The sequence below is a fragment of the Trachurus trachurus genome (assembly GCF_905171665.1).
Source record: "Trachurus trachurus genome assembly, chromosome: 16".
Lineage (NCBI taxonomy): Eukaryota > Metazoa > Chordata > Actinopteri > Carangiformes > Carangidae > Trachurus > Trachurus trachurus.
The window spans coordinates 10,530,726-10,674,345 of NC_139902.1; the positions used below are offsets into that span (position 1 = coordinate 10,530,726).

General features: G+C 42.2%; 10 protein-coding genes across 13 annotated transcripts; 6 read left to right on the top strand and 4 right to left on the bottom strand.

Moving 5' to 3' along the window:
• Positions 1–407: 407 nt before the first annotated feature.
• LOC310998689 (glycoprotein endo-alpha-1,2-mannosidase-like protein) lies at positions 408–11,618 on the bottom strand (the record flags this gene model as incomplete). 2 transcript variants are annotated; one of them, XM_083988853.1, is made up of 4 exons in its annotated part: positions 408–1,044; positions 2,283–2,359; positions 9,033–9,142; positions 11,105–11,618. In XM_083988853.1, the coding sequence occupies 4 exons, from the start codon at positions 11,616–11,618 to the stop codon at positions 408–410; spliced, it is 1,338 nt and encodes a 445-aa protein (XP_083844979.1). The 2 variants fall into 2 exon arrangements, with proteins under 2 accessions (XP_083844979.1, XP_083844978.1); XM_083988852.1 differs by having other exon boundaries at positions 9,006–9,142.
• A 4,194-nt stretch (positions 11,619–15,812) lies between these two features.
• Positions 15,813–23,751, top strand: lin28aa (lin-28 homolog Aa; the record flags this gene model as incomplete). The annotated part of the gene is made up of 4 exons (XM_083990241.1): positions 15,813–15,843; positions 16,349–16,521; positions 20,550–20,734; positions 23,532–23,751. 4 exons carry the CDS (start codon positions 15,813–15,815, stop codon positions 23,749–23,751), a joined length of 609 nt encoding a protein of 202 aa, XP_083846367.1.
• A 4,826-nt stretch (positions 23,752–28,577) lies between these two features.
• Positions 28,578–32,696, top strand: mecr (mitochondrial trans-2-enoyl-CoA reductase). Its single transcript, XM_083990238.1, has 10 exons — positions 28,578–28,888; positions 29,545–29,642; positions 29,740–29,871; positions 29,959–30,102; positions 30,910–31,012; positions 31,481–31,583; positions 31,679–31,752; positions 31,862–31,922; positions 32,245–32,317; positions 32,417–32,696. The coding sequence occupies exons 1-10, from the start codon at positions 28,692–28,694 to the stop codon at positions 32,578–32,580; spliced, it is 1,149 nt and encodes a 382-aa protein (XP_083846364.1). The 5' UTR covers positions 28,578–28,691; the 3' UTR covers positions 32,581–32,696.
• Positions 32,697–33,132: 436 nt separating this feature from the next.
• Positions 33,133–35,929, bottom strand: smpdl3b (sphingomyelin phosphodiesterase acid like 3B; the record flags this gene model as incomplete). Its single annotated transcript, XM_083990237.1, has 8 exons — positions 33,133–33,637; positions 33,750–33,883; positions 34,003–34,183; positions 34,614–34,783; positions 34,903–35,046; positions 35,146–35,243; positions 35,538–35,751; positions 35,869–35,929. The coding sequence occupies 8 exons, from the start codon at positions 35,927–35,929 to the stop codon at positions 33,275–33,277; spliced, it is 1,365 nt and encodes a 454-aa protein (XP_083846363.1). The 3' UTR covers positions 33,133–33,274.
• rpa2 (replication protein A2) lies at positions 35,671–43,436 on the top strand. 2 transcript variants are annotated; one of them, XM_083990239.1, is made up of 9 exons: positions 35,671–35,973; positions 37,438–37,529; positions 38,177–38,278; positions 40,737–40,850; positions 41,281–41,355; positions 41,742–41,858; positions 42,373–42,510; positions 42,726–42,820; positions 42,963–43,436. In XM_083990239.1, exons 1-9 carry the CDS (start codon positions 35,931–35,933, stop codon positions 43,048–43,050), a joined length of 864 nt encoding a protein of 287 aa, XP_083846365.1. In that variant the 5' UTR covers positions 35,671–35,930; the 3' UTR covers positions 43,051–43,436. The 2 variants fall into 2 exon arrangements, with proteins under 2 accessions (XP_083846365.1, XP_083846366.1); XM_083990240.1 differs by lacking the exon at positions 35,671–35,973 and adding an exon at positions 36,976–37,231.
• Positions 43,437–44,229: 793 nt separating this feature from the next.
• themis2 (thymocyte selection associated family member 2) lies at positions 44,230–48,876 on the bottom strand. Its single transcript, XM_083990236.1, has 6 exons — positions 48,760–48,876; positions 48,239–48,379; positions 47,723–48,151; positions 46,164–47,386; positions 45,812–45,929; positions 44,230–45,117 (listed from the first exon to the last, which is right to left on the bottom strand). Exons 1-6 carry the CDS (start codon positions 48,860–48,862, stop codon positions 45,005–45,007), a joined length of 2,127 nt encoding a protein of 708 aa, XP_083846362.1. The 5' UTR covers positions 48,863–48,876; the 3' UTR covers positions 44,230–45,004.
• A 1,374-nt stretch (positions 48,877–50,250) lies between these two features.
• Positions 50,251–55,223, top strand: ppp1r8b (protein phosphatase 1, regulatory subunit 8b). Its single transcript, XM_083990055.1, has 7 exons — positions 50,251–50,330; positions 50,877–50,937; positions 51,227–51,380; positions 52,211–52,428; positions 52,720–52,864; positions 53,056–53,120; positions 53,339–55,223. The coding sequence occupies exons 1-7, from the start codon at positions 50,275–50,277 to the stop codon at positions 53,690–53,692; spliced, it is 1,053 nt and encodes a 350-aa protein (XP_083846181.1). The 5' UTR covers positions 50,251–50,274; the 3' UTR covers positions 53,693–55,223.
• cyp4t8 (cytochrome P450, family 4, subfamily T, polypeptide 8) lies at positions 54,839–62,792 on the bottom strand. 2 transcript variants are annotated; one of them, XR_014596059.1, is made up of 13 exons: positions 62,356–62,792; positions 61,213–61,357; positions 61,010–61,054; positions 60,789–60,916; positions 60,472–60,596; positions 60,185–60,339; positions 59,944–60,050; positions 57,997–58,187; positions 57,731–57,864; positions 57,236–57,300; positions 56,812–56,894; positions 55,865–56,402; positions 54,839–55,018 (listed from the first exon to the last, which is right to left on the bottom strand). XR_014596059.1 is itself a non-coding variant. In XM_083990054.1 (12 exons), the coding sequence occupies exons 1-12, from the start codon at positions 62,545–62,547 to the stop codon at positions 56,225–56,227; spliced, it is 1,548 nt and encodes a 515-aa protein (XP_083846180.1). In that variant the 5' UTR covers positions 62,548–62,792; the 3' UTR covers positions 54,840–56,224. The 2 variants fall into 2 exon arrangements, 1 of the variants encoding a protein (XP_083846180.1); XM_083990054.1 differs by having other exon boundaries at positions 54,840–56,402.
• A 6,029-nt stretch (positions 62,793–68,821) lies between these two features.
• On the top strand, positions 68,822–71,719 carry med18 (mediator of RNA polymerase II transcription, subunit 18 homolog (yeast); the record flags this gene model as incomplete). Its single annotated transcript, XM_083989276.1, has 3 exons — positions 68,822–69,132; positions 70,182–70,284; positions 71,163–71,719. The coding sequence occupies exons 2-3, from the start codon at positions 70,212–70,214 to the stop codon at positions 71,717–71,719; spliced, it is 630 nt and encodes a 209-aa protein (XP_083845402.1). The 5' UTR covers positions 68,822–69,132; positions 70,182–70,211.
• An 8,502-nt stretch (positions 71,720–80,221) lies between these two features.
• On the top strand, positions 80,222–109,724 carry LOC310999941 (forkhead box protein O6-like; the record flags this gene model as incomplete). Its single annotated transcript, XM_083990557.1, has 2 exons — positions 80,222–80,713; positions 107,991–109,724. The coding sequence occupies 2 exons, from the start codon at positions 80,222–80,224 to the stop codon at positions 109,722–109,724; spliced, it is 2,226 nt and encodes a 741-aa protein (XP_083846683.1).
• Positions 109,725–143,620: the final 33,896 nt, after the last annotated feature.

Genomic DNA, 143,620 nt, shown 5'->3' on the forward strand with positions numbered 1-143,620 from the left:
CACTCATCAGTCTCTACATTCACTCCCTCTTATGCGTACACACACATCCACAAGAGCATGCTGTTTAAAGGGATAGTTCAACATTTTGGCAAATTCGCCTGTTGCCATAATAGTCATAGGAGTAGGTTCATTACCTTAAATTATCGGTGCATGTTGTTTTGAGATCAGCAGGGCAGAGTCGTGAGCTGCTCAGCGAACACAATGGAGGTGAAGGGTACAGGTCCCCTGGACTTCATCAAACTCATCAATGCCAAAACGCTGTGTTGTGACCTGCACATTCACCACACAATGAAATAATCTCAAAACAACATGCACCAATAATTAATGAACCTCCTCCTATGACTATAGGGATTATGGCAATAGGCAAATTTGCCAAAATATTTAACTATCTCTCATTTGAACAGAGCTCACATGAGCCACTGCTCCTTCTCTTTGTTGAAGTCCTCGGCCCAGCGGCGGGTCAGCTCCAGGTAGTGATCAGGTCCGTGGGGCTGATAGTCCAAGTAGACCCGGGTCACTGTTTTTTTAGGCATCGCCCTCTCTATCTGCGTCCCCTCATGCCATTCGTTAAAAGACGTGATGGTGACCATCTCAGGCCTCACATTGAGCGCCGCCTGCAGGGCCGTCTCATAGTAACGGCCGTTCACTCTGTTGCGCGTGTTGTGGTTGTTCCACGGCCGGATGCTGGTGTCGATGTAACCGGGGCCCACGCTGGGGATGAAGAGGAGATTGTTGCCATCACAAAAAGCTTTGATGGCCTTCCAGTTCTGATGAGAGGAGCCAAAGGAGAAGCCGTTGGAGGCAAAGTAAGTGTACATGCCGTCAAAACCACCTGCGAGGATGTCGTGCTTGTGGCGTTCCTCCACAATCAGGGCGATGAACATGGAGTCATAAGCTGAACCGCGCACGCTGTGGGAGCCAGTGGGAGTCAGAAATTCGGACCAGGACTCTGGGGGAGTCAGGTAGGAGTCATAGATGTAAAACAGTGGAAGACTCTTCCCTGTGCTGGAGGTGAACTTGTAGAAGGCTCCATGGTCTCCATACCTTTAAAAAGATAAGTTATTGTTAATATTGTCACACCCACAGAACTGTATTTCAAACCCTGGTGAAGATTCAAATGTTTCTGCAGATACCAAAATTTTCTTGGGCCAGATTTTGAGCACATGACACAAGAAACATCCAACTCAGCAACTTTTATTCTTTACTAGGATGCCCATTAGCTGATGCAGAGCATGAGCTACTCTTATTGGGCTCCACACAAAAACACTGACATGAAGTTGGGGGGGAGGGCACAACATTATATCATAAGAATTGTCCTCCAAACATGTTACTTTACATATTCTTATTCATTTACGCTAGTTCCATATACACACATTCATACATACATATGCTGCATCTAATCTGAAGGTCAAAGAAATACAACTATCAAACCTGTGTCTGACTGTATAAAAACCTTTAAGACAAATAGGACATATTTGGTGGTTTAGAATGGAAGTTTTTAGGGTAAACAAAATCATTCAAATTTGCCACTGAATACTATGAATGTCCTCAGTTAATGTAAAATTTCAGGATACTGTAATGGAAATTTTATGACCCTTGATTGAACTTTGAAGATGTACGTTCATGAACCTTAGGTGAACTTTGAAGAAAGCGCAAAGCTGCACTTTCTGCTGTGCATGAGGCAGCATACAAGTGTCCGATTGGGTTCCTGTTATTTTGTGATGATAACGCTTAAGCAAGCGGTCATCTCTATATTTAAAATCACAGTGAGATGTCAAAGAAATGTCAACTCGCTGAGGTGTGAAAAGACCACATCGCAACAATACCAACAAACATGGTTATGAGACCCTTATGACCATATGATGGTCTAAGTGTATATAATATAATATTACACAAACACACATGTGATATTCTAATCACTACTGAGGCAAAATATAAATATAAAAATTGTATTATTTTTTGAGTAATAATTTTTTACAGAAAAAAAATTACACAACAACTGTGTAATTTAGAGAAGGGGTGGGGGGAGGTATCTTTGATAGGTTTGGCCTTTTCATTTTGGATGTAGAACAAGCCCAGTGCTAAAGGTTGCACAGAAAGAAAAAAAAGCATTTGCTTCAAAAGCTCATTCATAAGTCATGACAGTGGCTTTATATAATCGGAAATGCTTACTTACAGTATTTCAGTTTTGTGACTACTGCTCTCTCAAGTATGCATGAAATGTTAATGGCTCTTTCTTTAAGTTGACAGTGATGGAGAGGAGCAGCCAGACGAGGGCCTACCTGTCAATGATATACTTGATGTTGTCGTGCACGCTCTGGTCGTTGCGCCCTCTGTATGGTTGGATGTGAAATGCAACCTTTGGAAAACATGCAGAAAGACACGTGACTCATTGGCTTCAATTCATCCTATTAACATATGAATAAAAAAAAGATGATCTCATCTCAGCAAGTATTGACAATGACAGCAGTTGAAATATCAGCAATCAACAGAACAACAAATCAAATCCAAATAGCCAGGAAGGAAACTGCTCAATTTAATGCGTATTATGTTATGGTATATTAAATTAAAGGTTGCAAAAAAGAGTTCCACCATTTCAGTTTTGCAAAACAAGTTAGTCATGCACCACGTTGACCTTATGTGGCCCTAAAGCCTTACATGACATCAGCTCTCTCTGCCCTAGTGCTGCATTTCAGACTATATTTGTTTACAGGCTTTCTAAAAAACCTTTTGAGTAACAGAGTGCAACACTGACTTAGTGCAACCATCTTACACTGATCCGTTTGGATAGGAAGCAGGTGTAAGGAACCATGTTCTCACTCCATTTCAGTTTCCCGACAAATTCTGTCACACTGTAGAGGTTTTTCACCCTGAGCGGTGCTTCTCAGGAGACCTTTGTAACACTCAGATAATGGCTCTGTAAGAAACGGGTATTTGCAAATGATGGAGGAAAGCAGCAGAGGAACATGGGACCTGAAGTGACATGTACACACACACAAAAAAAAAGTTGAATATTATAAAAGGCTTAGGCCGGAGAATTCACTGACTTTGAATAATGCATGATCAGAGTGAAACACTTTTCGTCTCCAGCACTGGACAACCACTGGGAACAATGTGGGGGAAAATTGCCTTTTAAGATGATGGAGGCCAACAGCAACTAAATGAATATAAGATATCATCAGCTGAACTGACACAAGGTTGACTGAGCCTACAGTGAATAGTGTCTAAAGCTAGTGTAAAGTCTGCTACTAGTGCAGTATTTCTTTTACTTCCCAACACATTTGATCTGTGTTCACTGTTGTATTTGCATACTAATTGTCAGCTGATAAGCTTTGGTGTTTGTGTGCAGAGGTTTTCTGTGGAAAAAGCTCTGTTGGCAGCACACAGTGTTATTATGGCAGTGGCTGCAAATGTAGCGATGGACTAAGTGATGTTTGGAAAAGACCATAGCACTACTAATTGTTTTAAACTGCACATGTCTCTGACTGATCTGTCAGCTGGAGGGAGGGAAACAGAATCATTCATGGCACTAATGACGGCGCAAAGTGCTTTTATGGGAAACAGAATGCACATTTTGATGGTGTTTGCATTTTATTTTGTTTCCAAAATATCAATTTTAATAAAGATGAAGAAAGAAAGATCCTGGCCATCTGAAATCAATGTTTATGAAGCCATAACTCTCTGTACATGGTGCCCAGTATTGTGAGCTCAAACATGAAGCTGTTCTGAGAAGCTGTGGGGTATTAGCTGATATCAAGCCACAAAATAATCATGGACAGATGTGGAGGGGGAAAAAAAAAAAAAGCAGTGATGCTCTCCTGTTCACTGCAGCAAAGTGCAGGCAACTGGAAAACTCAGCTCTTCTGCACACACTCTGGCCCATTACTCTGTGGTAATTTAGAAGTAAATGAGACAGGAGTCTACGCATTTTAATACCTCATAAACATTGACAGCACGAGCCGCCTGGAACGACCCCTGCATGATTTATACTGAGCGGATTGGAATTTAGTGCCATGTCATGCAGAAAGAACGAAAGGACAAATGTGAGAAAACATAAAGATAAAGGTCCACAACTTGATAACAATTAGATTCTTTTCAACAAAACTGAGCATGTTCCTTTTTTTTAAGACTGTCAGTATCACCGTTTGGTTCAGAGCCACCAATTCAGAACACCAATTTGAGGTCGTAAAAGACTTAAACGAAGTAAATCGATGCATCTGGAAACAAGAATGTGTGGCTGATGCCATCATTGGGCACCCATGGACCGTGTTCCCCTGTGTACATGCAACTACATGGCCTACTTACTAGATACATCTTTTACATCCCCCCAGGGTGCAGATTGTTCAGAGGCAATCTGAGTCATGGGACCCATGATGCACATTTCCCCTCTGTTCCTTCCCTCTTGCACCCAGCTTGCGACCCCCCCACCCCCACCCCTCCATCCTGTCCCCACCAAACCGCCCCCACCCTCCCCTGGGCAGAAGGACTATTTCAGCTCCTCTTCAAGCTGAGGTCAAGCAGCAGCACTGCTGTGGAGGCTCCATGTGATCTGCTCTCCAACCCAACAGCCATACACAATACACCATGCACGAGCTGTGTGTGGGTGCTGCTGAAACGCTGTTCAACTTATATAAGAAGAAAAAAAAGTACATCGCTTTCTTTTGTGGTGTAACACAAAGAGAGATTTTTAGCAGCGTGTTGTGGGATAGCCAGGATTTGTTTTTAGCTCCGCTCTCGTTTCCATTCACCTGCGTTTGTACTAGTGGATATGCAGCTTGGCCAAATATGCAATTTAGTGTATGTGTCTTATTTAAAGATACAGTATACGTATATGCCAGTATAAAATAATTCAACCAGGAAAAATTGGCACAAATGTCCTTTAGTTTTGTGTTTTTGTTCAAATGTTGTTTCATTGTTTTACTTGTCCTGTAACTTACAAGCTCTAAAATATTATAGAGCTTTATCCATTCTGGTGTGATTACCAGATCCAATGTGCTTGTAGGTCATTGTAGCTCAAAGAGCAACAATTGGAGGATCTTGATCTTGTAGAATAAGTAAATAAAATGTTGGTGGAGGTCAGCAGTCCTCGACAACTCCAGGTTGTGTGTAAACTCACTAAGCTGTATAGTTTTGAGCAATCTGATCTGATTTTAAGATTCATTTTTTACCAGTGCAACTACAAATGGTGAATTGATGAGTCCAGCAACTATTTGTGATAGTCAATTCATCCTTTAAGCGATTTTTCAAATAAAATTGAACTTCAAAATTACCAAAAATACTCTAGATCTATAGGTTCTATGCTCAGTGAGACAATTTGACGCTTTATAAAACAAAAAATATCAGATTTGGACTGTAATGTCAAAACATTTTCACTATATTTCTTAACAGGTATTTTTCATACAGCAGACAGCCACATTGTGACCACGTGTATGATGGTGGTACATCACACACCAGGCACCTATCAGGTCTCACTGTCACCCTTGACTTCAGATAGGACACAAATCCACAAAACTGATGAAGACAAAAAAAACACACATGGAAAGGTACCCACACCTCTTTTTTCATCTTTTGAGTGTGTTTTAGGCAAGTTGATTTGCCTTGCTTTCATCTATAACATTATTTTTGTGAAATTAAACCCTGTCCACAGGCCTGATGTTTCAAAGCAACATTGTTCATTTGCTCTCTCTTAAGCTCCTCTCACATTAGCTGGTAGCCTCTTTGCTTCTACAAACAGATATGTGTGTTTCCTGAATCCGGATCTGATACATTTTTGGCTGCTGGCACGGCTCCTGTGGGACCATCTGTCGCCGTACTTCTCACTTGGGCTTCCCTCCCTTCCTTTTAGCCTGCCTTTCAGTCCAAAAGAGCAAAGACATTATTTAATGTTGTTGTTTTTCTAAAAAAAAAAAAAAAAAAAAAAAGGGATTAGTAGTTTCAAATGATCAGAGCCAAAGTTCTTTACCTTGTCAGCGTTTTTCCAAAATTATGCAAGAAGAAGCACTTCAAAGATAAATGTCCTTCTGTGCAGAGGGAGTGGGAGGAGTTCATCAAAAACAAGGAGAACTGGAAGAGGATGCTTAGAGATCCTGCTCTGTGCATGCAATATCATTCAACAGCTTTCGCACCTCTGCTCTTTTAAAGGCTTTCATAAAGACAAAAACATCAGCAGTTCCTTCTTATTTCACTGATGCACCAAAAATGTTTTTCACACACACGCATCCTCCACACTTTGTCTGAAAATGCCATGCTAGCTGGGTTACTGATGACAACAAAGCATGGCATTAAATTCAGTCTATTAGCTTCTCTCCTGACAGCATTATGTGTAAAACCTCATCAGCTCAGCGTTGCATGGCTAATCCCGTTGTTCTTGTCATGCCCTCGCATAGATACATTATATCTTTCCCCGTAGCCAAAAGGCAGAATAAACAAAAGTGATATCAAATCTGACAGGCCGGCCTAACAAACCTACTGCCTCTCATCAGACTTGTTTTTATTGAGGACGAGGTCAATATGTGTCACACTGCTGCTGGAAAATAAATGAGCTTTTATCTTCACATCAGTACACAAACTCTGGAAAGATAACGACCTGCGTGATAACAATAACCCTTCCAGTTACTTTATTTGGAATAGACTTTGGTGACAACTTTGGCAAGATGTAAATACAGCTTGTCTCTCTGAGTCATTTCAATTCTATACTTAAGAGTACATTTGTGTCCTGCTGATGTCAGCACAGATACGTGAAGCTCATCCTGGAGGAGACCTTATCTTTTTAAAAATTTGACACTGTGTAACATCTCTCAAATACATGAACAGGTGTGCTTCCTGAACAAAAAACTCTCAATGCTATGTCCTCATTTTACCTGTTTATTTCTGACACATTATTCATTACCGCCCACTGCAATTTGCTACGTTCCCAAAAATGTTTTGTTGTTTGTTGAAAAAATCATAATAACTTACGTAAAGCCCCATATTAGTATGTACTTTATTTTTCCCCTTCAGCAAGGATCGGTAAAGGCCTTATCTTGTTCCTGCCGCCCAAGCATGTCGTCTGTCTGATTTTTCTGTACTTAAATATGTAGTGTGTTGTGCAAATGCTGTTGGTGCATTATTAATGGCACCTGCTTTGACATGAGAAAACTCTTACAAGCTGGTCTTTCTTTTATACCATTTCATTTCAAATTCAGTCATACAGAGAGAATGGGCGCCTGAGTAGTTTTTCATTGGCACAAGCTTGGAGAGATCTAACAAAAAGAACAAACAGATCTCGATCTCTGATGATTGTGTCAATCAAAAACAGCAATATCCTCAAAGATAGTTTCATAATCTTATTCAGTTTCTCTATTGACATGAATTGTATGATATCATGTGCAAGGATCCCTTGTAAAAGTTTAATAAGCTTACAATACGGTGACAGGAGACAGAGGGGCCAACATGGATGGTAGTTATTTTCTCCATCGCACCATTTTCCGACCTAATTGGCATGTGGTCATGTGGTTTTGCTACTCCCCCACTTCTCCATCCTGCTGATGTGCTCCCAAGCTCATTGAGTCCTAACTGAACAACTGATCCAGCAGCAGAAGCATCTCTTTGACCCGGTTTTTCGCTCTAATGCCGGGGATGTCACTGCGGTGGCAAACATCCGTAGTCAAATCCCTGAGCAGCAGAGACAGCTTTACAGGAGACACGGCGAAACAAGTTGAGCTTTCAACCACACTCTCCACTGGTGAAAAGGAAGCTGTGGCCGGCCGCTGTCCTGAGCAAGCATGATGGATGGTTTGACATTAGCATCCTTAGCGGTCTTAACCTTGCTATTCACCTCCGAAGCATCAATAATCCTTTTTTAGCATTCTGTAACTGTTCCACTCATGAAATGAATACATAGAGAGATAATGTGCTGACAATCACATATACTCTTTTAACAGCTAGGAATTATATTCAGAAATACAGCCATGGGGATCCCTACATTAAATTACATTTTACTTCCACGAGATGTTAGTTTTACACAGTTAAAGCCCCTGTACGGAGCTTTTCCCTGGATACGCAAAAGTCTCTGGTTTCTACTGATGTGTCTCTGTTACCTACAACAGCAAATGAGCCCATCAGTGTGAAGATACGCTATTTCTAAGCAGTCTAATTCTATACCTCTGGAAGCCACAGGGGCTGCCAAAATCAACACTAAATGAAAAGTCTGTACAGGGGCTTTAAGCTACTGGAATACAATATAGCAATTGTAACCTGAAAACACAGGCTGTTGTTCTTCAAGCCCTTTGAGTACAGTCATGCACAAAACTACCCCTACGTTTTTCATGGTGAATTTGGTTGCACCTTGTTCAAAAACATTTGCGCAACAATAGTTGCTAGTTTGTTTTGCAGTGTTCCTAGATTGCTTTGCAGAGATAGAATTGGGAAACTGGAGCTTTCAAATTGTGTATTATTTGTCATGTGACTTTCTCTTCATAGAAATAGGTATGGTGTGAATTCACAAAAAAACGCTATGCAGATGATATTGTGCTGAATATGATCGTCAGTTCTGGTGAAGACATTACCTGTTAGAAATATTCTTAATTGTATGATTTGTTGTTGTTGTTGTTGTTGTTTTATCTAGGCAGTAAAATTAATTGATTATGGAATTAAAATCCCAATATGGCTGAGTGCAATATCCAAATTAGGGTTAGCTGTAATATTAGATAAAAGGAAAACATGTCACAACAGTCCATAAATTAAGCATTATGGTGCTGTGATGCCCCGGTCTACAAATCATATTCTCTTGGCACAAGACCAAGCAAAAATACTATCATCATCATTTTTTTCAATGAACATAAAAATGGAAATCAACTCATTGAAAGATCAACACTCATTTCCTGGGACTACTTGTTGTACGTTGTGAAAACTGAGCTGAACATCATGCCTGAAAATAGATGAAAATAGATTTTGATTCACTGCTCTCTTCTAGTGCCATGGACTCTTTCCTGGCTTTATTTCAGGTTTTACACACACGCACGCACACACAAAATGTGCTGATGCCTTTTTACCTTCAGATTGTGCCTGTATGCAGCATCCAGTACAGCTGGTACCAAATCCTCAGCGGGTTCCCCGTTGTCATCAGCCAGGCCAGGAGGATACCAGGACAGGACCAGAACCCCTGGAGACGCACCAAAACACAAGTCTGATCAACTATTCATCACCAAAGGCACTGTTTAATACCTCTGAGAACACCATATCTGCTGTGAACCAGTGTCCAAAATGCATATGAACCTCTAAAAAATGTTAAGTTATGCATTGTTGGAATGATGTATGGATTTAATGTTGATTGCAAGAAATGCTGACAATCCTGTAGGGAGAAAAGGGGTGCTGAAAACTTTTGCTTTCATTAATCTGCAGTGACATTTTCATGCAGCCATTTGCACAGTCTTACACGCTCATGTGAGACCACTGGATGAAGCTGTGCTTTTACTAAAAAGCACTAAAAACTGCTTCTCTGGTAAATGATGGGACTGTTGCCCCTTGGGCACAGAGATATGCAAAAAGCTCTGTGGTTCTTTTGCAGCTCTTTCTTGTCATATTTGTTGTGCAATTCAATAAATCATCCACACCCATTTACAGCATATTTGATAGTTTCTATCTGAATGCCTATCTGCCCATCATCCATATCCTGCATCTGATTGATGAGAATGCGTCTGTCATTTGAGACTATTTATTATGTCTCGTTTTAGTGGCAATCTCTCTGCATAGGTCGAGTTTGTGTCAGTTCATAAATCCAGGTAGAGAAGTGCTTGTTCATGCTCTGATGCAGGCTGAGAAATGGCGTCACGGGGTTAGGTGCCACAGTGGTGGCTGGCACCAGAGCGGATCTGGCACATTGGATGTGCACTCAGAGCTAATTCATTAAAGTCATGCTTGTTTGCTGCAGAGCTGTGGGCACTATTAGATTACAAAACTCAACTATGTCTGTGTGTATAAAAATGATGGCCACTGCTATTCGTTTTATTTAGGAGCTTTTGAAGTGGTAGGGGATCAATCATCAAGCCAAAATAACTATTTAGACTTGGGCTGGCTGTGGTGTCTAATTAAGTGGAGTGTTTTAACTAAAGACTGTGCATCTGTCCTCCCGTGATCCATCTGTCAGTGCGGTGAGGTTTCAGAGGGTTGGATGGTCTGGTCATCATTCCGCATGGCATGGTGTAAAATAACCCACTGAGCCGCAGGACACAAACATCAGGGCCTATCATGTGTTGGCTGCTGACGGCTGGACACACGGGTCTGTTATTCGACACCAGACAACAGGACTCTGTCTGCTGTCTTTTAGGGGAGCCATGCACGTTTTTGAAAAGACTAACAACATATTGTACCTATTAATATTTTATGACACATCCAAAAAAGAACTGGACATAGCCTGGAATGGGAATGAGAGACATTAGAGCTGAGTGATAATTTAATACCTCATACTGCCTCTTTTCTCTTTCTTTCAACTACAGCACACACTCCAGTTTAAACTTAAGACCACTTTTAATTAACTAGTTAATTCCCCCTTTTAAATCTCAAGCTACGTTATTTTTGCTACCATTTGATTAGCCTATGGGTTACCTGACTGGAAATGTGTTGTTTATCTGAAAAATACAAAAATATGACAATTTTTTAAAACTTAGTTCAAGTTTTTATCACAAGTTTTCAACATTGGTTGTGAAAATAAATATACCTCAGTATTGATTTCAACTTTATGACCCAGCTCTAGGGGGCAAGTTGTTAGGGAACCTTAGACTGTGTTTTACTTGACTGTCTGCATTTTTAATTAATTCTGACCTAAAAGTTGATCTCTAGATACCCGAAGCTTCAAAAAGTCATGAAGTTTCTGTTTGTGCTGCAGGGGAAAGCGCAGCAGCAGCAAATACTACTGTATATTGGGACTCTGAGTTGACCATGTGGGGAGCTGTCCAGTGGATGTGTGGTGCTGAAAATGTTTACTGCCCCTCAAGCGAAAAAGGAGGCAGCGTGGCGCTTATAGAGGCCAGGATTCCGTACAACTGCTGAGCAGGAGGAGAAAAAAACTCACAACACTCAGCTCTTCTCTCTCCAAGAAAACTGTGAGTGCCTCTCTTAACTGTACCTGCTGCAGAGGCTCCGATCTGCTCCATGTGGGACTCCAACACGTCCGGGTCCCTGGAGCTGTAGGGATTGAGTTCTGGATAGAAACTGGAGCCGATGTCCTCAGGCGGCATGTGTCTCCCTCTCGGGTAGCTTGACGCGATTTTGGGGTCCCAGTGTGGCACCAAGATGTGATCCCAGTGAATGTACTTACCGTCCATATGTGGGGTGCCGTACCAAATGTAGTAGAAAATGTGAACATCATAAAATATAGTCCCCTCGGGGCCGGAGTTGGACAGAACTACTTTGGTGTTGCTTCCAGCCGGACGGGCTTGACCCGGGGACGTGGTGGCGGCATCGCGGGGCACGGAGCGCCGGTCCATCCTCCCACCTATCATCGGCAGGAGCTCCAAGCCCGGAGCCAGGTCCGAGAAACCGTCACTGGGCTTCAGGGTCCTCAGTCCCATCATGGTCCCAAAGATGAATAATGTGAAGAGAAACAGAGCTATGCACGCTTTCCTCCGGAGCCGGGCCATGTCTGGCTGGACGGTGGCACAAGCTGCAAACTGCGTGAACGGGACGAGACGCGCAAAATAAAACCTTTATGTCCTGATTGTGTTTTCCTCCCTGCAGCGGGACTTCACCTCACAACCTGCGAGCCTGCTCTTCACAGAGCCTACATGATTCCTGTCCGGTCGCAGCAAACTACTTGGAGCAGTTCGCTGTGGGATTTCGAACTTTATTCTGCAGCTTCATGTTTTGCATTCTGCTGAGCTGTGAGGTCTGAGCGTCAACGTCTCCTCCCGGCTGCTCCTGGAGAGGAACTGTCCTCAACGCTGAAGAAATAGTAGCCTATACGGATATTCCCGGTGATGTTGACGTGTTAACACCGATTCTGCACCGACAGCTGTCTTAAAGCTGGTGGATCCTGTCCCGCCCAGGAACTCATCCATCCCCCTCACACCGGGCAGATGACGGGTCGGGATGCGGAGTGATGCTCCTTGGTAATGTCAGAGGGATTTTCCAGCCTCAGTGGTTGGCTGGTGGGTAGGTTACTCCTTTAAACAGCGCATTTTGGAAATGCAAAGAGGCGGGACTGCTCTGATCTCTGATCTCCCTGTGGATCAGTGGCTGCAGATCATTGCGCAGACAGAGATGTAACGTTTAAAGATAAATAATAATAATAATAATAAAAATCCAAATCAACTAGATACTGCAGATCAGCGTGAATCAAAGATCAAGATTCAGTTTCTAAGATGATGATCCTGTCATGATGTCAGAAGCGAGTGCGACATCGCCCGGACTTACCACAGAGGCTGGGAAAGTCTGACACACAATAAAGTGTCCGAATATTTACCGAAGTTGATCGCCTGACTCTTTGGGTTGCCCTGTGCTGTGAGTTTGGAGATATACTGACATCTAGTGGTCATTTCATAGAACAGTAGGGCAACTTGCTTTCAGGTACCCGGAACGCATGGACCGTTTGACGAAATAGCCTATTGTAACGTTTAACGGGCAAGGAAGAGGAATATATTTGCTAATAATATCATAATTTTACCCGTTCTGAAAACCAATCAATTTGGATTTCCCCCCATTATGTAGCCTATTTATAAGAAGCAGATTATGACCTCATTTCATTCAACTTTGAGAAGAGTGAACGAGCTTGAAGATTTAGGCTATTATTTGTTCTCATAAAATAAAAATAAAACGTTAAAAAGTGTTCATAAAGGCTATAAGCAGATGTAGAGTTGAGTAGACAGCCATCTTTACAGCCCATTAGCTTGTTGCATCTTGGCTTCAGTCCCACTGACTGAGATCCAAACACCTTGGCTTCCGGCCAACATAATGTGGCAGCGCTTGAGAGTCACTGACCCCTCCACTGGAGATGATCTGACTCGCTGACACTTCATTAGATTGTTTTTCTTGCCCACTAAGCATTTTAATCAGAGCACAGACCGACGAGCAGATAACCCCCATGCCACTTAAATCCATCTAAATAACTGACTTTCTCGGACTTTGTAGACTCAAAATGAAGCCTGTCATTAGAGTCAAATTAGTGGTCGAGCTTTTTCAGAAACGGGCACGTGTAGCCACTATTAACCATTTCAAAGATGAATAAATAAAATACTCAGTTTTAAGAGGTGCCATTGTTAAGAATGAAATTCTGCCTATGTGATTAGGAGGGGTTTGATGATTTAGTGACCACAATGAAGCATTTTGTCCATGTGAAGATGTGCTGATTTGCTGTGTTCAAGTACCGACCTTATTCATAACTTTTTCGTAATTTTTCATTCTTTCTCGCATCAGATTTATTCGTTAAAAATACGCCTGTTAAAGCAGTCTGTTAATGAGTCATTTCAAATAAATGATTTTGCATTAGGAATATTATCATAGGCTATGTTGCAGAGCACAAAAATTCCACTGGAAAAAAAACCCTGCTTAAAAATCTTCCATCATGATAAAATATATTAAAAACCATAACAGACTTTATCATTATTATCAAAGACAAATTATTCATAAATCAAACATGGTCACAATTACATGAATATAGGCTATATTTTTTTCCGTTATTAATATAGTTTTTCACTGGTGTAGGCTAATCAGAATAATTAATCAACATGTGTTATTTCTCGATTAACTATATTTAATCTGATCGTATTAGTCTCAAATAGAATCCTTCTCCAACCAGAAAGCTGTTTGTTTCAAGTCTTTTGTGTCATAATCACCCACTTTTTTCCTTTAAGGCGTATGGAGAATATCCTTCTCTTCATCTGAGACGTTATTAGTTACCTGGTCTTATTTATTTAATGGTGTCAGTTCTGTAAAGCCCCACATGGGCTGCGCAAACAGTTCTGCGGGTCCACAAGAGGTCGTAGTGGTAGTTGAGATGAAATCGACAGGTCACCTCTGAAACATCGATCAGGCGGTTTGTAGGTGAACTGAGTTAAAGATCATCACAAAAATACTAGACTCAATTCTTTTTTCAGCTCATTTTCAAGTTAAAATTCCACAGATAATGAACGAATCTAACCTTTCTATCTCATTCTTCCTTACATTTGAAGGTCGACCAATGAGGTCAAATTCATTCATCAAACAAATTAAGAATATTACATTTATTATAGGCTGTAATATTTTACTTTTAAATTCTATTTTTCTAACAATAAATAACTCGTGTATTGTGTTGTCTTATGCTGCCATGTTTGTAAACACGATCATTATTATTTATTAGATTGAAAAAAGAATTAGGCCTACTATATAAAATAATACAGCTATGTTTCTTTGTTATTTCAGATCTACAACATGAATTGAGTATTTCACTGTGGGTTCGGTTAGAGGATCACTTTCCTCTGTCTTTGATTCATCCATCATCCCACAAGGACACGAGTCAACATTTTAACATGATGTGATCAATCACTATTGATCCGTGAATTGGTTTGGCCAGCCTGGTTTGTTTTCACGCTGCCCACCTTGTGTGTCCTATGTGAGTGTGTTTTAAACCGTTTTTAATCACGCTTTAGTTCAAGTCCGCTTTCATTTTCCCCTAAAAGCTCCAACCCATCAGCTCGGCAGGTTTGACTCAGCTCAGACGTTGCTCCTCTGTTGCGTGCAAAGAAAAGAAAAAGAAGAGAAAACCCTTCCCCCTCCATGTTTCATCTGGATTACCATTACAAACCTTTCTTTGGCATGTTAGGACAGCAGCTAACCAACTCACTCATCACAAGGAAACGAATGCACATGAGATGGCATGCAATGCATATAGAATAAATCTCGTCCTGTTTGATTGATTAATTAAAAAAGGAAAAGTGGTTGTTTTAAATCAGACAAAAACAGGTTTTACTTCCTTCTTCCATTCTCAAACCAATCTACATGAAGATACAGTATAGGCATGTTTATAATAGAAAATAAATTAAAAAAGATCTGTCACAAAATAACCTGAAGGTCAGTCTTGTCCATTTTTAGTGTATTAATTCAAACATGAATAAGATACATCACTGGTCATTAATTAAATAGCCTATCTTAGAAGTGAACTGGTATGATTAACAGTATTTGCAAATTACTGAATAAGCACAACAGATGCTTTAATGTAAATATAATTTAAAATATTTTAATGATATTTCCTCATAGGTGATTGGTCAGTTTCCATCTTTGGGCCTTTCCATCACACAATATGCAATCTAATCCTTGGGGACTATAATTGTGAATCACGTGGACGTGACCGAGAGTGTGGGGGGTTTTGTTAGATTGGAAATGGTCATTTGTATTGACCAGCAGAGCTGACCACTGCAGGGGAGCGAGGAAAAAAACGCGTTTTCAGTAAACAAAGACGGACGCGGCAGCAGCGGCTGAAACACTGGGAGTAAACTGGCCCTCAAACATGGCAGAAGGTATGTTAGAAGCATCTTTTTGGGGGAGTTATCTCTGTGAATGATTGAAGTGCTCTGTGAAGAGGCTGGCTTTTCCTTGCATTGTGTTTGAGATTTTGTTGGGGGGGAAGATTCTTCAGCAAAAATTCTGCCCGGTGACCCCCCACCCCTCATTGTTTAGGGGGAATAGGTTGCCAGCCCTCTTTTGTTTACCCCCCTCTCCCGCTTTCCCTCTCGCTGCGCAGCCTCTGCTTTTCACAGCATTTTGCATGAAAGTGGCAATCTGTGAGGATTACCCAGTTTGAGGGTTAAAAAAAGGATACTGTAGCTTGGGTGCTAATTTTGACTCAAGGCAGAACTGAAGATATGGGCTCTGTTTCTAACCAGGAATTCCCAGGTTGAGTAACTTAACAAGTTTCTTTTTTTCTTTAAACTTTCTTTTAAACAGGTTAATTGAGTCGTTTTCTGCGGTGGACTGTCTCTCTGATTGTAATGGCACATTTTCCAGTATTGTTCACGCACGTGATCTGCAATCCGTGTTTATCAAAGCATTAAACGCTCTTTAGAAATACTGACATCACGCAGCCTACAAGATCACTTATTTTACGCAAACTCGTGGCACAAGACTACGGCTCACTTTCTTTTATTTAGTTATGAAACTGGTGAGAATTGAAACCTTAAACTAAGCCGGAACAACAACCGAGGCTTGTTTCGTCTCTTTTCATTTTATCGATCCGTATTGATCAGTGATGCAACAATGCAAGGAAACGAGAAGATAACTTTAAAAAAAAAATGTTTATACGCACGGGTTTTGTACTTTGCTGAAATGTTTCACTAGCTATTTTAAGAAAGAGACAATTTGTAATTTTTTTTTTTTTTTAATTTTTGAAATTTTATTTCAGGAGTGTGTAAAACCGAGGAGGATGAGGGACCGAGCACTGAGGAAGATTCACAGTCTGTCCACGGGCTCGGCGTGTGTAAATGGTTCAACGTCCGCATGGGTTTCGGGTTCCTGTCCATGACCAACCGAGAGGGAGTGCCACTGGACGAGCCGGTCGATGTGTTCGTCCATCAGGTAGGACCTGCATCTCTACTCGGTTTGGGGGGTTGGAAGTGTTAACTAACGGAACAACACCGGGGTTTCATACTGCACCCGGGGCCGGGGGAAAAAAAGACATAGTCCGGTGTGGAAATGTGCTTTTCCAGCCGGGAGCCAGATTAGGCTACCACACCTGTTTCCAATCTGGTTTAATTAATTGAAGATTTTTAATCTCCATTCTCATTGGCTAAAATATGATATGGCTAGGAAATATGCTGGGGAATGTGAAATAAAGTGAAATGTAGCAGAGTTTTCGACGTGTTCCATTAGGCTTCGATACCTGATGGTTGTAATGCAGTGGTGGGTGTTTGTTCCTCAGGGGAGGACGTGTTGCTGTGTGGGCTTCCCTCGTGGTCTTTTCAGAAGGACACTGGAGGAGAATGCGAAAGTGTGGTTAAACCTTACACACTTTATTAGACCGAGATCGATGCTTTTAACAGGATAGGATACACAGTATGGATATTATGGGCTGCAGAGAAAACTCGTCCTCATGGGTGAATTTCATGTTTGGCCATTCCTCAGTGGCAAGGCAGGGCAAGTTCAGCTAAGTGGAGGCTTTTAAAACAATTGACTAAATATTTGGGGTAGCCTATTATATTATCTCAGTGGAAATCACAACAGAACCAGGATAACTGGGGACTCTTTTGTGGTTAAGTTATGCATTTTTAACACATTTGGCATGTGAGGACTGTGAAATTGTAATGTTCTTTTGGACAGATGTGGATGTCGTCTTTAAGCTGAACATTTCTTTCTTTACTTGAGGTTTTATTGTTTCTTTCTCAGGCTAAATAAATGAAAGAAAGCTTCTCATTTCACCCAGGTTTAACCAAAACCCTCACCCACCTTGTAAAAGTGGTGAAATGTATGAGGTATGGATAGGGAGGCGGGGGTGCGTTTCCCTCCAACTTCTCATGTGAGTGAGCGCCTCCGCTGCTTGTCTGATAAGATAAAGGCTTAGCATGTGAATGAGAAGAGACCCCACTAGCTGCTCATTCACCTCTAGGTTCCTGTCATAAAGTGATTAGAGGCTCTTTGCTGTCTGCTCAATCTCCTCTGTGTGTGTGTGGTGTGTTTTATACCAGCTTTTAAGAGCACAGGGGATCTACGCTTTTACTTGAGGTCAATTTCCTTGTCCACACACCACCATGCCGTAGCCTCCAGCTGTGGAGATATTTCCCTAACAAAGTGTATTTTCCTCAATTAAAGATTTTACTTATTTTGGGAAGGTCTGTCATCCACAATTAGTTCTCAGCTGCATGTTCTTTTACTCAAGCAGCTGTTTGTTGTTTCTGTATGCGTTTTCCGCTCCTGATGATACATACAGAGATATTTATTTGTTCTGAGGAAGAGTTGTAACTGAATTATAGTTTGAGTGTACACAGGAAGTTGGTGCTTGATGAGTCATTTTGAAAACCAAAATGTGAGTTCAACCAGGAATGGAAACTTACAGTTTGGTGCAGAGAGATCAGAAGGATATTACAATGAAGTATTGGTGTCACCACAGGTTTAATGCCAGTTGCCATCATATGCTGCTTCAATAGTGTGCCATACCTTGCAGGTCACAAAAACAAGTTACCCCAGTGAGGTTGTAACCTAAGCAACAACAGCCACAGTGAGGGCTGCTACAAGAAAACCAATGACTGGTTTCTGTCTGTGTCATTGGAAAAGTAAGACACAAGTGTGTCAATGATAGATGTGTAGGGGTTATGGCAACGTAAAAGGCTTTAGCCCTAAAATTAGTGGCCGCGTGTCAAGGAAAATTAACTCCCAGGGTCCACTGGCCTTTGTGCAGGTGGACAATAGAGCCATGCATCCGAATGAAGCACCCCTTGGCCGTGACCGAGCCCCTCTTTGTCTCAGCAGTAGTCCTGCTATTGTCCTTCACTTCTCTGATGTCTTTCTCCATCTCACTGGTCTCCTAGACAGATTCTAGACAGAGTTTACATTAGACCCCCCCTGATGATGCCTCAGCATCAGGTCACACATCCAAGTATAAAGGCGATACTCCTATGTACCTGCGTGTTTCTGTGCCTGAGTGTGTGTGTGTGTGCACTAATAACCTGATGTGGGCATGTGGCTGGTGAGGGTCCGTTAGGGGGGTGGGGAAGGTCACACATGGGAGAGGAAGTGGGTTAACGGTCACCAGGGCAGAGAGGCCTGATGGGATTGGGGCTCTGTGGACGTCCATGTTGCCACTCAAATGTCATGGCTCACCAATTGTGCATCCTCTCACGCTCAGGACTTTGTAGCAGATGCTCGGCTGTGAGCGAACGTCGCCGGATTAGAGACGCTTGGGCTTTTGTTTGTTTTTGTTTCTTGTTTAATTGCAGAAGGCGTTGTTAGTTCGCAGCTCACTACAACCACAGGCTGTGCTTGTAGTGATTCAACAACATTAATTTTGAGTTCTGAAGAGTGCCAACTGGTTGATTATTAACCTGAAGCGGAGTCTGGGAGATTTGCTTCTTGTATCTTTTGAAATGATAACCTGTACTTAAGACTTTTCCTGTTGGGTTTTACTTAAAACAGACCCTTTGAGTTTGAAAATGGGATTAAGTTCTATCACAACAAACCTGCTACATCACAGATATTTCTTCCTATATAAACACCCTGTTGCGGTTGAAGATGATGGTGACAATTTAATCTCTCAGCAAGGGAATTTTAGAGAGGAGTTTCCCATGTTGTGTTTATCAGTCTCGAGGTTTTATCCTCAAAACCACAAGAACCTCCCTTTCCTTCATCTCTCTTTTTTCTATGGCAAATGGAAACCCCTTTTGTCGAGACACTAGAATCAAGAGGGACCTTCTCAAAGGTCACTTTAGGTGAACATTTAGTGAGTATGCAAGCAAGCACAGGGCCTAGGTTATTGTTTACTCTCAAAAATGTTTGACCCACCAATTCCATTGTTGCTCCATTGTTGATTAATTAATCCTCTCCAGTGTTGCTGTTCATGAAACATGTTTCTTCAACAAAAAGAGACATCCCATATTCAAACACTCATATCAAAGGAAGATATCAATCATTTGTGCTTACCCTTAACTTTTATCTTCCATGTCTTTCTGCCAAACAACTATCCAAGGAATTTCACCCTGACCCCCAACCCCCCAGAGAAGCCATACTGCCTTCTCACCCCACCCCCACCCCCAGCATTAACCCCTGCATCCTGCAGTTTAGGGTTAGTGGTCAGTGTGTTAGTTGTGCTATTTGATGTGAGTGGGAAGAGGGATGGGGGGTAGGGACAGCAGTGTGGAATGCTGTTCCTCCAAAAGGGAGGGGGCGGGGGGTGGGTTGAAGGTTATCCTCATCAGGTTTACCACCCAAACACAGGGAAAAGACAAAAGCAGCATTTAGGCAACGTGGTCTTTTTAAATGCAGAGCAGTGTGTAAACATACTGCTCAATATCAGCAAGCTTGGTAGGGCTTGTTAAATTTATCAGGTGAGACATAACGATCACCTTAAAATGCCAGACACCTGATAACACCTATCATGGTTGTGTGTGGCGGTGGCGGGGGGTTCTCTAGGGTCAAATGCGGTGTTTCATTTACCTCGGAAGTCAGAGGTGGGAATGATCTCACATCCGAGTCGATGGAGTTCTAGTTGTTGTTTGTTGTTGTTGGTATTGGCACCATGACCACAGATAGAAGTTTGACAATGCAAGATGACCAAGGTGTAGATAAGCAGTATATTAGTACAATGTTTACTTGTGTTGATGCTAAGAGCAGACATCTTAGATTTTGATGCTGGGGTTTGCAAGAGTTTTATTTTTCGGGTCAGAAATCTAAATCTGACTTCAGAGGACACTCGGGTTGAAATATTCACCTGGTTCCTTCAAAGTACCGATTTCCAAGTTGAATTGGAACACACTAAAAGTTATTTGCTTGTAAGTGACTTGACTCGTTCTGTTGTATAAGGAAATACAGGATGTTAGATACCACATAACAGGAGACCCCAAACCATCAAATAAAATTATTTTGGTGCTGAATGCTATTACTGCTTTCCCTTTCAGAGCAAATTGCACATGGAAGGTTTCCGCAGCCTAAAGGAGGGCGAGGCAGTTGAGTTTACCTTCAAGAAGTCATCGAAAGGACTGGAGTCTCAGCGAGTTACAGGACCAGGTGGCATCCACTGTCTGGGCAGTGAGCGAAGACCCAAAGGCAAGAAGGTCCAGAAGCGACGTTCAAAGGGAGATAGGTAAGTTGGCAGGAGACAAGAGGAAATCCAGTTTTATTCTTGAAACATTGAAGTGTCAGATAAACTATAAAACAATAGTAAGCTGGATAATATTATTTGCTTCCATGATTTATTGGTCACAGAGTACCCCTCATTTTTTTGTCTTTTCTGCTATATTGGATAAAAGCCTGTGAATACCAGAAGGCATTTGGGAGAAATTCAAGCTCGAGAGCTCTAATATAATGAAAACCCAAATCCAAGGCTGCTATTCCTTAATCAGTTCAGCAAAACTCATTGTACACACTGAAACACATTAAGTCTAAAATTAAAATAAAAGCAAAAGCTAAGTATTTTCCATAAACTGCTTCTGCTCTGTGAAATCAATTGGCTCCAAACATCTTTACCTTTGTGTTTTTAGTTTTGTGATGATGCATTTTTCAAATAATTCAATTGGTTTTCAAATGGTTTGTTTGAAGGAGTAGCAACACACATTAGAAAACATTATCTGTCCACAAAAAAATCAAAATCATCAACTTGGGACTGACTGGACAGGAACAAATAATGCACATTTCCATTAGATTTTCTTTTAAAATACTACTGCTCAACAAACAGCCATTGTTGTGTCCACTTTGGATCAGCTATACAATGGTGTTTTTAGTTTCTCCCCATTTTCCTTCCTCTTCCTCAACCCCCACCTCAAGCCCCAAGGGTCGCACCAGCAGGCTTGATGTGTGACCTGGATCAATAACTGTTTAAATCTGCTGGCCCCAAGTGAATTCACACCCAATGACTCTCCCTCTATGCCTAAACCTTCTCTACCAATGTGATTTGTATCTCCAAATCCAAACTAATAATGCCAAAATCACAATTCAAATAACAGAAACATAAATCTATAAATGTTTTGGGCTGGTTGATATACCAGAATGTACTTCTTTCTACTTGAGATGAATATCTTTGATGGTGTTTTAAAACCAACAATTGAAAAAGTTGCAATTCAGTTCAGAACCACTTTCATGAGTCCACATACTATGGAGGTTACCAAAACTGAACAACCAATTTGCAAATATACAGTATCTTAAATCCTGGATGGTTTCTTATGGGTTCAATGCAAATGGAACAATGTCCTTCCAAGAAAAAGAAGAAGGAAGGCTCAAAGGGGGCCTTGATTTTTTGGGTCCTTCTTTGAATATCAATATAGCATGGGGTTAGAGGTGTATCAACTTCAACCCCCCTGTCAGTTGTGATTAGAGCCAAAGAGTAGTCAGTGTGAGAACAGAGATCATTACTGCCTCAAAGAGTCCTGGGAGGCCTGCTGTGGTTCAATAACTCTCTCTAGACCACACTGATCCATGGATAAGATATTGTTACCCTCTAGCATATTTCATTATGCAACACTGGATGGTGATTCATGGAGTTGTGTATAATTGATTGATCATACTTATAACCAATAGATGGATATCCTTAGGACCATAGTAGACAGTATCATGTTTGATGCCTTGAGTGAGAGGCTATTTTTCAGTTCACATTTCATAGACCACCTCTGTGAGTGAGTGTGTGTGTATATATGACTGAGGCAGAGGAAAAAGCTCCTGTCCATTTAATTGATAACAGATGCAAGAGCCTGGGCAAGGGGGTGAAAGGTCACTGTTGTCATGACAACAGCGTATGAGTAAATGCAAGAGGGCTGGGGGCTGGGATTGGGGGTTAGAGGACTGAGGAGAGGGTGGGGGGGTCAGGGTTCAGAGGTCATTACTGCAGCTTTTTTAGACAAAGGGGCCACTTCCCCTTTCCTCCTCTTGGCTCCTGATGGATGCTGATGTAGGGAGCTTCTGTGATGTAACAGTATAGACCTCGACACCACCCCTATGGCCACCCGCTACAAAGCTGCTCTGACCCCTTGGAAGCCGCCCTGTCAAAGCCTCATCTGCTGCTACAGTGGTGGCAGGGGGTCCACAGTGGCACACACTGACCGCCCCACGCCCACCACCCATCTGTCTTCCGCCCCTGCACGCGTGGCCATTCTATAGAATATGTTCGAACAGAGGTGGCCTTGGACACCCCCAATGGCTCCATCTGACCCCTCATGGTGTTCGTTTCTAAAGTTCAATGCCGATGAAACGGATGTCTCATACAATAGAGTCCAATGGGAAGCTTGTGGCAGTGACAAACTGACAAATAGGGCAAGCTGTTCACGATATCTGACATAATACCTGCCACAGAAAAATAGGAGCCTTGCCACTCCAATATTGTAGCTCTGAAGATTGCTTGAATTATTGAATTGTCAGAATCTGCTTCTTGCTACTAAGAAAATGTAGTATTGAAGTGAAAGAAGTAAAAGGTTCTGTTCACAATTTTTGGCCATTTAAAAAACATCATCAACAACATCAACAGTATTTTAAGATGTTCAGCCATGGTGTGCTCTTCACAGAGTAACGGAGTGTGACCTGGAATGCCCTTGGTTACACCCAGTGAAATGTGGCCATCTAGTGGCAAACAGGTGGAAGAAAATCCCATGTCCACTCATAAATTGGTTTTGTAAAAAAAAAAATGCATGCACATACAGCATGCACAAAGTGTGACACCAGAAAGCTGTTTTCACATCCATCACCCATAATCTGTTATTAAAAGCCCATTGTCAAAGTTATAGACAAGCCCTAAGAGGTATAAAATAGAACAGTATTTGGAAACTTAAGAACCTGTTTATGAATGCTGTCTACTACGTGTAAATAGAATTTACCTGAAAATAATTTATATAAACTCAAAAGTTGTTGATTGATAATCAAAGCTTTAACCTATTTAAAAATGTTTGTTATTGCAGGTGCTACAACTGCGGAGGCCTGGACCACCATGCCAAAGAGTGCAAGTTACCACCCCAGCCCAAGAAGTGCCATTTCTGCCAGAGCATCGACCACATGGTTGCCAACTGCCCAATCAAAGCACAACAGTCCTCACCAGGATCTCAGGGAAAACCATCCTCCTTGAAAGGAGATGAAGAGGAGCACAGCCAATCGGCACTGCCTCCCGAGACCTCCGATTAATTGACGAATTGGGCAACACTGACACCGGGGAAGCACAGAGGCCAATCAAACTGCTTTGATGGTGGGATGGGACACACACTACCCCCTTCCACCTGTTGAAGCTGCTTTTGGAACTACCTCAGGTTTTAAAAAAAATGCTCATGAAGAATGTTGCTGAAGGTTTTTTGTTTGTTTTCATTTGGTGTAACACTCAGGAATACTGCTGTATTATTGCACTCAGGATGCTACTAAATGTTTGAATCACCGCTGTTTGTTGAGGGTTTTGAGATTGTAGTGATTAATGCCATATAACAGATTATCATGGTAGGTTTTTGTAGAATCTGGGTTTTTTTTTTGTTTTTGATTCTTACTGCGTTACTGTGCCTCTGCTGTGGGCATTATACCTCTTATTTTTGCATTATACTCAGTGTGTTTAGTATGGAGCTACACTTTTGCTGCCTTACCAGTTAGTCTTCTTCCTGACTGTTACACCTCACTATCCGACAGGGCAGAGACGTGACAGTTAGTACCTCTGTAATGAATGTTAGCTTGCATATCGCATGGGGAATGGGAGGGTTGATGAAAACACATGGGATGGGTTTTAGGGTATAGCTATAGGCAATGTATTGGCATCTGCCAATATTGCAATTGACCATCCAGTTTTCCTGGGGCCAAATGAATGTCAGACCAGAAGTGGTCTCCAGCTTTTGGTTTGGAGTTATTTTAGTTGTAATTTTTTTTCTTTTCTTTTTTTTTATCCAGCGTTTTGCTGGCCATGTAAAGGTGCACGATCTACCTCAATGCATCATGTTTGGTCTGCTACTAACACTGTCACCCTAACTGCTGATGGTAAACTAGATATTCTCAGATTTCATCTCTGGAGATTGTGATATGGTAAATCAAATCCGTTTTGCACTACAGTGTTTGCGCAGCATTAGCCATTAGTTGTGATATGACTCTTTGAAGAGTAACTTCACACTCCTGAAAAGCTTCTGTTTTGGTTTAACTTTTTATCTGGCTGAAGTGACATGTTCTCCAGGATCTTCTCACATTTTTCTCAGCTATTTAAAAAAAAAAGAAAAAAGGATTTGTTGTCTGCTCCATTTCTAACATTGGAAGGGTTTATGGGAAGCATACTTTCTTGAGCTTTTCAACAATCCAACAAGCATTTCTGATGGTGAATGCTGACCACTTGGATCTCAGGAACCTAAATTAACTCAGGTGTGGTCAGTTGTTCTGTTGACATAGTGTGGTACTGTAGCTCCATGCTACATCAGAAATGCTCAAAGGGCAGAAAAACATGTTTCTATTTGGTAGAGAAAGCAAGATTATTGGGCTGGATGCAGTTACATTTTAAAGTTGAAGGCAAAACGCTGCTTTTCAGGGTGATGTTTAATTACTCTTTAACCTCTTTGGGAATTGGAAGCATTACCTTTGTGAACTTTTTATTTACACTATATTCTCATTTTACTGGCTGCTGTGTAAAAGACTGCTGCTTTTTCCATGACCTTAACAAGGATTTGATGGAATTCCAACCAACGTAATACTAAACACAATACATGTACAACGTAATTTCTAATAAGATACTTGACCTGGACTGAGTTACTGAGGCGTCCAGCTAGCTCTCCTCTTGATACTTGAATAAAATGAGGCAGAATCAGACATGATGTTGCCAGTGGGAAGGCTGGTGTTTTTGTTTATAACCATGTGATCCATTTCTAGGTAGTTATTTAAGACATTACCTCCCCATAGCCCTTCGTAGGGTAATAGTTCAGGGACACCAAGCCTGCACGGAGGAGCATGTAGAACTAGCTAGCTAATCAGCATTTTACTCCCATTTTACAGGAGAAGCTGACAAGACTTTTACACTCAATTAATATATATGTAAAATTATTCTAAAGCCTTTTTTAAGAAAAAGAAAAAAAAATCATACTACGTATTTATTTTTCATCCAAGAGTGCTGCAGCCTCTCCTGCTCCTGTCGAAGCCTCTCAGCAATTAATGTTTGATCAGACATCAGAAAACTGCCAAACGTTATTCAAAGCTACGTATGACTTGAGAATATATTTGGGTAACACATTTTTTTTAAATCGAGGTACTCGTATTACTTTGTACATGTGTGCTTGATAAATCATTTTCCTTAATAATCCAATGCAGTATAAATACAGTGATATTGCAATATAGAGTACATACTGTACAGGTACATAGTATTATGAGGATTTCTTTATTTCCTTTGTCTTTTATGTTTATTTTTTTAACTTTCTTTTTTTGTGCACAATGAGCCTTTCACGAGAGACACATTGTTATTCCTATCTATGCCAAAACCAATGCAATGTTACTCTGCACTAATCATGTGTAAGATGCATTCATTTCTTTTTTTGTATTCCGTTTAATCTCCTTTTAATGTGTTAAATATTTTATATTATGTTTTTAGACTTTCATATATCATCTACAGTAAGTTACCGGGAGACAAAAACAGTACCTCCACTCTTAGTCTCATCTCAGGAAATACCAATCTGAAAACTCAGGGAATACTTCAGATTGATTGGAAAGAGTCGATGAGTGTTTATTCAAGACCTAATTGGCAATTGCTCACCCACATGATGTGAAATGATGATATAATATGATATGAAGAACTACTATTATTGTATTTTTTCCTCTATAATCGTTGTAGATGGGGATGTAGTAGATTATTGTTAAAGGGACTGGGGCTGGTAGTATATAATATATGGGGTTTTCTCATCTCAACACATGGCTGATACTTGGTGTTTCAGACTATCAATGCTTATGACAAAAAGAATGTGTCATGGATGAATTAACACTCAAATCCTACTTTATACTCTACTTTTGGGCTGTGTTTATATACTCTACGTTTTCCAATTGTAAAGGTTACATAAGGAAACACTGTTCTGATAATTACACTCAGGATATAAAAGGACAGAAAGATTGTTGATGTAAGTGCTCTGATTAGGTGGACTCATCTTGTTTATTTTCTGCAATTTTATGCTGAATTAACCATTTACAATTACAATGCTAACATGGCTAACTTCCTCTTCCTCTGCATTTAAAAGAGGCACACAAAGAATCAGTTGGTGAATTTTTTTTTGTATCACTTCTCAATACCTCATCCGTCAAGGTCTAATCGGTGACTCTGACACCCACTTTTTAGACAAAGGTTAAACAAAAGTGTTGTATTATAATGTTTGCAATATTCTGCTGAACTTTGTAATGTTTTCAAAGTATCATTTGGAAACTTTAAGTTTAACTTTAAGTCTATTACAGACATTCTGATTGCAACAAACCTGTCTGACCCCTCAGTGGTGTGTTATTGTGAATTGAGTGTTGGGTATTAGGTGGGTTAGATATATCTTGAAAATCCAAGGACCTATTAGGCCATGTGCTCAGGGTAACATGTGAAGTGCACCAAAGCACTCTGCATCATAGTTTGCTTGGTGTGGTACATTTTGTTTGTGACCATCAGCCATTTATTTTGTGGTGTTGTATCTTGTCAGGTAAATGGCTCGGGCTACCTCCGAAAAATGTGCATTTATTACTGATGAATGTATCAGTGTTGACTGCCATAAACGTACAATTATCTTGATCTCAGGCAATTTAATGGCTAGTTTGTCAATGATGAGCAGCATGTAGGCTTTTCAAAGTATTACTGTGATTATGTTTCTATATGTAAAGATCTGCTCCATTTCCTAATAAATATGTCATAATATCCATGTGTGTTTTCCATGTAACCTGTTGTGATACTAATTTACAATCCTATCACTTGATTTCTGATTGGCCTGACTACATTTGCTTATTTGTCTGGAAAGAAATATCCAGATCCTTAAGTAGCAATAACACAGATATAGAAATACTCCATTACAACTAAAAGACTTGAAGTTAAAGCACAGTAATTATAAGCTAAAGGTACTATCAAATGTAAAATTACACATTATACAAATATTTCTGCTGTTGCTGTAGACATGAATTGACATTTTATGTCTATCAAATCAAAAGCAATTAGCCTACTAAAATGTCAATCTTTATGTGTGTACAGCCATGGTCAAACGTTTTGAGAATTAATGGTTTTCACAAAGTTTGCTGTTTCAGTGTTGTTTTTTTCTTTTTGGCAGATGTTGCCATGGATTATGTATAAGTAGCCTATTCTTGTAAGTATAATTACAAGAGAAGTGGCTTCTTTGCTGCACTTTTTGATGCCCCACCATCCACCAAAAGTCTTTGCCTCACTGTGTTTGCAGATGCACTAACACCTGCTGCCATTCCTGAGCAAGCACTGCACTGGTGGTGCCCCGACCCTGAAGCTGAATCACCTTTAGGAGACGGTCCTAGCTCTGTTGGACTTTCCTGGGCACCCTGAAGCCTTCTTCACAACAATTGATCCTCTTTCCTCAAGTTAATTTTCATGGCAAGGAATGACTTTGCAAGTAATTGCAATTCATCTGATCCCTCTTCATAACATCCTGAAGTATAATTGCCATCATATAAACTGAGGCAGCACACTGTGAAAATAAAAATGTGTCACTCTCAAAACGTTTGGCCACAGCTGTTCAGTGTAGCCTACAGTATTAGAGCAAACAGATTCTGATTCTGGTTTTATGTAGGGTGCAAGAAGGTTTTCTGTTTTGACTCAAAACAAAGCCCCAAATTGTGAGAGTTCATGAAGTGAAATACCACCAAACACAACCAATTCCTCTTTTCTTCGTACCTGGTCAAACGCCACAGCAACATTGGGACTCTGCCCTGATTCTCCTGATTCCAGTTATTAGTGGTGAAGTGTCGCCTTTGTCCACCAGGGGCGCTGTTCTCTGTTTATATTTTCAATGACACAAGCTCCAACATGGCCGCACAGTGACAGCAACGCTAACCAAACTCACGGCTCACAAAACAGATATTACAGAACAGCGGTGCACTTAGGTGTTATATTTTAGGTCCGCTGCAGTGTCGTGATGTGGCTGCCACTTCACAGAGTCTATTTAAGAAGCCAGACAAGCTGCGGGAGAAGTTTAGCCGCTGCTCTTTTAAAACTATCAAGGCACAGGGACAATGCTAGCGTGTCTCACTTCAGTCATTCCGCTGGACTTTTTGCACCAACATGCAAGGCACTTGTGTACAGAAAACACGGAGACCCTTCTCAAGTCGTCCAGTAAGAGCTCCCGTTTCAATAAAGAATTCATGTTTTGTTGGTTGCATGTAGATACATCAGGTCAGTGGCTCAACGCTGCTGTCTAACGGGGTTTAGGTGATTAAACATGCCTGATTCTGTCGTGTCACCCAGTAGTCTTCATTCTTTCGGTGTTTCTTCTCGTAAAACTGAAAGGTATTGTTTGAAAGCACTTGTCTCGAAGCATAATCTCACCATTATGCCGCTCACCTGTCCATGTAAATTTTGCGTCTTCTTCGTTATTGGCTAATCACCGCCCTCTGGGGTCTGAGGACGTAAACATCCGCTGGACACTGGTAGGAGAAAAAAGTGCGTTCAAATGGGGTTTACAAGAAAAAAAAACTTCAAAGATGGAGTCGCGAAGGCATCGCGAAACTGCCTGACTTGCGTTAAACAGTTTGCTATTCATCTTTCATCTTGTGTTTTGTAACTAGTAGGCCTACTAGTTACAAAACACAAGATATCATATTGAATCTTTGGTTTGTCTCAGACCTAGTGGTGACCCCCCTTTTTTTTTTCATCACACAGTAAAGACAAAATTGCAAATCCTTGCATTTGAGAGGCCGAACCAGCAAATGGGGCTTGCTATTACTGAACCAAAGTAGACAGAACTTTAAAGCTAATTTTCTGGTTGCCAGGTTGGAGAATTTAGATCTGCCCCCTGTAGGTGCCAAAGATGTCCTTGTTAAAATTCTGGCGGCACCAATCAACCCAGCTGATATCAATATGATTCAAGGTAATCTCTCAGATCCTAATTTAAAAGCAAAGAAAGAGAACAATACATTTCTTGTCATGCTTGAAGATCTGTTGTCTATCTAACGGGGTCTTTTCAGGAACTTACTCCATCCTGCCTGACCTCCCAGCTGTCGGGGGCAATGAAGGTGTGGCCCAGGTCGTAGAGGTGGGCAGCCAGGTCAAGTCCCTCAAAACAGGAGACTGGGTCATCCCGAAAGAGTCCAGTCTAGGTAATTTACACCTTTATTACATGACCGAGACCACAGGGTCACAACTGTATCTCCCCAATATTAAATTTTGTACCTTTGTGTGAACAGGGACATGGAGGACAGAGGCGGTGCTCGCTGAGGATGATGTCATTTCGCTACCGAATGACATTCCTTTGTTGTCTGCTGCCACTCTGGGGGTAAACCCCTGCACTGCCTTCAGGATGCTCTTGGACTTTGAAGATCTAAAGCCAGGTAAACAGGTCCACACACTGGGGCATTATAGCTTCTATTGTCATTGGCCACTGTAGTTTCCTTTGTTTTTTGCACAAATCTTGGTTAAGGGTTGGACTATGGTTTTATTATGGTCATATATGATTTTAGTATCATAGTAAGTTTTTCTTTTATGATGTTCTTAACATGGTTTTTATTTACTACTGTAAGTTTTCTCATTCTATTTCTATTTATTACATTAAGCTCCGATCGTTTTTTATGACGTCTTGGTATGTAATTTTATTGCACAAGCACTGACCTGTATGTCCTGTATTTGGATGGTGATGTCTCCCTGTCCATGAAATGTTTGCTAGGCAACCAAGAGGCACTATGGGCCCAAAACAAATTTCCCCTATGGGACAAATAAAGTTACCTTACCTTGCCTTACCTTACCTTACCTTATCATGCGGTAGGTATTCATGTTCCATCTGAGATGTGGATTAAATTATGAGACAGATGAAACCTTGACCCGCTGCTTGTGAAAAGTCAGTTAATACCACTACTGCTACTAACTTTAAATATTCAGAATGACAGTTTTTCTGTGTTTCACCAAAGCTCAAGAGACTTTCAGAATTAGCCAGTATTCAGTAAATGTAAAGCCACTGTGTTGATAAAGTGTATGGGTTGGTGTCTGTAGCATGAACTTGCATAAGGGGGGAATTCTGTGCATGGTAGGTGTGATGAGATGATGATGAGAACATGTTTATTTAAAACTGAGTAAAATCATGCCCTGAAGTAGCCTAGTTTCATCCATCAGGTGACAGTGTCTGTCCATGATGTATTTTCCAGGGGACACAGTGATCCAGAACGCTGCCAACAGTGGAGTGGGCCAGGCTGTCATACAAATTGCCGCTGCACAAGGAATAAACACTATCAACGTAATCAGAGACAGGTTGGCTCAGTCATACTTCACTCTGTCATACTACAATCTGAAATAACTGTTTTTTTTGTGTGTGTGTGTTTTTTAAGTATGTTTTTGGGGTCTTTTTTGCCTTTAATTGACAGGAGAGTTGAGAGAGACAGGAAATGGGAGGCAGAGAGAGGGGGGGTGACATGCAGGATAGGGCCGCTCGATCGGGATTCGAACCGGGGCCACCTGTAGTGAGGACTATAGCCTCAATACATGGGGCGGGTGCTCTACCAACTGAGCTAAACACCACCCTGAAATAACTGTTTTATAACTATGTTGTGTACATAAATGGGTGTAATGACACTTCAGCTCTTCTTCCTGTTCCTTACTAAGTTATTTAAATTCTGGGGACCGTACTAACACTATGAGTGACTATAAGATAGATACTTTTTTTGTGTGCTGGAATTTATGAGTGTAATGAACTTCCTCATTGTGCCTTCCCTTTCACAGGCCAGAGTTCACACAGCTCAGTGATAGGTTGAAGGCCATCGGTGCGACCCATGTGATCAAAGAGGAGGCACTGAGGCGTCCTGAGATTAAGGAACTGTTCAAGGTCTGTGGCTCTAAAGACAGCTCTTAATATAGGGCCCTGTGGTTTCGCCTGACAGTGCATAAACACAGTCCTTATTATGTTCTGTTTTTTTCTAGACTTGTTCGAAACCAAAACTAGCTTTAAATGGAGTTGGAGGAAAGAGTGCAACAGAACTGCTCCGTCATCTACAGTGAGGATGATTAATATATATATTTTTTATTTTATAACATGATCAAATGATTTAACTCTGAATAGAGAATCTGAAAATAAAATACCATATTTTTTTTAATGATTTTCAGGGTTGGTGGCTCTATGGTGACATATGGAGGAATGGCCAAACAGCCAGTTACTGTCCCTGTGGTAAGATGAATCCTCCTATGTCCTAGGATACACATACATCTCCAAAAGACATTATTAGCTGAGCTCTTTTTAATAACTTTAAACTTTATCTATTTACTTTTTTATTCTTCTTTGCTCCTGTTTTTAACTCTGTGTTTTCTGTTATTTGTTTTTATGCTGTTTCATGCTGTTCCTTTTTTTTTTTTTTTATGTTTTGTCTTTATGTAAAGCACATTGAGTTCCCTTGGTATGAAATGTGCTATATAAATAAAGATGCCTTGCCTTGCCTTGCCTTGCCTATTATAAATCTAATCCCAACACTTACTACACTTGTTCTCTCCAGAGTGCTCTGATTTTTAAGGACGTAAAGGTTCGGGGATTTTGGGTCACACAGTGGAAGAGAGATCACTTAAACGGTGAGTCCTTATGTAGTGACCTCTTTCAAGATATCCAAATGAGTCCTTTTTAAAAAAGAAAAAAAAATTACATTGAAATTCCACAAACTTTCTCCTCAGATGAAAGGGCGCTAAGAGCCATGCTGGACGAACTGTGCTCCCTCATCAAGAAGGGAAAGCTGACAGCTCCTGCCTGCACCGAGGTGGCACTCCAAGACTTCAGTAAAGCCCTTGATGCATCGATGCAGCCGTTCACTTCAGCGAAACAGGTCCTAATTATGTGACCTGGCTGGTCTTACCCGCCAACTGAAATGTAACTGTGACTGAACTCTGGATTCCAGATGTGTTAATCATATTTGCTGCTAAGGCGTGTACATTTATATTAATAAATGTGTCTTCACAGCAAGCTCAAAGTCTGGTATCTGCCATGTTCTGCAATCATCTCCTCAGTTTACTGGCAGTAATCAGAAACGTATTAAATCTTTATATAGATTTGTGAGATAGAATAATCATAGAACTTTATCTGTTGTGTTTTGTAACAGATTATATTGCATTTAACTGACAGTGATGAGTGAGTACAATTAATATGAACAGATTTATTGTTGTGGAAATGCTGATATCACTAATGCATTGATCTGCTCTGTTGAAACAACAGTCATACAAGTAAGAGTGAATAGATAGAGCAGAGTCTGACCGGAAAGCTTGAGGGTGAGAACACGTGACTGAAGTCTGGATTCGAGCCAGTCAGTACAACAAGGCTGCACACAGGGATTGCCAAAGCTACAAGATGTATTGTATCTAGTAAATGAATTACAGACATTTGTAAGATTTACAACATAAAGGCATATCAATCTGTCATTCATTGTCAACTAGTCATTAGAAAAATATTTACATGACTGCAATATACAAAATGCTTGATTTTGAATCTCCTTTTTTCCATTCAATAACTTCCTGAAACTTGAAAAATACATTTTAACATTACCGATTGGTTAACACCAGACTTATTGCCACGGATAAGAGTGGCAGCAGCCCAGCCTGAATGGCAGCAGCCCCTTCTTTTTGCAGACACGAGTCATACTTGCCAAAGTCTACCTCTCTGGCTGCACACACGTGGTCCACGCGGCAGTCACTGTCACACTCTGTCAGGTCGTAGCTGACAGAGTTGAACTCATAGTACTTCTGCAGGTAGCACTGGTTTTTAGCAATGCTCTCCAGAACCTGGTGCATGGAAGCTGGGGAGGCGTCCGGTACCCTGAAGCTCTCTGTGAGGCGGTATTCTTTCTCCCAGCGTTCACGAGCCGCATTCGCGTGTGTCAGGTTCAGGTAATAGGTCACCACATCCTGAGTGTGTTCAAACAAGCATTGTTACAAAGGTTTTATTGGTTTTAATACGTGCATTGCATCTTACAACGGTTCCTGAACATATCAGAACGGAAATCACACATTGACTTACTTTGACCAGAAGCGTTTGGGTGTCGTATTCAAAGACACGAATCCCTGGGTTGTTTGCTCCGTCCACAACTCCAGGAAGTGATGTTTTCCATGGTGTGACTCCTGGGCTGAGAAACATCGTACTGATGGGAGAGTCTGGAGAAAGAGAGAGGAATCCCTGCTGATTTCCCATATATTACAAATTTAAGCATGGCACCATGTAATCTATCGGCAGTAGTAGTAGTGGTATAGGGAGTATCATCATGTTACTTTACCGTCTGAATTGTAGAACATGCGGAAGCTATCCGTGTGGTGGTGGCCAAAGAACTGTCCAAGGATGACAGAATGATGCTTCTGAATTAAATCCAAGTATCTCCGGTTGAATGTGGGAGTAAACCACGGCTTGCTTCTCTTCTTCTCAAAGAAACCTGGGGGCACGTGGCCAATGATGTACACCTGGTAAAGAAACCATTGCAGAGTTGGTTGAAAATGGCTCATTTTCACTCTCTGAGCTCTGCTTTTTCAATTGATCAGCTTGTATGCAAGGCAAAGGGTTAAACTGGACCAGACCAAGTAGAGAGAGCTCAATGCCAGACAGTGTTTCTGAAAGTGAATCTCTTTCACAACTCCTTTTGCTTATGACTCATATAGCATTATGCCATTTAAATGAAAGTTTTCCCTCTTTTTACCCTGCAACTGCATTAAAAAGAGGGAAGAATTACTCACTGTTTTTTGTGTGTGTGTGATCTGTAAGACTACTGCCAGCAATGCATAAAAAGTAGAACTGCAGATAGCGGAAGTCCCTAAAACACCCACAAGCATGATGGGACTGACTCTTTTTCAGTGTAAGCCCTGCTGCAGAGTGCTGATGGACATGATGCCTTGCCTTTTCTTTGTTGTTTGCAGCCTCAGTCAGAACGCCATCAGCCCAGCTAAACTGGCCTGCTGGGTCGACCATGTCCACTGTCAGCTTGTTCTGGTCATAGTAGAGGTTAGTGTTGAGGACCAGCATCCTGTAACCTGTTCGACCCAGCAGCTTTTCGGTGTAGTATCCACCTGCACAGGAGAAACAATGCAGAAAGCAAATGGTGTGTGTTTTCAATTGTATTGAACTTGTTACATTGATTCTTACGGGAGCAACTGTGCATCGAAATATCAAACAAAGCTCTCTTCACCTTTTATGAATGTCTCTTGGGACTCTGGCTCCAACCAGTCCTGCCACATTGCTGCTGTTTGGTTATAGATGAAGTTTGGGCCTGCAGGAAGCTGGCTCTTAGGGTGGTAGTCATGGTTCCCCAAGGCAGAGTACACTTTAGTGTCTGAGGAAGCAAATGAAGAAATGGCATTATATTAGCTAATCAATACTAAAATGCTAAAAATGAATGATGATGATACATGTGATCCCTCGTCACACTTACGTGGAAAGACCTGTTGTATGATGTGAGTGAGGTTGCTGATGATATGCAGCACTGCCTCCTCTCCCAGGTCCTCATTGGGTACATGTGGTGTGTCATCTCTGAAATGCAAAACACTAGTTGTTTACAGTTGACTTCTCCTTTTTGGTTTAAAGAATAAATTCTGTAAGAGATAGTGACGGTGTGATCAACCAAAGTATACCAAAGAAGTACCATAGAAACATAGGCTCAAGTGGTTCTCTATGGTGAACCACACATATTATGCTGAGCTCTCTGTGGGCCTCTCCTCGTGCATGATGTCTCGTAAAAGACATGAACACAACGATTATGAAGCTGGACTTGGGACTTAACTCAAGACCATTTTCCAAACACAAGAATAGACACATGGCTCATACCCTGTCCACACGATGAAGTCCGGGTCTGGCAGAATATCCTTCATAGCATACACAGAGGAGTTGATGAGATGCCACGGTGAGTCACAGACATAGTCCCCATATCTCCCCGCATTGGCTGCGGGTCGTTTACCGCTTGACTCGCACACCAGCTCAGGGCTGTCGGTCAGCTTGTATGTGGGGTCCCAGTGCAGATCCGTGATGTGCCAGAAGCTCCCTGGATGGAGAGACAAAAAAAAAAACATGCATATAGCACAGATGAAGTTAGTGCAGCGTTAGGGCATAAGCATTTTTAAGAAACAAGTATTTTTGGTCTTTTGGACACTTGACCTACCTGACAGCGCCTGGATCTCCCTGAAAAGCAGACAAGAGAGGAGAAGCCTGACCGCAGACATCATGTTGAAGAACATCCGATACAAGTCAAGTTCACGTTTCAGTGGTAAGGCTATAAAGGGCAAAGCAAGATAAGATACAGAAGCTCATGACGCATCTTTGCTCTGGTGGTTGTCCATTACCTGTTCTGACTGCAGGAAACAGTTAATTTAGTTCCCTATAGGCTAGTAGCCTACTCATAAAGTTTTAACAGCCGACTAAGTAGATACCCTGACATTGTTTACATAGGCCTACACATGGTGTATTATGGAGAAGTTATTTTTCTGAACTAAAAAAAAAAAGTGATGTACTCTGGTCAAAAGGTTTTTGGCTGCAGGGAGCACACCTAATGTGGTATAAACTCATATATAATGAAAGCTATTTATCTAGGCTTTGAATCGGAGATTACCATAAAAGGCATCAGAGGCAGTAATCTGAGTAGGGTACTTTCTCTGGACTATTTTTATGTAGGCTCAGTATAAAACTATTAGGCCTTAGAATTGCTTTAAATAGTTGGTGGGCTCTAATCTTCCGGTGGACCACACCACGCTTGTTTATTTTCTTTCCTCGGCGGTATATGGTAAAGATGCCACTGTTGTTGCATTTTTTTTTTACACTGAAATATAAATGCAGGTCAAAGGCTTGAGGTGCCTTCAAGTCATGCTCGTACTTCCTGCGGCTGCGGTTATTATTACTGAGCAATTTTACAATAAATATAACATTTTCTGACGATTAACTTGTCAAAACTTGGTGATATTGTGTTTACCATGTTTTACCAAACATTACCCGGTACTCTCTGGAGTCTGGATAACATTAACACAGCCGTTGCCTCAGACGTCTTGATATTTCCCACAGCGCTTGAAGGCTGCAAAACTCCCCGCCTTGTCTTATTTGGAAAGATGTGTGTTTAAGCCCCGAGCTTTATCTGTCAGGCACTCTCTCTCTCTCTCTACTGCTGTGCACCGCCCCCAATGAGCTACATTATCCAATTTCCATCCAAACTAGACGCTAATGATATGTTTAGGAACATAGTAGAGAGTTGTACTCACCAATCATTACGACAAATGTGGCCTTTACACACACTCAGTGGGACATGATGGTCTGACAGACAAAGACCAGGGCGGAAATAACATCCCTCGGAAAATTTCGCGGGACTTCCGTTGTGCGCATGCGCTGTACATTGAGTTTGACGCGGGACTTCCACTCAAGGAAGACGTCTGGAAACCTGCGAGCTGCTGTTGTGCTGTCTCTACAGTGTCAATAATATCACAATTTTGATATTATTAATTTAAATTAAACACAAAGCGCCAACATGTGGAACCAGGGTGAGTTTAATGTCCACTCTGCTGTGTTGATAAAGTTGTCGGGCTGTCTGCAGCTCACATTAGCTTGAATACTAACGAACTCCTCTTTGTTGTTGTCTGGGATGTTAGTTAACGTTAGCAGAGTTGTGTTTGGTGTAAATGGGAAACACGACGAGTAAGCACCGAGTTAATTAAACTGTCACCGTCTTTTCTGTGTCTCTCATCAGGGTACAATGAGTCCAGTATGGCCGGAGGTTACACTCAGTCTCCAGGAGGCTTTGCTTCACCGTCTCTATCCCAGGGAGGAGAGAAGAAACAGGTCTGTAACGTCACCTAGGACTGCACAACTACATCACTAATCCACTGGCAGCTTGAAGCACATCTTATTTACCGACCTGTTACACAATTAGTCCATATTTCACTGCTACACATAAGTGCACATATTCCTGGGAGCTGATGTAAACACTGTATGACACTTCTGGGATGGTGAGGCACAGCAGTCAACCTCTGTGCCAATCTATCCATGCTGTAAACAGTTATTTTAGCTACAACATCTCCCTACCAGGAGACCTTGCTTGGAAGCTCATCGATTTAAAGTTAATACTTTGTTTTTGATCAATGATGAAATATTTGTTTCATCAGTTAGCTAACATTGCTCCAAATATGATGGACTATGAGACAATGAGCTCTTTGTCCCCTGGATCTGTTTCCATAGGCCTGTTCAGTAATCCACACATGGGTCCAGGTCATATTAATAGGTAATATTACAGGGAATTATTGTCATACATAGCTGTGAAACATTAATACAAATGTGAAATGTTGTCCTAATTGTTTGATTCTCCCCGTTTTGTGCCTACAATGACTATAAAATGAAATGATAAGATGAATTAGATTAAAGTCTATGTGGTAATGAAGATTTAAATTGGAGAACCCTGCAGAAACCCTGTGTGTTTTTGTTTTTTTCAGAGAGCCCGTGCCACACAAATAATCCCCTGCACAGTGTCTCAGCTGATGTCTGCCTCCCAGGCAGATGAGGCCTTCAAAGTTGGAGATGTGGAAGTTGCCCAGGTAAGATGAGGCAACGTGAGCACTGTATGGTGGTGAACCAATGTAAATATTTTTATCAGTTGCTGTACGTTTATGTACTATTTTCTATTTTTTTGTCTTCTAAATAGGGGCATGGCTAAAACTGTGAAATTGGTCGAAGTCGCTGTTACAAATACCCTGAGGCCCAGTTGACATCTTTATATTGGATGTATTATTTAGTGTGTTTTTTTTGTTGTTGTTGTTTTTCTAAGATAGAAAATACATTTTAACTGTAAGATGTGAATGAGCAACTGTTAGCAAATGTATTTTTGTTTGAGATATGACATTAATTGCCATTGCCAAAATAGTTTTTGACTAATTATTAAGTCAAGTGAGAGAAAAGCAGGTTTTCATAAAATTTCTTATCAGTCTATGAAATTCTTCAGAGAGGGTTTTGTCCTTATTATATGGTAATGAACTAAATTCAGTTAAAAAAAAACTACTTTCTTGTCCATCAAAAGTGACAGAAAATTGCCTTCAGTTTTTTTTTCAGTACTTTCTGGATTTATCAAGAAAAGAAATTGGCAGACTAATCAGTGATAAACATATATATGTATATATACTTTATATTCATTCATTGGCTACTTCTCCAGCTGTCAGTGTGTATTTCTGTTTTTTTCATGAGCTTTTCATTTCACCACTAAATGACTGCATGCAATCTAGGATACAATCTGTAGTACGCAGAGTTCCACCTAATGGTATGGATTCAACCTCTTTACCACCTACTGCCTAATTAATCTCTGTTATATCTTAGCTTAGCTGTATGTGTATTGGAGGATGCATAGTTTTATACTCCAATTCCTGAGTAGCTCCACCTACCACCATAGGCGTCATCTACGCTGGGGACATGTTCCCACCACTTTTTGTCACAAACAATTTTGTCCCCACCACCAAATTAACGTAACATTAACCTGATGAAAAATGAAGAAAAAACATTGGTACAAATAAACTATGACAGAATAGGCAGCCGAAACAGGCGCACGGCGCATAACTTCCTATACGCCGGAGCCACCTCGCAACAATGTAGCTTCGATTACAGTAGTTCTCAAACTCTTTCTGTCATCTCCCGTTTTGGACAAAGAGGGAATTTCAAGCTGCACCGGGGCGAGGCCGGGGGTCGATTGAACGATAAGACAGCAGCCGACAGATATATGCTTAAAGCAGAAGTAAGCGGAATATTTGTGTTAATATAAGTCTTAAAGCAGAAGTGAGTGATATATTTGTGTTAATATAAGTCTTAAATAGTTATATCTTCCGACAGCAATCACTTACATAGAGTGTTTGGACTGAAACACGGGTCTCTCAGTCCCTCTGCTCTGCTCTGAGCCGAAGAGAAAACATTTATCGTATCCTACAGTTTTTATCCAATGAGGAGAGAGAACGGCATGCAGGGCTGTGTGTGCAGCCAAGGAACGCCGTGAATGTGGTGACGTAGCGACGAGGACTGTTATGGTGCGTTCAAGGAAACTCGTATTTTTCCGACCGTGAAGTGGTACCAGTTCGATCTGGTACGAGTTCACCGGTCGGAAGTTACGAGTGGCCGTTATAGTGACTTTCACCGGTAAAACAGGTTGGAAAAACACGAGTGGGTTGCCTGGAACGCTACAAAGTCGTAAGTTGTGACTTGAAGCTGTAATTTACGATTTCAAAAGCCTGCCTGGAACGCAGCATTAGCGAAAACGACCGGATCACTCACTTCTGCTTTAAATAGTTATATCTTCCGACAGCAATCACTTATAGAGTGTTTGGTCTGAAACACGGGTCTGTCAGTCACTCTGCTCTGCTGTAAGCCAAGGAGAAAACTTTCCTTGTATCCTACAACCTTTATCCAATGAGGAGAGAGAACGGCATAAAGGGGCAGTCCTCTCTGTGTGTGCAGCCAAGGGATGCGCATGAATGTGGTGACGTAGGGACGAGGGCGGGGACTGCTAACTCCATCGGCTGACAGGAAGTTAGCCAAAACCATCGGATCACTTACTTCTGCTTTAATGTTTGGGGTGCAACAAAGTCACTGTTAACAACATCAACATTTAATCTCTGGAGTGCATAGGGTCATTGTCCCCATCACTTTTAAAGTAAACTGACTGTAAGCTGACTGGAATCATTCTCATCATGCTATGGGGGGAAAAAACCGCCTTCTTTGCGTCACTAAGCAAAATGGTGTTGAAGAGGAACTTGTTTCAGATAAACATTTGCATGTACAGAGATGGTTATTTGTTTAAAAAAAAAGAAGATGTTGTGTGCAGCATTTCATAGAAAAGGGGGAACCTTGGACCCACAACATGCATCATTCAGTTAATACTCAAGAAAAAAAGAAAAGAACGAAACTAACACCTCTTTTGCACCACATGTGCTAAAACAATGCAGCATATTACAACTTGCAGTTAATATGTAGCTGTTTGGCTTTACTTGGTTTAATGGCTCATGTTCTCTGTCATAGGTTACTATTGTGGGTGTCATCAGGAGCACAGACAAATCCATGACCAACATTCAGTACAAGGTGGATGACATGACAGGAGCCCCCATGGACGTGAAGCAGTGGGTGGACACAGAGGTCAGTGTGTCTCTGTTTTGAAACTCCTCTGTTCTACTGAACTTCAGTCACATGTGGGAGATGCAAATAAACCATCAGTAAAACAAGACCTCAGGTGGTCAACCACATGACACAATATGTTGTATGTGGTCATGATGTTATTTAAAGGTATGGAAAAATCATTACTGTCTGGCTAATGATGAGTTTTACTTCCCATCTTAAGTTTATTAGCCAGGTGAGGAAGTTAAGAGTGCAGCTATAGTGTAAATTACAAATCACAAATGCAACAGAAGTATGTATCAGAAGCATATATGAGCAGGTTACCTGTGTCATTGTGAGTTACAAATGTTACTGGTTCTCATTGAAAACCTGAAGCCTCATCAGGATTTCCAATCAGACATTTTAGAAGTCAAGCGAATTCACTATTAATCTGTGGTTGCTGTCTGTTTAGGACCCCGGTATGGACAGCACTGTCCTGCCCCCAGGCACGTACGTCAAAGTGTCCGGCAATCTGCGCTCCTTTCAGGTGAGTTTAATGTCCTGAAATCCTCTTGGAGACAAACTTTATGATCCCTTGTGAGGAGATCCTGAAATCCTCTTGGAGACAAACTTTATGATCCCTTGTGAGGAGATATGTATATACGTATGAAATCTAAATGGCTGGCACATCTAAGCCTGAGAAAATTGTCCTCAAAGTTTATGCTGTGAAAATGTTACACATATACTGTGAAGAATTTAAATTAGAAGGAGTGTTGCACACTGACCAATGTGGTTTTTGCTCAGTTTTCTCAACAGATAATACCCCGAACTTTTCTCTCCCACTAGTTCCTCTGTGAATTCAGTTTTTCTCTCTCTGTTCTTTTCTTTTTTGATGATTGACTGGGGGTGTGGGTGTTTGTCTTCCTGTCTCAGAACCACAGGTCGGTTGTTGCATTCAGCGTGAGGCCCCTAGAGGATATGAACGAAATCACCTCGCATATGTTGGAGGTGGTCCAAGCGCACATGGCGCTCGGCAAACCACAGAGCACGGTGAGACATCTTCAGCGTAAACTTCAAAAAGCTTTTGTTGCTGGTTGTAACACGAACAAAGAGGTGTTCAGGTTAGGTTATAGTGCTGAGAAAGCTGAAAGTGTATCGGTCAGAGGAGGCGGCCTCCTGCTCTGATAGATGAAGGGAGTCCTTTTTATTGTCAAAGCGACTGACAAGAGTTAAATTGAAATAAATCTCAGCCAGTAATTAAAAAAAAAAAGATCACTCTACCATTGTTTCATAATTTGAATGGGGCTGAGTCACTATCGCTTACAAAATGACATCAATGCGGAGTTGAGTCACTGCAGTCATGGGGTTACAGTTAGTGTGACAAAACCGCTGTGATTCCTACATTTAATTTAAAAGAAATGGTTTCAACACATATCTCACAGTTCTCTTTTTCCCTGTAAAAGGAACAGTCACATCACATTTCTTAATATCTGTATCTAAGTGACCTTTATGGTATTAACAGGAACTGCTGTGTCCACACATTTAAGTATTGTTTCGCTTTCAGATGGGGACTGGAGGAGGAATGAGCAGTAACGTCACATCCGTGTCACGACCGGGCATGGGCAGTGTGGGAGCGGTAACAGGGAGCTATGCAGGTGCCACCGACATGACTAACAATGGGTTGAGTGGAAACCAGAATCAGGTGAGCCTCAGTGAAGCAACTGATAAAGAAATGATCAGTGATCTAAGATAAAAGCCTTTTAACCACACAGATTGATGTCTCATACTTCATCCCTTCCTATTATAACTATGAATGACACGTGATGTGATTTCACAAGCAGAAGTTAGTCAAACTGAGAGATGTTTTAATATTTGTGGTTTGATGACACATTTTAACGTAATTGTCCGTCCTTCAAGGTGCTGAGTTTGATAAGAGGCTGTCCAGACCAACAGGGCATCAGCATTCAGGACCTAAAGCAGAGACTCAGTGGCATGAGTATGAATATTATAAAGTAAGAGAAGTGTTTAATATTAATCCACCATTTGTTTTCTTTGAATTGTGAAGGACTATTCTGTCTTTGTTTCAAACATTTGACTTTTGTTTGTCTGTTGTATGAGAAAATACTCCTCACTTTTGTCTTTGTGCTCCAACAGGCAAGCAGTGGAGTTTCTAAGCAACGAAGGACACATCTTTTCCACCATTGACGAAGACCACTTCAAATCAACAGACAACGATGATTAGGCACTTGACCAGTGGAGATACTTCTATAAAAATTAAGCTGATGGGATCACTAGTGAACGTTTTATAACTCAAAGGTGTTGACTAAATCACAACCTAGCCGAAACATTCAGTGTCTCAGAACTAAATGTAAACCTATATGTCCTCTGTTGAGCTGAAAAGCAGATGTTTGTTTGATGAGACGTTGGTTCACACATCCTGAGGTTGCTTCTGCTATTTTGCAAGTCCCAAAACTGTTGCAGCTTAAGCTATTGTTGGCAGATAAAACTATTTCTCTGTATTCCCTGTTGTTCACTGTAAAGCATTTTGTTATTTTAAAATTTGGAAGCATAACTTCTTGTTTTTGTCATTGTAACTTACTTTTGACAGAATTAAAAGATAATTCAAAATACAGTGTGATCATCCAATGGTGACTTCTTTGTTCCACAATGGTCAACACTGGCTTTCTAAATGATAGTTCTCTGACCAAATTAAGTTAACTAATATCTGTACAGTTCAATTTTCTACATGTTGCACTAATGTTTAATTTTGAGGAACTACTCCCCTCAATCATCACACAGCCCAATGATAACCAAGCCATTTTTATTCAAGTGTAAATAAAGCAGTAATTCATTACCATTCATTACACATTTATTCACATATCCAGCCAGGCAGTAACTATGTTCAATTTGGATTGTGTGCTTTCGATGTTTCTTTACTTGACTGAGTCCATCTGTGTTACATCTGTTAACAAGAATCAACACAATTTGAATAAACCCAATAGGCCTGAGTACATTCTTATCTTTTTTCGAGTGGTTATGATACAAATCCTACAAAAGTGACTACACAAAGTGGGCTTGTATATTATACTGGAAGCTTTTTAAATGGAATGGCCCCTTAATCAAGTTTCAAAACCTACATTCATGTTTCAGGGATCATATTTCTAGTCTGTCGTGTAGCCTATGTAACTGAACATCATGAAGTCCATCTAATGAAATAAATAAAAACACAGGATTTGACACAATGTGCACCTTTTTGTTCTCAGGTCAATAGTTTGATGTGGTGCGTGACAGAGTTTCTGTAACTGCTTGCAATAGTGCATGACCACGTGAGAAGCAGCACGGTAGTCTTTTTGATGCTACTGTGGTTAACTGTCGTCTCTGAAAAAGGACTGAATATTAGCAGGTGTTGTTTAGAGTTTGCATATATGCGCAAGGAGTTTGACATTATACATTAAATGCTTATACAAACAGCAGATAAGTTCCCATGCAAAGCTTATCATATGTACTTTTTGTCTGGGTTTAACAGGTGTTGATTCAGCACTGGCAATTTGGGGCAGTTTTATGAATACTTGCCTTGTACTGCAAAAAGCTGGTTATGTTTCATTCTAGAATGAACCATAATTATTTAGTATTGCACATTATAATTCTATTATATACAAAAGTACAAGCTAGAGACCCCAAATTACCAAAGCATTAAATCAACACTTTCCTTACAAGTTTGAACAAGCTGCACAAAGGCACAATTCACATTTCAACAAAAAGATAGACATTATGAAGTCAAAGTTTGAGTGGTATTATAAATGTAGAAAAGCAGTAAAAACCTTGAAGAGGATGAAGTGGGTTGAGTTGGTGCTCTTTGCTGTACCATCACCAAAAGCTCCTCTGGGTGCTTTGAATCTTTGAAACATTCTCACAGGTCCTTGAATATGTAGTACACTGTCATAAGTTTGTCATTAAATATAAAATATTAAACTGAAATATCTAACATAAACAATATCCAAACCATTAAAACCAAGTAGATGCAATACAAAATTAAGTCATATAATGACACATATAACAATATTTGGGATTAAATGAGCAGGCTGGCCTGGTCAGACTGTCATATCTCTGATGCACCAGCATTGAATGACTGAAAATAGTTGCAGTACAACATAGTTCCCCTAGTTTTTCACATGAATGCAGTCTCCACAGGATTTTTAGTAGAACATGGCATTCTCCTGTGCTGTCTTCATCAGTGTTGTAAAAGAATCATCCACTGTTTCATAGTCATGGTCACTGTCCACATCTGCTTCAACCTCACTCACCGACACTGGAGGGGGGGGGGCAGGCAAACAGTGAATCAGTTAGTGTTATTCTGTATTTTTGCAGTACAATCTTTCTTTCCAATGAAAAGAAAAAAATGACAACAATGAATCGATAAACTAAAAGCATGATAGCTCAATCCTTAAATGTCTCTAATAAAGATTTGAGCGGTATATCAACACTGAGTCTGTCCCACAAACACTCAATTGGCACCTAATATCAGATACTTAAAACAGCACCTGCTTGAGTGACACTGGGTTAGAACTACAGCCCCCTCTGTTTTTTTCTTCTTTTGGGGTGGGGAGGGGGGTGGGTCTTTTTGCCTTAAATTGACAGGAAAGTTGAGAGAGACAGGAAATGGTGAGGCAGAAAGAGGGGGAATGGAGTCGGCTGCAGCGAGGACTTTAGCCTGTCTGTGCATATGGGGCGCCTGCTCAACTCAGTGAGCTACACAGCCCCCCCAGCCCCCTCTGTTTTAAGAAGTTAACTTGCCTAAAATGAAACTATAACCTACCTGTTATCTTCACCTTCAAACTTAACACACAGACTTGAGGTTGATTGCTACACTATGAGATGGGGAAGTAGGAAACTGTTGTCGTAGATGACATCAGTCTAAACGGAGAAGTAGCACCACATGTAACCTCTAAGTGTAACTAGTAAGGCCAAGCTCTGTGTAAAACAGTCTGAAGAAAGGGCTCCACCTTTTATTATGGAATCCTCCATTTTCACGTAAGTGTTCGGCAGAGCTTTACCCGTTGTTGCTTCAGCTGCTGAGGTCTTTCGTGGAATAACTGGTGGCGCCTCATCACTGAGAATATCCTGCAGAGTAAGAGGAAGTAAAAAAAAAAAAACTCTGTTTTATTTCATGCATGAGATCTTTTTGACAGCAGAAAAGTGGAAGTTTAATGCCTTTGTATAGTTTCTGATCGGTGTGAGATTTCCTGAGAGAAGACGTGAGAAAAACTATCTGTCACAATCATTCTGAGTATAGCAGCTTTGTCAGTCATGATGCCTGAATAACAAGAGATTCTTAATAGCAAAAGTCATACTTACTGGGGGTGGGGGAGCTGGGGGCCGTTTTTTATCTAAAGTTAAACAGGCCATCTCCTTGGCTGGTACACTCTTATTCTGTTGCTGCTTGGACTTGCCTGCCTTGGTTTTCTTTGAGGCTTTTGAGGTTTTTTTGGGAGCGCTAGAAGTGGACAGATTTCTCTTTGGTGGTCGAGGAGGAGGAGCCTCATCCCCGTTCCCCTGTTTGTGAAATTCATATAAAAATGTGTCGGTCACTTCGGTAATCCTATCCACACAGCACTTAAAAGGTTGATCGCTGGGCCATGGCAGGGGATCCGTGGTGAAAGAGACAGACATAATGAGCCACTGGGTTGGGATCTCAAAACAGTGCTCTGGCCTGTGCAGGAAGCTGGCCTGGATGGTGGGCTCTAACATGGCCCCCTCTATTCTGAAACATGATAACCCAACCAGTGGATCAGTTTCCAGTTCAGTGTCACGGCTCACCACTTTAACATCCATTGGCAATCTCATGTCCTTACCCAAGTCCTTCAGTTTGTACTTTTTGTTATCAGAGAGTACTTCCACAAAGTGACCCTGCATGTACAGAGGCAGTAAAATCTCCTCCCTTTCCTTTTCCTGTTGGGCATCCTTTTCATCATCATCATCATCGTCGTCGTCATCATCCCCATCACCATCCTCTTGAACACGTCGACACAAAAGAGCCTCAACAGACTCCACCTGTGCCGTGCCGCTTTGGCAAGGCAACTCCATCCTTTCACAGCGAACGACCTCGAGCCTTTCCCCGACACTGAGACCAGGCAGGCCTTCCTCCTCCACCTCCTCGCAGTTCCTTGTAACACTGAGCGTCAAGCCTGGGGTCTTTTCTGAAGCAACGTACAGCTCGTAGACGGAATTAAACTCTCTCGGTCGTCTCCGAAGTCGTCCACCATATTGCTGAGACACCAGAAAGTACTGCTTTGCCTTCCTGCTCTTCAAGCTTGATAACAAAACCATGGGCGTTGTCCCTTTCTTGTGGAAAACCAGGTGCTCATTTTTGCTAAGTTCTCCAAGCCAGTTGCACTTGAACGGAGGGCGAGTCTCCGGACCTTCCAGTATCTCTACTACCACAGGGAAATGTTCATCTGGCTGGGAGAGGACCTCTGTCAGACTGAGCGGTGTCACAAAATTGACATCTTTGCACACTTCAGTCACGTCAACCACATCCACCTCCAAACTTGACGGGAATTTCAGCACATTCTTCCTTACTGTACAAAAAAAGTGCAAGAAACAGCACTGAAAATGTATTTTGGTAACAGACTAAATGAAAGCACAATAAACAAATTAAGCAACATTTGTTAACTTATTCATTACGCAAAACATTTAAAAAACATATAACCAAATGTACTGAAAGTCTCACATACTCATTATGCAGAAGAACAATCAATATAAGGGTGTTATAACTCTGATTAAATTACCCGAGGTAGTGCTATTTTTGTCATACTGTTTGTGTGTAAAATCTTGTTTTGCAAAGTAACTGCTAACTATTACACAGCAGATTATTTGGATTATTTTTGACCAGAAGTTTAAAAAGTAATTCTTACAGTGCATGATGGCTTGGACTTGGTATATTGGACTCAGGACAAGAGGCTGCACACTTTTCGTGGTCTTCTTGAAGCGAAACCTTCGACAACGCAGGGTGGCAGAGGACATGATCTCCTCCAGAGTGAAGCACTCCTCATTCTCACACTCATAGAATTCCCCTTTGGAAGAAAGCGGGATGCAGACTTCGGCTGAGGCTTGTTGTTGTCCTTGAACGTGACAGCGGACCTGACCTTCTTCTCCTCCCTCATGTCGCTCAATGGAAAGCAAAGTAAAAACTTTCCCGGCCCCAAGTGTTAAATTTCCAAGGGTCATCTTGGAGCGGTTGGTGAAAGTGAAGGGAAGGCTGGACTCCAGGCCTACAGGCCTCAGGCTCACCAACTCTTCTACGGTGCTGTACGGCATCTCCTCTGGAATGACCTTGAACAAGCCTGAGAAACAAACATGTGTCAGTGGTCAGCTAAAAAACAACAACATTCATCTGATCTAACGCAATCCTTTTTAAAGCACACACCAACCTGTGTGGTTAATAGGTAGCTCAAACTTCTCATTGTTGGTGACATCTTCACAGCAAACGGACAGGAGCTCAATACCAATGACCTTTATTAGATCCCCAGTAGAAAAGCACACTTCACTCCCAGAAATTTCATATATAGAGCCTGAAAAAGAAAGTAAGAAGTAGAGCAAAGAAGAAGAGCAAACAAGGTCATAAATCCACAACGAGCAAACCACAGAACACAGAAAATATTTTTCTTAAATAGGACACCATCTTAATACACATTTTTTCTGTAATATTTCTATTACTTAAAAATAATTTTAAAAACGGCACATAACTCTAGTTGTTATGTGCCTTCACCGTTACTGATTTTGGTAGATAGGCTACAAGTGTATGCAATTGATAAAGACAGATAATACATAAATTCAGATGTTCTTCAATTGGAAGCTATCTAACCTAAAGCCGTTTCTTATCCACTTTTCTGTGTCTTTATCTACACTCAGAGTTTCAATTCGGAATCAGTGAAAACAGCAGTAGACCTACCTTGGAAATAGACTCCAGAGCAAACCTGTAGAATTTTTGGCAGACAAGTATTGTCCAATGATGCAACTAACTGTTGAAGAGGCAAAGCAGTTGTGCCTGCCATCACTGTTGTCTCAGTGTGCTGTGATCAAAAATGAAGGCACGCAGCAAATGACAAGCGCAGCATAAAAGGTGGATTCTTTGTCAGTGACAAACCACAGAACTAAATGAGGAAGTTACCAGAGCTGAGCTGTGTGCATAATGCCTGCAATAACAAATCAAGCTGATAAAATGAGATCAGATAAGATAAATACAACAGGTGAGCATCTTATTTGTTCAAAACCTGATATATGCTAGTATCCACTGAATATAGATGAATCTGAGACGAGATGATGAATAGTTTTTTTTATAAGGAAACGTGAGCATACGTGTCTGTAAACGACAAATAGTGCAATGTGTTCATTTTACATAATGACATAGTCTACCATATTCTCAAATAGGTATAATTGATCATCTGTCAGTGTTGTGATAAGGCCTCACAAAAAAACAAAATTCCCCTGATGTTGTTTCTGTACCAGTTGCTGGTCTGACTAAACTGTGTGGACAGATTATTGAACAGAAACTTTCCAGAATTAATGATTGATATTTGAGAGGAAGAACTGAAATGTTCCACTCAGTCATGAGTTCTCTGTAAATTCGATTTTATTCAAATGCCGCCAACCTCTCTCCTCCTAACTTGATACTAGTTCTTTTTAAAACCTGTGACAGTAAATGTAGACTCCTGTCTATTCAAAGTACCTCCTACAGCATATATAGCAGAAAAAGCGGGCACCTTCACTTCCTTTTGCTGATCTGCCCTCAAACAGACAAAGGATCCTCCCGCCTCTTGACATGGGGAGGAAGCCCCTCAAAGCATCTCTCAAAACGCAACCACACTTTCTAAATGAGCCCTGCTGCGTCAGATGCTGTCTGGTCTTGTTCTGGGGTTTTGACCCTCCTCATGATCTATGTTTGTAATTCAATGTCGCACTGACATAAAGAGAAAATAGAAGTGTTCTTGTAGGCCTTTCACCACTGTCGAACCACAACAACACCTCATTAGGCCTATAGGTAATGGCAACGTAAATAACTTTCTGAGAGACCTGCTGTGTTCAGGTTCTCATATCATGAGGTGGTCTGACCACTAACTCTACACCACTGCATGACCACTGCATAAAAAACTGCATGTCTTTTGCAGCACATGGCTGTTTCGGGTCAGAAATTTTAGGAACTGGGAGCCTCTGGTGGTTCTGGAGGGAACTTTATTCTTGTTCACTGTATTTCCTCAAATACGGTAGGCTACTATTCATGACACAAGCACCACAACAGCTCGCCTCAGTCTCGCTTCAAATGAAGGAAAAAACATTAAAAGTCACTAATGGCTCTAATTTGGTCTTATCATTACTTTTTTTTCACGACTGCAAAACTTCAACTCCCATCACCCCCCGCGGTGACGTTTACCCATCATGCAGCTCGGCCTTGAGAAGATGAGGCAAGATGGCGACTAAAACAAGCAAGTGCGAGGATCCCCCTCCTTTTGATTGTCCAACATGGTGAGAAAATGCACATGCTAAAGTTGTACCAGTGTGTTTGAAGCGCAGGGTCAGGTGCAAACGAGCAACCTGACGTTCAGACATTTCTAAAAGTCAACTTTACTCGGAGAAAAGCTTGTGGGGACCGGAGCTAGCGTTAGCATCTGCGTAAGCTAACAGGCTAACTCCGGTAACGCTGGCGTTTATCTAAAAATGGTGTGGGTGTTTCTTCTAAACAATATGAGGGATGAGAGGTTTAATTTGAACAATGTCACACACACACGCGCATACACAAGGCATTTATATATTAAAGAGCTATATTTGATCCCTTCAGCCTTCATGTTGATCTGAGTTGATGTTGCTCTTGTAGTAGATGGCGACCGCTGCAAAACGTTTCCATGTTGGCTGAAGAGGATGCAGCAGCTGTTTTTATGTATAAATATCCACGCACAACCAGAGAAAAAAAGCAAATATGTCAATTCATCCCATGTCCATCATACACCCCTCACACACATGCTATATCAATTGTCTAAATGCTGAAACTGGTCTCTGACTGTTTGCTTTCAGGGCAGGCAAGCCGCCCCCGGGGCTCCATCTAGACGTGATGAAAGGAGATAAACTGATAGAGGTAACAGGTTATTGCATGCAATGGTCTATGAAAATTCGTTAAATGCACCAGATACGAGCTTGACAGTCCACTTTGTCCCAGATGTGTTGCACACTGGGATGCTATATATGGCTGCAAGGCTTCCAATGGTGCAAGAGCAGCATCAAGCCCTGAGATTTAAGCTTTGCAGTGGGAAGCGTCACTGTTGAGTTATGGCTCAGAGGCACAAAGACACACATTGCAGACTGTTTACATACACTTTCCACCTGCTGTTGTGATGACTGTTGCCACTGAAACTCTGTCTTTGTAGAAACTGATCATAGATGAAAAGAAGTACTACCTGTTTGGGAGAAACCCGGACTGGTGTGACTTCACCATCGACCACCAGTCATGCTCACGTGTCCACTCTGCCCTGGTCTACCACAAACACCTGAAAAGGGTCTTTCTCATAGACCTCAACAGCAGTAAGGCGCCATTCACCTTTTATATCCAGTTTGTTCAAGTTGATAAACTGTAAATGGAAGATCTGTTGTGTTTAAACTGTAGCAGTTTGAAATTTTCAGTTGTGCTCTGGAAGTTATACTATTTATGACACTTACAGGAGAAGTGATAAATAGAACAATTGAGAAAAATGTAGGCTATTTATTTTTTGTTATGTTACAATTATTATTAAGTCTTTCGGTTTTTTAAGGTATCAGAGTGTGCTTGCTATCTAGCTATGAAGCTACGTACTTTCCTTGATAAATGAAGCACAAATGGTGGAATTTTACTCCACCAGCCATTAGGCTGGTGTTGCCATATGGCAACAACAGAATGAGTTTGGTGTCCTATTCCCAACGTTGTGGTAACAAGCTCCAGAAAATCCACAGGGCCAGGACCCAGCAGACTGGGAACAGAGTTTAGAGTACATCCCTTAAGGGGGTTGAGCAAAACATGTTCATGTTACAAACAATACATTTGTGTGAGAATCAATACACCACCTACAATATTGATGATGATGATAAAGTAAAATAAACCAACCATTTATTAAGTCTTTATAACTTACTTTGAATTAGATTAGATTTGATGTAGTAATATCATGGGGAATCACATGCTAAATCATATTGAACACTTGTTTAACACTAATTGATTGGTTGATTGGTTCTGAGAAAAAAAAACTTGTTTTGGTATTGATCAGGCTTATTGTAACAGCAGCACATGGATTACCACCAAGTCCAAATCTCATTGATGAATGCCATAATGAGGTAACTAAAAACATTCTCATACATAAACATTCTTATTTGTCACATTTTAGCACACGGTACTTTCCTCGGACACATCCGTCTGGAGGCACACAAGCCTCAGCAGGTCCCTATAGACTCTACAATATCTTTTGGGGCCTCAACAAGGACATACACCATCAGAGAGAAACCCCAAACCCAAGGCACTGCTGGTACAGGGGACAGTAAGACAGGAGAGGACGAGGAGCTGAAAGGACTGCTTGGTCTTCCAGAAGAAGAAACAGAACTAGAGGTACGTTTAATGTCTTGATAATAACAGTATGTCACAGATTTCTGTGTTAGTAGAGTACTCATATTTGTTTAAAATATATTTTAGTCCCTTAACACTACTTTAATACAGTATGTGTTACTGAAACATTTCCCCCCTCAAATATTCTCTATTATCAGAGTGATTAACACACAATATACTGTCTGATATTTTAGGAACATAATGTTGAAGTAAGATATGATGGTTAAATAACCTGTTTTTGCCTGTTGCCAGCGTATTAACATCTAGTTATGTTCCCTTGGGAAAAAATGACAGAACCTGACAGAGTTCAACACAGCACACAACAAGCGCATCTCCACGCTGACCATCGAAGAGGGCAACCTGGAGATCCAGAGGCCTAAAAGGAAACGAAGGAACTCAAGAGTAACTTTTAACGAGGAAGACTCCATTATTAACCCAGGTACAAATCCATGTGATACTAATACTATCTCGATAAAACTGAAATAGAGGTCTGTGTTTTAACAACTTTAGTTTTTACTGACTGTGCCAGTATCGAGTAGTACATTTTTGTCATACCGTATATAAATTGTCCAGTTTTCCACTGTAAATATAATAATAATACTGTAGTAACACTGTTTTGAATGTTTACAGAGGATATAGACCCCTCAGTGGGACGGTTTAGAAATATGGTGCAGACTGCCGTCATCCCCATAAAGGTAAGATGTGAATTTGCTTAGAAGTTTTTGTCATTAAAAATGTTTATATGTTAAATAGTAATATTCAAAGTATTGTGTGCATTTTGGCAAAAAATATTATCTGGCATTGTGAAGCCTGCAGTGGGTGAGGTGTGCAATGTGCAGAGGTTGTAACTTTGTAACATCTGGGCTTAAAATGTGTGACATGCAAAATGAATACTGTGTCATCCCCGCTGTAGAAACGGAGATCAGAGGGCCAAAACACCCTGGGCCTTGATGAACTGACATCAAAGCGTATCCATGGCTACAGCCTGGGCGGTGGTCTCTACGGGGACTTGCCTCCCACCAGTCACGAGAACCAGCCAACTGGAGCTCCAGGAGGCGCTGCCATGCAGGGAGGGCTTCCCCTGCCCTTCCCTAACCCAGCACCAGAGGTAGACCTTGCCCCAGAGGCTCCGCAGCCCCCTGTCACCCTAAACCCCACCCCCGTCACAGCCCCCTATCTACCAGAGACCCACAACGAGCCACGCAAAAAGAAGTACGCCAAAGAAGCTTGGCCAGGCAAGAAACCCACCCCATCACTACTCATCTAACCAGTATGGTAAAGCTGCTGACTCTCAGGTTACCGCTAGATACAACAGGGACTGTGACCTGGCAGAGGTGGAGTTACTCACTTCAATATTTCTTTTTTATTTGTTGTGTTACTCATTGTCATCAGAAAAGCACCACACAAGTAACCAGTGGTGTATCAGAAGATATCTTCCATTTTACTAAGTCAGTCAGCAGTTGATACGTTGGCAGAAAAACTACAAACAAAATATACAGACTTGGCAGAGAGACTTTTAGTACCCGATTGGCCGTTAAATATACTTGTCAGAGTGAATGGAAACATGGATATGATTGGTCACTGAGTTATGTTTTTGATGTAATGGATGTAATTTTTTTTTCTACTAAACACGTTTCAACTGTTTTTTCACTCTTTCAATATTTTGATAATACTATTAAACAAATGGCTGAAAAGTACTTTTATATGAGATATTTTACTGTGAGAAGTCAGGAAAGACAGAGAATCCAGACATGAAGTCAGTCTCCATCAAAACACAGGGCTGCTTTTTGGCGTGATATAATTTACTCATGAGCTCTCAGACATTTGTATTACCTGTTTTAGACTCAATATGGTATTGATTGAAGTGTGTTGCATTTGTCCCATACGCCACTAGATGGTGACGAGGTCAGAGTTTTCATGGAGGCTTGGCTACAAACTTGCACGACCAACTGTTCATGGCCTGTTGCACTAACCTTGTTCAAAATCGTCGTGTTGCTTCTCATGAAAGTGGCGCTGCAAGCCTCTAGTTATTCATTTGGATTCTTCTGCAGATAAAAGCCATTTGCCCTGTCCAAACAGTATGTTTGTCATTTTTGTCCTATGGCTTTTCTTGGTACATTGAGTTTTAAATGGTTTGTTGCCTATTTTTCCCAGCACCAGTATACTGTAAATACTAGGATTTTACATTGCTTTTTTTTTTTTTTTTTTTTTTTTTTTACATTTGATTGGTAATTGGAAAGTTACTCAGTAGTAACAGAATAGAATGGATTCCAGCACAATAACAAAAACATTTTTTTTGCTGCAAAACAAGAAGTTAGTGAAAACAAGTGTTTGGTTTTAGGAAGATTTAATGGTCATGTGACATGTAACATGTCAACAGATTTCACATGCAACATGAGTACTGCGCAGTTTATACCGTACACTATTCATCGTTTGTTTTCCTGATTCAAACTAGACATAGGAATAGAAGAAGACAGAGGAGCAGAAATGCGTAAGTAATGTACTTGAAGTCAAGTTAAGGTCCCATGGAATGGTACCATTACTTCTTTGCTTTCATTATAAGGTAGACAGCAGAGAAGGGAGAGGTGGTAACCTGCAACAAAGGCATATCGGAGTTATCACACATGAGACATGTGGTCACAGGACTTAGTTTGCATTTTAACCACAAGGCCACAACAATAGACATTTATTTCCTCTTGCTCTTAGGTGTGAAACTGGCCTGAGGCATCAAGCTAATTATAAGCTGGGCTTGTAGATTTGTATGAAAGGTGGGCTGAGTTCAATGAACAGGAATGAGTTCACCCATTAAAACACACGGCTTTCCATGAAGAGCAGCTTTCCATTGCATTCAAGTAGTCCTTTCATGGGACCTTTACATTAGTCGAGTTGAAGATCGCAGATCAAAGAAAGACGAGGTGTTTCATTTTTACAAACTGTGCTGGTGACTTTCTGTCCTTGTGGGCCTGTGGATTTTGTAATCATAATGACTGTAAATAAAAAAATGTATTACTTTTGACTCAAAATTCTACTGTGTTTTCAGCCCAGTAAATTATCTTGGATTTACCCTTTGTTTTTTGCCACATCAACTGTCTATATTTCTAGGGTGCCTGATGAAATATCCTCTTGGAGCAAGTTCTTTAATGGCTCATGAGTAAACAGCATAGACTGAGGACAAAGGTTATCCTGTGTGTTAGGAGCGTTCCTAAGACCCAATTGTGGGGATGTCTCATGTCTCGGAAGTACATTTGACCTACTTTAAATTAGTTCATGGGACACTTAACATCACAGTTGTCGGTTAGATGTGTGAATCATCACACAATATCAGTGAGTTAGTGTTTAGTTTCTTCTTACAGATACAAAAATTTAACTTTCAAACTACATACTGTAACATAAACTTGCAGAAAGCAGGCAAAATGTAAATGGCGAAGCTTCAGCTAACCTTTTGTTTCATTGGTCTTGGCTCAGTCATTTTCCACAATTGAAACTGTGAACTCCAAATATATATTACATGATATATTTACAAATGAAAGCAAAATATTTTTCAAAGATGTGATATTTAATACAAACTGATTAGGTGCAAATACCAAAATGTCCTCTTCTGATAGAAAGTGCAAAAGTGTCACTTAAGAAGTGTTACATATTCAGTCACGGAATAAAACACAAGTTAATTATATATTAATAATATATTAATGCAAAGCTTAGTAAAATATTTAATTAATGATAATTTCATTTTTTTTTTAAATCCCTCATTGAAAACTGAAATTTCCAGTTAGACAGTATTCACCGCAGTTATTTCCCTTTACACTTCCGGGTCTACAGGTTTGATTTTAATGTGGATGCCGTTCAGTGAGCGGAGCACCAGCCTGGGAATGATCTTAGGTGTCCAAGCAGGATCCTCAATCAGCTGATATTTCCTCAGTGTCAGGGCCACCACCACTTTCATCTCATTCATGGCAAAGTTCTGTCCAATGCAGTTTCTGAGAGAGGAATACATTACATAAAACAGCATGTTTGGCATATGTGGTCATGCATTTAAAGAAAAGACTTTGCTAAATTAAGTGATACATGCTGTGTGTCCAACTGGTGAAATAGACACTTGAACTAGCAATAATCTTAAGCAAGTTGATATGTCCTGTAGGTTCATAGTTAGTTATCCTACTACACTCAGCTTTCCATTGTCATGAGATCAGTCCTTTGTCATACTGATCCCTAATCAAAGCTTAAAATGACGGTGGTGCTAGGTTACACATCCACATAATACAGACCTATGTGGGATAAATGAGTAAACAGCATGAACTGAGTAAACTATCCGTAAACAGAGAACCTCCCTGCCAAGTTCTTACTGACTCGGTCAGACCGGTCACACGGAATCAGGTGTGGACAAACCTTGGGCCAGCTGAGAACGGCACAAATGCATGAGGTGACCTCTTGGCCACATTCTCTGGCAGGAAGCGCAGTGGGTCAAAGACCTGCAATGATAAATAAATGGTAAATTAAAGTCAGTGTGGCATAAAACACACATAATCAAATATCCATCTGAGTTCCCGCTTATTCGCACACAGGATATAGTGAGTGAATAAACCATGAAAGCACACAGAAGTCAGTGCATGGCAGCTAACCAGCCAGAGCACTTTACTTAAGCACCACTTTGAAGACATAATGAAGCAGGGTGCTGGGCCAGCACAGAAAAGAGGCACCATAATCGCCCTTTTATCATTGGTTCTGCTATTAATGCCAATTATCGTGTACGGCCACAGGTGAGCTTTCACTTCACAAAGATTTGCTCAGAATTTAAATCATCTTGACTTACATCAGGATTTTCCCAAACAGTTGCATTCCTGTGAATGGCAAACACACTCGTTCCAACAAGGCAACCTACCAACAGGAGAAAAAAGGTGTAGTTTGGTTCACTGACAATAAGCAGACCAACAAATGCATTCACATGCAAGGAAATTGCTTCTCAAGTTTATCCTCGTCGTGGTCAGTCACTATTGAGTGTTTTTTCTAAATAGTCAGTTTATGATTTTAAAGCTAGCTAACTATGAGGGGGAAATGTAGATCAAGCTACTAATTGGTGTATATTGTGAAGTGGTGAGTAAGTAAAACAATAACAAGGGTCCACTGCGGAAAACAAAATGGATAAAAGTTAATATTTTAGCTTCTACAGCAGGGTAAAGGTCATTCTGTATGCAACAGTTTGCCGTCTTATCTATATTAACTTTCTGAAAACATTAACTACTACTTTGTCACTTTCTATATATATATAGCCTATTGTGGTTTCATCACTAGAATATGTACCACATACCTTCAGGCACAGTCCTTCCATCAAAAAAGGTCATGGGTTTGGTGAGTTGTCTAGACATCCCTGGTACAGGAGGGTAAAGACGAAGGCTCTCTTTTATGCACATTGTAGTGTATGGAATTTTTTGAAGATCCTCCCTGAAAAAAATAAGACATGCAAACAGTTACAAGTGGTCAATACATAATAAAAGAAGAGCCCCATCAAAACCAGCACTGAGTAGAACTGACTTCCACGTGTGAGTGTTCCATGTTTTTGAGGTGCAAGCCTACCACTCCATGGTGTCCTTGTCTTGTAGGGCCTCAATAATCTCATTCCTGCAGATGTTCTGGTGTTCTGGGTGGCAGGCCAGACAGTAGAGGATGAAAGACACGCCGCTGGCCGTGGTGTCATGGCCCTCGAACATGAAGGTGTCCACTTCTGCTCGTAAATCCTCATCTGATAAACCCTGCTGCTTCTCATCCTGGGAAGTGAAATCAGGACCAAAAATGTGTATAAAAAACATACTATTCACTGAAATTCCTACTACTATGACATTTAAAATAGAAATAGTCATTATGTATTTTATTCATAAAGTATTTTTCAAATGAGCACTGCACTTGATAATGTAAACCATAGGGAAAGCACATAAGATACAATAAAAGATCATGGGTGTCAGGTTTATGTTCTTGCACATAAACTCTATGCCCCATCACTAGGTACAAAGATGATGGCAGGGGATTTCAGCTTCACAAACTAAGAGATAACCTCTTCATGAAAATTAGATTTTACTGTATGCCCTGCTATGTCAACTGTATTTAATTCACATTTGATAGGTTATCTTGTCTGTGTGAAAGTATTAACATGCATAAGCTTGTTTGCTAACAAAAAAGTCGAGGTGAGTCAGGCAATGGCAGCTCAGGGATGTTTACAGCAAATAGATCTTTCCAAAGGCCAGCACTGTCCTAGATCTTCTTGTTAGCTCCTGCATAAAGAATATGCCTTCAGGCCATTGCTTAAGACTACCTTATAAAAGGACTATTGCCTTTGTATCAGCCATTGATATGCTGAACATGAGGCCTCTGCGCATAAGAGCCCTCTGAGTTTCCTTTTGCACCAGGGTCTTGCCACTTGTACATGGTATTTGTATGATATACTAAACCACCTCTAATATTGTCTCTTGTTTTTATATATGACTTAATGTTTTCCATTGTTATTGTCCTTTTGTGTGGTTCTAACTACTGCTCTTATTGATAGTGTATTGTTTTATACCGTTTTATACCCTGGCTGCAAATGTCTCTGTATAGTGCATGATAGGAATGGGTGATATTTTACCGTTTGCGATATACCGTCAAAACATTTCCCCACGATAAGAATTTGTCATATCGCGGTAATAACGATAAATTCCAGTTGATGACGTTTTTTTTTTTTTTTTTTTTACTTTATTGTATTCAGATTTACTCCCGTTTGATGACATTGTGTGCACCCATGCACTCGCAGCCCAGCTCACGTGACAGGCACCTGCGTGCAGACCTGACCTCTTGGCTCACGTGAAGAACAATAACAAACATGACGGAACGCGGAGCTGAGAGCGAGGAGCTCATTGCTAAACGAGGCTCCAGCATTTGAATAAATGTTGAATCTGTTCTCACATTTAAAACTTGTTTGATTTGAGTATTACAGTTTTGCAGTACAGGTGATTTGGTATGTTTTTATCGTTACCGGGATAAATGGCAGAAATTATCTTGATACATTTTTTAGTCCATATCGCCCATCCCTAGTGCATGATTAGATGAAGGTACTTTTTAAATTTTTTAATATATTTTTTGGACTTAATTGACAGGATAGTTGAGAGACAGGAAATGGGGAGGCAGACAGAGGGGGAATGACATCAACAAAGGGCCACCCGATGCGTGATTCGCACTGGGGCCGGCTGCAGCGAGGACTGTAGCTTCTGCACATGGGGCGCCTGCTCAACCCACTGAGCTACACTGATGCATGTACATTTCTTTGCAGTTTTAACGTCTGGCTGTTGCTATTTTAAGTCTCAAAAAACTTAAAATAATCTTAATTATTATCATTTTGAATTAATTTATTTTTAAAGAGTTCACTATTTTTTACTTTCCACTATCACATCTCAAAAGTACCGTAACCTACGCAGCATTGTCAATGTCAATAGCCTGAGAAAAAAGAATCAACTGTATTAAGTTAGAGGTTGGAGCCAGTATAACATAACATACTCGTGCAAAGAGAAGAATGTCCAGAAAGTCCAAATTTCTCTTGGATGGAATATGGTCCAACCCCTTCTCTTCTTTTAGAGCTTCTTTCCTCTTTCTTATGACTTCCTCTTCAAAAGATGAGATGATGTGTGAGTATTTGCAGACTTTAGAAATAGGTATACTACACTACAACATGACATGTATTTAAATATTTGCCAACAGTTTCAGATTGTTGTTAATCATTTTTGTATGCCGAGCTTACCTGTATGACTGTGAGCTACCCTGCAGGCTTTTCTATATCTAAAGCCATGTGGGCTGAGGTAGAAAATGAGATCGTTGTGGTATGGAAATGTCCTGAACCGCAGGTTAATCAGATCACTGAGTTCATACACTGCTTTGATGTATGCATTTGTTCCACTGAAATGAAATGCAAGCAAACATCAAAAGCTACGTCTCTTCTGCTCATGATTAAGACGGATGATGCAGTTCACAACTGAGAACATGGAAATGAAAGTGTGAATGGAGCTAGGAAAGTATTTATGGACTCACCTCTCAGTCTGACAGTTACTGCTGTAGCTGAACGCACACTTCAAGATGCTGTCCAGTGTCATGAGGCTCACATGTTCAAACAATTCAAAGGATTCATTGGTGGTTGCATAACCTTCCCACTTGTCCTAGCAACAGTGAGAGAACAGATGTGACATCTCTGCAGGATATGGAAAAAACTCTGACATATTTATTAACTTTACAGAAAATAGGTCATCTGAACAGCCTTTCCTTGTTATGTCTGAATTATTACTTCACCATTTTCATTTTTTGGTCTATTATGAATTGTTATTTACACAAATAACTTGTTATGCACTTACCAACATAGTTTTAGCAGAATCTGACATCAGATTTACATATCCCTTCAAAATATCATAATGGAAACCTGGCGTCAAGAGCCGTCTGTGGCGAAACCACTTCTGACCTTTAGATACCAATAAACCTTCCCCTGGAGACAGAGACGGACATAATGTGTGTAAGTGAATAGACAACTTTGAAATAAGCCACAACATGCTGTAGAAGAAAGGCCGATGAGTCTTACCAATCCATGACTCAATAAACCTGTATGCCACATCATCCTTTGGTTCTGTTAGGAAACAAATTCATAAAAATCTTTGTGTCATTGACCTATGATATGACAATGTAGGTCACTGACCTTTGAAAGATTATATAAACCACAATTGAAAACACTGGTGTGATGGTAAATCATAGTCAAAATCAATATACCAAAAATATCTCACACACCTGTTGATGTCAGTATAGTTTTAACATAATCAGGATGGTGAATGTTGAGGAAACTAACAAAGGGACCGAACCACAGTGGGAAAGCATATGGATATTCCCGACCCCATTCCAGTAGCTTGTCAAAGTCTTTCCCATCCTGTTTAAACTGAAAGAAAAATCAAAACATAAGATGCTTGGTGAAATAGTCATGTAACTTGCATGATTTGTGAATGATTCACTGAAGGGGACAATCTGTTTGTTTGCTTAAACCATGATGTTTACCAGCTGTGTCTTTCTAATGTGCCGACCTGCATGGTTTGCAAGCACTTTAATCTGTTTCTTTGCTTAAACCAGGGTTTCCAAAACTTTTTCACATAAAGTCCACTGAACTGACAAAGCACCCCCCTCTTGATAAACTTCTGGCCTCGCATCTGAAAACCTTTAGATATTCTATTATTGTTTTAAAAAAATATGGAAATGGATGACCACATGAGGACCCCTTGGGGCCCCCAAACCCCACTTTAAGGGCCACTGGTTAAAACCACTTTGTTCATCAGCTGTGATAACAAAATATTTGGAGGTATTTGGAGTAAATAGCAATACCACAATGTAAATAGCCTAATATCTCATTCCCTGAAATGAAAAGTTATTATTACCAAAAACCTTTTTAACCAGACAACTTAGCCTCCTACTACAATTAACCTATGAGACCTTAATTAATAGGCAACACCCCTTTTAAATGATGTCTTATTAAAAATCTGTAATCAGCATTTAAATATTTAAGTTGTTCTTGGTTGGTAAGTGTAATTTGAACGATTATAACGTGGTCTATTACGTAAGGCTATTTGATCAAATTGTCAAATTCAGCCAAATGGCTCAATGTAAAGTAAAACATTGACAGCAGTCAGGTAAATAGGCAACTAGGCTACTATCGGCTATAGTTTAGGCAACAACTAGGCTATAGAGATAGCGGAGTCGATGTATGCAAAACTGTAGGCAGGTCTGCTAAATCGTAGGCTTCAAAACAGTGGGATACACCGCTGCTTCTCTCATCAAACAACGACCAGAGAAGGCTACCTACCTGCATCGTAGTAGCCTACAGTTCTGCACAAAGTTAGAGTTGTCGTTGCCACGCTGCTGAAAGCTCGTTAACTGAGTTCCTACCTGGAAAACATGTCCAACCAGCCAGTGTCCCGGTGGTCCCGGGAAAACCTCGAAGCTCCGAAGCGCAGCCTTTCTCTTGACGAGCAGGACACACAGTTTATAGACAACGACCAAAAGACAGAGGAGAGCGAACAAGTGATGCATGCGGGGCCAGCCAAACTGAAACAGCACGAAAGCCTCAGTTAACTCCATGTCGACCTGGACGCTGCTGCAGGACAAGCCTCTGAGCACAACAAAGGCTGACCCGACCTGCCTGCAGAAATACGACGCTCTTCGCTTCCGATTCGTCGCTTCCGACTCGGACAGTTAAGGGATCGTTAAGGGAAAGTTAAGGGAACCTCAACCCCGTTTTTTTGCTCCCTTTTTTTGCGCCGCTCTCTGTTGTGTAGGTGCTGTAGCCTCTTCGCTGTCTAAACACACTTTGTCGTCGACGAGATCTTTAGCCTATTCTTCCAGAGCGAAATACGCGAAATGTCTTGGACATAAATCATTGTAACGCATTGGACCAGGCAAAGATGAAAAAACACTCAAGGTTATTTAATCTGGCCCAGCGCTGCTCTTTAACACGCAAAACAGAAATCCAATGCTTTACAAAAAGTTGCATTCTACAACTAGCCTATATCTGGTCAAAGCTGCTTAGAGTGAAACATAAAAAGGCTCAACTGTCTCCTCGTGGCTCTCTTCAAAAGAGAGAGAGTTATTTTTACCTTTTGAAATAGGCCTAACACTAAAACATCTTCAGCCATTGGCCAGTTAGGCTACATTTAGGTAGCTACTTTTCAAATGATTTTTTCAAACAAACTATCTCTCACACTTCCTCTAACTGGTTATGGGCAACCCTTGTGCCAATAGGCTATAATTTTTGCCACCTTAGTTTTTTTGTTCTTCATGGACATTTTAGTGAAATCAGTATATCATAATTATTAACATCTGAACCTTTTGAGGACTCGTTTAACACAACTGGTTTATCAGTTCACTGATATGCCAGCTCATTGTGGTTTTGCCTCTCATCAACTGAACTTGCACCTACATGCAGAAAGATTCTTATGACCTGATCAGAAGAGCTCATAGACCTGCTAACTGGCTCACTCACTGCCACATAAGGCTTACTGTCTCCTAGTCTGCAGATGACCATGAATCAACACCTCTTTGATTCATCCGTTTTAAGTTTTTACAACATTCATTTTAGATAAAGAGATCAGTATGTAATTGTGATCAAAGTTGAAACTACAAGGCTATAATGTGAAGTAAAAAATCACAAAATTAAAATGTGGGGCATTAGTAAGCTTACTTATGTGACTCACACCCACACGGTCATGACACTTGTTCATTTCCATTGTCTCATTTTCCAACTAGCTGTTTTCTTTGAACCAAAAAAATCTTTAGTGTCTCTGAATGTTCATATCAATATAAATTTTACATTTACATGTAGTCATTTGGCATACTATTTTGATCCAAATTTACACGTAGGGCTGCTGGGAGCAGTAGGTGGTAGCACTAAGCACTATTGCAAGAAGATGAGGTAAAGAAGTGCACCAAAAGTGCATGGTGCACAAGTGTTAGTAGCTATAGCATGTTAGGTGTTAGACATGTTACGGGAGGTGTCTGGTATAACGTAGGCCTACAGAACAGAACCGTACAAACTAGAGTATAGCCTAATCTCCAGTTGGTTTAGGCTTAATTTTCAATTCACAAATCATCTCAGATGTTAAATACTATGAATCAGAACACATTAAACAACTCAATCAAGTGAGAGCTAAGAGAAATGACTCGTCTTTGTTATATAACGTCTTGGTGCATATTGACACCCGCCATAACACATATGCTGATGCACATAGGAGCATAAATGCCACACCATCAGAAAAAAAGCGTGGGTGGAAAAAGCCACGGTAAAGTTTCTCCGCATTGGCTGCTGGACCACTTCCTATGTGACATTACGAATTAAATATTATACTCACGTCTTCTGCAACGTATCAGTGTTTTGAGTGGAAGAAATAGCATAACCACAGAGGGGGGGTTTTGTCTGTTCAGTGTCGTCTTTTTCTGCAGAGATGAAATTGTCTCTATCACGATGAAAAAAGTATTTATTTTTTTACTGATTATTTGGAACTCATCCTCCTTTGCCTCAGTAAACAGTAAGTAACTGACTAAATCTCTTACATTACCATGTTGTTGCCTGACAATAACTCCTTTTCACTTTTGATTTTCCAAGCTATCGTTTATGTTCATTTCATTGAAACTGATATTTCAGCAGGCAGATATGACCTTCAATTCATACTGGGATCTCAAGCAGTGATACCTTGCCAACTGAAGAGAGGTGACTCTCTAAAATGGTTTTACAAGAAGGATGAAGATGGTCAAGAAACAAGAATATTTTTTCAAGATGAAGCAGGAAAGTCATTCCATGATCGCTCTCGTCCCTGGAGTGTTACTCACAATGGTTCCTTGATGATTAATTGTTTTAAGGAGGATGATCAAGGCCTATACTGGTGTAAGAGATGTTACAAAGGTCACTGTAAGCCGTCCACCATCATCAGAGTCAAGAGAGGTTTGAATTATAATTGTCATCATTTTTTCTCCTAAGGCAGAATCTCTATCAGATTTCAACCTGTGTTTATTCTGTTATATTTGTTTAATAGTCTGCCAAAGCCAGTCATCACCCTCAAAGTCTTTTCCTCTCTTTTCAGCAACTCTGGATGAAATTCTTGAGACATTTTATGTGACTGCTGGCAAGAATTTCACGCATGCATGTCCGGGTGAATTTTCTAACATTAACTGGACTTTTGAAGCAAGCAACACATCTGCTCTCTCAGCTGCTATTTCATCAGAAAGATCGAAAACACCTTTTCTGACCTCCAACAAATCTTTACATTTTGCGTATGTTGAAAGAGAAAATGCAGGGAAATACACTTGCTGGACGACAACATGTGATGGACACAAACGGAAGCTACTTACCATGAACTTGTGTGTAATTACAGGTAAGAAAATTACACAGCCATACATTGTCTTATGTCAATAATAACTTATTTGACTAACTTCTCTTTTTATGTCAAATTGCAGTACACCAAAGTGGAAATTCAAATATTTCATGTACTATGAAATGTGATAAGGAATTTGGTAACAACAAATACAACAACCGGAATATCTCACATGAGGAGACAGGCACAAGGACTATATCAATACGAGTAGATGAATATGGGTCTTTAAATTGCAGTGCAAAGCAGATCTTTGATTTACAAGTAACTACAACTATCAACACTCACACACCATCAAATGCTTCAAACAAAACAACAGGTGGGTGTGTTACTGTCTCTTAGCAAGGAGTTTTTGACCTGAGTGAAAGGAAAATCAGTTTTTATGTTTTCGGTCTTTCAGATATACCGACAAAGCAACAAGAATATTTGACACCACTTATTGGAACATCAGCGGCCCTCGCATGTTTTATTTTAATGGCACTATTGATTTTCTACTTAAAATCAAGATCAAGGGCAGGTAGGCTATGCAACTGTTTTTTTTCCATCATACTAAGACTTCCTGTTTATTGCCTGTGCAGTGGTCTATCACCTTCAAAGACTGAGTTGATAATGGGGTAAAGGTTTCATAGAAGTTGGGGGCGCACAAAATACGTGACCTGTTTCTTTCTGTTTCTCTTTTTGTGACTCTAAAGAGTTTTATTATTGTGCTTCTTGCTGCGGCACTCATGGCAGGGTAAGTGTTATATGAAGAAGATGTTGATGATGATGATAATGTAACCATACTACTTAGTTACCAACATGTGTGTTTGTATGTTTTGAATAATTAAATGTCTCTCTTCTTACTGCAGGAAGAAGGTGTGGTGATTTATTCATCAATTGTCATCAGGAGACCTGCTGAGACAACAAGCTATCAAAAGCCGGATAGTGATTGTGTGTATAGTCAAATACGTGTATAGATAAAAAAAAAAAAAGGTCCTAAATCAAGAGGGCCCATCAAGATGTTATAATGAAAATTAAAGTCTCATCATATCAATAAATTAATCCCTCAACAAATAGGCTATGTGTGTGTGTTATACCAAGGAAACAGTGGAAATGTATGGTCAGAGGAAACTATTGTAGCCTACCCTTTTCTCAATGCATTTGTTTGACAGCTAAAAAGCTGGTGGACTGTAATCTTATGTGAAGAAGAATTAGCTTTTCTAAACCAGTTACAACATTAAAATGCTTAGGCCTACATACAATAGGGTGACATCAGGTAAATTGGGCCATCAGGTAAAATGAGCCAGTTAAGGTTTGAGCCTCCTAGCTTTTTAAGTTTTAACAGGCAATGGCTGTAAATGATTTCAAATTGTTGCTACAACTGTACTTGAAAAAAAACAATTGATTTGAGTGGTCTCTGGTTGCTGTTGTGGGTGGGACAATGCTTTATATCCAGCCTGCTGAGGAGAAGTGTGCGAAAAGTGGCCTGGCAAACAAATTTCACTTGAAACTGATAAGGTTGATAACTCCGTAAAAAAACAGATCTACAATAAAAAATGTGATTTATAATACACATTGTGATTCCCCCCATTGGATAGAATGCAAAATTCATGCTAAGCTTACTTATTTTTAATTTAAATGCATTTTTTGTGGGTGGCTCAATTTACCTTAATGCATCATGGTAAATTGAGCCATGCATTTCAGCTAAAATGGGCCACATACAAAACACAGTCTTACACTGAAGTTACACAGAAATTGAGGGTGCAAAACATGTTCAAAGTTAGATATATATCCAAGGTTGGTCAGTGCCACTCATGGTGCCATTAGCACTGTGGGGGAAAAAATGGCATCTATAATGCCACACACACACATACACACACAGTAAAAGAGCCTATAACATAGTCAGTTAACAAAGAGCATAGCAACAACATGATCATGTAATTTTAAAATGCATTTTAAGATTAAAAAATGTCTTCAACCTCTTATGTATTCACTGTTAATGTTAAGTTTAGTGTTGTAGTTTAGTAGTAGTGTCAATTAATTATTAAAATTTAAATGATTTCTGCTAAAATTACTGTGTTGTTCTCTCTTGGCCCAATTTAACTGAACGGCTGGCCCATTTTACCTGAACCTTCATCGTACCTCGAGAGGGAATATCCCGATACTTTAACTCTCATAATTCCAAAATAATTATACTTTTAAATTTTTTTTTCACACAGAAACATTTAAGAGACCTATGCCGATTTTTAAAAATATCAATGGATTTCATGCATAGCGTTTTTGATGGTCTTATTAATCGTTTACCAAAAAGTGGCCCATTTTACCTGACTTCACCCTAATGGAAAGTGAAAGAAGGCCTATGGCTTAAGTGAAAATTTGAACAGCAGCCTATTCGAGCATCACAATTTAAAACGGCTAGCCTGCATGAATTTAAAGGGATAGTTCACCCAAAATTCAAATTTCACTCATTATCTACTCACCCTCATGTCGACTAAGGGCTGGGAGAAGTTTCAGAGTCCTCCGTGCCATCTCTGAGTTACAGGGGGGCTCAGCGCAGCACTGCATGTCCATATGACGGTTGCGAACGGAGCTCACTTTTCTTCGTCCAAAAAGACACACCAAAAACCATCCAAATGCCTCCATAGTGCTCGTCTGTAATGTCCCTCTTGTACTGAAGACCCAACATGAGAAATTGTTCCTAAAAAAAATAAATAGGCCTAGGTATATGTTTTAAACTTGTTTGTAGCGGAAACTCCCAGTGTTGCTCTGCCGGAATCTCGCGCGATTTGCGGAGCCGTGAACTGGGTGTCAATGCAAATCGCACGAGATTTGGACGGACCAAGAGCAGTGCTGGGAGCTTCCGCTACAAACAAGCTTAAAACATAGCCTATTAATTTTATTTTTTTTTCGGAACAATTTCTCATGTTGGGGCTTCAATACAAGAGGGACATTACAGACGAGCACTATGGAGTTTGCCTATTTGGATGTTTTTTGGTGTGTCTTTTTGGACGAAGAAAAGTGAGCTCTGTTCGCAACCGTCATATGGACATACAGCCCCGCTGTAACTCAGAGAAGGCATGGAGGACTCTGAAACTTCTCCCAGCCCTTAGTCGACATGAGGGTGAGTAGATAATGAGTGAAATTTGAATTTTGGGTGAACTATCCCTTTAACTGCAGTCGTTTATTTTTTTATTTTTTATTTTTTTTACTTCACTTCACTTCACATTCAGATTTTAGCTATGGCCAGTTCATGAAATTTGGTTGTCTTATCGTTAATGTAGGGTTAGGTCATTATAACAACTTCATCGAAATTTTAAATGCGGAGCTTTTACTGTAAATGGAGAGTTTTAAAGTAGCGTCACTTCACCTTTCCATTACTGGCTCCATAGGAAAATAACAGCAGTCCTGCAGGTGGCGGTAATGCGCCTCTGAGGTGGACGCCGAGCTCAGCTCAGCGGGGTAAACCCGAGGAAGAGAGGAGCCGACAGACTTTCAATCACCGCTGCAAACCGTGCTCATCTGGCAACAAACTGAAGCATTTGGCTGTTTTTTCTCCTTCTTGTAAATGGCCTTCTAATTTGGCTGATTCATCATCATTTTAAGTAATTTAATGTTGAATTGCTTGGCACGGTAAACCCAGTCACGTTGTAACTAATAGGTAACTTAGCTAGCTCTTAGCTAGCAGGCTAGCCGTGTGTTCATTGAAAGTACCGGTGAGGCCTACCGCATCCTGGGTCTCTGCTGTGGAGGCTGCACCGAAGACCAACTCACCGAGACCTGCTCTGTCCCGTCAGCTGCTTTGCTCTGCGGGGGTTATTCTCAGGTAATGACCCAAACAGCTTTTGCCAGCGAGAGCAGTAACTTAGCTGTATGAATTGACCTGCTGCATGCAGCTAACTCTTGTTTGCGAGGTAACGTTAGATAAAAGTTAAAAACTTACCTAATTTCCCCACTTCTTAGTAGAGTTTGTGCAGTTCAGGTTTATTGCACATCTTTAAATGGGCCACATAAAAGTTGATAATGGTTAGCCTAGTTTATGTTTTGCAGAGCTGAAGCTTTAAACGTTTTTGCAACGTTTTGCAAACTTTATTTTTATACATTGTATTCATAATATAATACGTTATCATTATGTTACTACACCATTTGTAGCATCAGTTTGAACATATCTAAAAAGGCAGTAGACACGGTACACCTTGCTGAAACAAATCTCATCTTCCACAGCCCTGCAGTGAGTCATGATTTACACTTTTCATTTTGTGTTGAAAAGGTTTTAAACCCGTTGTGGGTGTCAACAGAGTGGACATTTTGGAGGCTGTAGTATGTGGTGCTGTTGAATTGTACTGCATTACATGAACAGACGGTTTCCATTATATTGTCTGAGCCAGTGACATCAGTGAGGATAGGCTAAATAATGAACAGCTAATGTCTACAATGCATTTCAGCTCAACAGTATATGCAGTGGAACCAACACCTGTCAGTATAAATCTTTCATGAAAGTAGGATTTATTGCAGGACTGTGGTACTGTAGCATTGTGTGAAAAAGGAAGACAGGTTAGTTGGTTTGGGTTCATTGTAAAACAAGATAATGATCATCAGATGGTTAGATTATTATGTCAGAAAATGAAATGAATCAGATGGTTAGATTGGCTTCAAAAGATTAAAGAGCAGCACAATCTGCAGACTTAGACACAATCAAACTGGTTTGGGTTAATCTGAGCTGCATGGTGTTTCTCATGTTCTGCTTCATTTCAGAGTACATTTGGACATTGTAGCCTATTATAAACTTAAACGGCATCTACGAAATGACGGTATGCAGAGATAAATGTCGTCCATAGATACACTACTGATGTAGCGAATCATTTCCTTCCTCAGATTCAAAAACAACAGAGTGCCTGAGAAAAGATGGAGGCTCCTCCTGTCACTGTGATGCCAGTCACCGGCGGCACCATCAATATGATGGAGTACCTGCTGCAAGGTAAGATAAGTCAGAAACATCTGCAGCTGAGGAGGGAAGATGAAACATCTCAATAATAGACTACAGACTGGTGTAATACATGGCCTCTAGGGCACCAGTACAAAGACATGATGTGATAAGTGGCAAGCTTTACAATACAGCTATGATGTTATGAGATGTAATAACTTAAAATGTCAACAACATCAGCATGTGAGTTGCTTTTGAGATAGAGCCCTAATAATTTACTGTTTCCAACAACTGCATGATATTGTCTATCACTAATGCATAAAACAGACAAACTAGCAAAAATATGGTGTTCCTGCTCCCAGAAACAGCTGTATGAGTGACAAATAAAGGCAACACTGATGTCACACATAAATTATCTGGCACTTAAGGGATGGATTAGACTATTCTTCTAAAAGATATTTCACATTTGTACTTTTGATGACGACGATCGCTGTCTAAAAACATTGGTACAAAACATTCAAAACAATCATTTAAATACAAAGTAATAGAATCAGTAAAAAATGCAATACAAATCTAGACAAACTACGGCGTGAGCATTAAGGTGAATCACCACCTCTTTAGGATGTTTTTATTTATTTATTGCAGAGCTTACAAAGTTATATATGACTGCAATATGGCAACGGTGACAGCAGATCTTAAACCTGACATGGTCAGGGAGACAAACATCTGCTGTGTTTTTGACAAATGTCTGTTTTACTTTATGTCTCAGCTCAAGGCATTTCAGCCGTTTTTAATGGGGCAGTTTTTGCAATATTTATCGAGGAGATTTAAATTAAAATGGCAATTATGAACACAACATTTTGTGCAGTCTAAGTCATCACACCACATCATTTATATTTATGGGGCTGTTTCTCTACCCTTTAACAATTCAGGCAGCGTGTTAGACCAGGCCCTGGAAAGCCTCTTACATCGCCTCCGAGGTCTGTGCGACAACATGGAACCTGAGACCTTTACAGACCACGAACTGGTCTATCTTCTGAAAGGCCAACAAGGCAATCCTTTCATTTTGCGCGCCCGCCGTTCCCTCTCCCACCCCACAGCTCCCTGGCACCTCCGCTACCTGGGACAACCTGAGGTGGGAGACAAGAGCCGCCATGCCCTGGTACGCAACTGTGTGGATGTGGCTGCTTCTCACAGTTTACCGGATTTTCTAAACGAGATGGGCTTCCGCATGGACCATGAGTTTGTGGCGAACGGACACATATTCCGAAAAGGAGCGATGAAAATCGTCGTCAGCAAGCTGTCACGTATCCTTGTACCAGGCAACACGGACAACACGGAACGTCTGTCGCTTTCGTACTTGGTGGAGCTGAGTGTTTTGGCTCCTGCCGGCCAGGACACTATGTCAGAGGACATGCGGAGCTTTGCTGAGCAGCTCAAACCCTTGGTACACCTGGAGAAGATAGACCCCAGCAAACAGAGACATTAAATGATGCTACCGAGGCCGACTTGGACTACCATGGACATATTATCTTGTTTGTTTGTTTTTTTTACATCAATGGTCTTTTGTAATTTAAAATGAAATACAGTGCAACTTTCATTGAACACATACACTTCTGGTCAGTTTGTTCTGCTCCCACCATCCATCGCTACTGTTTTACATCTGTTTCTATCACAGCATGATCAGAGAAATGTTGACATGGTGATCTCCTGCCAGAAAGTTACAACATACAGTCCATTTAAACTCAGAAACTGGTGTATCTGTTTATTAACATGTCTATGATCCTTAGTGTATTATTGGGCCTGTGGATTATTGCTTCTTTACAGAGGCAACAATAGCAATATGTTAGGAATAACAGAAATGTGTGGGTGTGCAGTATTTGAAGTGAGTTCAGAACAAGAAAAGACTAGCCCATTTACTCAATAGATGTTAGCATAAAAGGGAATAAATTCATCATATTGATATTAGGTTAAGTTATCAAAGGGGATCTTTGGAATATTTGTTATTTGGTTGTTATTTGGGTTAGTGGTTAATTGTAGCATTATTAAAATCACAATATGGCTTAGTACAATGTCCAAATAGTGAAGTTGCATTTTTTCCCCCGCATTTTTTTCATTTGAAGGAAAAATGTGTTGAAATATACCATAAATTAAGCACTGTAGTGTTACAGAGGTTTGCCTATGTATACAACATATTCTCCAGATGAGAGAGCACATGCTTTTTGGTACAAGACCCAATAAAAACTCTCACATCATCATTTAAATACACTCCCCATCCAAAAAAAGCCTCCCCTAACCCTAACCACACTCTAATATTTCATTGGACTGCCTGTAGGTTTGATTATGGCACGCTGTGGCATCATTTTGATAAGCTTCTGCAATGTCACAACATTTTTTTCCCATCCAGAGTTGCATTAATTTCTCAAAGATTCTCAGTGGGGTTAAGGTCTGGACTCTGTGGTCACATTGGACCACATTTCTTCCTTGTAGATGATGGTTCCCCACTATCCTTCCAGATGTTATATTTGCTTGACGCATGCCAATATTTTGACCCTTCTGAAATGGAGTAACATCTTTTCCACGACCACAGGATGTGTCTTCTGACATGGTTGTTTAAGAAATGAGACTGCATCAGTTAGGGTTAAATAAATTGTTGCCAGCTGAAACATAATAATCCATGCAGTAATTATCCAATGGGAGGCTGCTAACTATTAGCTTAGTTAAATCCAAGTTGTGACTGTTTTTTTTGGGGGGGATGGGCTGCGATTTTTCCCATTGAAAATGAAATGCAAAAATTACAATTCTAACTGGAATTGATTTGTCCTATTGCAATTTCAGTGTCTGCCAAAACAATTGCGATATAACTTTTCTCCCTTATCATTCAGCCCTAGTTTGAAGTTCCTGAGTTTTTTTTTAATTATATGATTATTTTTTTTATATTGCTGCACTGATTTCTTCTTCTCCAAGGCACAGAAGCAATCCTCTGGGAGAATTAACCCTTACAAAATATAAGGTGAGACCAAAATGGAAAATTGTTAACACGGATGACATAATGCCGCCACAATCCTTTTTATTTTCTAATGAATTAACAATGTAATTTAACACAATTCTTTTTCTGACTTGAGAATAGCAGTCAGAATGCTCTTTTTCATTAGTAACTCATGGACATGTTAGTTTTGTCACACTAGGGGTCTCTGTTGCACTTCGTGTGACTGCCTCGATAGGCGCAAACTGAATGGTACCTCAGATCATCTACAGGAGCTGTGGTTGCCATGGAAATAATTAGCTGTGAGATCTGCACATCTTTTCCCCCCACTCTAATTAGCTTTCTCAATTGCTTAATGATACATAGACCTGTGAAAGCCTTTCTTTCTTCCACTCAACAAAAGCATTGATTTTCCTTCTCTTCCCTCTCATTTCCACTGTTAACCCATTAGTGCCTCTTTCATGGAAACTTGAGCTGGGACTATTACACGTGAACGCACTACGGCTGCCTCAGGTTATATATGCATACTAGTGTGTCGACATTATGGCCAATCTGCTGTGGAGACTGAAGTAACTAATGCACATCCTGTCAGTTAGGATAATAATGTGGGCAATCTGACATGAGTGCTTCTAATAATACTACTACAGGAAGAAGCATTTACAGAGGTTGCGATGTAAAGTGACCATGTGCATGTCTGAGGGGAGAGCTCGGGGGCAGATGGCTGTCTCTACATGTTGACCTACCTGCATATCAAGCCTGATGAGGACAAGCTCGCTGAGGTGGAAAGGTGAGATGACATTGCTTCTGCGTACGTTCAGTGCACCTGGGAAAAATCATCCTTTTGAACATTGTAATGTACTAAGCATGATATTGAAAAGGGATTCTCCTGTTTGGAAGGCAAATCTTCCTGTGAACAAATTGAGCATAATTTTATAGTTTCTTATTTAGTATATCAAGTTGCCAGTCAGTGAAACTGGAGTATCTGATGAAGACAGTTTTATGTTCTTCTGGCCCTTAGGACTAAAGCATGATGTTTCAGCTCTGAGTGAATTATATATTAAAGAGGCAGATGCCTCCTTGCCCAAGGCTTTATATGTCCAGCATGGATACACTACAGTCTGCTGGCTTTCTTCCACTTAAACTTGTGTTTAGCACAGTGCTCTTTGGTGATGAGCTGGACTCCCACTGCACCTCCACTCCGCATTGCCTGGAGAACAGAGGCATAGCTAGGCTAATCAGTGTCTTGGCATCAGGCCTGCTTGGCTATTGTGGATGTAGCCAACCACTGACTTGCACAAGTGAGGGATTTAGCTCATTGCCAGAGGCAATATGATAAGCTGCATGGTTTATTTGAAGAAACTGAGACTAGTGTGACACGCTCTCCAAACACATACATGTAAAAACTCTGCTAAGTCTATGAATATGGTTTCAGAGGGGTTGAGGAAACATTAGAGGTCATCAAACTGATTATTTTTGATTGGAGGGTTGTTGGAAGTTATGAACATTTTGTTGAGTGTGGGGTCTCAAAGTTGCTGCCATTTTCATGCTGCTTGTAAGCCGAACCGCTGCAGCAGAGAGCCGGGTATTTTGGTTTTTGATCAATCTGTCAATTATTTTTATGCCTCTGTGCCAGCGACAGCCGTGGCTGGAGGCATTATGTCTTTGGGTTGTCTGTGTATCAAATTCTCATAAATTGCCTTCAGCATTTTCTCCAAAATTGGTAGATTTTGGACCTTTTGGTCAAATGTCAAGGTCACCTCACATCCATCCCATTCTTTGAACTCAAGGATGAATCACTTGGTGATGAAGGGTCAAAGATCACTGGGATAGATAGAAATGCTTTTGGCTATGACTCAAGACTTTATAATGACAAAGATTCACACAAATGTCCAATGAAATAAAACACAGTGGAAACATTTCTATTACTCAGACTTAACTGTATCTGCAAATACTCCTAATACATTTAAGTGAAATTCATACAGAGTCTACATAGATACACACCAATCAGGGCAGGCATAACATTATGATCTGACCACTGACCGGTGAAGTGAATTACACTTAATTATGGCACCTGTTAGTGGGTGGGATATATTAGGAAGCAAGTGAACATTTAGTCCTCAAAGTTGATGTGTCAGAAGCAAGAAAAAGTGTAGGGATTTGAGCCAGTTTGACAAGGGCCAAACTGTGATGGCTGGACGACTGGGTCAGAGCATCTCAAAAACTGCAGCTCTTGTGGAGGTGTTCCTGGTCTATAGTCAGTATCTATCAGAAGTGGTCCAAGGAAGGAACAGTGGTGAACTGGCTCACATGGGGAGTGAAGGCTGGCCAGTGTGGTGCAATCCAACAGACGAGCTACTGTCGCTCAAAGTTAATTCTGGTTCAGATAGAAAGGTGTCAGGAAACACAGTACATGGCAGTGTGTTGCGTATTTGGCAGCAAAAGGGACCAACACAATATTAGACAGGTGGTTGTAATGTTATGCCTGATCAATGTATAGCTACACAGAGGCATCACATGAGTTTGGACTGACACAAATGTAAACTTCCACCTCACTGGGTTGTGGACGTTTACAATCACAAGGTACTTATTACGATTTACTGTTATTATTTGGTTTATTAGTCATTTTTTAAAGTTTCCCTTGCAGTCAGTTTTCAAATTGCTCTTTTTAAAATGTTCATACAGAACATCAGGTGCTCTTTAAATGTGAAAATGAGCTGTAATTTCATGACACTGTTGGTCTATTTATTTCTAACATCAATACGGCTCAAACAAACAATTAATTTCATTATCACTCTGTCTATCTTATCTTCCCAATTTACTGATTGATCGTTAAGTCTATGAAATGACAGATAATAGTGAAAAAGGCCCATTACAAGCCCCCAGTGCGCAAGATAATTACTTGCTGCTTTCTAAATAACAGTCTTAAACCTAAAGAAATGTAATCTCAATTGATACAATTCAGAGAAAAGCAGCAGGCATTCATAGCTTCTCACATTTTAAAAGCTGGAACCATCAAACCTTTATTGTATTGATGATTAATCCAAATGACTGATTATAGTGCAGACACCTGCTGGCAATTATAATGTGTAGTATCTAATTGAGCTAATATGTGCTATGTCTAATAGCCTACCTTGATTTGGAGTGCAGAATTTTAGTGCAACAACATTAATGCACTGTCCACTCACCCCTACAGCCTTCTAACATCTTTGACACCATCAGTTCATTAGAACACAATTAAGCTTGTTGCACTTTTGGGTATGAGAAGAGCACACACTGATTTTCCTCTTTGGGCCATTTGGTTGCTCTGGGTCTTTAACTGTTAAATATAATTAATTGGCTAAGGCAGACAGCGTTAGTTAATCATATTTTGTTAGACCTCTGAAATGGGGATAGAAGCCATTACCTGCACATGCCTTTACTTTCCATTCCACAACACAGTCTTAATTAAAACTCTTGGCACCAATTGTCTGTGCTGCCTCTCTGAACACAATGTTCATAGTTGGCAGCGCAGATGCCAAGATGCCACAGAAAGCTGGCTCTTGCTCCGGGCAGGAAGTCTTTAAGTCAGCCTGCTTTGGGACAATGCCACAAAGGGGTGAAATCCAGCTTCGCCTACTCAGAAACGTTCTCAATACTTGGATTTGAGCCCTCTCCTTCCTGTGTCATTGGGAGCCCATATGCTTGTTAGAGAGTGTGGGTTGTTTGCTGAGAAGGGAGGAGAACCGAGGGGAGGTGTTTTCCCAGACAGGCATCGATCTCCCAAGGGTGTTCTTGTGGCTTCTCCAGCTTCCTCTTATCCTAATCCCACTGGGCAGAATGAGGTGCAGGGATAAATTGCACAACATCATGAGGTTGCGTGGGGATGACTAAAGTGGCAGGGCCGAGGAAATGAGAATGGGCCTGGCAGCAATGAGGGGAAAAAATGTGTCCCTTTTCCTCATGTGAATGAAATTCCAGCTAACTTTTTCTGGGAGCAAACTGACAGACACAAAGTTCTGCCTTGTTGTTGATGTGGTGCTCTGCCTTGCTTGTGGCTGGCTGAGGTGATTACTGCTGTGTGCAAAATATGCTGTTCCAGGATCAGCAATTCAGAGCCTGAAGCCAGCCACGCTGCCTCTGGAATGTCTGGTATGGGGACAGCGTAGCAGTCAGCCTGGAAGGGACTGAACACATACGTAGCTTTTAAACTGGCGCTGCCTGGGCCGTCCTCCTCGCTATTTGTCTGAGTCTGACACTCTCTGGAGGTTCAGTCCTGCTGCGAGCCTCTGGATCGGGTCATTTGTCTTCTTGATGTCCACAATTATGTCTCTTTCACTTTGTGTAATGAAGACACATTATGTAATCTCAATTCTCACCTGAACTTTTTGTTGGAGACTTTAGGCATTAGTTTAATTTGTGCTCATATCACATAATAGCAAAAATGAAATACCAACTACTCAATTCCGTGGATGCGATAGGGTTTTGTAGCAACATGGCATTTTAACCCACTGATGCTCAGCATCAAGTCATTCCATGACACACTATGACACATCCTCCCACATTTAAGAGCGCGCTATTTTTGACAATTTCTCAACATCACTCACGTCTGAGTGCACAGGGTGGCCATGTTGGGCAACTTTTAAGTACAGCTTCAGTCCTCACACACTTTGCACGAACAGGGTGGAGTGCTCTGAGCATTTTAGCCACCTTGTACACAAGAGCTTGAAACACAAGGGTGTTTTATTTCAGCTGGTATAATCTACGAGTATGTTGCGCAGAATCCTCTCCTTAATAAGTTTCCGGATTTAGGGTTGCACACAGAATTCAACGCCTCCACGTTGAGGAGACAGTTTATTATTCAGCAGTTGAATATTTTGACTGGCTGCAACACATTCACAGTAACATGGCCCCACAGGTCATACTGATTACCCATGGGCTAATAAAAATGCCTGCATGGAATGGCTGCCTTACTCCCAAATATTATCAGAAATTATCGGAAAAGCTGCATGTGAGAGTGTAAATGTAGGACTGTCTGTAAAAGTCCATGAATAAATAATATCCTCCCCACAGCAACCATCAACATAACAGGTGTAAATGTGCATAAAAATGTGAGGCACAGTGTTGCTGTAATATAGCCTGTGTGCTCAGCAAATCTTTTCTGGAAGGGTGAAAAGGTGAGGTCCAGTGTGAAGCTTCCGACCCACATTTTTTTAAATTATTATTATCATTATTATAAAGTCAAATAGCATTTACAAGGGAAATCAACAGCCAATGGGAGTAGAACACCTGTGACTGTGTGCCCGCCCTGCTGTCAGATTTGAGGAGGGGGTGGTGGGATGGAGGGGCGGAATCCCCCCCTCCCCTCTCCTTGGTCAGTGTAGCAGAATTACGCACACAGCTCTGACTGACCATGGATCCGTCTAGCAGAGCTGCGTGCCAGGCATTGTGCAGCTTGCTGGGCGCGTTTTGAGAGGATGATGATCAAGTGTTTGATTTCTCTTCACTTGGACTGAAGATGATTTTTTTTTGTTGCGCATTCTGGCCTCTAAAAAGCACCATTTCACCTCACTCCCCCTCCCCGGATTAAAATCTAGGGTTACCTAATCTCTCTTAATCTGCACTAAATCTGTCTAATCGGCACAGAAAATTACACTCACTGAGGTATAGCCTGCAAATAATCAGCAGAGGTGAAACCTCCTGCACACCACGAGTTCTCCCTGGAGGGCGTTTGGACGCTGCACACGGTGCACGCGGGACAATTTGTTACTAGATCAGACACTGTATTATTACTATTATTATATTTTTTTAAACACAGACAAAAGCACGCGCCGATATTGTGCAGGAATTCACCCATCTGTGGCTTTCCATGCACATTGTCTTGTTGTATCGCGGCTGGACGTTGAGACTGGCACACAAAGCGCCGTGTGCCGCTCTCTGCCAGAGAGATCATCATTAGTTTCTGATTAAGAATTTTGGTTTTGCTCCCTCCGTTCATACCACAGCGATGGAAGAGAGGGAGGGGAGATAGGGAAAGAGCGACAGAGAGAGAGAGAGAGAGAGACAGGGAGAGAGTTCGGGATTTCACTGTAATCACGTTCAGAGAGTATTGATTTCGTGAGCGCACTCCAATTGGCAGCATCTTCACTACAGCGCCGGCGCGTCATCCTCAGTTCACATCGACGGAACGAGTTGTAAGCAAATGAGAACATGTGTGGGATCTGAGAGAGTGAGAGAGGCAAAGGGGGGATAGAGGGGAACAAGAGGAGGTGTGATAAAAGCCAATTTTGTCATCCTGACAAGTGGATACGAGGTTTGATTGCTGGACTATTTTTTTTTCTTTCTATTTTACAGACTGGGAATTTATCGATTCGTCACATGCGCACGCCTCTTCATTATAATTGCAGACAGTTGGGTGCTGTTCAGGCTGAATGGACTTGAATGTGCCGCTGCCAGCTTAATCCGTGCAGACTGGAAGATTTAATAATTCACGGTAATAACGCATTATCGCCTCAGTGGATGCTCTCTACACAGCCCTGGCGATCTTCCCCCTTCTCTTTCCCCATTCTTCCCGTTGTCTTCTGGAGGATTTATCGACGACTGCTTGGCAAATATGCTCCTTATCTGAAATATCATCTGTTGCTGCAACTGAATTGAGAAGCCCCCATGACTGGCTCTGACACGCGTTTGAGACTGACTGTCTTGAGGTGATGTAGGCTGTTAAATAAGAAGCGTTTTGATCACCACTTTATATTTTACTCCAGGTAAAATGGACGAAAAATTATTACTACTTTTATTACTTCTCTTATCTCTCCACGCGAAGCTGTGATTTCTCCCTGAATCCATCATGATCCTTCTACTCTGTTGAATTGCCTCCTATTGATTCGGACCGTCTAAGCTTTAATAGCCGTATTACAAGGCGAATTTCAACGTGAAGTGATATTAAGGACAGTGGCATACGGGAATCGTGGAGGTATTTCCCTCCCCTTTGCTTTTCATTTGATTTCTTCCATTTCAACTGAAGGGTAAATGTTGATGATGGAGGACGACGAATTAGACGCTCATCAGGTTGATTCGGATTTCGAGCCGCAAAGCCGGCCTCGCTCGTGCACCTGGCCGCTGCCTTGCCCGGAGGATTTCCCCGGTGGACACGAGGTCAACGGGGGTCTCCTGGCCAACATCAAGGTGGAACCGGAGGACGTCCCGGCTTCGGCTTGCAGAGCGGGGCTCGTGGGCGGAACGCCGGGAGAGCTGAAGCATCCAGCCGGCGCCCCGGCACCCACAGGCGCGACGCACCCATGCCTGGCTGGCGCGGCGCTCGATGTGACCGGACCGCTGCGCAAAGCCAAATCCTCGCGGCGGAACGCGTGGGGGAACCAGTCCTACGCGGATCTCATTACCCGCGCCATTGAGAGCACCCCAGAAAAGAGACTCACGCTGTCACAGATATACGACTGGATGGTCCGTTATGTGCCCTATTTCAAGGATAAGGGCGACAGTAATAGCTCAGCTGGCTGGAAGGTAAGAAATCTAACACACGGCCAGCATGGTGGAGCTTTGACGTGTTAATCACAGTGATAGTATTGACTATTATTCTTACCCGCCAAGTCATTATAATTATTTCACCTCTGGTGCCATAGGCTACACATGCCACTGTGGGATTCCGTGTCGGTTACGCATGAATGGTGACATGCGTTATCTTGTCTTAGTTCATTACTGCCGTCATTCATTCTAATGGATCATAGATGGCAGAATGTAATAGACTGGAGTGGAGTCACTTGCTCTGTGTGTAACAAGGCTCTGCTCACCCCAGCAGCACAGAGCAGCTTATGATAGTAGTGCATGTCATCCCTTCTCCAGGAGCAAGACCACAGTGGTTAATGATTTATCCTCATATCTGCTGCAAATAAATGTGTCAGTTAAACAGAACAAACTGCTCCGTGCATATTTATGCTCATAGTCTGTGCACATTTCCTTCCAACATAACAGTTAAAATGTTCAGGAATCAACACAGTGACACTTGTAGGAGACCACAGGTCAACTGTAAATATTCAGAGGGGTGTTCACAACTGACCACAGCCCTCCACCACTGCCTGTCTGGCTGAGAGCCTAGAGTAACCTCTTGGACATCTGCCCATAAAATCTGCTCCCAGCCTCGTCTTGTTTCTATTCATTATGGCCATCTGAGGACAGGGGAAAGGAGGCAGGGAGATCAGCAGGGCAACAGTGCATGTCCTGATGGTGCACCTTTGCTGAGCTGAGAATTGGAGGCTATGTTAAGTTTGCACCTGACAGCATTGTTATTTCCATGGCAATGCAAGAAGATAGAGGCTGTACAATACGAATATGATAACCCTTGATAAGATGGATCGTCAGTTATTACAATGGCTAGACTGCTCATCGTGCCACATTTGGGTCTTTAGGATATCTGCATCTTATTGAAGCAAAACCACAGAGCAGGATTTAGAGAGGACTTCATAAACCCATTATTGAGAAGACCCTTAATGCTTATTGCTAAATTTATCTCATTAAATACTTATAGGAAGAATTATTGGGTTGGCAGAGTTGCATGATTCCTACTTATCCAGAACTAGGTGCGTCACTCATATCATGAAATACAATCAAAGACTGAAGTCATGGCATGTGTGCAGCAACATGCATTCATTATTATTTTTTTTGTTTTTCAAAGGCACCGGTCTTTTGTCAAAACCTGTTGTGTTGCATAACATAAACTGTCACCACTACAGTCTCCTCTGTTGGCCTCAGACTTAATCACAAGCACCTGACTGACACCTTAAGCCTGTCCCATTAAACTGAACTCTGCTAAGGTGTGTCTCCAGGTAGACTTTGTTTCATTAGCCCTGCACTCGCACCAAGAGAGTGTTCAACCGCAGGGCCTCTTTATCTTTAGTGCCAAAGTCCCAGTCTGCTATTTATGAAACTGCAAATTAGGGGGTTTGACAGTGGCAATCTGAGGTCCTGGGCTATTTCAGGCCACAGGCGAGACATGGGGCCCATTCCAGGTAATGATGGGGGATTAGGTAAGTCGTTTAAAGCAGGCAGCCATAATGTCAGTATCAGGGCTGACCTGGTTTTGGTCAGAGACAGAGAGGTAATGTAAACATACACTTAGAAGTCACATGTGCAGCTTACCTAAGGAACCAAACAAACAACTGATGGAAATATCCCTCAACAACATACGTGCATGTACACTTAAACTTTAATTTCTGATGCAACCACCTTCCCATTCCTTTGTAATAAATGTGTTCAACTTTTAAGAGAACCTGGCACAATAAAAAATGGGAATACTATTTGAATTAGCAGGATTTTGAATACACAATGAAGCTCTGTGGAATATTTTTTTTCTTAGGTGTGAGACAGAAGGGCCATAAATCTTCATCTTTTGCATACTACGGCAAGTCGATTTTTGCACTACATGAACAGAAATTTATATGCAAATTATTTCATTAAGGCAATCGTGAAATTAAAAGAATGTGGGCACATAAAACATTATCTGTTTCATGATTAAGAGCAGGGCTGCAAGTAAAGTCAACTTGTAAGACTAAGTTTGACAAGGTTAATGTGAGGCCACGTCCAGATTCAGCCCCTGAACCCAGAATCTATATTCCTACCACCCCTCCTCCCACACCCAGACACACACAACAGGTGCACTCTCACAAATGTGATTTCATAGTCATATCAGGCAATTATATTTGACAGCAGTATTTGCATGTTGGAAAACACTACTTGTATCATCCACGACATTTTCATCTCAATCAACGATATCATTCACGGGCGAAGCATTTGATGCAAAACAGTCTGTTTTTTTCCGTCATGGCGGGGGAAGGAAGGGGGGGAAAAAGATAAAAGAATTGTTGGTAAGCTGCTGATGAAATAAAATGAAATTAAGTGGTATGGCTTGGCAGTTTGCGTGGGAGGCTTTGCGGGCGGGGGGGTTTGGAGGTGTTTGTGGGTGGGGAATGACCAACTAAAAGCAATGGAACCTCTTGAGACAGTTTATTGAACCTGGACCGATATGTGGTGGCAGCTGGAGGAAAATAATCTTGAAAAGCAGATTGCGTGTTGTAAATGATGCTGCCATGACTGCTATTGGAAAGGATGTGGTGCTGGCTTGATGATGGGTAGAAGACGGCCAGCACACCTAGACAGCACCATTAAGCTCCTATAAATACCTAATGGCTTCTGGTTTCTAGGAAGGCTACAGTATTCTGAGGTCACTGCTTCCTAATCAGCTGCTTTACTGGAGGAGGGTTACGAAGAATTGTGTACTTGTGAAGTCTTTCCACTGGGGTATACCAGACACAACAGTGTAGATTAGTGGACGCTTCACTGGCCTTTATTTTCCAGTGCTCTGTAACTAAGTTGATCCAAGGAAAAAAAAAAAAAAAATCCACATTTTGGTATTAAAGTTAACGACTGATAACTGTGTGTATGCTTGTGCTTTATGTCTTCATAGCTAATTATAACCGAGTGTGAGCATCCACGGGTGCATGTGGATGCATTCCGCATGCGTGCGTGGGAGAAGCACATGTCAATTGCAACAAAGTGTCAGGGTGGGTAGTGTTGTGTGTGTGTGTGGCTTTGTGGGGGCTAGTGCAGGGGGGAGGGGCTGTCTGCTTCTATAGGCGTGTGTGTTTGGGCCCGCTGATTGGTCTGACAGCATGTCACTGCAGAGAATGGTGTGTAGTCTCGCTCTTGACTTCATAATGCCTCTAATGGTGGGGTTTAAAGGGAACTTGGTGTGGATTGCCCTGTAGGCACCCAGAAGTTCATAAACTTCAATGGGCTCAGATAATTCCATTGTTATGCTTTTGGAGGCGGTTGCTTAACTGTGTAGCCTATATCAGCGTGGGTATTTATAGGATACAAAATAAAATCATAAGGCTCAGACTGCTTTTTGGTGTATTAAGTGTATTTTAATAGAAATCTGTGTTTAAAGTGCAGCTTCAGTGCATCTCTGTGGAATTTATCTGCCCCTGCCTGACATAATGTACAACACAGTTTTCCCCCCCGTGTGTGTTTACAGTGCAGGGCTTTTTCCGGCGCTTGGGGCACTAGGATGCCAGGACATAGCACAGCAGGTCGTTGAGGGTGCCAGGCAGTCACTCAGACAGTTTAATCCAAAGTGACTAGACTGTTATTTATAAAGTGTCTTTAGGTAGCGGTCTGTGCAGGGCCAGCAGGGTAAGGGGTCATGGGGCTTCTGTTATTGATAGAAATCAGACAAACCAGAGAGAGAGAGAGAGAGAGAGAGAGAGAGAGAGAGAGAGAGAAAGCTTGAAAGAGTGAGAGATATGACAGCAACTGCAGGGCAGTGAACAGGGAAGGATTGAACTGCGTGAGAGGAAGTGACAAGACGGGAAGGAAAAATGTCTCTCTAGGTACAATTTATGTATGACTTTATTGTCAGTTAAAGCACATAACACATATAGTATTTATAACAAGGCTGGATCATATCACTTTATCTAATTGATTTATAGGAGAAAAGACAGACACAGTCTCGTAATCCTGTCACTCTGCATGGGCTCCAGCAGCTGCAGCAGAGAGAGACACTTGGCAAATATGAGAGATATGAATGTCAAATGTGCAGCAAATAGTGTGTTTGACAGAGGCTTAGCATGAAGTGCGGAGAGCTGAAACTTTCGGAGTGTGTCTGTTGTTTGTGTGTCTCGTGTGTGTGTGTGTGTGTGCTGCGCGCGCGTGTGCATAGGAATGCATGCTTGTGTTACTTGATGATAGTCGGGGAGTCTGGAGAGACTGGAAACTATCCTAGACTTCAGCTGATTCATATTTTATCCTTCGTCTTGGCTCAGGGGAGCAGAGTAATTTGAGAGTGCGACACACACACACACATACGCACGCTTACACACTCACAGAATGAGAGCATATGATGCATGCTGGACAGATTTATGGTGTAGGATTATGAGCACCTTACATCTCCCCTTGCCTCCTGCAGCCGGAGCCAGGTTGGGTTCAGGCAGTATATTCAGGTTGAACCGAGTACCTGATGCCAAGAAGCGCGTTCTCACCGCCTTTCCCCTTGCAGCCTTCAGGCAGCCGTGGCAGTTCATTTCTCACTGAAAATGATTAATGTACATGCAAATTACCAAAGCATGGGCATGCATTCAAATATGGGAGACAGCAATCAGGAGACAGTAATATGAAAAACAATATAATTTTGCCTTTGAAATTACTCCACTCTCTCCTTATCACTCCATCTAGCAGACACCCATGCTATCTCCTCTTTTATCTCTCCGCCTGTCTCTCTCGCTCCACCCATCTATTTATCCATTAGACATTCTATACATTCTTTCTGTCTTAGTGGTTTTTAGCACAAGGGCCAATTGAGGTGAGGAGTCTTCCTCGTGGGAGCTATGGCGTCGGGATTTTGAGCTTTAGCAGTCTCCTGCCAGTGATCTAGGCTGCCTTAAGCAGTGTGCCTCCTCTTATCTAAGAGAAATCTCATATCTCACATTATCTCAGAGATAATAGGATAACAATGCTGGATTTTCCCCAGCTCGACTCCTCTCAAGCTACTGGATCTTTTGGAGCAGAATACAAGGGGGATGAGACCGTCAAGTTCCCAATTCGACAGGGTTGAACTAATTTGGATGTTCTTCTCAGCTGAACTGAACTTCAGTTGTTGAAGCATTTCTTACCAAGCCCATTACTTTTTTTTTCTTCTTTTTTTTTTTTTTTTTTTTACAGCCATTTGGTGACATTTCTCCGAATATTAAATACTCTCCCCCAGTTCGTTTTCTCTTACACTGAAGATGCATAGTGAAGCATAGAGAATTGTCATTCTTTTCGCATTGCACTATTTAGGGTGATGGTTTCCACTATTCCCTCTGGCTCAGGCACACACATTTTGCACGAAAACACACAACACACTTGTGCCTCCTCAAAAACCACCCATGGAGGAACACTCTGTTCTTGGGTGGGGTGAACCATTTTTGGGAGAGGAGGGGGCTGACCGAGAGCGGAAGCGACTTTCTGTGGTGCTGTTTTTTTGCTGTCTGATTTGTTTCAAAACCTGTCTGACTCTCTGCGATTGGCTCCGGTGGAAGGCGTGGTTCTGTTTTGGTAAGCACCCACGGATTTTTTGGCAAAGCCATTCACAGCTGCAGGGACAGAATGTGGTGTGTGTTTCTCTCCCAGGCTGTGTAGGTTTGATGCCATGGAGATGTGACGGGAGGTGGGGACAGCCTTGAGTGTTACACCAGTGCTGGGTTGATGAGAACACATCTCTTTTTATATTTCCAAGGGAACTGGTTATGAAACTGGGGTGATGGGAACAGAGAGGTCTTCTTCTGTTGGGGTCTACGTGTCATTGTAGTGCTGCTGGTGAGCTCTAGGCGTACACCCACAATGCCTGCATTTCAATAAAATGGGAGTAAAAGTCACTATGTCCCTGCTCAGTTCCCCTCCAGCCACAGTCTATTGACACCAGTATCCCTGTGACTTGCAGTCCCTGCGAATAAAAACTCTCTATTCACTGCTGCATTCTGGAGGATTTGCGGAACAAAAATAGAGGGAGGACTCACAGATCTTTGTCAGCTGAGTTAATAGTAATATTTCTCCCAGAATACGATTCTCAGAATAAAGCATTTTTCATTCATGACCCTACATACTTTCCAAAATGACTAATACGCAATAAATGACTCATCATCTAATAACTGGCTTACATCTGAGAAATGAAATACCTCGGTATGCTGTTTCCCAATCTACTGCGGTTAAGAAAATGCCCATGTTATTGCACGTGCTAGATGGCTGAATGGACACCATGCGCACATCAAAGGCCTCGCTAATATGTGAGATTTTTATTTTTTTTTTCAGATTCAGTCGAGAGCTATGTTGAAGGAGCTTTTTCAAAGACAGAGGAGAGTCTGTCAGTTTCCGTCTTGACAGCTGTGATTGAAGTCGTTTCGTCCCGGAGAAATGTTTGCGTTACATATGTTGTAAATGGCTTAGGATATTCTCTTCAGCATGTGAATAAAATGTGTTGGCCCTCGTGGTGCTAGAAATATCAGGCTGTGTGTAGCGGCATGCTTGTTGCTCATCTGTGTCAATGTGCATAATGTGTGATTGTTGTGTGTGTGGATGTGTATGTGTGAGTGTATTTCTCTCTCTTTTTCCCTGTATGAGGGGAAGCGCGTGTATGTGTGTGTGTGTCTGTGTGTGCATGTGGGTGTGTTGGGGGGGGTTGATGGGCTCAGTGGGAGCCCGGGTCCCGGGGGAACAGCTCTCGTTAATAATTCAGACGAGGCTCATTATCAAGGCAGCGCAGATTTCTCCCTGATTCCACCTTAATTGCAGGCAGGCTGCTCCACTCAGGCAGGCGGTAGTCACGCTGGGTCGAGTCTTTCTGTCTTTTTCTCCAGCACTACAGGGCCTGCTCTGCTCCACTCTCTCCTGCTCCATCTCCTCTGCTCCCCCCCCGCTCTCCACTATCATGGCCTCGGGCCAGCCTACTCCATATTAGTGTACACCTTAATAGCCGTACTACGAACATACTATTTTTATTTGTACTTAAAGATGTGCCTCATATATTTCTGATTAGATACAGACCATGCACTGTTTGGGCATCGCTGTGGAATGTTTTGTTTTGTTGGCCAACAAAGACGTAATCTGCAGGTTGACGCGAAAGCAAAACATTAAGTCGATTAATCATGTTAGTTGATGAGTAGAAAAATATTCATCAACAATTTTGACCATGAATTTCAACCAAAAGCCCCCCAAGCTATAGGCTTCTTGGTTTTATATCATTATAAATAGGATAAATTTATGACCTATTGTCGAAACAAGCTATTTCAAGACACAGTTGAGGCCGTGGTTAAAGATTTATATATGTATATCATAAATATAACTCAAATTGATAAGTAAAATAATCATTAGCTGCAGCACTTGTTTGTATGATTTACGCTTCATTATGATTGAAGTACCATTTGTACGCCGAGATCCATCTAAAACATAACCCATATGATGCCTTATGATGCACACAGCACAAGGCCTAATGTGTTTTCCTTTGGTTATACGCTTTGTGAAATATTATAATGGCGAGTTTATCCTTGAAATAGCCTATAGCATGTTATCATAGTGATGACACTATACAATGTGTGTTGCCATGATTGATATCGGCCTATAATAATACTCCTCTTCATGCCCATCTATAGGCTTATGTAATGTATCTTGTCTTCATAATTTACACTGACTGATGGGTTTCCATTCAGTCCATTCAGTGAAGCCCCGCTGAGAGAGCAACATAATGGGCCTGATCTTGTCATACATGTATATGAATATTTCAAATCAAGCCATTGTAACTAGATGGGGGCTTTAGATAAACAACACAGATGCTTCTTCCTCTTTGCTCTCGCTATAAGATGAAGTGTGCTCCAAGCTGTATTTTTCTCCCGGCCACAAAACTGGCTTCCCACAAATCATGGTGCCCATATTTCCTAATTCAATTTTTCTCTTCGTCGGATATCTCTTCCTGCATGTATGCAAGGGATTGATGGCCGTGTGCATGTGTGTAAATGTGTGTGTTTATGCACACGCATATTGCCATGTCTGTCCCTGAGAAAAGAGATGATGTATGCTGAGCTAAACGGTGTATTTCACAACGCTCCATCTCCGGGCCCTTCCTGGCAGCCACGTGCCGGGTCTCTCGCTCTTCTCCCACCTGTCCATCAAGCCCCTTGTCACGAGCCAAAGGATTGTGGGAGGGGGAAAGAGGAGAGTATAAGGGCCGTCGATCAGTTTACCTGAGCTCGGCGGTCCCGGCGAGTGATGGAGGGAGCCGCCTCACAAAGGGAAATGTAGTTAACTTTGACGAATCGGAGCAGGTGGATGGAAAAAAAAAAGAAAGAGGGAGGTGGTGGAGGAGAGGAGGAGCAAGCCTGCAAGAGTTATGTTCAAGAAAGATGCTTGTTATGCTAATGGTTGGTGGATATGCTGCGGCTGGATGATGGATGGAGCTGTGGAGGTCACATCGGGTAGGGGTTGGTCAGGGACCGGCGCAGCGCCCCCGCTGAGGTGTAACGTCACCTCACCTGAGCTGAAAAGAGGAAACTGACATTTGAAAAAAAAATGGCTTTGTGTGTGTGTGTGTATGTGTGTATGTATGTGTGGTTATTCCCGGGCCTGTGCATTTTTATGTGTAAAACAAGCCATGTGTGAGCAAATCAGTGTGGGAGCCAGCATATGTGTGGGGAGGTTACAGGATTGGGGCGAGGTTGTCGGGTTTATGAGGTGACTGTGAGACCAGCTGGGGTAGAGGGGGGGAAGGGGTGAGTGTGTATGTGTGTATTTGTGTATTTGTGTGTTTTGAGGGGAGGTATGGTTAGGCAGGGAGGGGGCGAGGGGGGGGTTGGTGAAATTCTTCCCTCCCCAATTGGATTTGTATGTCAGTGGCATGAATCTGGGTCAGGACGCTGGGTCCGGTGTTTAGTATGCTATAGTCTGCTCATAGCCCTGAATGAACCCAGCACGTCTGCCTCGCTCTGTCTCCGACTGTCTCCTCTCCCTTTCTCTTTTTCTCTTGGACCCCTTTTTTTTTCATCTGCGTCTCTTTCTCCTTCGTTCTCTCTCTGCGCTGAGAGCCTTTTTCAATCCCCTCTCCTCTGTCTCTCTGCCTTTTTTCTTTCCGTACCCCAGGCTTTTTTTTCTCTCTCCCCCTCCACCCCCCACCCACCCCTCTTTCTCGTGCTCTCTTTTTCACTGTCAGTCACTCACGGCCTTCTCTTCTCTCCTCACTTGTTCTATTTCACACTCTCAGTCCTCCCCACAAAGTAGCCTTTTTATCACTCATTTCCCTCTTCCCTCGCTCATTTCTCCTGCTTCTTTCATGTGCTTTTGAAATCCCCTTTTCATCTTTAGCTCTCTCTCTCTCTTGCCTGCTCTCTCCCTCACACACACGCACACACACATATACACACACTGGCTCATTCAGTCATTCTTTTATTATCCCAAAACTAAAGTGATAAATGGCTCTCTTTCTTCTCCGTAAATGTCACTCGGGGAATTGTCTCTGCTCATTGATTGACTGGAGTAGAAGGATGGCCACACATGCACATGCGCCAGTCATGCACAGGGAAAAAAAGAAGAGAAAATAGAAGGAGAGAGAGAGAGAGAGGGAAATGATCTATCATTAGAAGTACAGCTAAGCAGGGACTGCAATTGTCAGGGTTAACATCTGGCCCTCGCAGGTTCGGCTTCCTCTCAGTGGCTGATGCATCATCTGAAGAACTTGTGCAGTTGGGTTATAATGAAGCGCCAGTTCTCAACAGGACTTGGCATTCGCAGGAGTGCTGGGAAGCTGGAGCCCGACAAGGGATCAATCACACTTTAACAATCCGGGCTGGCAGGCCGAGCCGATCTCTCCATTCTTTTCTCTCTAAAGTGACGTGATGCAGAATGCATAAGTGTTATTCCCAGTCTGATCATTTGACTTTAGCGTCTCCTTAACTGTCAGAAGAGTGCAGGCCAAAGGAAAGAAAAAGCCATCAGAGCCATTGTTCAGACCAGACAGTGTGTGTGTGTGTGTGTAAATGTGTGTGTGTGTGTGTGTAAGTAAGTAGGGGTTAATAATGCTCAGTCATTTTCTTAATGTCTCATTCACCCTGCCTCAGGCGCTGAAGCTTGATAAAGGTCAAGACTACTGGTGGTTACATGTCGTCTTCCCTTATTTCATTCTCTTCACTGCACAGCAGGGAGGGGAGGAACCAAGAAGAAAAGGAAAGTCCGCAGCCAGCCAGCCAGCCAGCCAGCGACGATGCTGATCCACGTGTCTTCATTCTCAGAACCAGGATAAAGAGATTTAATAGGGAGACAGTGGGGAGACGGGGGGGACGGCTGGCTCAGGCAGTGAGGAGGGGGATGAAAAAATTAAATTGATAGAGAGACACAGATAGGAAGACAAGTAGAGAGAAGTGAGGAAAATGGAGAGGGCGAGAAAAGAGAGCTAGAATAGTAGAGAGTAGATTATAGGGCTTCCAAGCAGGACTGGAAGCCAGACTTGGCTGCACTTCAGCTACACTCTGCACACTTCAGCTCAAGTGTGCGTCCATTAGTGCACTCCCATTGCACTCAGAGAGCCACGCACTCCGAGATGCAATACACATGCACATGCAGGCACACATACAAACACACACACACACTGAGTAAAATTCTCATATGCCGTTCATACATGCAAAGCTCCACAGACACACAGTACGGTTACTCTACAGTGGCCCTGCCCTCACACACACTTACACACACACATTTACCCAAAAAGCTGCACTGACCTAGTCTTGCTCTGACTCTCCCTCCCTCTCACTTTCTTACTCACTCGCGCACAGACACACACACATACACACAGACACACACACACACATTCACAATCCCTTCACTAGCCACCAGATTGCTTCCCGTCAAAATAAATAATTAAATGCGTGCAATAACGGCTTCCGAAAAAAGATCCCTCAATTAGTGCAAAATGGGTAAGTGGCGTGGGGTAGGGGCTGCAGGGGGGGAATGTATTTCGGGAACACACACATACACACACACACACACACACACACATACACGTACGCACACAGTCTATTACATAAGGCAAATCATGACCCAAGAAGGTTTTTACGCAGTTGTGCAACGGTAATTTGCCCCCTCCCCTTTAGCAATCAGCTTAGCGAAGTCTTTTCTCAAATCCTTACAAGTGAATCATGCCCAAAGACCGGCCGGGGAGAGATGTAGATGAGTGGTAAGGAGGTGCAAGAGGGACAGTTGAGGGGATGCTGCCAGGGTCAAGGCTGTATGTGTATGTGGGGCTGTCTTTGCACATTTCCAGGGCTGTGTGTGTGTGTGTGTGTCTGGAATGGTGATTAGGAAAAGGTTGTAACTCATGCAAGGGAACTTGTATGTGGGGAAAGAAAGGAATAGTGAGATAGATGGTGAAGTAAACACGGATGTCCCCTATAAAGGTGTGTGTATGTGTGTGTAGACATGAAACCTGTGACAGGAGTGTGTGGTAAAGGCCACAGGTTACAGTGTTACCAGGCTGTGATGAGAGAATGTATAGTATGGGTTTTAGTTTTAATAACAGGGATTGACGTGGTTTGGTTCGTTACATCCTGTGTGACCATGAAGATTAGTAATCATGAGTATAAATGAATTGCCAATAAAAGAATGAGGAAGGCTGCAACTACAGACAATTTTCATTATTACTTCAAGATTATGCTTGATTAATACGTACTGTATATTACTTGTTTAATCTATAAAATTATGAGAACATTAAATTAAATATCATTGCAAGCATCCAAAGCTGAATGTATGTGCCTTAAATTGCTTATTTTATCTTCTCTTCTTAAATATAAACTATACACTGATTGAAAAAGATCCCAATGTTACTACATAAAAGACAAAAATATTTATTGTCACAGATTAATTCTGATATTTCAATTGCAAACTCCTGCAATAAAAAGTGACCATTTTAAAAGGCATAAGCCATTTTTAGGCTTGTGTACAAAACAGAAGGAAATTTAAGTGTTAAATGACAAATTGACTTTCTGTGGATCAAATAATCAACAACATTATTAACTTGAGCAGCATCCAGTTTAACCATTTAAAAAACACACTGGCAGACCTGTCAGAGGTTTTGTCCTTAGCAGTGCTAGTGTTTTGGGCTCAGTTGTCATACAACCATGGCAAATTAGACACACTGTTTGAAAGTCTCCTGACTGTATCTGTGCAAAGCATTTTAGGATCCCCATGTCACTGCAACAGCTGTTGATGTAGAATTGATTCAGACTTCAGAGCTCCGACTTGACTAACTTTGATTTGCTTTTTAATGTCAAAACACTGATGAGACTGTGTGACTTCTGAATCGGTATCTCTCCTAATTATTCAAACTTTTTGGCTGTAAAATTTTTAAAGACTTACCTTTCAAAGGAGACCAGACTTATGCCTGTAATCAAACAGTTTGAAGAACAGTAACCTTTTTATTGTGGTTACCTTATTTTGGAGCTTGTGCACTACAGTCTGTGTGTCTGTTTTAGGGATTAAAGGATAATTTCCGTTTTTTACAACCTGGACCTTATTTCTAGCATAAAATAAGATCATTTTACTCACCCAGACAACTTTGGTGTCATTTGGAGTTGTTTTGACGAAATTAGCCCCAGTGGAGCGGCGCGTATATCCGTATAATGCGAGAACACGGGGCACGCAATGCAGCCTCTAAATAACACATTATCCGCCGCAAAACTCGTTCATTTCGCCAATATTTTGTTATGATACACTAGTGCTATTCCCCTCCGAGCCCGTGGTGGCATGTTAACAACATGCTGCGCCTGTAGGTTGACTACTAACCTCTGACCTGGATGATGTCATCTCCGACCGCTGCCCCGGCGCGGCTAACTTTGCTACGGCTGATGCTATGGTTCGTTTCTGCGTGTTTCTGACTTGTCAGAACAAAATGAGGAGCTGGATGAAGTTCAGCTTCCACAGGCTTCCTCTCCTCAACCTGGACTCACTAAAGCTCCGGCTAGTTGAGATAAAAATGGACCTGAATGCCGAAGCAGAATGATTATTATCAGAATGAGCCGGGCAGCGGTCGGAGATGACATCATCCAGATAAGAGGTCAGTAGGTCAACCTAGAGACCCCGGATGTTGATGACATGCCACCACGGGCTCGGAGGGGAATATCACTAGTGTATCATAACAAAATATTGGCGAAATGAACGAGTTTTGCGGCGGATAATGTGTTATTTAGAGGCTGCATTGCGTGCCCCGTATTCTCGCATTATACGGATATACGCGCCGCTCCACTGGGGCTAATTTCGTCAAAACAACTCCAAATGACACCAAAGTTGTCTGGGTGAGTAGAATGATCCTATTTTATGCTAGAAATAAGGTCCAGGTTGTAAAAAAAGGAAATTATCCTTTAATGGGCCGTACATGCCACTCTTTAAAACATATCTGTAGATGAAGGTGTCAGTGGCCTTGTTTGCCTCGTAGCTGTCGTAGCACTGTCCCCCGGTGCACCTGGTCACTCACATGTTTCTTGTGTGAACGCCTAACATGCCCGTTTAATTTCTGACTCCATGCCATCCGCAAACCTTCAATCTTTCAGCAGAGCTGGCGTCTGGCCATATTGCATCGCTTAACCTCATGATAGCGCTGCGCTGTTGTCATCAGTGCGGCTATAATGCTAAACTGCACTGACAGCAGGTGCCAACACCAAGCTCACAAATGTTTCAGTGGGACAACTGTATCACAGAAAAGGCCTAATCTCTGTGTGATAAATTCTACAACTGTAAAGCAAACAGATGGATCCCTGAACCTGCATGGGAGCCTACTGAGTAAGCAAACTAAGGGGGAATTAGCACCAACGCTAACACAGCTAGCTCTGTAGAGGCAGTTGAGCTTGTTTAAATGTCAGGCATGTTGATTCTGGTATTCAGCACAGGGCATCGCAGCACAGGTCGCTAACCTGGAGGGATAGAGGGAGATCAGAAGGACCTCCCCTCTGACTAAAGAGAGTGAGTGATGGTGGGAGGGGTGGGGGGTTGTGGAGAAGAGCACAAATGGCTACACTTATACGAAGTGTCAGATGAATGGATGGATTGATGGGTAAATGTACAAATGAATAAGCTTCAGATGAAAGAAGTGACAGGCTGGCACGAACAGCTGCACATTTGTGGGGTTAAAGTGGCGGTGCCGTGAGGAAAGGGGAAGTCCGGAGAAGTGAAAAGAGCTTATGTCTCACATGTGTAGAACAGTTGTTTCACCTTGCTGCGGTTAAGAGTAGGTCAAGTAGCAATGATGCTTAGTGCAAGGAGAAGATCGGGCTGCGGGATGCGGGAGTGGGTGAAAATGGGAGCAATGGGCTGAAATGGAAAGATGTAAGCGAAGAAGTGAAGTAGCATGGATAAATCTGGAGCTAGGGAAATGAAAAGCTGCAACGCACCGTGCTTAAGTGAGGGCATGACTTTAGAGATGTGGGGAAGGGACGGAGAGGGTCAATCAGAGATGCTGGGTGAGGAGTGGGGGGTATAGAAGATATAGAAGGATGGAGTGAGGGAGGGAGAGTGACAGAGGGGGAAAATGACAGAGGAGGGGGCCGCGCCGGGGTCTTCGCGGTGGGGCGATTGCGTGACTGAGAGGAAAGTGCACTGCCGTGTGTGTAATGCTCTCAAGACGGATATTAAGACGCGCTGCCCGACTCACACAGTCACTGCCCCTCTCTCTCTCCCCTTTTCTCCTTTACTCTCCTCCATTCTGCTCCCTCTCTCACTCCCTCCGTCTCCACTAATGATCCTCGCGTCCTGCCACACTGCCGGGCTGAGTGATGCCCACTGACAGTCGCACTCAGGCAGAAACGCTGCAGCCCCCCTTCCAGGAGTGCTGTGACACACACGCACCCACACACACACACACACATATAAACACACACAGCCGCACACACAACATACAGAGGTGTAGCCCTTTCTCACATATATGTATCAGCTCATGCAAAGCTGCTGACAGACGTGTATTTGTGTGTGTGTGTGTGTGTGTGTGTGTGTGTGTGTGTGTGTGTGTGTGTGTGTGTGTGTGTGTGTGTGTGTGTGTGTGTGTGTGTGTGTGTGTGTGTGTGTGTGTGTGTGTGTGTGTGTGTAAATATGTGGCCATCACAGACACACACACACACACACACACAGACAGAGCCCTTCAGTGGTGCTCACAGTCACGCACTTACTGTAAATATGCCTCCATCCAGCTGCATCTGCCTTCAGGAATCTGTCTATGATGGATAGATGTGGGCCATCGAGGTAATCACAGGGTACAGCTCACTCATTAATGATGCTGCTAGTGTCTCTTTTGGCCTCTGAGCTTGATGACAGATGAATTTTTAAAAGTGGACACAGTGAAAACGAGAAGGCAGTGCAGGCAGTAAAGACACACATAGCAGATTTTGACGTCTGAGTGTAATTTTTTTTTTTTTTTTTTTTTGCTTTTGCAGGCCCGCGGCTGCAAATTAGCCTTTCTGATAAACTGCATATGTGATGAGGTTTCTTTTGCAATTTATATGACAGTAAAGCAATATACAAACACTGATGTATTCATTGAGGTATTCCGTTGACAGCAAAGGGAAATTGCAGATTTCTCTTGAACTCACCCTGAACTGAGTGTCACAGCAGTGCAGCTCCTTCTTTGTCTGCACCGAGTATCATGTGGCATCTGTGGAAGAACTCTCTGGTCGTGGGCCTTTCTCACTCAGACATAAAATATACAGTAAGCTTTCTCTAAGGTATAGGCCTCATCTGATCTCCGAGTGAAGCACTGGTTCCTGGAATGAAATTCTAACATGAGGAAAATGTTCAATCCAGTATTTCATGGAGGACATGATTTCCTGCATTTTAAAACTGTTTTCCAAACATGAACTCATAACTGTAAGAAATAAATCCCCTGTCACATTTTCCAGTCTTACTATAGGAAAACTGTCAACACAGAATCTCATTTGAGTGCAGCCGTCGCTGTTGGAGAAAACCTGGGGCATGGTCCACAACTGTTGCTGAACTACGGTAACAGCTGCAGCTCCGGTTCAAAGCTTCATGAGCACTGAATTAACTGACAGCACATCCATATTATTCCACTCCATCTATAAGATTGTATAGTTACCTTTGGAAAACATTAAAATAAACACAGCAAAACAGCTCTTTTTGAGGACCTATTGTCAGCCCATGGAGCATATTGTCTGCAGTTACACCTTAAGATGGAATTCAACAGCCATGCTGCTACAACATGTTATTAACTATAACCTGTTGTAGTTAATAGTCAACATATAAACAAAAGAAACCAGTGTGGATCTTCATTTTTGTTTAATTTGCTGCGGAAAAGTCATGCATGCGGTTCAGCTGCAGTCCTCTCACGCTTCCCAAACCTCTGCTCCTTTAGCAGTAGATTGATTCCTGAAGATTTTTATTTGCAATTCATTTTCCATATCAATTTATGTTTCAAATGAACATTTTTAGGTTTGATCTGACATGCTGATATAAAATGGGCACTTTGCTTCTCTCTGTAAAGGCTGGAGAAAAGTGAGGCGTGATATCTTATATTTCAAGTGGGCAGACATTTATTCTAAATGAGACTCTTTTAGTAACCATATATTATCGTCATACATTAAAAAACCTTTCTCCCGCTCTTTCCCTCTTTCCATACTTTCTCACTCTGAGGCACTTTCCATTTTCCCGCCTTAATCCAACCGATCCAAGCAGAGGCCCAATCCTGACTGCTGAGGAGAGGTTAGGAATTAGGTCACAACACTCACTCCTCTAATTAGATGCTGTGTGTATGCATGTCATTCCATGTGTGTGTGTGTGTGCGCGTCCGTACGCTGGCTGCTCTTAATCCGTAGGTGGCCTCTATGGTAATGGAGAGTCCTGGGAAGAGGCGTTAACCCGCATTTCTGTTCCTCTCAACATGTTACCAAAATGTTTGTGACGTCAGCACCTGAAACGAGGAGAGTGTGAGGTTGGAGGTACACTGAGGCAAGATGTATCCTAAAGGGGGCGGGGTGGGGTGAAAGAACAGGTCAGATTCAGCCATAAATGATGAATGTGCAGCATTGTCATTCCTGATCAACAAGCTCCAGTTGAGAGTGCCCCGTTGCCGTGGCCTACACGCCATGCGTTTCAAGCGGGTTCAGATTCCACCAGTCAGTGAGATGTAACACCAACTTCTCTGTGGAGGTAAATGGCATTTAAGGTGAAAGAGCTCTTCACCTTGCTCCTCAGAGCCATGGTGGAGTTGTTCCGTCCTCTTTCTGAGATGTATCCATGTAGGGGGGCAAGAGAAGACATACCTGCTTCTGCAGTTTTAATGTCTCTTTGAGCTTTTGTTTATCTCAAGATGTGTACGTGCGGTAACATTGGCCAATAAACTGACATGCTCTTAAAAAACAGCATGAGTCATTTTCAACTTTTATTCCCCAGAAATCTAGTGTACATCAGATCAGCAGGGGCGTGAGCAAAGGGCAAGGGGGTAAACAATTGCGAGGAGAGAGGATGAGAATGAGAGATCATACAAAAGGCTTTTTTTTAATGTGTGTGTGTGTGTGGGGGGGGGGTAGAGAGAGAGAGTGAAAGAAAAAGAGTAGAGCGGGGCTAGTCTTAATTAAGTTTTCAGGAGGCTCTTAAAAGGTCATGGCATGCCTCTGCACCCCCTCACCGCCGCCACCGCACCCCGCACCCCGCCGAAATTTCACTTTCCCCCCTTCCTTCCCTCCCTCCCATCCTCCCATCCTCCTCTCCCCCTCCCTCCCTCCCTCTACCTCCCCATTGCGATCTATCCAGTCATCAGCCCCCCATCTGTGCACATTAGCCATTCATGAACACACTCATTAGGGTGGGAGTTTGAAGCGATTGTGTTCACTAGTCTGCGGCTGGAGCGTGGCGATTAATATTTCAGCGTCTCCCGTCGAGGAGCTGAGAGCAAGTTTGGCCCTCTTAGGCTAGAGAGAGAGAGAGAGAGAGCTTCAACTACCCCCCAAGCCCCCCACCCTCCTTCCCCCCCTTTGCCCCTCTCAGACAGCACCACAACTTACAGTACACTACCCCTCCCCACCACCACAATTTCCCTTTATTGCGCACACACCCTTGATTTGGACACGCATTTTTTCCCACACACACACATTCACGCACCCCCTACACACACACACACACACACACACACAAGACCCTAACTCAAACTGACTTAATTGGGCTCTTTTTGTTTCAGGAAACGGGGAGAGGAGGGGGGAAGGAATGAGGGAGGAGGGGTAAATCCTGTCTTTTCTTGTCCCCCATCTCCTCATTTCCTCTCAGTTGGACAGGAGTGTCTCTCTCGCTCCCACCACCCTTCATTTTCCTCTCTCTTACGGTGAATCGGTCAAGCTCGGTCTGGGGGGGTGGGATGGGAGAGATGAGGTGGTATTCTTCACTGTAAACACAGACACACACACAGTTCATTCAGACCGAATCGATACCCTCCCTCGTTGATACTGTACACTGGTACTTAAAATATGTGAATCAGAGGCAGCCAGGAGTATTGTGGGTTATCGGGCTGTCGATATTTGAAGCGCTGCTCCTGAATACAGAAATCACTTTGACCCTACAGGAGTTGAGCTCTCTTCACCTTGATTTCACAAGCATCCAGTTTCCGAGGCCATGTCAGTAACGTGGATTAATTTTGAATCATCTTTTTTCTCTCCACTTGGCTTCCCATCCACAATAAGGCAGCACTTTTGAGTGGCAGCAGCAGTTAATCTCAAAAGAGGGAAGATTTGAAAACACTGGAATATGCCGGGAAGAGAAAAAGCATATTTCATATTGTCATTTATTTTCATGCATGTCATTGTCATGTCATCCATTTTCGTGAATCCTGATGACACACTACTCTTCACTCAGACAACACTGGCTTGAGCATGTCCAATAAGAGACATTTATGTATTATATGAAGGAAAATCGTTGACACAATAATAAATAGTTTGTGAGGACAGGCTTGAGTGATGTGGTCAATGAAACCACACCTCTCCTTAATTTTGTCTTCATTAAAAATAAAAATAACATTCTTTTACATACTACATGCAGCTTCCAGTGCCTTCTGGTTTTAAAGTGGATAATTAAACGTAACATCTATTAATTTAATTCTAAGAAACTTATTCTCACACAGACGTGTGTAGGGTAAGATGAGATGCTTTGGAAAGGCTTGAAAAGTTGTCAGTCATCACAGGTAGCATTTTATGGCTTCTATTAACTATTGTAGTGGTACAGTGTGTCATGACAACATCCACAACAGGTATGTGGCTATAATGAAGCACAGTAAGTGAAAACGTTGCTGATCAGAATATCAATGCTCTAATGCCATTTTAATATATTTTCTATCCATTTAATTCCCCTCAATCATTCAATAATGAGTTTGTTGCCTGGCTACCCCCAAATGAAAAAAATATTTGTCTTTTTTTTTTGGCATTTCAATGTCTGTCGTCTTAAGAATCTTTTAACCATTTATCAGATACACAGCATTTTTAAATTTACCTACAGAGACAGCTTTAGTAACAAATGGTGAAACAGCCTGCTGTATGTTCTGGAGTAACCTTGCAGACTACAACGATGAATGGTTGCATTTGTGTACCTTGCTGAACAGTTGCATTGTGTACAGGAAAGGAGTATTACAATATGCTGTATGTGTGTTTGGCAGGATGGGGGCTGAAGGTCAAGGCTAGTTGGGGGGGGGGGAGTTGCCTCCATACAATCTTTACCTACCGAGGCTCCTGCGATTTTGATCCCGACCACTCATCTAAGCAGGCCCCCTCATTCAAGACCCTCTTTGACTCTCCTTTGTTCCCCCATCCTCTTTATGTTCTTCATCCACCTCTGCCCTCCCAACCCCTCCCCTCGCAGATAAACACTCGACCCCCACTACACCCCACCCTGCCAAGTCCCTGCTCCCTTGCTTTTCATTCTGAGCATGCCGTTCTCCATCGTCTTCTCCATATAGGTGTGTGAATAAAGTGGGCGTCTATGGGCTGTGCGTGAGTAAGTGGAAGTCTGCGGGCTAAAGTGTTGCATGTGGGTCGGCATTCATGGGAAGCAGTGGTTGGTGTGGCGCACACTGACGGCTAATGAAGTTCCTTTGCACCTCATAGCCCTATTAAACCGATGCCCCCTACCTCTACCCACTTCACCCCCCACCTCTTGCCTTGTTTCTCCCCGAGGGAGAGAGTTGGCAGGGAGCGAGCCGGCTGCTATGGCAACAACGAGGAACCCTCCCTCTCCCACAGGTCTCCTTAGCAACTGGTAGCTTGGCATTGCAGTAATGAGCGTGCCCGGTGTGCCAGGCTTTGTGTCATGTTGGCATGTGTGTGTACAATGTAGCCTGCATGTTGGAGACAGCGAAGAGAGTGTGTGCATAGGTGTGTGTGTGTGTGTGTGTGTGTGTGTGTGTATGTGTGTGTGTGGTTGTTTGGTAGAGTTTGCCAGTTTAGGTGAGAGTTAAAATGTGTGATGACAAAGAGATGTAGAGACACTACTTGGTGCTGTTCCAAAAAAAATTGCAAAGCTTATTTTATTATAATGTAACAAGAGCTGGCACTTGACTGACTCTACTTATCTTTTCTTTGTCTGTGTATGTGTGTGTGTTGTGTGTGTTTGTGTGTTGTGCAGATATGTGCCTATGTTTCTGAGCATTTGCACATTATTTTTTTTCCCTCACGGTGATTGCGGTCATTCTTCTCTGTACTGTGAAATTGAAGCAATTAAAGGGACGATCCGATGAATTTTGCATGCCATGTGCATCGCTGCCTATGAGTTTCCTGCTCTGCTGAAATTAAATTAAACGGTGAGAATGATGTTTATTAAAGTGTGATCAGAGGTGTGCACTGACCTTTAGAATGTGGGAAATGAGATTCTCATTGTTATGAATGAGATTATGTGGAGGCCGAGTGTGAAAAAAGCCGGGGCCTGCACTGATTCCATTGTTGGCCATCAGTTTCTTTGTATATAGCGGAGGGAGGTTTCAATATAATCAACTCCACACTGAGCCTGTTGGCTATTAAATGGACTGATACACAAATATAGACACACAGGCGCTCACATAAATGCAGATTGACTTGCGCGGCACTTGCACACACACGCATATCTTGCTGATCTTGTAAAAAGAGCTGTAAAAGCCTCTCCAGAAATGTGTTGGTCTTTAACAAAAGCATGGCAAGCCCAGTGGAAAATGTTAGTTTGCTCCCTAGACGAGGTGTGAAGTGCGAGCAGGCGGCCGGCCCCACAGGTGGCCCAGCCCAAACACCTGTTGTGTGAATACGCAGTGGGAGGGCGTGAGCTCTGCCTACCTTGCGGGTCCCAGTGGAAAAATCACACCCATGCTATACTGTGGCACATGCTCCTTCACGTGCCCACACCCACTCTGAGGCTCCCTCGTTTTGTGCGTGGGCGTCAGACGTGATGCCCAGATCGTGTCCCCACCGGAAACACTCAGCTGTCCCTGGCATGAGGCGAGCGGATTTTCCGATCCCCTATCCGGGTCTCAGATGCTCTACTAAGCTGTCAGCATCTATTTTTATCCACCAAAGCTGTGGCAGCCCTTCTCTATCCCACTCCCTGCCACCCTGATGCCAACCCTTCCCTCGGCGCCAGGGTGGGCACGGCTGATGAGTCGCCAGCCATTGGCTGCAATTAGTGCACAGTCAGGCAGGAATCCCCTACCAACTCCATTACACCCCTCTCCACAGCCACTTCCTGTTCTGAGGCTACCAGCCACACTACCACACACTTGCTTTCCATTTTAAGCCTTTTTATAAATGGCACTCCTGCAGTGTTGTGGAATAATGGGGTCGAATACAGAGCACCTTTCACAGTGCTTGAATCACTCTACTGTGCAAACTCAGTCTATTCAAGTACAATGGCAGCCAAGGGAACACACATTTGAATCGTACCTGTTTAGATTGGTGTTGAGATTAAGTGAAAGTTCTGTCTGTAATAGATGGGCCATTAGTGAAAAGTCCTTCAGTTACTTGGGCTCAGTTAATCTTTTCCTGTAAAAAATACTATGGAAGAAAGAAAAAAAAGAAAGCCTGAAGTTTTTGACTTTTTCCTGTTGGGTGTATTTATTCAGCACTAAATTACAAATGCTGCCAATCCTCCTCAGAGACCTCAAAGTGATACACTGAGATAGATGCATTTCCTAATCCCAGGTTTATTTCTTCTCCAACAAGGCCTGTAATGTGCCTTGCATGCCAATGCAGTCGTGACCACTGTTGTGGAGGCAATGATGACATGTGGCAGAGAAGTAACTGTTTCTCACCTCCTAATAAAAGAGACTCCTTTTTAATCTTTTCAATTTGATTGCATTCCAAAAACAGGGCTGTCTGCCCATCTGTCTCTCTTAAAGAAGTCTCCTAAAGGGATTTTAATCATCTGACTCTGGGCTGCTCAGGCAAATAGCTACATCTCTCTCCTTTCCTCTCCCTCTCTCTCTCTCTCCCTCTCTCTCACACACGTGCATCCACACAAACAATTTCCAGTTTTCTTTCTTGTACTCACTGTCATACTCTCACTTGTCTTCTCTCACTCTCTGATGCACCATATCGTCTCAACTCCATTGTGCCATATCTGTGCAGCCATTAGGCCCTTCAGTCCCTCTTCAAGTCCCCCTCAGACACATTAAATTCCCCCAACCCTATCCCTATTAATCCACATGGCTCTAAATTCTTTATTTCCCTTCAAAGGGACAACGCGAGCCGTGACATCAATCACGGAAAGCGAATATTTAGCCGCCGCTAATTTCCACCAATAGCCTGGAGACAGGCTTAGCTGACAAAACTCATTCCTGTGCTGAACAAAACTGCTTGTGTTGAAATCTCCCCTCCCCCTGATCCCTCCTGCCTTCTGCACAGGCAAAAACAGCATCACAATAAACACAGTTAGCGCTTCTGTTACTCCCCCTTGATTTAGGCTTATCAAATGAATGTGCACCATAGAGGGATACCCTTTGACAATACATAATGGCTCCATTCTGCATGAAATGGTTTGGTAATACCAGTCGAGTGTGGCAAACGGCTTTACCCGGTGCCACTACAAGAACAGCTGCTGTGTTCTTAGCTGGGCAAGCGCACCACGCTGCTTCACCCTTGAGGTTGTTTGAATCGGGTGAGTGGTTTCTTTTTGCCAGTTCCCAGACCCCACTCACAGTCCTTAGTTCCTCACTCAGTTCTGTTTGAATGAGTGCACATTCGCCACAAGTTGGGACCTATAAACTGTTTGACCCGTTTCCTCGCCTCTCTGTGTGTGAGCATGTGTGTGTGTGAGAGAGAGCGGGAAAAATCTCTGAGTGGGTTCTGATGGGGAGCTGATGGAGGGGGATGGGGACGAGTGGGGGGCATTTTGAGGGCACCCTTTTGTGTGGCTTGGAGGGGGCCCCTTGTGGAACCTCTATCTCCCCCCCTCACCCCCACCCCCACACAGGCCCCTCCACCTCCTGCTGTACCCCTTACCACAGCTGCACCCCATGCCAGTCAATCAGGTTATCCCAGACGAGCCTCCGCATCCAACGTACCAACCCCCTTACCCGTACGACATCTACCCCCACTGCTAATGGCTGATTGACATCTTGAAAGAGGGAAAGTGGGGCATATCAGACATGAAGCGAGTTTGGGCGCTGTCATAAGCCTGTGGCAGTTAGACATTGTTAACAGTGGAATTACAAACAGTGGGGATATGGCATATTGAGCACCCATATTGGCCTCATAATGCAGGTGGATTGTGTAGTTAGCCGTACCTTGATGTGTGCTAAGCTTCAGCACTGATAGCCATTAAACTTCATTGATTCACTACACTAAATAGGCCTCTCTAGTCCCTGAATCAAACTGAGTTTGCTTGGGAAAAAAAGGGAGGCAGAGAGTAGAGCCATTGATTTGTATTGTACGATTTCCCAGGGCCAGAGGAATGGCTTTTAAAGAGGTTATTATGGATGAATACGAGGAACCCCTTTCTGCTTATCGCCAAATGATGAACAATAATCTCTTAGATCAGATTCGCATACGAGGTTTCTACCTCTTTTTGGTTTGATCACATCAGTTCCTTCCTTGAATTCGAGAAAAAAAACCTTTACATGTCAGTTCACCTGCGTGCTGTAGAAAAGTGTCAACATGTCAGATGTGAACAGAGCCAAAGCTTTTAATCTGAGGACAATGAGGCCTATCCTGTTGTCTAAATATCTAAATCAGCTATCAGGATTTTTAGGTCTTAATGAGAGTTGAACCCAAGCTGATTGTTTTTCTGCAACCAGTGGAACCCTTTCTCCCTTAATTGGCTTTGATTGTGCCATAAACGTTTACCTTTATCCTCTTTTAGTGTATTGTCAAATTAACCCCTTTCATTTTGATTTAGTTGTCTTTGTAGACTGATGACTGTGGATGTCCCTGATGACAAAACACTCACACCACTACTTATAACTCTGTCTGTTCTTCTCAGTATTATGGGACCCGGCAGTGCATCTCTCTGCATAAGCCCAGCCACTGCTTCATTCATTATTTAGAGCCCTCTCCACTAGGCCCATTGTATTAAAGAGGTATGATTTGAATAGGAAGTAGCTTCCTGGACCCGGGCGTGTGATGTGTGTGTTCCTCTGTCATTGTATGTTTCTGTGGGCTTCATCCGTCTGCCTCAGCAAGCCAGGGGGCTGAAAGAGAATTTCCATTTTATGAATATTTAATACATAATAAAGTTTTCAATTTTATTCTATTCAACCCGCAGGGGTAAAAATGTGGCAAAGCCGACCCTCAAGGACAGCACACAGAGTAAAGGTAGTCAAGTCGATGGAGGCATCAAAAATATGGTTAACATCAGCTCACTACCTCAGAAATCATCTAATAAAACCCCCCCACACACAAACATTAGCAATAGTTTGATAGCACAACCTATAAGGATTTTATAGTGTGCACATTTCCCACATGTCAAACTCCCCTTACTCTGTATTACTATTGGATCATAGCATATCCGGCCTGCCCGCTGTGTCCGTGGTGACCTGGCATGGCTCTCTGTGAGACACCCAGCTGGGAGTGCCCCTGAATCAACTTGGGATTAGCCCAGGATTGTCTGGGATTACTCCGGGATGGAGGGGGATTAGCAGTGACTGCCTGTTTCGGGGGCGTGAGGGCCATAGGCTGGCCAAATTGCCCCTGACTCAGAGTCAGGGAACAGGAGGCGGATAGAACCACACCCGCAGTGGAACCACCTGCAACCTGTGCTATTCTTAGTTACTAAAATATACACACACAAACAGGATGACAGAGAAAAACATGTGGTGGAAAACTACATGACAGGAAGCCAGGAGCATGTAATGATGATGATGACGGCAGTGATGATGATGCCGTGGCTGACCACTATCCGAAATCTCTCAAATCTCTCTAGCAGGTGGATTCATCAGATAAAGAGGGTTTGGGATGATGACAAATCCCTCCAAGTTCAATGGGGCTGCTCTTCCCTTCATACGGGGATAAATCGAGATTTGAATCACACAGGTCACACAGAGTTTCAGCGTGAAGTGGTTCAGCTCTCTGAAAGATGCCCCATTTACAACGGGCTGCGGTGGAATGGCATGAAAGCTTACATATGTTTTAATTCAGGCATGCACAGGACTTGATGGGGATGATTTGGAGTGGTATGATAGGTGGATGATCCAGCCAGGGTGAGACAGGGAGTTGGCGCGGCACGTAGAGAAGCCGTCAGAAGCAGGGAGCGGGCATCCCCTGCGGACCTGCACTGCCGAGATGAAAGGCTGTTTAGTGTTGGAGCAGCAGCATCAAACAACCGCCTCCTCTTGCATCCTTTCCCCCATCCCCCACTCTCCCTCCATCGCTCCCTCACTCTCTCTTGATTCTCACCACAATATGATATAGTTCTGCACGTTTTTGCACGTTTACCCGGTTGCCATAGTTACTCAATGCTGGAGGTGTCACAGCAAGATAACCCAAGGAGGCATTCACAGATCACCTGAATTCAGTTCGCCTCCCATTTATGTGTTCTCTGCCGCAATTTGATTTATTTGTTTCCCTGCCGTGCAATTCAGTGTGAATACAAATAATCCGCAGCATAATGGAGATGGTGGAAATGTGAGTACCCCGCAATCTGAAACAATCTATTGTACCAGTATATTCCTAAACCACAGGAAGTGCTTTTGATTTGATATTTTCGTGCTTGAGCGTCAAAATGCCCCACACACAACAAAGAGCAAAATTGCAATGACAGACTCTGTTGCACATCAGGAACCTTCAGCATTCAGCGAGCCTTGAGATGTAAATGATAATAAAAAAAAACTATATCCTATGAATGCTTGAGTCAGTGACTGTACATGCTGATGCTGAGGATAATGGGAAAGTAATTGGTGACACACTGTATAATTGAAGGCATGGAGACTGAAAGCAGAAGTGGAAAATAACTTGTGTGCAAATGTGTGTATGAAATAAGAAAAAGGGAAAACCTAGACGAGTCTGAATACAGTATGTAGCACTCAGTGACCAAAAAAAGGGAAAGACGAAATGTGATAAAGACAAAACAAGGGAGGGAAAGGGAGATAGGGATTGAAGGTAGATGTCGGAGGGTGGGATACATCCATTAGCCTTGCTTGCTCCCGGCTCAATCTTGCGATACATCCCCCCATTCAAGCTACGAGAGTGAAAGAGACAGGGTTGGCACTAAGCCAGACTGGCACCGACTTCAAACACACAGTACACCCAACCGCAGCAGCTTACATCAGGCCGGCTGAAAGGAGAAGTAGAGGAGGACAGATGGATTGATGGAAATTAAAGTGGGAGGATTGACGTACATAAGGAGAGTGTCTCAAGACTGAGTCTCTGGTCGTTTCAGGTTCGTTGAGGCAGACTGGGTCTTGTTCTGTGGCAGCTTCAAACATGATGGTTTTTTTCATTGTGCTCTCAATTTTCAGACTTTGGATGATGACAACTGTATAAAGGGTTGAATATACCTACTGTGTGTTTTATGTATTTATAATAGCAGGAAAAGGAGCCACCTGATAATTTGGCACAAATTTTTCAGTGACTCAACACATATAGACTGAATGATTTATAAGCAGTGTTGACAGCTGTGGTTGTAATTAGTTTCGTCGTCATTGTTGATCTTTATGTTTGCTGTCAGAAATTCTTCTTTTTCTATGGAACATTTTACACAAATCTAACATAAATTTCACAGATTTAATGTGTATGTCTTAGAAAAGCAGTTTGTCTACAAACAATGTGTTTCTCTCATCTCTTTATAGAACTCCATCCGGCACAACCTCTCCCTCCACACACGCTTCATCCGGGTGCAGAACGAGGGGACTGGGAAGAGTTCCTGGTGGATGCTGAATCCAGACGGAGGGAAGATGGGCAAGTCCCCACGCCGGCGAGCAGTCTCCATGGACAACAGCACCAAGTACCTAAAAAGCAAGGGTCGTATAAGAGGAAAGAGGGTTGGCCGCCCTGGGATAGGAGCGGGGTCTGCTGTGGTGGGGCTCCAGGGGTCCCCTGACCACAACAGCCCTCCACAGAAAGGCCTCCCGGGACCTGGAGGTGCATCCGGGACAGATGGAGAGTTTGACGCCTGGACAGACCTTCACTCCAGGGCTAGTTCGTCAGCCTCCACCCTGAGCGGGCGTCTGTCACCCATCCTGGCTGAGGAAGAACCCGAGGAACCAGAGGAGGGCGGCCTGTCTTGCTCAACCTCCCCCCACCTCTACCCCTCACCGACCAGTGCCCGCTCTCCATCCATGGGGGCAGGGAATCGCTGTCCTCCCCTTGAGCAGCTGCCTCAGCTGGCCAACCTGACAGGTGCCATCAGTCTGGATGAGCAGCTGATGGAGGATACTTATCATCGCCATCTCCCACATCAGCAACAGCACCAGCAGCATGCGGCTGTTGGAAGACACAAGCACCAAACTCCTGTCTACCACTACAGCTCTGGAGTGAAAGGACAGAGCTCCTATGGTGCAGGTGTGTATGGAGCCACAGGCATGGGGATGCTGCGCCACCACTCACCCATGCAGACCATTCAGGAGAACAAGCCGGCTAGTTTCTCTGGGACCATGCGGGCGTACTCCAGTACCAATGCCCTGCAGAGTCTGCTAACAGGGGGTCCAGCAGGGCAGCAGTACTGCTCGAAGGACATGATGCTGGGACAGGAGAGGGAAAGCCATCCTATGATCGGTCAAGCTAGCAATGGAGTAGGCTCCACCCATCACAGCCACCACCCTGGTCACCCTAACGGCCACAGCCACAGCCACAATGGACCTCATAGTCACAGCTCAGCTCATAGCCATAACAGAACTCACAGCCATACTCCCAGTCATAATCACAACAGTGTAACCAACCACAACCACAGCTCACCTCACAGTCTCGCTCACAACAGTCACAACCTCAACCAGAGCCATAACCACACGCCCCCCCGGGCTGCGGCCCTCACCCCACGTGGCAACGGCAATCAGCTGCAGGCCTACAACCACAAAGCTCCCTACTTGTACAGCCCCCCATCGCACGCCCACCTCCCAGCATCCACCACCCTCCCCCCAAACCCAGCAGGTATGCTTGGCATGCCCCAGGACTCCTGTCACGTGGCCGCCGCCCCGCACCCGCACCCCCGTCACAACCATTACCCCGACCCACAGCACCAGGGCGTGACTAACGGACCTTATCACCATGGCCAGGGGATGGGGAATGGTAACGCTGGTAGCAACTACCACAGCTACCACCAACCTCACCCCCACGAGAGACTACCGGCCGACTTGGACATTGACATGTTCCACGGTAGCTTGGACTGCGACGTGGAGTCCATCCTCCTCCATGACATTATGGACTCTGGGGAGGAGATGGACTTTAACTTTGACTGCTCCCTAGCCCAGGGTGTGGGCATTGGCATGGGCATGGGCATGGGGGTGACCATGGGCATGGGGATGGGGATGAGCAGTCTGGCCAGTCCACAGCAAGCCCATAGCAACCAGAGTTGGGTGCCTGGCTGAAGGACCCTCAGAAAGAACGACCCCACCCACGAAGCACTGTGTTCAACTGTGACATTCCTGACTTGACACAGAGACTATACGACCAACACTCTCGTCTCTTCTTTGTTGTCTTGACAGTTCTTCTGTCAACTTCCCCCTCCTCTTTTAATCCCCCCCTCCCCAAGAGATCTAGTTCATGTCACATTAGGTTTTTCCTTGTATTAGCTATACTGTGATGACAATCTCTCAGCTGTGCTTGCCCAACATCGCTTCTCATCTACCATGAGAACTGAACTCTCAATGCACTTTATTGCAAGTGGGTCACATCTCACAGTGTAACACGTTCACAGAGCGGCTCAGGCAGAGCTTGGCATGTTTTGTAAGGTGGCTGCAGGATTTAATGGGAACAAATGAGGAAATCACAAGTGCTGTTGATAAAATGTCAGATCTTGGCGTTGAATTAAAATTGGACTCCTATTCACCTTATGCTGTCACTGTCAGTGGTGATGTCTTTTTCTTTTTAAAATAAATCCATGGTTCCTCTGGTTTTTAAGTTTGAGCGCAAAACCCTAGACATTTCCTTTTCCTCATCTGTCGCCATGGAAATGTTGAAATATGAATTAATACAATATTGTTCAATTCAACCCAGATTTGACACTGGTTTAAAGTGTTGGTACAACATATTTGATCTGAAACTAGTTTAGGCTGTTTTCAGACATTTGGTACATTCATCAGTTCCAGTCCTGTTATTCACAGCTACATAGTCCTTGGCACTTTGACTTTTTTTTTTGAATGTTTCGTCAATGCCCTTTTGCCATTCGTTAGAGAATATTGTCACTACATCATTAAATGGATTCTATCATTACTGGATAGCATGCAATTTGGTGAATTAAAATGTTGTATCACCTTGTCTCACCTGCTCTTCTCTTGGCACTCTCTCTCTTTCCTTCTCTCTCTCTCTCTCTCTCTCTCTCTCTCTCTCTCTCTCTCTCTCTCTCTTTCTCTTTCTCTTTCTCTCGTTCTGCCTGCCAGTGGAGACAAAGTGACCATTCCTCACACCAGGCCATTAATGTGGCTTGATTGAAATTCAGCATCTTGCTTTTAATCTCCAAAGTGATGCGGCATCGATGCGTCATTATTGAGATTCTAACGCGTTGTCCTACCATCTCTCACCCCGGCCGTCCGGGCCGCCACTTGCCCCTCCGACTTAATGTGCCAAGAAAGCGAGACAAAAGTGTGATTAACGCCAAGTCACTCTGCCTGCTGTCCTGCTCTGAGAAGGGCCAATGTCACTGTCCGCTTGCCTGCTCGCAGAGGGTACAAACAAAGAAAAGATGGAGACAAGGAGAGAACAAAAAAGTCTGTTGTTGCAGTGGGATCAATCATCAGCCTCAGTTTTCATGCTCTTTGGGCGTGTGCGTCTGAAAACAGGTAGTGTACTCGTATTGTAACTCATCTCCATTATCTGTATTTTGTGTTCCCTTGTTCCCATGTTTTCAGTGCTTCTACCCTGAGCTTCAAATGTTCAAAAAGGTGCAAAGGGAGGAGATTTAAGGAGAAAACAATCAGCCAATCTGAGTGGCATGAGTCTATGTCAAACAGGGTTGTGACGCCCCACAGCTGTCCACATCCACTTTTTGTGTGTTTATTCTGTTGTCTTGTAGTTGTTGTTGTATTGTTGAAATTCTAAGGACCAACAAGAACAGCGCTGAAATATCCACAGCGTAAGGATGGAATGAAATGATCTTGGTAGTGCAGTACGACCTTCCTATACTCCTATACCGTGCACCCCTCGCATATATGTGCTCTGCTCAATTGTCTCTGTGTTTGCGAGTGAGGAGGGGGGGATCTGAAACTGGCCTTGTGAGAAAAAAAGAGGACATCCCTATTCTCTACTTCACTCAAGGAGACTCTGCGCTTGGTCTGTACCAAGAACGGCACACAAAGGAAAAAGGAGAGGTGGGTGGGGGCGGGGGAGTGTAAGGGTGGGGTGGGGGTTATTGTTACAGCCAAAGGTCAAGCACGGCACAGACTATCAGACCCATTATTGAGGTAAATACTTATATTTCAGGGCTTTTAGCCACACTGGTTCCAGCTAATCTCTGTGGAAAATGCGTGGAATTTTCGAAGCAAATGGGCCTCACAAAGCAGTTATGTTCTAACCTATGCTACAGACATTTAGCAATGCCCTGCTATTGGAAAGAGAGCTATATATGATGTCTAATTTTCCTATATTTATTTATGAAAGAGATTGGTCTTTGTCACTCCTAAATGTGGTCGTTGTTTGAGTCAACTCCTGTCCCCTTTCTCTCTTTTTTGTTTTCTCTGTTTTTTAAGATGTCACTCGCTCCCGTTTCCCCTTTTACTGACTTTTATTTTGTACAAAATCTATATATTAAGAATATTGTATAATAGTTTTTAAAATCTCAAAAGAATATCAGTTTTGTTGTCTATTTCTTTTTTAAGAGAATGTATCTCATCATCTGGTGACTGTTAAATAAATGAAATTAAAAGAAAGGTCTGTGTCTTGTTGCATTTGTGTGACCATGACCATGAAGATAGATTTGTTTGTTGAAAGTTTCCTCATGTTTCAGTGTCTGAAGTGGATTTTTCTGTGCGCACTTGTCAGGTGCAGTTACTCTCATATACAATAGCTGATGAGATGAATGAATATGTGCTGCTTGATAGCTTATACCTTCATTGTTTCATTCCTCCTTTCAGACATGCAGACAACCCCTGCAGTTGTGTGACACCAACGTGGGAGGCACATAGAGTGGGCTGTACGAAAAAAAAGAAAAGAAGGGAGGGGAAAAAAAAGAAGGACTTTCACATATGTCAGGAGGCATCACTTTGCTGGAGACTGCAAGAGAAAGAAGGAGAGGAATAGGTGAGTTTGTGTGAGTCTGTGAAAGAGAGAGAGATAGTACTTGACAGACAGACAAAACAAGGAGGCACCCAGGCAGCCAGACAGAGTTGGCAGGATTGGAGTAATAGGTGTGTATATCTGTGTGTGTGTGTGTGTCATAAGGCTTGTTATGGCCCATGAAGCGGTATAGGTTGGCCACAGCTGTCCCAGTCCCATTGGAGGCGTTTTCACAGGAGGAGTGTGCAGCGCTACGGCGCCATACTGCCAGGCCCCAGGGGAGCCCCCGCCTCTACACTCACTCAGACATTTACACACACACACACACACACACACATAGACTCACACCACACATGCACATTCACGCACATACATTTCAAAATACCACAAATTCACACATTTACACAAAGAGGCACACAGCGTGGTTATGAAACCATGTGCACCGACACGCACACTGAAACAGACATTTCTCACTTAGATGTACAGTTTTAATTGACTCCACTTGGTAAAGCCTCTCTGCAGGGAAACGAGTGAGAAGTAGAGGGAAAGAGAAGGATATAGGTGTGGAGACAAGAAGCCTGCCAGTGTGTATTTAAAGCTAAAGATGCTTGACACAAAAATACACAATTAAAAAGTGTTTTGTTTTGGGGTTTTGGTGGTGCTGGTAGTGGTGCCTGATGAGCTCAAACGTGCTTCAGTAACTTTATAAGATAATTTCACATGGTAATTTTCACAATTAGACCAAACTTGAGTGAGTGTAACTGAGACTGAGAGCTTGGCATACGTCCAAAATCTTACTCTTCACAGCCTATCTCCAGAGAGAGGTGGAGGTTGAGGTAGACAGGAAGGCAGTCCAGTCCAGGTGCTGTGCCTCGGGGAGGGTCTGCTCTTCTGTTCCTCATTATCAGAGAGAGAGAGAGAGGCTGTGCTACAGTGTCATTATTCATCCACTCAAGCATCTGGGAGGAAGTCCTTCCATGCTTGGCCCAGTGATATTGTTGTAGAGACCGCCCTTGGAGCTAAAGGCTGGCTGGGGACACTGCTAACTGCTAACAGACAGACCCACCCAGGCAAGGCTCCAGGGTACAGATGTCCTTGAGTGCTTATGAGGATTCAGCACTTCTCACTTTCCGGCCGAGCTGCAAAGTGAAAAACTGCTATATCTCCAAAATTCAATTGTTCACAGAAATGATTAATTCTCCAATATGGGAGGGTGGAGTTTGATGCAATGCCTCCAGAATAAGTGTCAAGACTTATTCTCAGCCACTGCAGCCACAATAAAAAAAAATCTATTTTAATAATCACCATCAACATTCATTAGGATTTAACATCTCAAAACATAATCTTGAGGAAAAAAAACAAAGGTACAAGGCAAAAACATTGTAAAAGCAAGGTCAAAGCACTGATTATAAGCATTACATAATATAAAGTATAAACATGACTTTTGGCATGTAGCTAAGCTCCACAGACATATGGCCTGTCTTTAAAACAGATGATTAAAGCCTTAAAATCAGTTTTGAAGCTAACATGTAACCAGTCTAAAGGCGCAGAGGTTTGGGAAATATAATCTTGTTTGTGACTGATGAAAAAACACAGAGTTAAGGTAATCTAAACAAGGAGGGATTAAAATATGGATGACTTTCTGCAGACCAGTGGAGGATAAAAACATTTAATTGTGGAAATCATGCCTCTCTTGATGGGGGAACAAAAACATCAGACATGCAAAGTTCTTTTACTCCAACATGTTGTGGTGTTGTCCTGAGGACACCAAATGATCCTAAAGACTGTCCTCAAAATTGACTCCATATGGGAAAATAGCTCAGAGAGGACACCACGGGACCACCAGGAGAGGGTTGCTGCCGGCTGAGCTGTTGAATTCAGGGATGATATGTTGTATTTTTGAAGCCAAAGCTAACAAGTTGCAGAAGTATTGCGCTCATGCTCCCGGAATGATGCGAAGAATCAAGATAACTGAAGGCCACAGCTTGATTTAAAATAATCAGAATGGAGCACTGTGCTTTTATCTGCTGCTAAACTAAGGCCAAGAACGATCTTTGTGCTCAGAATTTCTGAGATTATTCTGAAAGATATCATTTGTTCTGAACAAGTACAGAAAAGCACTTAAGAGACAGGTGGTTCACAGGATCAAGGGTTGGACTCCTGTTTTCTTTAAGAGGCGCTTATCCATTCAAGGTTCATTTAGACTTAGAAAAAACCTGGGACTGTCCTTTCAAGACAAATACCAATATCAGTAATGTCAGCAAAGTCCCCAGATTATGATCTAAGAATATGATACATCAAGAAATGCTGGCAAACATTATAGCAAGTTCCCAGTGTTTTAGGAAAGTAGTCATTCACTATATAAAATAGACTTTTCTGCTGGGTTAGCTGTGAATAGTAGTATCTCTTTTATTTCGTGCTCTCAAAGCGGCAACAGCATAAAGAATATAGTCAGAGAAGAGGTGTTAAAATGGCAAACAACCTCCTTGGGGTTGAGCTGAGGCACAGGGGTAGTGTTAGAGGCTGCTGTCAGAAAGGCCTCTGAGATTTTCCTGCTGAAAGTAGAGTTAAAAGCTGTGGGTCTGATGCACAAAGCCTGGAACAATGGTAAAAGACAACAGCGTGTGGAAAAACTGGCCTCATGAACCGACAGAAAACATCTCTTTAAAGACAAACAATTGACGGATTTCTCAGAATGTTTCTCACTGAACGGCACATTTAAAGATTTCATATTACGTAAAATGTTGTGTCGAAGTTTATCAATTTATTTCCAGCAACTCTGGAAAAGCATGAAAGAATGCACCATTTAGTTTTAAGGCTCTATAAACTCCGCCACAGTGAAGTCTTTGCATCGCGTCTGATGGCTTGAATTTTCCACACATCGATGTAAACAAACCTTAACAGCATCAGCAAACATTAATAACTCAGATTCAGTTTTCCTCTAGTGTTTGCCCCTGTATTAAAACGCCTGTCAATCAGTTTGGGAGTGATAAGAGTTTCCAGTCCTGTGTTTCTGCTCGTGAAGATGCTCTTTTCTTCATTTTCTGCACCTTAATCACGAGGAGTGAATTGCCATTGCACATGAACCTACTCTAGAAATGAGCCGTTTAGCGCTTTTCATAATAGATGCTTTGGGGATATCAGTGCATCAACCATGCAATCAACTACTTCTTGTCAGCTCTAGCTGAAAAATAGATTGAATATCTTACTAAGATAAATCAAGGCCAATTATCTTTAAACAAGTCTAATAATCTGGTGCATATGGTGCTTGATAACAGTATTTATCTTTAATAAGAAAAAAATTAGTTACTAATCCCTCCAAAACAGAACCTTGTGACTATCCTAGATTTGTATTTGCCATAAGAATCTTTAGAAACATTCATCGTAGTTGCTTGAAGGCTTGTTCAAGAAGATGTTTTACTGTAGTTTGGATTCATTCCAACCACGAAGCACACTGAAGCAATGCAGAGAGACGATAGAATGAATAGAGGACTCCAGCTCGTCTTCAGGTGGGGATATAATGTGTGGCGTAGGGAACTGGAAACCTGTGTTAAACCAGGAGGCATATGTTCAAAACCCATGCTTCCACCTTGCTCAAGGTTTCCCAAGACAAGACAATAAACCTGTCCAAGCTCCAGGGTCCCTACAAGATCTGACTCACCTCTGCAGGAACTGTGTGGTGGATAGACGGGCCCTCTGTTCAGTGATCAATATAGGATACTCAAAAGATATCCAACAGTTGCTTTCTGCTCAGGATTGGGTTGCATCAGCTATTTATTTTTTGGAATTTTATCTGTGAAGTCCTTCTCAGTAACCACTAGCTAGATTCAAAAGAGCGATTTACTAAATCAGGTTGCATCATTAAAACTTAAACGTCTAAGCCAGGAAAGACTTAAGAAGTAATGAGAAAATCAGCTGCTGAGGAACATCTGCAGGCTCAACAGGAAAACACAAGCTGTAATATAACTTCCCTTTAGAAGCCATTTAGGAGAGGAACGATATTTCAAACTTACCTGATGTAGGTATGACTTAGTTTCATTTATGTATGCAGAGGAAAATATTTGATTGGGATATTTTTAATTAGAGGTGTATTATTGGCTTTTACATTTACTAGTCTGTACTTTTATGAATCGGTATAGCTTGTGTTTATGTAATTTTCTCCTTTTCTGCTTCAACTAAAAACCTCCAGATGCTTTTCATCAGCTTTTAGTTGAAATGTGTTATGCAACTATAGTGCGTTCACAAGACCAATATGATAACATGGTGTTATTCAAATTTAAAGGTTTTGATGTCTTTGTGTAGTCAGGACATTTCTGGGCGGAAGTCGGTGTGTTCTCCCCAGCCAATGACAGAGCGCAGGTGAAGGGTGTGGCCCGGGTGACGGCTAACCCTGTGGGTGGTGGGGCTAGCATCCATGGCTTCCAGTCGCTGTTTTGGGCCAAAGTGTATAAGGGTTCCATCATTGAACAGCAGTAGAACATGGGTCAGTCCTGACAACTGTTGTCAGTGGCAGGCGGCGTGCGCAGTTGAGCCCAAGAGGAGGGGCCCAGTTTGAATGTTGTGTTTACAAACTGCAACGAACAAACCTACTGACTCTACCTTTAAGAACAGTGGGCGCTACTGGCTAAAAATAAAGAATGTTAAACTGTTAAACTTTGACTCAGCTTTCGCAAAGCCGACGTTGTCATTACTTATTTCTCAAAAAAAAACCTACTCTCCATAAAATCATCTCATGTCGTGGTGCTTACAAAAATAAAACAGATTACATAATCAAGGCAACCATCCCTTGGGTGTCCAGGGTTACCTAGTTGTTCCTGATTAAAAGAAAATGACCTACCAGGAAATCCTCCTCTTGCTCTTCTTCTTGCGTTATTAAAACAATCACTGCCCTTAATGACTTAAACCCCCCACCCCCACCCTCCCACCTCTTCTCTCATGTCCCCGTTTCACCCTCTCTCAGTGCAGACAGACAAGACAGATGTAATCAGATCTTTTCTCCTCTCCTTCGCCACTGATCCACTCATCAGGAGTGGGAGAGGAGAAGGTGTATATATGCGTGTGTGCAGGGGAGGGAGGGAGGGGGCGACCTAAAGCTGTGATGACACAATTAATGTCAAATTAATGCTTCTCCTGAGCACCGACATCACCTCACCTCCCACTTGTATTCCTCCCGCCCTCGTCTTCCTACCTCTGTCTTCCCCTCTTCTCTTCCTCCTTGATTTCCTCCCAACACAGATCTAGCCTGACTCACCCATCTCCCCCCCCCCCCCTCCTCCTTCCCCTGCTCCTATCTAACTGCACGTAGCCTAATCTCACACATTGGGGAGCTCATCTCAGCGTTGTGCTGCTGTGCTGCATCTAGCTTAGCTCACTAGCACACAGAGTACGGTGTGGAGTGCTAATAGGGGCTGGGGGTTGTGTGGAGCAGGGAAACGGAGCGGGGGCCTGATTGGTGTCTCTAATTATGGCTTGATACTAAAGAGTAATTAATGAGTTTGTGGCTGATGGCAGCAGCTTTGGAGCGTCAGACTAGATCGCAGGAGATAAGAGCTGTTTGTGCCGAGGCCATGAAAGATCCCACGGGACAGACATATATGGAGGCTCACACACATAAATACACTGGATGTGCTCGCTATTATGAATAGTTTCATGAAGTGCTCTGCCGAGGTGACTTCAGGTAAAATAATTTATCTCATGATATTCTTTATTAAGCTAAAGTGCTCCTCAAAGAGGAGAGAGCAGGTTCCCATCCACCTGTTTACCTGTTTTAATGCACATTTGAGTTTGCAGATATGAAAGAGCCAAACTGAGTAGAAATCTGCAAAAAGACTGCAAAAAAAGAAAAAAAGTAAATCGAATCCAATGGAGTCAGAATAAGTGAATAAATTATGACGTACATGAAACATGTGACCTCAATCCATCATGGCCGCTGCATTGGTTTTCCACTGTTCGAGGTTTCACTTGCGCATTTTAAACGCAGAATAATGTTGCACCTTCTTGCTCTGCAGTGGTTTTAATGGCACCCAACTGGAGAATGAGCAACACAGGAACAGTTGTTTTCTTTAATTTTGTAGCTACTTAAAAAATATATGTTGACTATTCCTTCAGTTGCACTCTTCTTGAACATACTGTCAGTGTCACATCAAAATGGATACAAACACACATTAGTAAACACATCACTAACCACAAAGATACATTTTACATTCACAATACGTCTCATATCATATGGGTCTTGTATGTGCTTCGCTACACAGATGCACATGGTTTAACTAAGATAACAAGAAAGCACACTGTGAATTTAAAAAAATGCATCAGTAAATTTAAAAGCTGTGTGTCTTTTCCGTAGTTAAGTGAACTCCTAAGATTCCTAGCACTAGGCCAATATTTATTTGTACTTTTATTCTTGTGCGGTATACCGCCTGTTGAGCTAATTTTCCGAATCTCTTTGGTTTTACTTGATATTTGGCTCTCTTCAGCAGCCACCTCTTTTCCTTTTGTTGCATCAAAAGAGCTGAAGATGCATCTGTAAACTGTGCTGAATAGTTTCTGTGTGCTGCAAGAAATAGATTTTGATGCTAGGTATAAAAACTTAGTGAAAATCAAAAACAAATTGTAAAAATTATTGACCCTCATGATTAGTCTTCTGCCTTTATAGGAGACATATAAGGATGAAAAGTGATGCTAAAAGAGAGAAAGAAAAGTGGGTAAAGAGGAATACAAAGCTTGAAGGACAATATGTGTGCTTGTGGCTGTGTTTGGCTGTGTGAGACAGAGAGAGAGAGGAAGCTTGAGAGAGACAGCGTGCTGAGGAGTGTCTCTAAAACAGGGGCAGCTGTAGTGTAGTTAATGAGGCCTGCAGTCGAAAGCCCAGTGTGTGAGCATATTTTGTGTGTGTGTCAGTGCACGTGTGTGTGTGTATTAGCCTGAGAGAGGCATAGAGAAACTGTAAATGTGTGTCTCGTGTGAGTGAGGTGAGTTACCCAGTGTGCAGTCTTGCTTGACCCTCAGTAATCCTGTCACCTGGAACCAATGGGCCTCAGAGAGGAGAAAGCAGGAGGGAGGGCGTGGGGATGAAACAGAGACAGTGAGCCAGAGTTTTTAAAAAAAGGTGGTGCCTCTCACTCAACCGAATAACTGGAGCAGACTTTCAGCATGGCTGCTAACAAGCGCTCTGTCTCTCTTCCACTCTCTCTCACTCTCTTTCGCACTCTCTCTGCTTCCTTTCATTTGTCTCTCTCTCTTTACCCCTCCACTGCTTTGCCCTCTCCAGAGTGCCACTTTAATGAACAGAATGTGTGTGTGTGTGTGTGTGTGTGTGTGTGTGTGTGTGTGTGTGTGTGTGTGTGTGTGTGTGTGTGTGTGTGTGTGTGTGTGTGTGTGTGTGTGTGTGTGTGTATGTGCAGCAGCCAGGTTACCATAAGAGATGTCTCACAAGAGCTTCTGATTATAAAACCTTAAGAGACAAAGGAAGGGAAAGAAAGAGGCCTCTGGTGAGACAAGCTCCAGCTTTTCACAGCTCACCCCCACAGGGGACCGGGTTGACAGGCGATATGAAGTCCACTACTTTCAAAGTAGCATGCTAGGCTAGCCACTAACAGCTCAGTGGAACCTTAATGTACTTTTTGTTAGAGATGGTCACTATAACAACAAAGCAGCAGCGAAAGAAATACCTATTAATGAGATATTTTTAGCTGTAAGGTAATGTCTTTTAAGGATTTGTAGAAGAAAATACAGATATTTGCAGTTCTTCTGAATAAGAAAATGAACATCTATCCATGTCTCGGATATTCTGATTGAATAACCAAAACCACTCATTAGAGCCCAGGGACAGCAATTTGTTTCCACATTTGTGAATAGAACATGAGTGGAAAATGCTAGAAATTTAAAATAACTTTTTAAACTTAAGGTGTACAGAAAAGAAAAATGAATTTTATTCCACTATTTATATATTTTTTTATATATATTTATATATTTTTTTATATTATAAAATTAGTGTAATAACTCATCTATCAGACAATGTAGCCCAAACTTTGTGCAAAATTCTATTTTCAAGTAAATCCGGGATGAAAGTGGGGTAATTTTTTTTCACATTGGATAATGCAGGCACATGAATTATGCGTCACGTTGCTCACGATTCATCAGCCACTGATATTGGATCCGTCATCCGTCAATCAAACGTCTGAGACACACACGCCGAGCTTTGTCTCGCCCCAAACATAGAATATCGATAACGACCAATCAAATTTGTTTTCCTTACTTGGGTAAACTCGTACGGCAACTCGTGGAAACTCATAGAAGGAGGCGGGACAAACAGGACAAATTGCCATTTCTGAACACCTTTAAAATATTGTAAGAAAATAAATAAATAAAATAGCCTAATACAAAAAAAAAAGTTCAACTGTGTCAACTGATTAAATTAAGGATTAATGTGTAGCATGTGGCGCTGAGGCTTTGGTTCCACAACCAAAAACACAGAGCATTGTGGATCAATAATGACACTCATTTTCCTTACAGGGCTATTTGTTGTAGTGTGTTCTCTTCTGCTACATGTTGTTTGCAGCCAGGAGCAGGTGGTAGTGGTGATGGAGGCTCAACAAAAGCTTCAGCCAACAACAAGAGGTAGTAATACACCTGGTAAGCAGCAGCGCATCTTCAGGGCAGATTGCAGGCTATAGCGTATTAGAAAGCGATGAGATGGGGCTAGCTGGCTAGCATTCTAACTTTAGTAGAAGAAAATAAATGACAGAGACATAAGTTAACAGTGGCGTGGTTGATAAAAGTATCAAGTTTAATGCCGAACTCCCAACATTTCCTCTAGACTGGTCAGTGAACAGCTGTAGTATTCGTCATAACATGTGGCCTAGAACATAGGATAGAAATCACTGTTCTGAAACATCATAAATATAGCTACTATACTTAACTGTCAGTCATATAAAATGAAAAATTAGTGCTGAAAGATGAATCTGCATGTGACACACGTCCTTATTCTGGCAGCTAACATGATACATATTCCAGTGAGAATTAACACTAGCATAAAAAACGGTAAAACATTAGCATGTTGTTTATCTCCTGCACAGACTCACTCTTTCTGCATATTATATTTATAAGTGAAGCATGTATGAAAAATTCCTGCTCTTTCACAAAATACAGCAGACACTGGATAAACACTAAAAATGTTAGGTAGGTTATATATTCGGCTTTCAAATGAAATTTCAGAATGCATCTAAAATGCACTATAACCTTTACATGTAAACTTAATTTAACCTTTTCTAAACTTTTGAATGCACATATCCAACTGCTCAGTGCTTCAGTACTTATAACACACTGTTCTCTGACAAGGGGATTAACCGCAAAAATCAACAAGTGTCATCCGAAAGTAGAACATCCCTAACTCAGCTGAGTAGGAGTGTATGTTAGGTGTGTCGAAGTGATGCGTAGAAACTCACATTAGAGATAAATGCAGTGTAAATGGACAATAGCTACTTTGCCACCCTTGACGTGAGTCACTACACGATTTAATCAGCATTGATGGGTGGAGATTTGTGCAGTTACTGTGCACAGTTTGCTTAAGTATTGTCATCACAGTTTGGTTCCATTTAACCAAAAAGCAATTAACACTTGAGCCATCTTGCTGCATCTACACACCGTGCTGTGGCTGGAGATATTGCAACTGGACTGATAATTGTTTGTCATGCACTGTCATTGCTACATTTTATGGTAATAAAGAAACATACCCAACATATATTGTGTGAATAAGTAAGTTTTAGAAGTGTTGATTGGTGTGTTGAAAATATGGAGAGAGTCGGGCTAGCTGTTGCTCACTGTTTTCAGTCTTTATGCTAAGCTAGGCTAATCCCCTCCTGGTATCTGGAGTTGCTGTCGATCTTCTCTCATCACCCTCAGACAGAAAGCTATACCACTTTTCCATTATAGTGCAGTGTTGTGCTTTATAGCTTCCTTTAAAAAAAAACAAAAAAACACATAAACTCTTTTTTTGGAAAACTCTTGAAATGTGTTAATGTAAAAATATCCTTACAGGCAGATTTCTTTTAATTTGTTTTAAGAAAATAAGATTTTCAGGACTCAGTAATGGAGAAACTGATTTGATAAGATGGAGAATTTCGCTGTAAGGGTATCTGTTACTCTTATATGTTGGCTTTCGTGGCAGTATGGTTTTTATTTGTGAAATATTGAAACAGCCTAGTGGGCTAACACAGGCAAGAGTGGAAATGGATGCTGGGGAACATGTGTAACAGAGAGCACTGGTGACTTTGCCAGTGGAGAGGTCTCTTTAGAACAACAGAGGTCCCCCTGGTGTAAGCAGAGGTCCCTGTCGTGGAGCTCTGCCATGGGCCTGCCTATCAGGAAATAAAAGGGGGCCTCTGCCAGCAGAGTGTGTGTGATGATGGGATTTGGAGGGCAGACTTTTTTTTTTTTGTCAGCCTGTGAGAGTAGAGCCCTAACAGGCAATCACAGTGGTGGAGGGTGTGTGTGAGGGCATCCATCATAATATTGTCTGCCCAAGGGCCAGTTTCTCACACACTCGAATTATAGAGATAGCACTGACAGTAGCACACACTGTCACTCAGAAACGTCTGTGTGCGATATACACAAACAAGACAAACACACACCCATTCTCCCACAAAATACAGCTCTACCAGTGTACCCCTCGGACACACATACACAACCATGCCAGTGCCTTCACATGCTGCTTCTACACACCTCCTAGACACACAGCCTTACACACACACACACACACCCTTCAGACACACTCTCCTCTCACGCACAAACCTTGCCTTTCGCTATTCCCTGAGCAGCAGCAGCAGCAGCAGCAGCCGCAGCAGCAGGCAGACAGGGTACAGTGTGTAGTACAGTGCAGTGTGGTGTGGTAGTGGTGGTGGTGATTCTTTGCTGAGAGGAGCGGTCCAGTCTAGACGGAGGCGATAGACATCTCATTAGGCTCTTGCTTGCTCTCCCTCCTCTACAGCACCCGGCGGCTAGCAGCCTGTCCGTCCTCACTCTGAGGGCCAGAGTAGAGACGAGAGGAGAGGAGAGGAGAGGAGGGAGGAAGATGATGGAGAGGAAAGGTGGGAGAGAGATAAAGAGAGAGGCTAGAGACAAGGACAAAGAAAATATGAAAGGGAAAGAAGAGGGAGAGGCAAATGAAATGAGAAAGTTGGGGGGAGGGAGCGAAGGAGGGAAAATTAGACAATGATAATAGCAATAATAGTCTTGATCCTCCAGGAGGCCCACTCCCAGAGGCTCCTTCTCTCTCTCTCTCTCTCTCTCTCATGCTCCTTCTCTCCTTCAGTCCCTCCGCTGCCCACCCTCCTATCTTCCCTCCTGCTGCTGTTTCACTCTTAATTAATTTCTCACTACTCACCAGAGCCCAGAGCTGCAGCTCTCCTCAGCTGGCCTCCGAGACTGCTCTCAGATCGGCGCTCCCGCTGCCTCACAGCTACGGCAGCTCGTCTCTGCCTGTACCACATTCGGCTGCAAATCAGCGCTGAAGGTGGGACCCGGTCCGTGACATTGCCATGAGGTATGGATCTGCACTTAGATCAGTTTCACTTGGATAAGTCACAGTTAGGCTATCTGCTCTGTCGGGTATTCTACGGGGGTCAGCTGATTTGCACTTCGGTGTGCGGCAAAGCCAAATGGCCTGAACTCAAATTAGATTGCTGTCTTCTGTAACCTCAAACCACTGTGTGACTTTCATACGCAGCTACCCTTGTCATTATTTGCCAACCCATCCTAGTGACCATGTTGGGAAGTTCAAACATATTAAACAAACAAACCAACTTTCTTAACTTTTTTACTGCAAAATAAAAGCAAGAAAAATCCTGGCAGATTTTAAAGAATAATTAGGATTTATACCAAGTTGCATTCTTCTGCTATTACTATCACTAACAGCAAGATATTAAATCTGGAAAAGCAGCAGAAACATTACAAAGAAGTCAGATGAGGGAAAAAAAATTCTGATTGTACAGACAAACCTACATGTTAAGCAAACAAACGTTTGGCAAACCGTGAAATCATTACCAAAATGTTCCATTGTATACAACAGTGGGCTCACTAATCACAAGCTATGGCCTTAGTGTGGACATGATTGGTGAGCAGTTTAACCCCAGAGTGATTTATCCTACTCAGATAGTTTCTTTTGAATAATACTTTGGCCCTGAGGAGGTGAACGTGTCCCATATCTCAAAAGAAAAAAAATGAGAACATTCCAAAAAAAAAAAAAAAAAGCTTAATGTTTTGTTAAAAACATTCATATTAGTGAATGATGCTGAAGAGGTACAGCACAGCGTTAACTCTGCATTTGCCATAATTGTTCTCACAGTGAGTTTCCCTGTGCAGTGAGGGATTTGTACTGATGATCTGCCTCAACTGTCTGGGCTTCTTGACAACTTTACAACCATGTGACTGTTTGTTTCCCAGATCTCTGCAATTAACTTTACAAGTACAGAGTTGTAATAAACTGAATGATCCCGTAAGTAATTGCTGGGTAGGTTCCACTCTGAGGATTGAATGCATGTAATCTGTGTTTCCATCAGCAGCACCTAAAAGCTGTGACACATTATCACACTCACCTCCTCACACATTTAGACCTCTGACCTTAGCTTTCCTCCCTAATTCTCTGCTCATAGTAATCCTAGCCTGGGGCGCACCCCAAGGTGCTCACCGAAGCTCTTTCTGCCGGCTACCTAGTGCACCAAGAGAAGAGGAGAGGAGAGGGCCTTGACCTAAGGTTTTCCACTGCCCACACACTCACATACACAGAAACACAATAACATTTTCTTATAATCCAGGGTGTCTTCCCTTAGCAGAAATAAATATTCCAATATTTCTGGAATTCCTATTGCAGTAATTGCTCAGTGATTTAAGGAAGGATGGTATAGGACAAAAAAAGAAAAAGAAAGACGCAAGAAATTCTGCAGACATTCTCAAGGTCGCTCTGCAGTGTGTGTGAAGACAGAGAAAGAGACAGGGAAAAAAATGCATGGATGAGCACAAGGCCGGATGTGTACGGTAACGTTCCTCAGGGGAACCAATCACTATTGGCCTTTAGGTTTGACCTTTCACCTGCACGGCAGCCGAGTGGGCCTCAGAGTAATATATAGTACTGTATAATACTCCACACCCCGGTCTCAAAGCCCTATTCACAATGTTTATCCCCCTCTATAGAGACCACTTGGCCTCTCTCACTCTTGTGGTGCACCTCAGTTACCCTGATATTCTCAGCTTTCTGCAGTAACCTGGTTTTCTTGAATGCCACGTCACAAGAAACCTGGTTTGCAAAGTTAGGGTAAAGGATGAAGACAAAGAAGGTTAACGCAGCTGGATTTCTGCTGGAGAAACCTGATCTCTAGACAATGCATCCATGTATACTTCCCACTGGATTGTGTGCAGCATTACAGTGGGAAGAAAAGAGACAATATTACTAGTGTTACGAAGTGATCAAGTCTCTAAAACTGAAAAGTTTAAATAAATCATCCTCCCGACCTGTCGAATAATCAACTGTCTGTAGCATTAACCAGGTTTCACCCAATAATCTGGTTTTGTTTTGTGCAGTACTCATTCTTTCCTGACACCTGATATTGAAGAGACACCCACTCATCCTCCATCCTCTCCTCTCCTCTCCTCTCCTCTCCTCTGCTTCCTTCCCTGGTTAAATGAGCCACAGGGGATCATCAGACAAGCCTTAACCTAGCAGCTGGAGCTTCCAGCTGGGTTAAGAAGAACAATGAGAGAAAGAGGAAAAAGAAACAGTAGCATCTCCACATGGAGGCGGAAAAAAAGAGTGTTTTGGGAAAAAGCCTGATGTTTAAAGTCAAATGTGTATTTGTACTTGTGTAAGTATTTTATAGTGTGCCAGAGCAATTGTCCATAGTTTTATGAGGACATTTTCACACACTTTAGTAATCTGATCCGATTAGTAATAGGGTAACTATGCACATGTGCACTGGTGTTTTGCAAGTGAAAGTGAAGCTGAAACCAGATAAGTAAGTTGGTCAAAAGTCACACTGGGATGCTGATAGTTGTAGAAACTTTTTTAGTAACAGCAGACAGAAATCTGGATGATTATATTTCTTCGAAAAACATACTGGGTTTATACATGTTTTTTGTCTTTTTGTAAATTCATTAGTTTGAGCTTCTCCACCACATTCCCTCATCACTTTCTGTCAGTATTATTGTTTGCAGTCCTTTGGCCCATGAGTTTATATCTGGATCCCCCCTCAGACCTCAAACCAGTCATTTGAATTTTTTTTTTTTATTTTTTTTTTTATGTAAGACAAATTCCAGGCCGTTTGGGCAGAGACCACTACAACCACTGGACCTCGCTTCACTAAATTTGCAGTGTGCAAACTGAGATTATTTCCCCATTTGTTCACTTTGACACGTTTCTCTAATCAAAACAAATGCCATCCTTGCCACCCATTCACAACACGCAAAGACTTGCAGATTTTACTGCACTGCTTGCAAGGAGTTTGTGTGTGTGTGTGTGTGTGTGTGTGTGTGTGTGTGTGTGTGTGAGTGAGTGAGTGGGCCTCTGAACCGCACAAACCACACTGAAGTGAAATATCCTTATCCAAATACATAAACTCCTCCATTTACAAACCCTTATATAAAAATAAGACATTGCACTGACTGTTTATATAATGAAACTAAATCTAAAAAAAACTCTGTCTAAGCCACCTTCTTTTTTGTGTCTCTTTACCTGATAAAATCAACTTGTTCTGATGAGGGCATGCAGTCATACCAAAGTCGCCAGCTAGGATTAGTAACATGTGATCTTAGTAGCCTAAGCTGTCTCTTGCAGTGTGTAATTGACTGTCAGTATAAATCAGATAATTAGCTGAAATAATATAATACGTTATTCATAAGGTCTAATGGGATAAAGATGGGATGAGCAGTCTGTCTCTGATATGAAAGTATGAGCATCTTCATAGTCCTGGAGGTGCTATGGTGACACAAATCAGAGGAAGTGGTGGTGGGGTTCCTAATCCAGATATCCCAAAAAATGTGAAGCTTCTTGTAAGTGGAACTATGAAAAGATAATGAGATTTGAAATGAATAATGAGATTTGAAAACATGCAGACAGGCTAATCTGGGGCGTTATTTTTTGACTCACTCTTACACATTTTGGCGACCATCTAATGTTTTATGACAAGTCTACCTTGGCATCTGTATCATGAAAAAAAAAAACATGATAAATGCAAATGTCTGATTTGAATGTGGCATCCTGTGAGATTTTTATTTATCCTCCATGATTGCACATTTAGAATAACACTGTTAACACTAGTGGGAAATTATATCAGGCAGTGGCGTCTCATTTGTATGTATTGTTTCATCCGTAATGGAACCCAAATATCACCTCTCAGGACAGGAACACACTGGATGCGTGGTGTGAACATGGTGGCTGTGATATGTGTTGATTTTCATCTCATTCATTCTTTTCATTTCTTGCATTGTAGATATATTCTCTTGCCACTTTTTCAAACATGCCATGTGTGTCCCAACAAAAATATAAAGAGATCACAATACGATACGATACGATACGATACGATAAACTTTATTGTACCGTTCAGGGAAATTTGTCTTGGACTCTGTAGCTGCGCCATAAATGCCTTAATGGCCACAATGACAAAAAACAATACACCTCAGCCATACCAACCCAGAAAACACAAGACATAACAGTATTGCACATATCCCGTAACATAACACATATTGCACACATCCCGTAACATAACACATATTGCACATATCCCACAGCATAGCACATACATACACCTCATAAATTCACCATATAAGAGCACTATAAAAATATTGCACAAACTCAAGCAGTGTTGTTAAGAAATTTGATGGAAGTTGGGATAAAAGAATTCTTAAAACGGTTGAGTTTACAGCGAGGGACTCTTTCTCGTCTGCCCGAGGGTAGATCACCATTTAAAGCAACTGAATTGGGCACTTTATTGGCATTTTCTGCCAAAAATAAAACAAATGAATTTGTTTTCAATGACAGACATAGTTACAGTAACCTCTAAAGTCTAGACAGGTGAGTCAGAGAGTGTGACCAGACACATGCTTTTCCACAGGAGTTCAGTAACGTAGAAGCCACACACACACACACACACACAGCACAGGCAGTGTGTGTTCCTGGAGTTATTGTGTACAGCGGTGGAGGGGAGGAGGGAAAAGGTACAGGGTGCGACCATGAGCTGACGAGTGGGCCAAGTAGATGGAGACTGCTCCCCAACCCTCCCACCCGTGAACACTGACACTAATTGAGAGGTGTATGAAATATAGATGATGTCTGCGGTGCCACCACCACCACCACCCCTCACTCTCCCTCTCTCCTCCACTGTTCCTCACATCCTCTGTCTGCCTGCTCCAATGACTCAAGATCAAGATTGCATGCAGACGCTGTGTTGGCATGCGCATGCCCCGCTGCACACTAGGTATATCAGCGATGGTCCAATGGACATGATCGGTCATCCCATTCGGTCAGTGAGAGAGAGAGAGAGAGAGAGAGAGAGAGAAATAAGAGTCATACCCAGCAAAAGTGAGCGTGAAGGTTTCTAACTGTGTGATAAAGACAATGAGAAAAAATATAGGCTATATACAACGTGTATACAAAACGCTTGTTTTTATGTGTCCATACTTTGTGTGTTTTTGTTATGTAATCAGAAAATATCCAGGGACAGGAGGAAAAACATGGGAAAAATCTGAAAATCAAAATTCCCCTTACTCGAAGACTATTTTAGTGCTAAGTAGAGGGTGGGTTTTTTTCCCCCTGTATTCCCGTTTAACATTGTCCACATCAGAGCCAGCATCTTGGTGGTGGGGAGTAATGGTGGGCAAGAATGTGCTGGAGGAGGAAGCTGTAAAATGGAAACATACATAACCCATAGGACGCTTTCAAATTTCAAACAACATTGTTGACCAATTTAAGTGACAGTGTTAGTGGGTGGCAAACTATGGGAAAATGTTGACCACTTCCGTCCACTGGCCACAATTGAACTTGATTGCACCATGTTGTTTTAGTTGCAAATCTGTGCACACTGGCCCACAAAAAAATGTTCAAATTGGACGAATCTGCAGCGCATGATTTCCATCTATTCCCAAATTTGAGTGCAGATACAGGAAGTGGTGTTTCAGCTAAGTAAATGGAAAAAAAGGATGTTGTGGTTGGGTTGGGATAATGGACATGCAGTGAGTCTAAACTTTATGGGTAAGATGAGTTTGTGTGGACTATTATAGCGACTAATTTTGGATTTTAACAGTACATCTTTATCTTATCAATAAGTTAATTTGTGCACGGATCTTGTCCAAATAAATTATTAGTAACAGTGCTCTGATTGTCTGGTGAGGGGCTGACTAACTAGCTTAAATCATTTTGAAACAATTTGGCTGGAGGCATTAAAAAGACAGCTGGAAACAATGTTTTCTACGGACTCATGAAAATACTATGGGTTTAATTACCTTGCAAATAGTTGTAATTTCAGCTGACAAAATCGATGGTCACTGACTAGAAATGAGAAGCTTATGATTGTGTCTTCCTCTGTCTGAAGTCCAGTCCATTGTTTTGTAAACGACTAGTAGCCTAGTTTTTAGTGATGAAACTGTCCAAGTTAAAACTGTAGATTTTCTAACAATGACAGAACCAAATATATATATATATCTGGCATATTCAGTTACATGGTTTTTTAATCAAGGTCAGGGGGATGCTGACCCTCTCACAGACAGGTGCGCAGCAAGGCTCTGTAATGACTCTGTGTGGAATCAGAGTGTGGGTTTGGAGTCAGTATGTGTTGTCTCGTGCAGTGGGTGGGGGTTAGGGTTAAGAGGTTAGTCCGTGAAGGTCCTCTCAAGTGTAATTTCACAATCCTGTTTTCATGTGTGTGTTTGTCTTTAGAGGAAGCGCAAGCGTGGAGAGGTCACTCACTCTCCCTGCAGCTGGAGAGGAGATGTTTAAAGGCCAAGGGTAGAGGATGGATGGCACTGTGGTTATATTTAGGGGGCCCACAACAAGCAAGACCACATTCACTGGGGAGTTAGTTACAGTATAACCTTATATCTAAACTCATCCTTTCCTCGATCCCTCAGTTGCTCTTATTTCTGTGCTCCCTATTCTAAATATTGCACATTTGCTCGTCTTATGGTCTCATTTGCATTATATTTTTCTGCTAAATACCCTTTAGTCAAATTCAGTTCAGTTCATATGAATTCTATTCAGCTCATTTAATTCCATTCAAATGAAGCAGCTCTTTCACCAGTTGTTTTATATAGAGCGGTGAGAACCAGAGGGCCGTTAAGTGACATTTTGGGTGAAATGGAGTTATATAGGCTCTTTATATTGCCAATAGGACCAAAATGAATTCTTAATCATTTTTAAATTATTAATCAAAAACACTGAATATACTGAACCATTTAGTGCCACAAGGGCAGAAGTGTAATACACTGAGAACTGTATTGTGGGTAAAGCATCATGAGTTACATGGCTGCCACCACATGTAAGCTATAGGTAGGTCAACCAACACAAGAAAACTGTTTTAAACTGCTGAAGAAGTTTTAGTAAACAAATAAGGAACAGCTTAATGGTGACGGGAAAAATTATGATATCAGAGATGAGCTACAAAGGCAAGCTGAACTCAAGTGTAGTAACCAATAAGTTGGATTGTGAAGTATTTCCTATCATATTGGTGCTCAGTTCCTGCTTAGCCACAAGAGAAGCCACAGAAAATGCGGGAGGGAATGCAGTGACAGAGAGCCAAATTATAAAACACAGCCAGGTGAATATTGCACTATTATTCTAACTTGCTGTATAAAAGGTACGAACATGCAATGGGAGGAGATGGCATTGTTGTTCTGCTTTTATGGTACCAGTCAGAGAGCTGGATCAGAATTTGTGGAAAAGGAAGAGCCAGCATGGGAGGAATGACACCATTGCTGTTGCAACAAACATCTGATTCCAGAGCATCAGCATCAGCATGCTATCTAAAATCACACAATGGCAGCATTATGTCATCTAGTTTGGCCCAGTGTAAACAAGCAAAGACGAGGGATGGGCTGTTCTTCATGGAAATATAGTGGTATTTCTGTGTAAAAGGGGCTGCAGACAATGGAGGTTCACGAGGGCGTCAGAAAATTGAAAGAGAGGAAAAGCATGTCGTCCTGACATAAGAGCCAGTGAGTGCTGAGGAGATCAAGGATGAGAGCGAGATCCAGCAAAGAGGAAGGAAAAGAAAGAGAGACCCTGATAACTGGAAGAAAATATGTATGAAGATGGCAAATCTTATGTGAGTTTAACAAAAAAAAAAAAAAACATTAATGTTCTGCTGCGAAAGGTCATGGAAAGGGACTGTGCTTCCTGTCGTTACGAATACAATCACAAACTTCCTTCAGTCAAAGAGTGAAATAATGTTTGATCAGTTCTGGGCGATGTGAGATGTGGCAAGACAGACAAACGTCATCGTTAACCACACAGTGACAAAAATAAAAAAGAGACAGACAGCTCATACTGAGTCAAAGAAGAACACCACTGAGTACCAGCTCAACCCGGAGGGAAATCAAATTTGAGTATGCATAGATTTCTTGTTTGAAAACACTTGATATCACAGAGAAATTTACAAGGTTTTCAGGCACAGGTCATTCAAGTAATATCGGACTTTCCTTCACCACTCCGCAGGGAAAGCTTTAACCTGTAAGAAAGAAAAACATCCCAGAAGACAAAAGACAAAAAATTGGATCAGGGATCGCATTAAGTCTTTCCCCACAGTTGAATCACACTACTGCAGGAAAGACGCAACCAGGCAGAACCTTGAGGGAAATCTGGATGTAACAAAGGCATGTATTCAAGACAGAATCCAACTCAGGCTTTCAGCAGCCCACAGACGATGCAAGCAAGTGCTGCGAGTGGTACAAGCGTTTAAATGCTTGTGACAAATAATGCAGTGCACACCAAAACATAAAGACAGGGGCCTGAGAATATAAAGAACATGATACTAAATGTGCACAAGAATCCTAATGCGCTCACCACATAGTCTGTATGTGAGTCTGTACTAGGAACACCGTACACACCTAACCTGACAGTAGCCTACACGATAAAGATACCAAACCTCTACACGTGGCATGAAGGCGAACTGAGCCGTGGCTCACCGGAGATCAGCGCACAACGCATGTTCAAGTATCTGTCCCCTCTCTCAGACGCAGAGCATGTGATGCTGTGCTCTGACACATGTGGAGAGCAGAGGAGGAATGCTGGCTTCAGTGCCACGTGTCTCCATGTCGTAAAAATAAATTTATCTCAAGAAGGAGTAAGAAAAATCACCATTAGAATTACAGTTGTAGACTCTACTCCAGTGTGTGTATTTTAGACACACAAACACACACACACACACATAGGCTACTCACACTCACTCACACACACTCCCTCCTGTCCCGGCTTTTGAGAATTCCTGGGGAATGTTGCTTACCATCAGCACATTGCCTTGGCTGTCAGTTGTCTTCTTGCTCTCTCCAATGGCTGGCTCACACACTAGTGGGAAATCATGCCTCTGTGTGAGTGTGCGAGTGTGTGTGTGTGTGTGTGTGTGCGTGTGTGCCTTCATGTGCTGATGCACTTGACTGTTAGAGTACATGTGTGTTTGTGCATGATCAGCTGAAAAGCCTATAGCGTTTCGTTCTGAAACTGTTCAGTGGAACAATGCTGGGTGTAGCTCAGTAGAAAGAGCTCGTTCTGTCTGGGAATAAGAGATCTTAGTTTGGATGAAATACCCGTGCTCAATTTTGCCCTTTTCCAGATGATAAGTGACATAAGCTGACACTGAGGTCAGCCATGCAGTCAATTGTAGAGCTGTGGAAAACCATTCTGGCCCACTTCAGCGGTGTTAAACCCCTTTAAATCTCATTATCTCCCTCATCGGCATCTGCAGTACATTTTCCACCAAATGTCACATTATAATTTGTGAGAATCCAAATCATCCATACTTTTCTTTTCAGCTGAATGTGAGAAAATGGGACTGTCCTGTGACTAAGGGGACGTCAGGCAAGGCAGTCCGTGCCAGGAGGAGGGAGGCTGGGGTGGATTGGATAGATGGCTTCGCAAAAAACACAGGGCACTTACACAAGAGACTGCTGTTTGTTTCCCATGTGAAACTGATAGCTGGCATTGTGGCTTTTATCCAAGTATGTAGGCTACCAGTGTGTATTATTGTAACCATGACAATGAAGGTCTACCCTGCCATCCACAGTACAACTCCTTCCTGAAGCACCAAGTAGCTTTTGTGCCGAAACCTAAAAAAACAAAAACAATGTCCATGCCAATAACCTAATCACATTTATCAGTGTTACCTTGACGATGAAGGTTTGGTAGGCCTATGCCTGCCAATGGTTGGGTTGTGATAACCTAACTGATCTAATATGGACGTTAAGGTGGAGAGGAGGAAATCAGTGAAGCGACCTACAGCAGTAAGTCAGTGCAGGAGAGACGAGGACTGACAGTGGAAAGACAAAAGAGAGCGCAAAATGCTGTGAATATGGTGTCTCATGTCTATTAACTGTTATTTCCTCCTCTTTGTCTCACTCCAGTTTTTCGTCCCTATAACACCTTTATTTTCTTTATTCATGCCTCCACAGTCTGAATGCGTCATACAGACATATGAACAGCAGACTTCTGTAAATTTATACCCAGGTATTCCTGGTTTTCTCTGTGCTCTTTTCCTCTTTTCACCATTCTCTAAAATATATATCCCTTGTTTCTTTTATTACTGCGGTCTGCTGTATCCACTGCATCAAGAACTTGAACAGGCTCAGGGTGGAAAGTACCTGGAATAAAGAATAGTGTTTATATAAAACTACATCTGCTTTAAGGCCCTGCACACCCACACAGGTGGTTTCAGTTACCTTGGCTGATCAGACCTGGTTGGATCTTCCAACTTCATTACAGTAGCTAATAATTTGGACTACATACAATATAGTGCAATAGACATAGCCTATATAAACAGGCTTTTATGGCATAGCCTACACCATGGTTCTAGTCCAATGGCATGCTGTCAGGGCAAACAAAATAGTGTACATAGCCTACATAAATAATAACGGTATCTCTAAATATGTCAGATCTTAGACCAGCATTCATTCCCTTAAAGTATCTTTGCGTGCATCCATCATGTAATTTATAGCTCATTTGTGATGGCAGCTAGGCATTGTCTCTGCTTGACTTCCAGCTCATGTATCCATAATGTCTGTCATTTTCATGGGCGTGCGTGACCCATTGACAAAGTCTGAAGCTTGTCATGCTGAGAAAGAAGACATAGACAGCAGGCTTTCTCGGGTATTTGCGTTGAAGATAATCCTGGTGAGTAGCAAATAGCTGTAACTCAGAGTCTACTGTTCTGAGACCAGTTATGACATTGACTGTCGTTACGTCATGCGCACGCCCGTATTTGCAGTTAGTAGAAAGTTGTTACGCAAATAGCGCACGCGCTTACAAGAATAGCTCGGTACGTAAGGTGAGCGAAGGAGAGAGAAAGAGCGGGAGAGCAGCGGTGATGCTAGCAAAGATAAACCTTCTTTGATGCTAGCAGAGAAGACTGGCTCTGATGCTAGTCACCGGACCAAACAGCAAGCTAGTTGTATATAGCAGTTAGCATATCTACTAATATGGTACAGTGTGTGTAAACAAATGCTACGACTCCCCAAGACTTGAGTTCCCAAGTCATTAGCTGCTTTCCATCAACAGTTCAGACAATGAGGTGAACAACTCAGAGGCAAGTAAATTATATTCTTCTGCGTCACTGACTTTACTGGTGGGCTATAGGGATGTTTTGAAGATTTTACTGTGTGAAACTTCATTTTACCCCCGCACTAGACCTTTGATACCTTTGCTGTCAGCTCTCAGAAAAATAATCCTGAGACTTCCTCAGCCAAGAAGGTGAAAGGTGAAGATGAGCAAACAGCATAAAATCATGAGACAGCAAAGACCCCGTGTGAGAGATTTGTTGCGTCTGGCGTCATGAAAAAGTAGATTTTAGTCTGGTCGATATTTCTGATGTAGTGGTGGAGGTAGGTGGGGATGAATTGGGGCATTATCAATATCATTAGTTATATCTGTGTGTATTTTCTTCTTTTTTTTCTCTCCTGTGCTCTTCGTTTCAACACATGGAATTGCCAGAAACCTCTCTACGCTGGACGGTTAGCAGCATCTTGGATGTTACATGCTCAGACGTCCACGCTGTGCTCCCAAATGGATTCCCACCCCTTTTTCTGGCCTTTCCAGTGTGAACACACATCCAAGTCATTCAGTACAGTAAAGCAACTGGGAATTGAACCTGGATCTCTGCAGCTTGTGGTGAGTAGTGTGTCTGGCACTCACAGTGCACTTGGAGGATACTCAGATGTTTTAGATCCTAACATAATTAGTCATTTAGCAGCCTATTGGAGAGTGTCGAAAAGTAAGTCAGTGAAATAAAAAGTGAAAATGGCAATGTGTGAAAACAACATTTTAAACAATGATACACGGTAGTTACATCCTGACTGGGACACAGTTGCAGCTTCAGTATCTTGTCACTATACAGTACTATATTACTTCCAAAAGCCACTACTCTCCACTTCCCTCCATTTCCCCAACTTCTTCTCTTCACTCTCCTCCCTTGTGTCGTCTTTCATACAGGCCACAGTCTCTCCATCCGTCTCTTTTTTCAACCACCCTCCCCTCTTCTTCTCCTTCTCCGTCTCCGTCTCCCTCTCCCTCCCCTCCCTGTCCACCGATTCCCTTCTCCCTCCTCACCCTGGTTTTTTGTCGTCTGCCACTGTGGCATGCTAACACTCTGACAATGCAGGGCGCTGAATAATTGATGTGAGGATGTGAAAGTTTGATGCCTGACTCGCGGGCAGATTGAACCTGCAGGCACCATGCCTTTGCCCATCAGCCGACTCCCTGCTCTCTGCGCCACTCAACACTTTCTCTCTTTTAAACACACACACACACACACACACACACACACACACACACACACACACACACACACACACACACACACACACACACACACACACATACACACACCTTAGCATACAGTACACATATCTCCCAATGGACTCCTCCACTTCTTCTCTCAAACTCATTGTAAAACCTCTCAGATATTTGCTGCAAGATTCTGTAACTGTTACACAGAGAAATTGACTTGGAATGTGTTGTACTTTTACCAGGACTTGGCCTAGCACCTTCATGATACTGATGGAATAAACAAATGCAATAGTTTCTGGAGTGAATAATATAGGGTATAGGATACAAGTTGAAATCACCTCATATATGCATGTGTGAACAGAGGAAAACATCATTTATTCAAGTAACCAAAATCAAATCTAAGCACAGAAACCTAGAATTAAACTAAAGTAAAATTCAAAACTCATATTGATGTTGGATCTCAAACACTTTGCACACTGCTATTGGACACACAAAATAGACACAGAATTGGCACAGAAAATAGGACCTCACATCCTATATTATATAGCATGCCAAGTAAATTCCAAGCATACTGAATCTTTTGTGTTTATTTCTTTTGGATTACTTGAAGAGCCCAATGTTATTTAAGACTATGGCTATTAGAGGTCAATATACTGTAACACACCACCAAACGTTTCTCCTTGTAAGCAACAACACCCTCAGAAGATGACATGTTACCTTTAGTCTAGAGAAGTCAGTAAGTGCTGTGTGCACAAGGTTGGGAAATTCAGTGACAGAAACATTTCAACTGGCTCTTAATTGCTGTATCCATCTCTTAGTTTTAATCTAAATACTTAATCCAAGTACTTAAGTAGAAAATAGTTCAGTAAAAAAAAACACTTCTGCTGCTAAAAGTCTTTCTCATTGTGAACATAACCGCCTATAGCCAAAAGCTGGGTAACATATGGCTACCATAAATGACAACCTGCGACTACATTCACTAAATCTCAGTAGCAATTAGCTATAATAAGTGAGGACACATGTCTCTTTCCTTTCAGCATCCCTCTCATTCAGCTCTGCAGAAATTAAAGATGAAATCAGGACTATATTTAGGAACAAGTCAAGTTTTCTTTTGCAGCTAAAAATAACTTGGTCACCTTTTTTTTTATGCCAGTATATTCTTATATTTACAGTACATGACTGTGCTCACTTTGCATGTGTCATGAAGGCATACTAACTGCATTTCAGCATACACCAAGTTCAATCATCACACTTAAACGTGTGAACAATTATTTACAATCTAACTATGAAACTGAATATTAGTGGTGTTGATGTCTGTCACGTGGCTCACATAGATAGTTGCAGATTCAGGCTCAAGCTAATGATTATCTTCATCTGTCAATTTATCTAATTATAATTTTCTTAGTTAATCAATAAATCATTTAGATTTTTTTTTCCAACAAAAGTGAAATATCGTCAGTGAAATTGCTTGTTTTGTTTGACCATCAGCCCAAAACTCAAAGAAAGTAGAGTTGTTGATTCCGATACCAGTATCAGAAATCCCCCCGTTACTGCCAAAAATGCTGGCATGTGTATCGGCAAGTACTGTGTGTATGAGAAACAGGAATCTGTTTACCAGTTAGCTCTGTTAGCTCTGACTAATCCTACACGCTGACTCAGTTCTTCTTTGCCGCTCTTAAAACAGTTGCGCTGTGCTGTCATCGGTAACTACTGACTGAAGGGGTGGTCGTGGTGTGGTCGTGGTGTGACTACAGTTGAACTCTGGAGCGATCCGTTTGTTATGTGGATGCGGCCGGACCTCGATCCGCTCCAACTGCCCGGTCCATTTTAGCAGTTTTTAAAGGAATTGTTACTCATTCCTAGAAGTATACTTTTTTCAGTTGTGTTTGACTATCAAACTAGACAATAAAAGAATGTTAAATGGCTTTCTTTTGCTGCATTCATTCCTGTTTTACAAAGGGTTAAACCTGAACCAGGCCTTACAGCAATAATAATCATGTCACATCTATATATATATATATATATATATATATATAATATGAATGTAGCCTATATGATTTCTTTTATAACACAGTGGTATTGTGTCAGTACTCTGGATTGGCAGATACCCACAACACAAGTATCAGAATCAGTATCGGAAGGGAAAAAATGGTATTGGAACATCTCTAAAAGAAAGACAAAGAAAATCTGCATATTCTTACATTTTAAAAACTAGACTTAGTGTGTGTTTACTGTTTTTGTCAAAAATAGTTGCTGATTTAAACTTCTGTCTAGTCATTACTCGGCAATTCAAAGGAAAATGTTTCAGCTCTACTGCAGTTTAGCCTGGACGTATTGCAGAAACATATTCCGTGGTCAGTCGACCTGATTCTGTGAACAAGGAATACTCTACATTCCTTCGGGCCCTGAATTACCCACTGTGTGCTCTACACCGTGAGTGCTTTATCTAAAAAAACAAGTGCAAATGAATTTATGTGCAACAAAAGGTGAAGGAAAAACTTGTTTGTTGGACAGATAGGAAATGCAACTGAAGTTAACCAAAAAAGAAAGCAAGAACATTTTAATTGCTGACACCACATAGCAAACTCCCTGTAGCCTCAAAATCATTGAAATTTTTACAACCAACCAAGTCCTCTCATTTTTAATTCTGCTTTGTCATTTAATACTGAAATACATATGACATTTTACCACTTCAGCTGTGCCAGACTGTAATAATCACAGCCATAGATACAGTCGGGGGCCAGCTTAACACATTTAAATGAAAACTCAAGTCATCTATGTAGTTTAGAACAACTTCTGCTACTTCTTAAGGAAAAACAACAATTTAATAATCAGACCTTCCAGCGCTGGAGTCAACACTTGCATGCTCAGATTTAAAATGCCTTGATTCTAGCATTTTCTTTCTTTAATCTACAAGGCCTCCTAAGTGTTTGCACTCCTTTAGATATACTGTGGAACGACTGTTCATAGCCTCAGGATTTGTGTCTCATATTTCTCCCTCAGGTTGGAACTGAAATGGGCCAAAGTGCCTCCATGAACTCTTCTTCAACTTAATGGAACTAAAATGGCTTAGAGCAGCGGGGGCCTCTCTCTAGGTGAGTTTCACCTGCTAATGAAGAATCTTAATGCAGACTCAACAAAGACTTGTCCTTGCTTTGTTCAAGGAACATTGAAGCAGCTTGTACCTATATGAACTAAACTTGTAATTTTTTGCTTTTGTATGTTCTTGCAGCCTATCATTGTGTCTTAGTGCTGTTTTAGAGCCCAATCTTCCTTATTTATCTCAGCAGGAGCAGCCTACTTGTTTAAATGACTGTTAAATTTTTCAAACCTCGCAGACTGCAAAGACGAAAACACGAATCTGATACAGAAATGCCACAGCTTTACTTGAGTCACATTTCAAAAGAAACACGCCAGTAGAATTTCCTTTCCATTCTGCAGTGTTTTAATTTAAAAAAAAAGATAATATTGAAGTTCAAAATAGAGAATGAAACCCTTAAAGGAGCAATTTGTAAGTTTTGTTGTTAACCAGCAGAGACCATTAACAGGTGTTTACTTCAGTCTAGAAGAACAGTCCATTTCGTCCATTTCACTTCTCCACCAATAGCTGTCTCCAGTGGTCACAGGCGATGCCAGTGTTAACCCTTTCTCTTCCTCCCTCTATCATGTCTTTTCCTCCACTGATGCTAGTGCTCCAATCCCAGCCGGCCTCATTGCTGTCTGATACTGGCTCACTGTAGCTTCCACTCTGCTCTGAAGATGTAGTAGCGCTGCTCAAAGAACGTATTATAACCTCTTGTCTTGTAAACACAATGATGACTGAAGCTAAGCAACACTCACTGGTACCTGCCCTTGTAAAGAAACCGTGTTTGGCAGCAGTGAAAACAATTTGGCCCTTTTAAAAGGGGAAAGAGTGTGTGATGACAGGCTAATAAACTGGAAGGCCACGAGAATAACAAGGGTGTTGCTGAACGTCTGGTCGTAGCAGTGAAACAGCTGATCAGTTGATGATTGAGAGAAATGATCAACTGTGATGATTAACTCTGTCAATAATTAATCATTTAATATATTTGCTTGGCAATCTTCACTCGCTCCAGCTTCTAAATAGTATTAATTTGCCTTTTTTTTTCTCTGAAGTGTCAGTGAACTGGATATCTTTGGGTTAATTGGAGAAAGAAAGAAGTCATGTCAGAGTTCAAGAAGTTTTGACGGCCTTTTTGGAAATTTTATAGAGCAGACAATTTCCTGATAATCTGAGAAAGTGATTGAAAGACTCTAACTATGAAAGTAATTGAAATAGCTCACAGCTTAGCTTACAGTCCGTTGTTGTTGAGTGCATACCTATATCAGTATGTGTTTGTATGCATCCTGTGCTGCGTGGTGACATCTTTGTCCCTTTCTCTCTATCTTCCTCTCCTTCTTTCTACCGTCTACTGTATGTGAGTGTGTGTCATGGAGGAGACGTTTGGGCCCTGCCTGCCTGCTGATTTATTCATGATATGACTTTTAATATCATTTACTGGGACATGGAAGTCTGCATCTCAAATAGGCCTGCAGGCACCTTTGTGTGCCCGTGTGCTTGTGCATGTGTGACAGAGAGGGAAAGAAAGAGAATGCACTTAAAAATGCACATGAATGAATGTGCGTTTTTTTTTTGTACGTGCATGCATTTGTGTTTACACGTAGGTGTGTGCGTGTGAATTTACGCGTGCACGTGCAATTACGTTTCTGTGTGAGGACTTTTTTTTTTTTCCGCCAAGGATGAAATCGTGACAAATTGTGTTTGTGACAAAGTGTGTTTGGGCATGTGAAGAGGTGGACCTCATGATGATTGCCTATAATAGGGCTGTGATTGAGTTATCGGACAACAGTAGGAAGTCATTGTGTAATGGCCAGTAGCTAGCAATGGGGGCCGATACCAATCTGTTTAGCAGCATAGGGTGTGGAGAGGAATGCAGAAGGAGGTGTCTAGTTTCTGTGGTGGGTGACTGTTCTGCAAGGCAACGTGTGTGTTCGCTCGCCTCTATGTGTGTGTTTTCATCTGATTTATCGCTATGTATTTGTCAGTACACGTTTGTCAGTTATAGTAGCAAACCTACTGAACGTTGCCAAGGCAGACGTAAACCTGCAACAAATATGAAATTAGTTTTGCCTACTGTATGCTGAAATCCAGTTTCCATGTTTTATTCTGACTAGATAGGAGGATGTATTCAATTTAACGGCCACAAAGACACATTCCACATATATATTTTGTCAATAAGCTCCATATGTGTGCCGAGTTTTCTTTTCTTTTTTTTTTTTTTTGTCTAACCATACCTATTAGTGACTATAATTAAATGATGAGGAATAGGTGGGTGGATGGAACAGGAGGTAGACAGAGAAGGGGGCGGCTGGAAAGCGTGATTTAATTTGGTTATGATCTAATTTGCTTTGATTAAAAATGTATGCAAATCCCTCTTAGCATAAGGGATCAGTGCGGAGAGGCGACACCTCTCTTGCTCTCTCCCTCTCTCTCTCTCTCTCTCATTCTCACCCCCTCCTCCTCCTCCTCCTCCTCCTCCTCCTCTACTTCAGTCCTCCTCCTCCCTCTGTCTGTGGCCACTAAAGTGAGATGTGTGAATAGGAGAGCGCAGTGTGTACATGTCTGCATGTGTTGTTGGAGGTTTGTTCTTTTTTAAAGCGTTGAGAGGGACCCACTCACATCGGGTGTTATTGCACCTCATATCTACTGGCTGAGTGTCTGCTACAGGCTGGCTCTGGGTGTGAGGTGGTTTTCGTGAGATTGTGTGCGTGCATTGGTTTGGCCTGGCTCCATCTGCCAGGGAGCCCTGTGTTTGAGTGACATTGCTTTCTATGTTTCCCAGAGGTTGATCCACCCCACAGCTCAGCTGAACATAATCTCCTCTCTTCACTTTCCTTGCACCAGGTTCCACGTTTCTTGTTGATCATTCTTACTGTTTTGACTCTGCCAACCAATCACTCTCTTGTCCATAAACACATAAACACATGAACACCATATCTTCCCCCTCCGTCCAGTCTGTCCACTCCTCTGTGCTCCCATCGTCCAGCAACCTTCAGCCTGTATGCCTCATGTGCAGTGTATGGGTGCAGATGCACTGCAAATGTTTTTTTTGTGTGTTCATCTAGGCCATCTAGATAACTGCATCTATTTGCATGGGGGCTCAGCGTATTCATGTCACTCTCAATTTCTCCCTGCCTCTGCACTCTCTGGGCCTGTCACCACTGCCTCTCCAACTTTACTGTAATGAACTCTGGTTTGCCTCTGTGCTCTTCCCTCCCTCCCTCCCTCTCTTTCTCTCTCTCTCGTTAGCTTGACTCCAGCCGGCCGCGCAGCCAAACATACCTATCCGCCATCTAGCTCCAGCCAGTAAGCCAGTGAGTCAGAGTTGCCTGTCAGCTGTCAGCATGACAGGAGGATGATCACTTAGTTGGTCAGCTTCGCCAGTCCTCAACTAGACTGTCAGTATAGGCAGGGACAAACTTTAGTTACCATTAGATTTACAGTAAGCATCACAAGCACGAGGTCCAAGTTAAACCAAGTCGGTTTAGTCTTGGCCAGTTGATGTTGAATAGTGTGGTGTGTGGTGTGCCATTAAAAACCCCCATTAAGTTTATTTTAAACATGTTTATTTTTTTTTCTATTGGAACCGGGACATCACAGTGGGGGGAAAAACATCACGAAAAAAAACCAACCTAAAATGATGTGGTCGAGGGAGGGAGCGGGTATTATTTCATAATCCAGTGAGAGTTTCAGTGCAGAGTAACAGCTGGTTGTACCTAGAGTTCATCTGCACCCATGAAGTTCTCTCTGTGCCATTTTGAACAATTTTATAGATCCCTGCTCCATTTTCTTGCCATTTGTGGGCAAATTCCAGCATAAATTTGCCAGACAAAGTGTTTTTTTTTTTTTTATATGGATGTCTGTATCTGTTTTGGCACAGGAACATACGACAATTCAGTCTCACAGGACGTCTGGGATTGTCTAGCTTTACGACTCTTTTTTTCCCCCTCATGTTTGCCTTTTTTATTCCATAGCTGACAGTGTGGAGGCAGACGAATGTT

Bases quoted from the DNA above. Each gene is read 5' to 3' on its own strand.
- mecr (XM_083990238.1), top strand. From the start codon at position 28,692: ATGTGGCTGCCACTTCACAGAGTCTATTTAAGAAGCCAGACAAGCTGC. The intron at 31,013-31,480 runs GTTGGCTCAGTC...TCCCTTTCACAG, and splicing joins ATCAACGTAATCAGAGACAG to GCCAGAGTTCACACAGCTCA. The intron at 31,584-31,678 runs GTCTGTGGCTCT...GTTTTTTTCTAG, and splicing joins AGATTAAGGAACTGTTCAAG to ACTTGTTCGAAACCAAAACT.
- themis2 (XM_083990236.1), bottom strand. From the start codon at position 48,862: ATGGCAGGCACAACTGCTTTGCCTCTTCAACAGTTAGTTGCATCATTG. The intron at 48,380-48,759 runs GTAGGTCTACTG...TTTCTTTTTCAG, and splicing joins CTCTGGAGTCTATTTCCAAG to GCTCTATATATGAAATTTCT. The intron at 45,118-45,811 runs GTGGAGCCCTTT...CCCCCCCTCCAG, and splicing joins GGAGGATTCCATAATAAAAG to TGTCGGTGAGTGAGGTTGAA.
- ppp1r8b (XM_083990055.1), top strand. From the start codon at position 50,275: ATGGCGACTAAAACAAGCAAGTGCGAGGATCCCCCTCCTTTTGATTGT. The intron at 50,331-50,876 runs GTGAGAAAATGC...GTTTGCTTTCAG, and splicing joins CCTTTTGATTGTCCAACATG to GGCAGGCAAGCCGCCCCCGG. The intron at 51,381-52,210 runs GTAAGGCGCCAT...GTCACATTTTAG, and splicing joins TCTCATAGACCTCAACAGCA to CACACGGTACTTTCCTCGGA.
- rpa2 (XM_083990239.1), top strand. From the start codon at position 35,931: ATGTTGAAGAACATCCGATACAAGTCAAGTTCACGTTTCAGTG. The intron at 41,356-41,741 runs GTGAGTTTAATG...TTCCTGTCTCAG, and splicing joins GCAATCTGCGCTCCTTTCAG to AACCACAGGTCGGTTGTTGC. The intron at 42,821-42,962 runs GTAAGAGAAGTG...GTGCTCCAACAG, and splicing joins ATGAGTATGAATATTATAAA to GCAAGCAGTGGAGTTTCTAA.
- cyp4t8 (XM_083990054.1), bottom strand. From the start codon at position 62,547: ATGGAGTTAACTGAGGCTTTCGTGCTGTTTCAGTTTGGCTGGCCCCGC. The intron at 60,597-60,788 runs GTAAGTGCATAA...CACTGTTGCTAG, and splicing joins ATTCTGCTAAAACTATGTTG to GACAAGTGGGAAGGTTATGC. The intron at 60,051-60,184 runs GTAAGCTCGGCA...CATCTTTTGAAG, and splicing joins GGTAGCTCACAGTCATACAG to AGGAAGTCATAAGAAAGAGG.